Genomic DNA, 141,231 nt, shown 5'->3' on the forward strand with positions numbered 1-141,231 from the left:
TAAATTACCTGCGACAACCTGGGCCTCCCCTCCTCCATCGACAACCTGGGCCTCCACTCCTCCATCGACAACCTGGGCCTCCCCTCCTCCATCGACAACCTGGGCCTCCCCTCCTCCATCGACAACCTGGGCCTCTCCTCCTCCATCGACAACCTGGGCCTCTCCTCCTCCATCGACAACCTGGGCCTTCCCTCCTCCATCGACAACCTGGGCCTCTCCTCCTCCATCGACAACCTGGGCCTCTCCTCCTCCATCGACAACCTGGGCCTCCCCTCCTCCATCGACAACCTGGGCCTCTCCTCCTCCATCGACAACCTGGGCCTTCCCTCCTCCATCGACAACCTGGGCCTTCCCTCCTCCATCGACAACCTGGGCCTCTCCTCCTCCATCGACAACCTGGGCCTCTCCTCCTCCACCGACAACCTGGGCCTCCCCTCCTCCATCGACAACCTGGGCCTTCCCTCCTCCATTGACAACCTGGGCCTCTCCCCCTCCATCGACAACCTGGGCCTCTCCTCCTCCATCGACAACCTGGGCCTCTCCTCCTCCTGCGGGGACTGGGCCTCTCCTCCTCCATCGACAACCTGGGCCTCTCCTCCTCCTGCGGGAACTGAGCCTCTCCTCCTCCATCGACAACCTGGGCCTCTCCTCCTCCTGCGGGGACTGGGCCTCTCCTTCTCCTGCGGGGACCGGGCCTCTTCTTTCTCAATATCCGTTCTATCAAAACTTTCATAATTTTAAAGACCTCTATTAGGTCCAGTTTGTGAGATCAGTGGGAGGGCTCCTCATTCACATGTTGCTGGTGGGCTAAAGTGCCACATGGGCTACTTCTTTGGTGCTCACAGGCCCTGTGTGCCCAGAATCTGGAGAGGCTGCCCACACATGGGGGAGTTGGGATGTCAAGCTCACGCCCCCAACTCCAAGACCAGCCATGGCTCCAATTGACCCTTGAGTTGTCTTTGGTGCTATAGACTAGGCCTGGAGCCCACTGTCGGAGTCCAGGTGCACCCTTGTGTAGGCCGATACACTTCATGTCTCTCGGTGTCCTGGCTACCACTGGAATGCTGGATCCTGACTGAGGCTTGTTTGTTGCCCGGGGTGTGAGTGAGGATGAGCGAATGGCGAGCCCGCTGATGACCATTTTCTACCGAGCTTGCACAGGTTATATTCCCCACCATGGACTCGGACTCCGAACTCTGCCCTTTAACATCTACGGTTAGAAGCAAGAAAGTCTGCCATTCTTTTTAGAATAACAAACTTCCTGACATGAAAGTTAATTTGCCCTTTTCCACTTTGACCCAGAGACCCCATTTCCCTCACTTACCCAACCCGTACACTTTAGTTTTCCGGATTTATCTTTTCTAGACCATTTACTATTTTAAGGATCTCTAAACGCTTCCTTTCCCAGCTAGAAAGCCCACGTTTCTGCTGTGTTTGCTCATAATTCAGTCCCTTTCCCCAGGGATCAGTCTCGTGCAGTGCCTCAATGGTACTGAAATTTATTCAATGACCGATCCCCCACAGCTTTCTGGGGCAGAGAATTCCACAGATTTACAACCTCTGAGAGAAAAAATTCATCCTCATCTCAGTTTTAAATGGGCGGCTCCTTATTCTGAGACTATGTCCCCTAGTTTTAGTTTCCCCTATGAGTGGAAATATCCTCTCTGCGTCCACCTTGTCGAGCCCCCTTATTATCTTACATGTTTCGATAAGATCACTTCTCATTCTTCTGAAGTCCAATGTGTATAATCCCAAACTACTCAACCTATCTTCATAAGTCAATCCCCTCATCTCCAGGATCAACCTAGTGAACCTTCTCTGAAGCTATGTGTGAGATGACCCATTGACAATGACATTTAGCATCGATCCTGTCATGTGGGAATGTTTGAGAACGTAATGTCACCGGGGCTTGCAGGCCCCAATGAAATCACGCACTTTTTAACAATATTTCATTGTTATTATTACTGTTGGTATTGGTTAGATGAAACGCACCATCAAACTTCTCAGGCTTGTGCACTTAGCTGATTCATGGTTAACACACGAATAGACTTGCTGTATATCGGGGTTTCTGGTTTCTGAACATGATTAACATCATCATCATCACAGGCAGTCCCTCAAAATGAGGATGACTTGCTTCCACACCAAAAAGGGATGAGTTCCCAGGAGTTTCAATGAAGAACCTAATATTCCAGGTACCGAACTACATCTTGAAAGGTGGAAGATGCCTGTGCGTGGATTTTTTTAACGTGTGGTGGCCATTGTACACCAGCCACCACACGGGCTTGACAGAGCTAGGTCTTGGTCCACTGGCAAGAATTAACCAAGATGACTGGAGACCAGCTCTGCTGCATGGACCGAGTGTGCACACATATCGCAGTGTGGGCTAGCCCGTGCTGCCCCTGAGCCCTTGCCTCTTCTGGACCCCGAACTCTCACCTCTCCTGGGCCCCGATCATGTCCCTCTACGATCTCTTACCGCTCCTTCGCCCTGACCTCGCCGTTTCTTCACCCCGACCTCGCCCCGACCTCGCCGCTCCTTCGCCCCGACCTCGCGCTCCTTCGCCCCGACCTCACCCCGACCTCACCGCTCCTTCGCCCCGACCTCGCGCTCCTTCACCCCGACCTCGCCACTCCTTCGCCCCGACCTCGCCCTGACCTCGCCGCTCCTTCGCCCCGACCTCGCCCTGACCGCGCCGCTCCTTCGCCCCGACCTCGCCCTGACCTCGCCGCTCCTTCGCCCTGACCTCTCTACTCCTTCTCCCCGACCTTGCCGCTCCTTCGCCCTGACCTCGCTCCGACCTCGCCCTGACCTCGCCGCTCCTTCGCCCTGACCTCGCTCCGACCTCGCCCTGACCTCGCCGCTCCTTCGCCCCGACCTCGCCGCTCCTTCGCCCCGACCTCGCCGCTCCTTCGCCCCGACCTCGCCGCTCCTTCACCCCGACCTTGCCGCTCCTTCGCCCCGACCTCGCTCCTCTTCTGCTGTCATCTGAAAGATGCTTAGTTTTCCTCCAGCAGATGGGATATAATCAGTACATAAGCAGACACTCTTTGCATATTATATTGCTCGTAAATGGATTTGTATGTGGTTAGGGACTACCTCCAAGTGTGAACAGATTATGAGAATGACCATACCTGTCAGATCAGAAGTAGGGACAAATTATTGGAAACCTAATGAACGGCTCTTGTACCCATTCTAATGGTTGGCTGCCCAGTAGTTTTGGTAGCATCTGCCACAAATCCATTCAGACATTTTTCATTTTCCAGATTGAGTAACGGGAGAATGTTATAATTGTCTCCAAATATGACTTTCATCACTATTTGAAGAAAGTTTCATTTTATGATTGTACATTCATTAATGCTTTTCTTCTTTCTTTAAATGGTCCCTCTCTCAATTATATGGCCACCTTCTCCATTTACAGAAAGGGATTTATTTCAATGGTGCATTCATTCACATGCCTTTTACACAGAAAAAACTGGGTAGTGTTTCAACTTGTTTCCATGTGTGGCTTGCAAGTACATTGAAAGAATAATGTAACAATTGAAGATTCATTTATTGTTTGTTTGCCGTTATAGAATCAAAGAAATTGAAGCACAGATAGAAGCCTTTCATTCCACTGTATTTAGCTATTAAACCGGAGTAATCTACTCTAATCCCAATTCCATGTCCTGTCTATATATATAACTTTTTACGTTCTTTTTCTGTGTAAAAAATTCTATCCTGTATATAAGCATAATACCTATATTTAAGGGGATAGAACATGTCCAGGGAATTTTAGACCAGTCACTTAACATCGGTGGTCGGAAAAGTAATGGAACCCCTATTAAAGGAGAAAATAGAAGAACATCTAGAAACCAAAAATATAATAATGAATAGTCAGCATGGATTTCAAAAGGGAAAGTCATACTTGACCAACTTCATTGAATTTTTTGAAGAGGTAACAGAGAGAGTAGACAAGGGTAATGCAATAGATGTCATTTATCTGGATTTTCAAAAGGCCTTCGATAAGGTATCTCATAATAGACTGATGAACAAGGTCAGAGAATGTGGAGTCAGGGCACAAGCAGCAGAATGATTAATACAAGCTGTGGTTAATGTCTGGTTATTGCATTGATTTTTATATTCAACAATCCAACACTAGAGGGTGCCATTGCCTTGGGAACTATGGAAGTGCGGGTTCGATCCTCAGAGTGAGTATTTGCACTCGGTTTTTCTGTGTCCTTCTGAGCATGCGCATTGGACTCCGCCCGCTTTTTTGAGCATGGGCCCTCAACTCGGTTGCGCATGCGCAGTGCAATGTACGAGGAAGTCGGAAGTGGGGAGCAAGGCAGAGAGATAGCCGTTGGAGTTGGAGCTGGAACTGCTTCGAGCTTTTGGATTATTTGGAATATTTTCACAGCCTTCTGTGGGAGAGAAAACATCGGAGGTAGTGGGAGAGAGAGAGAGAGATACAGACTGGGGAGGGAGAGAGAGAGAGAGAGAGACTGGGGAGGGTGAGAGAGAGAGAGACTGGGGAGGGAGAGAGACTGGGGATGGAGGGAGAGAGAGAGAGAGCGAGACTGGGGAGGGAGGGAGAGAGAGAGACTGGGGAGGGAGGGAGAGAGAGAGACTGGGGAGGGAGGGAGAGAGACTGGGGAGGGAGGGAGAGAGAGAGCGAGAGAGAGACTGGGGAGGGAGAGCGAGAGAGAGACTGGGGAGGGAGAGAGAGAGGGAGAGAGATTGGGGAGGGAGAGAGAGCGAGAGACTGGGGAGGGAAAGAAGGAGAGAGAGACGAGGGAGAGAGAGAGAGAGAGACTGGGGAGGGAGAGAGAGCGAGAGAGACTGGGGAGGGAGGGAGAACGAGAGAGACTGGGGAGGGAGGGAGAGAGAGAGAGAGAGAGACACTGAAGGAGGGTGGAAGAGAGCGACTGGGGAGGGAGAGGGATACTGGGGAGGGAGAGGGAGACTGGGGGAGGGAGAAAGAGCTGCGGTAGAGAGAGGGAAAGTGGGAGACTGGATCGCAGAGGAGAGAGAATTCAGGGAAGATGGATCACATTCTTCCATCCCCCTTTACACCCACACCCAATTTCTCAGAAAGTTCGGTACGTGTGTGACAAGGGACATCACTGGAACGGATAAAATCCGGAAGTCACGACACTGTCACTATTCACTTCAGACCTAATAAACCTGTTAACAATCCGTGACCCACGTACAATGCCCCATCTATGGTGGGAATGGGGCAGGAACTTGGGCTGGGATGGAGCAGGAAGTTGGGCTGGGATGGAGCAGGAAATTGGGCTGGGATGAGGAAGCTTTATCCTGTCTGGGCTCTGAAGTCAGAATGGTTCGAATTACATTTTTCAAAGTCACTCAGAACTTGGGCTGGGCAGTTCCAATTACACTTTCCAGAGAAACGTCTGGGTGTGTCTTACCCTCCAAGGGGACCAATCAGCAATCAGATCATGTGATCAAGGAAAGCCAATCAGAGCATTTTGTAGTGCAAATATCTGCGTCGCGGCTTAATTATACACTCGAGGTAATAATTATACAGAGAGCTGTGAGATCCGATATATCAATGTGTTTTCACTGAGGTGGGGAGGGGGAGTGATATATCAATGTGTTTACTCTGAGGTGGGGAGGGGGGTGATATATCAATGTGTTTACTCTGAGGTAGGGAGGGGGAGTGATATATCAATGTGTTTACTATTCTATTTTAACAGTGAGCTGTTTGATATCAATTAGCGAGGCTGATTGACAGATTGCTGGCCCCAATTGTGTCCTTGGTATCCTGACCTGCCCTGGGGTTAATCACATCGATTGATCACCAGAAATATCAGGCAGAGGGAGAAGACCAGAAGGAGGCAGTAATAAGGGGTTGGATTTCTGTACAGTTGAATATTCTCTCTGATATTCCCGTTCACACACTGAGCTGTGTTTGAGGATCGAGATATGGGCGAGTGTTGCACTAAATCCCATGGACTGTGTGACCCGGGTTAACATAATGAGACATTAATTAGAGCGATGAACAGAGTCAAATGTGGCCCAGAATCAGAACTGAGCATCAAAGCGAGAGAGCGGAGCCCCTGGATTATGGGCTGTTTGGGATATCAGCTTTCATTCGCTGCCAAAGGCAGAAATCTTTGTGAAAGATCGCACTTAAAGACAATGTTCAGATGTTCAGTGTTGTTGCGTTTAACCAGAATCTTTAAACAGATTATTGGGGCTCAGCGGGTCTCAGATGAAACAATCTAATAACATTGAAGTGTGTGGGAGCTGTGATATATCAGCTGGTGAACACGGGGCGTTTCATTTCACTGGAGGGGCGGATACAGCGGAAGCAGTAGATCGCATCGTGACCAGAAATGGAGGTGAACGGATTTAACCACCGATCTCCCTGCAGCCGGCTCCTCACTGCTGCTCTTCTCTACCTTAGTGTCTGCAGCAACTCGCCAAGGCTTCTTCAACAGCACCTCCCAAACCCACTCCTTCCACCCACACCACCCCGTGGCTGCAGTGTGTACCATCCACAGGATGCACTGCAGTAACTCGCCAAGGTTTCTTCAACAGCACCTCCCAACCCACCAACTCCACCATCTAGAAAGACAAGGGCAGCGGGCCCATGGGAACATCACCACCTGCAAGTTCTCCTTTGAGTCACATACATCATCCTGACTTGGAAATATATCGGCCATTCCTTCATCATTGCTGGGTCAAAATCCTGCAACACCGTCCCGAACAGCTCCCTCAATACCACCCCTGTGACAGTGCAGCAATCCCTCAGTACTGCCCCTCTGACAGTGCAGCGCTCCCTCAGTCATGCCCCTCTGACAGTGCAGCAATCCCTCAGTACTGCCCCTCTGACAGTGCAGCACTCCCTCAGTACTGCCCCTCTGACAGTGCAGCGCTCCCTCAGTACTGCCCCTCCGATTGTGCAGCACTCCCTCATTACTGCTCCTCTGACAATGCAGCACTCCCTCAGTACTGCGCCTCCGACAGTGCAGCACTCCCTCAGGAATGCCCCTCTAATAGTGCAGCAGTCCCTGATGACTGTGACATATCCTCCTGTGAATTTTGCTAATCTCTGTCACGAGTTTTCAGTTCATTTTAAAATGCCATTCATCTCACCTCTTCCCAATGTCCTTGGGATTGGAATCCGAGAGCACATGGTTTCTGGTCGCCAGTAAATCCCAACCCTTTGAACGGAGACAAGGCTCCAGTGTTCCCACACTGCGCCTGCAATGGGAGCCTGCCCCTGTGTCCTGTTTTACGTCGGCCTTTACTCCCATATTACTCCAGTATTCCCACACTGTGCCTGCACTGGGAGCCTGCCCCTGTGTCCTGTTTTACATCGGCCTTTACTCCCATATTACTCCAGTATTCCCACACTGTGCCTGCACTGGGAGCCTGCCCCTGTGTCCTGTTTTACATCGGCCTTTACTCCCATATTACTCCAGTGTGCCCACACTGTGCCTGCACTGGGAGCCTGTCCCTGTGTCCTGTTTTACATCGGCCTTTACTCCCACATTACTCCAGTGTTCCCACACTGTGCCTGCACTGGGAGCCTGTCCCTATGTCCTGTTTTACATCGGCCTTTACTCCCATATTACTGCAGTATTCCCACACTGTGCTTGCACTGGGAGCCTGTCCCTGTGTCCTGTTTTACATCGGCCTTTACTCCCATATTACTCCAGTATTCCCACACTGTGCCTGCACTGGGAGCCTGTCCCTGTGTCCTGTTTTACATCGGCCTTTACTCCTATATTACTCCAGTATTCCCACACTGTGCCTGCACTGGGAGCCTGTCCCTGTGTCCTGTTTTACATCGGCCTTTACTCCCATATTACTCCAGTATTCCCACACTGTGCCTGCACTGGGAGCCTGTCCCTGTGTCCTGTTCTACATCGGCCTTTACTCCCATATTACTGCAGTATTCCCACACTGTGCCTGCACTGGGAGCCTTGTCCCTGTGTCCTGTTTTACATCGGCCTTTACTCCCATATTTGCCTCCAGGATCTCAGTCAGAATTTCATTGAACTGAAACTGCTCCTCCGAGGAATCTCTCCCTATTCTGTGCTTTATAACATCATCTTCAGACTGTCTCTCCCGAGACTCTTTAAAGACTGAGATTCAGTCCTCGATTGGCTCACATCAGCCCTCCTCCCCAAACTTTAAACTTCAATGCTCATTCCCAGAGAGAGAGTCACGGCTCAGAGTGTTGGTGCCAGATTCTACCAAACATTCCTGGGCTGATCCAGTCCCATTTCTAATTGATTCTACCACATCCTCCTTCCAGAAAATCTCTCCCCCAGAATCCCAAAGGAAGTGTCTGGGCCCAATGCTGCTCCCTGTGTAACCGTAACCCTGAACAGGACCAAGATTCTGAGAGGGGACAACCAGCCTGGGAGACATTCCAACCATTCCCATTATCAATGACCAGCTTTATTTGAAATAAGTTTGCTTTATCTCCTGATGATCCTTTTGTTTTTTGTGCTTTACACATTTATTCATTTCAGAAACAAGGTTGGGATTTATACGGATCATTATTGTGAACAATGTGATAATTTGCAGGAACAGACTCACAGCCCAGGGACCGTCTGTCTCGGGATCCCCACTGTGAACTGGGAAAGAGTTAAAGGTCTTGCTCAGAAACTGGGAGAGTGCCGGCAAATATTCTCATGGTTTGTGAAGGATAATTTCTGTTGAATATCCATTGGGATTCTTCCGATTGTTATTCTGTGTGAATGGTAAATATACCAGCACCAGGTCCCTTGTTTCAGTGTAAATTCTGTTCTCCAACAAGACCTTTACATATTGACATATTGGGAAGCCCAGTGTCATTGTCTTCAGTCCCCACCACAAACTCTGTTCCCTGACCCCCGACCCCATCGCTGACCACTGTCGAAGGCCGAACCAGACCGTCCACACCCTTGGAATCCTATTTAACCCTGAGCTGAGCTTCCCACCCCAAATCCTCCCCATCACCAAGACCGTCTATTTCCATCCCCGTAACATCACCCGACTCCGCACCTGACTCAGCTCATCTGCTGAAACCCTCATCCATGCCTTTGTTATCTCTGGACTTCACTCTTTCAAAGCTCCCCGGTCAGCCTTCCATCTTTCACCCTCCGTAAACTACAGCTCATCAAAAACTCTGCTGCCCGAGTCCTAACTCGCACCAAGTCCCGCTCACCCATCACCCCTGTGCTCGCTGACTTACATTGGCAACACCTCGATGTTAACTTCTCATCTTTGTTTTCACATCCCTCCATGGCATTGCCCCTCCCTATTTCTGTAACCTCCTCCCACCCTCCAACCCTCTGAGCTCTCTGTGCTCCACCAATTCTGGCCTCTTGCGAATCTCTAAATTATATCACCCTGCCATTGGTGGTCGTGCCTTCAGCTGCCTGGGCCCTAAGCTCTGGAATTCCCTCCCGAAACCAATCCATCTCTCTATCTCTCTCCTCCTTTAAGATGCTCCTTAAAACCTACCTCTTTGACCAAGCTTTTGGTCACCTGCCCTAATATATCCTTATGTGGCTCGGTGTCATATTTTGTCAGATTTACGCTCCTGTGAAGTGCCTTGAGATGTTTTACTACATTAAAGGTGCTATATAAATGCAAATTGATGATGTTATAGGATGGCCACTACACTAACCATACCCCTCTGATACATCCCATGATACTGTTACCATAGTGATGAATGAAGAATGATTGTGAGAGAGCGCAGTGTTAATTAACGATGGCCTGAATTGAGCCCAAACTCTCCAGGAATCAGTGAGTGCCTCCTGGCCCCATGGATTGAGGCAGTGTGTTGAGGGCGGGCTCTCTGTGACTCTTCCTGTGATTATATTGATACTCAGATCTCCTGGTATTACTGGGAGCGCTAATAGTAACAATAACCTGACCCATAACCCTGACAGATTGTGTTAACACAATATCAATACTGAGAACATCTGTACATTTAACAGGCAGTAAAATTACTGGAATAAGACAAGGTTAAGTCTCACTCAATGGTATAGTCCCATCTCTCGCAGTAATGGCCTTGTGCTGATCGAGAATTTCCAGCGGTAACATTCAGTTATAGTGTGTGTTGGCCTCGATTTATTACAATCATTAACCATCGGATCATCCTCACGGTTTCCCAGAATTCCATGACAAATCTTTCATTTATATTATTCCAAGTACCAGACAATTATTCCCAACCACAGCATATCCCACACTGTGCTGTATAATGAGCAATATAAACCATGCAAAGCTTCCTCAGTACTGCGCCTCCGACAGTGCAGCACTCCCTCAGTACTGCAACTCCGACAGTGCAGCACTCCCTCAGTACTGCATCTCCGACAGCACAGCACTCACTTGGTACTGCACTGGGAGTGTCAGCCTGGATTCTGTGCTTGAGTCTCTGGAGTGAGATTTGAACCCATGACCTTCTGACCCAGAGGCAAGAGTGCTGCCCACTGAGCCACGCCTGACTCTGAGTTGTTGGTTGAAATTGTTTTTTCGCTGATGCATCGAATGAGAAAACGAGTCAGTGTGGAGATTGAAGAATGAAATGTGGCCGGACTGGGACAATGTCAGTTTAATTCCTCTAAACCCTGGGATTATTCTATAAAGAGCTTCCTACACACAAAGGATCAGAGATTTCAGTGTTTGCAATTTGACGGGTTATTGAGATTCTCATCCTGCTTCTAGTCTCTGGATTTCAATTTTATTTCACTCCCGTTATTAAACTGTGATATAACAACTTTCTTTTCAACAAGTCCCCGTCCAATCAACTTGGCCGACCCTGGTGTCCATCAGATTGACACTTGACCCCTGAGCCAAGTGGTGTCCATCAGACTGACCCTTGACCCCTGGACTGAGTGGTGTCCATCAGACTGACCCTTGACCCCTGGACTGAGTGGTGTCCATCAGACTGACCCTTGAACCGAGCGGTGACCATCAGACTGACTCTTGGCCTGAGTGGTGTCCATCAGATTGACCCTTGAACTAATGAGTGTTGACCTTGCAGGGATTATATGATATTATTATTGGGGTTTGGGGTCTGGTTGGGGTTGAGATTGGGATTATTGCTGCTTATTATTCTGTGCCAGCAATGTCCTGATTTATACTTTGCTCACATTGACCCTGGATACTGAACCCATGATTAGAATCTGATTTCTTTTCACATTTCGAGAGGGGCGGAATCCTGAGCTCTGCTCCCTGCAGTTACAGAAATCAATGTGACCATTTTCTAATGACGGGAGATTGGTGGAAGGAGGTCACAAGCTGCAAAACCCAAGGAGTAAAGTGAGAAAGTGTGGGAGCCGCTGTGATGTGAGGTGGATATGGGGGAAAGGTTGCTGGGTTTGAATGCTGGAGCTGTCTGATCTCAGGTTCATCATTAGTTTAGTGAAGGGAAAAATCTTTCTTTGACAAATACCAGGAGAAATGAAACCGAAATCAAATTGCAGCATCTGAGCTCAGACAGGAGAAAGAAGGAGCAAAGATTGGGGCCTTTGAGACTGAACTTATTCCTGAGATTTCATATTTGTGGAAAGAGGATCAGGTTTTTATAATGGTGATATCAGAAAGCATTACATATTGGAGGGGGATTAGATCAATTTTCAAAAGGAATTTGAAATTAATTTGCAGAAAATGATGGATATTTATTAAGAGTGAACAAGATTTAATTATTTGAGGATTAATATTCTCAGCCTATGTCCCTTGTATTGTACAGACAGACAGATTGCCCTTTCATAAATCCATGTTGACTCTGCCCAATCTTATTATTTTCTATGTGCCCTTAATAATAGATTTGAGAATTCTCCCTGCAACTGACGCCAGGCTAACTGGACTGTAGTTCCCCGTTTTCTCTCTCCCTCCTTTCTTAAATAGTGGGGTTACATTTGCTATCTTACAATCCACGGGAACCATCCTATAATCTATAGAATTTTGGAAGATGATAACCAATGCATCCACTATTTCTATAGCCACCTCTTTCAAAACCCTAGGCTGTAGGTCATCAGGTCCAGGGGATTTATAGGCTTTCAATGCCATTTATTTCTCCAGTACCATTTTTTTACTAATATTAATTTCTTTTAGTTCCTCATTCTCGCCAGACACTTGGTTCTCCACTATTTCCACTAAGTTGTTTGTGTCTTCTTCAGTGAAGACAGACAGACACAAAATATCTGTTTAATTTCCCTGCTATTTCTGTATTCCCCATTATAATTTCTCCTAATTCAGCCTGTAAAGGACCCACATTTACTTTCACTAATCTTTTCCTGTTTATATACCTATACCTCTTTACATACCTACAGAAGCTTTTAGTCTGTTTGTACTCTCATATTCTATTTTCTCTTTCTTTTTCAATTTCTTGGTCCTCCTTTGCTGAATTCTAAAATTCTCCCAATCCTCTGGTTTGCTACTTTTTATGGCAACATTATAAGCCTCTTCCTTTGATCTAATACTATTTTTAACTTCTCGTTAGCCACGGTTGAACCACATTTCCTGTGGGATTTTGGTACTTAAAGGAATGTATTTTTGTTATAAATTTATGTATTAATTCTTTAAATGCTATAATTGCCTGTCCACCATCATACCTTTTAATGTAATTTCCAATCTACCTTAGCCAACTCACCCCACATACCTACGTAGTTTGCTTTGTTTAGATTTAAGACCCTAGTTTCGGATTTAACTAAATCACTTTCAAACTTATGTAAAATTCTATCATATTATCGTCACTCTTCCCTGAATGCCTATTTACTACAGCTTATTAATCAACCTTTCCTCATTGCACAATAATATATCTAAAATAGCCTGTTCCCCAGTAGGTTCCTCAACATGTTGATTTAGAAAACTATTTTATACACATTCCATGAATTCGTCCTCTACACTACTACTGAAAATTTCATTTGCCCAGTCGATATGTAGATTGAAGTTCCCCATGATTACTGTATTACCCTTATTACATGAGTTTCCAAATTCCCATGATTTATACTCTGCCCTACATTACAACTCCTGTTCGGGGGCCTATAAACAACTCCCACCAAAGTTTTCAGCCCCGTGCTATTTCTTAGCTCCACCCAAACTGATTCTATTTCTGGATTTTCAGAGCTAAGGTCCTTTCTCTACTGTCTTTATCCCATCCTTTATTATCAGGGCTACCTCTCCTCCTTTTCCATGTTGCCCATCTCTTCTAAAATATCCCTGTAATCCCAACCTTCGCCACTTTGCAACCACGTCGCTGTAATGGCTCTTCGATCAAACCTATTAATTTCTATCTGCGCTATTAATTCATCTATTTTATGGTGAATGCTTCGCGCATTCAGATGTAGTGCATTTAGCTTTGACTTATTTATATTCTTCCCTGATGTCACCTTAGTCACTGATGCCTTATTAACTTTGTTATTTTCTCCGTCTCTTCCTGATCCACTCTGCTTATTTTTACCCAAAACTTTACTCTGCTCCAGTGCCTTGACATTTCTCTTGCTGCTTTTAAATTTACTCTTTCCTGAAACCTCCTACCCACCCTTCATTAGTTTAAAGCCCAATTCAAAAAATAATGGAGGTTAGAGAAATATTTCTATATTCAAGGACTTTCTATCTCCTGAGCACCATTTATATCAAGGCAAGGTCTTTCTTTAAAGGATGTTGTTGTTTGAGTCTAAGGCCCTTCCCCAGATGTTGCAGCAGCTGTGTCAGAGGCCTGGGAGGGAGTTACAAGCCCACCCTCCCATCCAGTCAATGTTGGGCAGTGAGAGGGAGGAAACGGGAAGATGGAATGGTTGTAACAATGAAGGAGGAAGAAGGGAGAAGTTTACAAATAAACATCGACACTGATAAAAAGGTCACTGGAAAGTGAACACACAGAAACCCAAATACTTTCCACAGGCTCTCCCTGTCCCGTGTGTCTGGGCCTGAGATTTATATTTCAGCTGACTTCAGTCAGAAATAAGAAACACATCTTTGAATTATTGATCTTTCCGACCTGTTTATTTCAAGCTCTTTTAACTCTCATTCGACATCCTGTCAAAAGAGGCAGCAAATATTTCATTGAGGAAATCTGTTGGTATCATTCTTTGCTCAGATTTCAGTCTGACAGTCGATGAGAAACAGGTTCGGAGAAATTTCAGAGTTTTTTAACGGAAAGTTGAACTTTAGGTGTGAGCTGTGGTTCATTGGCAGCATTTCACCTCTGAGTCAGAAGGTCGTGGGTTCAAGTTGGCCCCTAAAGACTTGAGCCCATAATCCAGGCACATACTCCCAGTGCAGTACCGAGGGAGTGATGTCATCTCATCTGTGCACTGTCGGAAGGGGCAGTACTGAGGGAGTGATGTCATCTCATCTATGCACTGTCGGAGGGGCAGTACTGAGGGAGGGCTGCACTGTCAGAGGGGGCAGTACTGAGGGAGGGCTGCACTGTCAGAGGGGCAGTACTGAGGGAGTGCTGCACTGTCAGAGGGAGCAGTACTGAGGGAGGGCTGCCCTGTCAGAGGGGCAGTACTGAGGGAGGGCTGCACTGTCAGAGGGGCAGTACTGAGGGAGTGCTGCACTGTCAGAGGGAGCAGTACTGAGGGAGGGCTGCCCTGTCAGAGGGGCAGTACTGAGGGAGGGCTGCACTGTCAGAGGGGCTGTACTGAGCAAGTGCTGCACTATCAGAGGGGGCAGTACGTCACTTGTGACTTTGATGAGAGTTGTTTCGATACTGTGGCAGGGGAGGAAACCTGGTGCTTCACAGGAGCGTAAATTATTTGACACCAAGTCACGTAAGGAGATATTCGGATAGGTGAGGTTTAAGGAGCATCTTTGAGGAGGGAGAGACGGAGAGGTTTAGAGAGGAAATTCCAGAGTTTGGGGCCCAGGGAGCTGAATGCATGGCCGTCAATGTTGGAGTGATTAAAATCGGTGATGTACAAAAGTGCACAGATCTCGGAGGGTGGTAGGGCTGGAGGAGGTTACAGAGATAGGAAGGGGTACAGGGCTGGAGGAGGTTACAGAGATAGGGAGTGGTGTAGGGCTGGAGGAGGTTACAGAGATAGGAAGGGGTGCAGGGCTAGAGGAGGTTACAGAGATAGGGAGGGGTGTAGGGCTGGAGGAGGTTACAAAGATAGGGAGGGGTGTAGGGCTGGAGGAGGTTATAGAGATTAGGGAGGGGTGTAGGGCTGGAGGAGGTTACAAAGATAGGGAGGGGTGTAGGGCTGGAGGAGGTTATAGAGATTAGGGAGGGGTGCAGGGCTGGAGGGAGTTACTGAGATAGGGAGGGGTGCAGGGCTGGAGGAAGTTACAGGGATAGGGAGGGGGTGTATGGCTGTAGTGGGGTTACAGAGATAGGGAGGGGTGTAGGGCTGGAGGGGGGTTACAGAGATAGGGAGGGGGTGTATGACTGTAGTGGGGTTACAGAGATAGGGAGGGGTGTAGGGCTGGAGGAGGTTACAGAGATAGGGAGGGGTGCAGGGCTGGAGGGGGGTTACAGAGATAGGGAGGGGTGCAGGGCTGGAGGAGGTTACAGAGATAGGGAGGGGTGCAGGGCTGGAGGGGGGTTACAGAGATAGGGAGGGGTGCAGGGCTGGCGGAGGTTACAGAGATAGGGAGGGGTGCAGGGCTGGAGGAAGTTACAGGGATAGGGAGGGGGTGTATGGCTGTAGTGGGGTTACAGAGATAGGGAGGGGTGCAGGGCTGGAGGGGTTACAGAGATAGGGAGGGGGTGTATGGCTGGAGAGGGGTTACAGAGATAGGGAGGGGTGTTGGGCTGGAGGGGTTACAGAGATAGGGAGGGGGTGTATGGCTGGAGAGGGGTTACAGAGATAGGGAGGGGTGTAGGGCTGGAGGGGGGTTACAGAGATAGGGAGGTGTGTAGGGCTGGAGGAAGTTACAGAGATAGGGAGGGGTGTAGGGCTGGAGAGGGGTTACAGAGATAGGGAGGGGTGTAGGGCTGGAGTGGGGTTACAGAGATAGGGAGGGGGTGTATGGCTGGAGAGGGGTTACAGAGATAGGGAGGGGCGAGGCCATGGATGGAGTTGAACACAAGGGTGAGAATTTAAAATCGAGGTGTGGCCGGACTGGGAACAATGTCGGTCAGTGAACGGCGGGGTGGTGGGTGAACGGGACTTGGTGCGAGTTAGAACACAAAGGGGCCGAAATTGCTCTCCGACCAAAACGGGACACACTCACCGTTTCCTTTGCTGATTTACCGCCCCAATCGTTGTGTCTGGATCGATTTTGGACCTTTGTTAAATGTTTCTCTGGCGGGACGGTGAAGCCGGGCTGCGGCGGGGCGGAAGTCGGTGGGGAGCGGGGCGGAAGGTGGGCGGATTCAGGGGCGTCGCTCTGACGTGTCACAACGTCCCTCCCCTTCAGTTAAAGGGGAGGGCCGCTGCCAGCTCTGCATCAACTTTAGTGGTGCCCACTGGGCCACCAGGGAGGGTTTTGGCCGGGCCAGCGACCGACAATTAAAATAAAATGGCGGCCGCGGCAGTGCGCCCTCCTCTTTAAGGGCAGACGCCCCACGCAGCCACAAGCAGCTTCCCACCGGGGAAAGCTGTCAGTGACACCGACCGCCGGCCGATCTGCTCTCGCGGGACAATTTCCCATGGGGCAATTTCCCTTGCGGGGCGGAAAGGGGGTCAACGCTGCAAGGTAAGGGGTTGGCGTGCGCCCGACGGGATGGGAACACGGGCAGGGTGGTAGCTTACACCGCCATAAAAATGCACCAGGGCAATTTCTAAAATGGCGGCACCTCCGTCCCGACTGAGCGGTAGCTAATTGGTAACTGCTCTTAAAAAAAGGGGCAATTTCAGCCCCAAAACCATTTGATACAAAGGCACCCAACAGAGACAGCTCTTCAAAACCATAAACTAAAGGGAAATAATTTCCCCAAACACTGGGCTCCAGTTCCAGTCCGTGTGGAATGGCTCGAATCTAAAGAGCAAATCATCGTCTGTTATCAGCAACAAGCAAGTTGTAAATCTGCCGATAAATCTTCACACAACCTGTTGAGAGCAAGTGCAGAGCGTTAAACTGAGATGAAAGGGCCCAGTGGAGCCATTCTGACCCCGGCTGTCATGTATCTCACATTACTCTATATAACTGTATCTTACCATGCTATACATGACTGTAACTGGATATGGCCTGTAACAATAAGCATACCTTATCACCAGGGGTGCACTTGCAGGAGACACTCCATACCTGTCCCACTGAGGTATATAAAGGGAGGTCTCAGGCAAGTGCATGACTGGAGAGCTGGAATGAAAGGTGCAGGTCCTGAGTGACCTTGACTTCAGCATGTGTCTTGTGTAAGTCAGTACATTAGAGTCCGGACTTAACACCGGCGAGTGACTTTTCAACATTTAATATCTGAAATGTCAGATAAATGGGCTTTGATGATAATTCCTTGGAACCAGGAAATATTCTACAAGAGTTCCCGAGACAGGTCAGGAAAAGATTCTCCAGAACAAGAAATAAATGATGATTAATGTCCCTGTCGAATGAATGAAATATTTTCAGGACACAATCTCTCTTCTATTTTGTTGTAAAAGCTTTGAATCCTCTGTGTAAGATAAACTCAGAGCAAAGTGAATCATTTCTCAGCCGTGGTCAGTCAAGGTCTCAGGTCAGAGTTTATCTGCACTGTCTGAGGGGCACAACTGTGGGAGTGCTGCACTGTCGGAGGGGCAATACTGAGATAGTGCCGCACTGTCGGAGGGACAATACTGAGATAGTGCTGCATTGTCGGAGGGGCAGTACTGAAGGACAGGGGCACTGTAGGAGGGACAATACTGAGGGAGCGCTGCAATGTCAGAGGGACAATACTGAGCGAGCGCTGCACAGTCGGAGGGGCAGTACTGAGGGAGTGCTGCACGGTCGGAGGGGCAGTGCTGAGGGGACACTGTACTGTCGGAGGGGCAGTACTGAGGAAGCACTGCACTGTAGGAGGAGCAGTACAGAAGGAGTGCTGCACTGTCGGAGGATCAGTACTGAGGGAGTGCTGCACTATCAAATGGAGTGAGGGAAGGAATGAGGAAGGAAGGGAATGGATGGAATGAGAGTGATGGAGTGTAACAAGTGTGAGTGAGTGAGGGAGTGAGTGCTGCACTATCGGAGGTACGATCTTTTGGATGAGACATTAAACCGAGGTTCCGTCTGCCCTCTCAGGTGGGTGTAAAAGATCCCATTTCACTATTTGGAAGAAGAGTGGGGCAGTTATCCCCAGTGTCCTCACCAATATTTATCCCTTGACCAACATCACTAAAACAGGTTGTCTGGTCATTATCACATTGCTGTTTGTTGAGAAAGTCCTTCATTGTCTGTGAGGTGCTTTGGGCTATCCTGAGGGGCTGAAAGGCGATGTAGAAATGCAAGTCCTTTCTTTCTTTCTTTGTCCCAAAGCTGGACATGGGCCGAGCAGCTGGCGATTACAGAATGAATATTAGCAGCTGCCTGGGCCCCGCGGGGAGTCCGAGAGTCCAGTCCCCACTGACTGCCCATTCCTTCCGGCCTCTCACATCCAGTCGGGCTGGGTGGGCTCCGGCCTCGGTTCCACTTTGTCTTTCCCAGGGGTGGGAGCGGGGGAGGGGAGCGTGTTTTACCGGCGACGCAGTAAACGCTGGATTCTCCTGCACTCTTCGCACCTTCCCGTGAGCGGCCATGGCGCTGGAAGCCGGTCAGAGCGGCGGGCGGCCGTTAGCGGTGGTTAGCAGCGCAGTCAGCGACAGCAGCACCCGGTGTAAGGTGGGGTCCTGCGGGGATTGGGAGACACACCCTCCCACTTCCTCCCCACACTGGCCTTTCTCACACAGGAGCCCGGTGTAGGGAGCGGGGCACACACACCTCCCATTGTCCTCACACACTCCTCCGTTCTCACACCGCGTCAGAAAGTTATCGCACATGCCCGCTGCAAGAGGTCAGAGAAAAGAAAGGTCAGATCATAGAAACTCTCCCACGTTACAGATTGTTCCAATTGTCTCTCACCTTTACAACAACTTGCATTTATATAGCATCTTAATCGTAATAAAACGTCCCAAGGTGCTTCACAGGTTATCAGACAAAATTTAACACCGAGACACAAAAGGAGATATTAGGACAGGGGACCAAAAGCTTGGCCCAAGAAGTCGGGTTTAAGGATTGTCTTATAGGAGGAGCGAGAGGTGGAGAGGTTTAGTGAGTGAAATCCAGAGCTTCGGGCCCAGGCAGCTGAAGGCACGGCCCCCAATGGTTGAGCGATTAGAGTTGGGGATATGCAAGAGGACAGAACTGGAGAAGCACAGAGTTCGTGGAGGATTATGTGGCTGGAGGGGTTTACAGAGATAGGGAGGGTTATGAGGCTGGATGAGGTTACAGAGATAGGAAGGGGTGTAGGGCTGAAGGAGATTACAGAGATAGGGAGGAGTGTAGGGCTGGAGGGGGTTACAGAGTTAGGGAGGAGTGTAGGGCTGGAGGGGGTTACAGAGATAGGGAGGGGCGTAGGGCAGGAGGGGGTTACCGAGATAGGGAGGGGTGTTGGGCTGGAGGAGGTTACAGAAATAGGGAGGGCTAGAGGGGGTTATTGAGATAGGGAGGGGTGTAGGGCTGGAGGGGGTTACAGAGATAGGGAGCGGTGTAGGGCTGGAGGGGGTTACAGATATAGGGAGAGGTGTAGGGCTGGAGAAGGTTACAGAGATAGGGAGGGTTGTAGCATGGAGGAGGTTACAGAGATAGGGAGGGTTGTAGGATGGAGGAGGTTACAGAGATAGGGAGGTTGTAGGATGGAGGAGGTTACAGAGATATTGGGGTATGTGGCCATGGAGGGATTTGAACACAAACATAAGAATTTTAAATTCGAGGCATTGCCATACTGGAAGCCAATGAGGATCAGCGAGCACAGCGGGGATGGGTGAACAGGACTTGGTGCAAATTAGGATGGGATTAAATATTGAGGCTGAGACTGAGGATTAAATTCTGTGTCCAATTATTCTATCTAATTCTGGGCACATTAGGAAGGATGTCAAGGCCTTGGAGAGGGAGCAGAGAAGATTTACAGGAATGATACTGGGGATGTGGGACTTCAGTTATGTGGGGAGACTGGAAAAGCTGGGATTCTTCTCCTTCGAGCAGAGAAGGTTAAAGGGAGATTTAATAGTGGTGTTCACAATTATGAAAGGTTTTTGATCGAGTAAATAAGTAGAAGCTGTTTCCAGGGGCAGGAGAGTCAGGGACCAGAGGTCACAGGTTGAAGGTAATTGACAAAGGACCAGAGGGGAGATGGGAAGAGTTTATTTACGCAGCGAGTTGTTGTGATCTGGAATGCGCTGCCTGAAAGGGCGGTGAGAGCAGATTCAATCGTAACTTTCAAAAGAGAATTGGATAAATATTTGAAAAGGAGAGATGTGCAGGTCTATTGGGAAAGAGCAGGGAGTGGGAGTAATTGGATCGCTCTTTCAAAGAGCCAACACAGGCCCGATGGGCCGAATGGCCTCCTTCTGAGCTGTCTGATTCTATGACCCGCCCTCACTGAACTCCAGGCCTCTCTTTGCGAGGAGCTGTGCCACTAATTGTGTGGCAGGTGATGGGAGAGTCCAGGGGGATTCACTCACTAAAAGCCTCTGTGTTTCCCCCCACGGTACCTCTGCTATCGGATACTCTGCTGACCCTGACACCCAGAAGCCGGGGCGGAGTGAGGGGAGGGGCTGGTGCTGGAACGGTTACTTACCTCGACAGCCCCTGTGCCAGTTATATCCGGGCAGACACCTGTCACACTTGGGCCCTGTCGCCCCCTCCTTACAGTCACAATATCCCGTGTCATTACAGCGATGGTGGAGCGAGCCATCAGGGTGACACTCACAGTCTGCAGAAACAAGACAACACACACACTGCACACGGCTGTTCCCAATAAACACAGCGACACAACCTCAGCGACAGGAATGAGTGCGAGCCGGGACAAGGGAGGCTCAGACTGTGGGGGTGAAACAAGTCTCCAACACTTTACAAACAGCTTCAATCCTCCACACACTGACTGCACACGGCCCGTGTTCCACTCCCTGGGGCAACTGCACAGAATTAACGCAGGTTAACAAGGCCAGAAAAAACAAGCCAGGTTCATCAATAGAGGATAGAATGCACAAGCACAGAAGTGATGTTAAACTTGTATCGAACCTTGGTTAGACCGCACTTGGAGCACTGGGCACAGTTCTGGTCTCCGTATAATAAAAAGGACAGAGAGGCACTGGAGAAGGTACAAAGTAGATTTACAAGGATGATACCAGAACTGAGACGTTGTACCTATCAGGAAAGGCTGACCAGGCTGGGGCTCTTTGCTGGGAAAGAGAAGACTGAGGGGTGACCTGATCGAGGTCTTTAAAATTGTGAAGAAGTTTGATAGGGTAGACATAGAGAAGATGATTCCACTTGTGGGGAGTCAAAAACTCAGGTCATAAATATAAGATCATCACTAATAAATCCAATAAGGAATGGAGGAGAAACTTCTTTATCCAGAGAATGGAACTCACTACCACAGGGAATGATTGAGGCGAATAGTATTGATGCATTTAAGGGGAAGCGAGATAAACACATGAGGGCGAAAGGAATAGAAGGATATGCTGATAGGGTGAGATGAAGAGGGGTGGGAGGAGGCTCGTGTGGAGCATAAACACCGGCATGGAGCGGTTGGGCCGAATGGCCTGTTTCAGTGCTGTACATTCTGTGTAATTGTGTGTGTGGAGAATGGGAGGAGATGAGGAAATGGAGAGAGGGGATTGTTGGTGGACACTGTGGGGGAGGGGTAACATTGAGCAGAGGGAAGCAACGCTGCTACGATGCAGGATGGTCGTTTACCGAGAGTACAAACTGTCATGTATTCAACTGTCATTGTAACCCAGGTATAAGCTGACCTAAGTTGTACACCTTGAGAACACTGACCACAGGGGGCGAACTTGTGGGAGACACTCCTAACCTGGACTCTCCGGTATAAAAGGGGAAGCTCCACCCACCGTCTGTCTCTTGAGGTCTTGGTAATAAAGGTAACTGGTCACAGGGTAACCTTCTCTCAAGTATGGGCCTTGTGTACATTTATACTGTATAGTAAGGACATATTATTGGCAACGAGAAACTGGGATTTAAACCACGCGAGCATGGCCACTAGCAGCACAGAAAAGAGTTACTGTGTTGGTGATGATTGGGACGATTTTATTGAGAGACGATAGCTAAGTTTTGTCACTAAGGAATGGTTGGGACAGGATTCAGCCGACAAACGCAGGGCTCATCTCCTGACTGTTTGTGGATCCAGAATGTACTCCCTGATGAAGGACCTTCTAGTGCCAGAGAAGCCGGCGGATAAGACTTTGCAAGAGCTCAATAAGTTGATCGGGGAACACCTTAAACCAGCGAGCAGCATGCACATGGCGAGACACCGGTTTTACACGCACCGGCGGCGAGAAGGGCAAAGCGTTCCAGACTTCATGGCAGATCTCCGGCGACTGGCGAGCCTATGTAAGTTCCCAGGTGCATGCAGAGCGGAGATGCTGTGAAACTTTTTTAGTGAGGGCATCGGGCATGCTGGGGTTTTCAGTAAACTGATTGAGACCAAAGACTTGACCTTGGAAGTGGCGGCTCTGATAGCCCAGACAATTATCTCAGGGGAGGAAGAGACTAGAATGATTTATGGCAAAAATCTTGGCTCAAATGCGGCAAATGACCAAGGACTCAACATTGTTAATGCGGCACACAGTTCTCAAGGCAGACAAGGACAATCAGACATGCCCCAGCATGTAGTCGAACCCAAAGGGGGAATTCAACAGAGACAATGGCTAGCTGAATGGCGATTCAGGCCATCGCAATGGACAATGTGCGGCCAGTAATGGGTTCATCAATACCTGTTAATGGTGCGCTTAAGGACAGTTACAGAGACAGTCAGAGATGATCGACTGGTAATGGATCTTTTGTTTCCAACAATGGAGCCTCCAGCTCATGCTGGAGGTGTGGAAGCAAACACCCAGCCAGAGCTTGCAGGTATCAGCAATATACCTGCAGAAACTGCAACATCAGCGGTCACTTGGCGCATATGTGCAGCAAGCCTGCAGCCAGGTTGCTGTACGAGGAGGACGGGCCCGATGTAAGCCCTACGAAGCCAAATGAATACTGGGGGAAATCACTGGAAGCTGAAGTTCAGCGAGTTCAGGTGGAGGACAGATACAGTTCATACACCAGGACGCCACCGATAATGATGAAAGTGCTCCTCAATGGCATCCCAATATTAATGGAGCTAGACACGGGGGCCAGCCAGTTCCTGATGAGTATCAAACAGTTCGAAAGGTTGTGGGTGTCCAAGCCCAGGAGGCCAAAATTATTGCCGATTGACGCATTGCTACGGACATATACAAAGGAGATCATTCCGGTGCTAGGCAGCACCACGGTAGCCATGACCCACAAAGATTCGGAGAACAGGTTGCCACTCTTGATTTTCCCAGGGGACGGTCCCGCACTACTGGGGAGGAGTTGGCTTGCTCTCATGAACTGGAAATGGGCGATGTCAATGCAATTTCTTCTGTGGAGCGAGTATCATTCTCACAGGTCCTGCACAAATTTGACTTATTATTTCAACCCAGCATCGGCACTTTCATGGGGACCAAGGTAGTGATTCACATAAACCCGGACGCCAGGCCAGTATACCACAAGGCCAGAGCGGTGCCGTACGTGATGCGGAAAAAGATAGAATGCGAATCGGACCGCCTGCTGAGGGAAGGCATCATCTCGCCAGTCGAATTCAGTGACTGGGTGAGCCCAATCGTGGCAGTGCTCAAGGCGGATGGGTCGGTCAGGATATGTGGCGATTACAAGGCCACCATCAATCGGGTATCACTCCAAGATCAGTACCCGCTACCGAGAGTGGAGGACCTCTTTGCGACGCTATCCAGTGGCAAACTTTCTTCAAAATTGGACCTGACCTCAGCTTACATGACCCAGGAGCTGGCGAGTGAGTCAAAGAAGCTGACCACAATCACGACACACAATGGGTTGTTTGAGTATAACAGATGTCCGTTCGGGATTCATTCGGCCGCCGCGATCTTTCAGCGAAATATGGAAAGCCTCCTCAAGTAAATTCCAAGGACAGTGGTCTTTCAAGATGACATCCTCATCACGGGTCGTGATATTGAAGAACACCTCCACAACCTGGAGGAGGTGCTACGCAGACTGGACCAGGTCGGGCTGCGACTGAAAAAAGCGAAGTGCGTCTTCTTAGCTACAGAGGTAGAATTCCTCGGGAGGAGGGTGGCAGCAGACGGGATCAGACCTACTGCGTCCAAAACGGAAACGATCCAGGGAGCCATAACACGACGGAACTGCATTTGTTTCTGGGGCTCCTGAACTATTTTGGGAACTTTCTTCCCAAATTGAGCACGCTGTTAGAGCCGCTACACGTGCTCCTACACAAAGGTCGTGATTGGGTCTGGGGGGACAGCCAGGAAAAGGCTTTTGATGGAGCACGCAATTTGTTGTGCTCTAAAAAACTGTTAACGTTATATGACCCGTGTAAGAAACTAATTTTAACAGATGATGCGTCATCCTATGGGGTCGTGTGTGTGTGGCAGCATGTGAATGCCAATGGTCAGTTACAGCCGGTAGCTTATGCCTCCATAAGTCTGTCCCAGGCAGAAAGGGGTTACGGGATGGTAGAAAAGGAAGCACAAGCATGTGTATATGCAGTAAAAAAAATGCATCAGCATCTGTTTGGCAGGAAATTTGAGCTGGAGACAGATCATAAACCACTAACATCCCTTTTGGCCGACAACAAGGCCATAAATGCGAATGCATCAGCCTGCATAAAGAGGTGGGCACTCACGTTAGCCGCCTATGACTACACAATTTGACACAGACCAGGCACTGAAAACTGCGCCGATGCACTCAGCAGGATCCCACTAGCCACCACTGAGGGGGCAGCTGAGCATGATGCTGAGATGCTCATGGCTGATGAAGCTTTCGAAAGCGAAGGCTCACCTGTGACAGCCCATCAGATTAAGTTCTGGACAAATAAAGACCCGCTACTGTCTTTAGTTAAGAAATGTGTCCTGAATGGGGACTGGGCAGCCACGTACGGGGCATGCCCTGAGGAGTTTAAACCGTTTCATAGGTGCAAGGATGAACTCTTGATTCAGGCCGATTGCCTACTGTGGGGAAACCGAGTAGTCATGCCCCCGAAGGGCAGAGAGGTGTTTATCAGAGAACTACACAATGAGCACCCGGGCATTGTCATGACGCAGCCAAGGAAGCCCCCCTTAGCCCTGGTCCTGGCTCGCCAAGCCATGGTCACACATCCACGTGGACTACGTAGGTCCTTTCATGGGAAAAATGCTTTTGGTTGTAGTAGACGCTTACTCCAAATGGATTGAGTGTGGATTTTAAATTGAAGCACATCCTCTGCCACGGTAGAAAGTCTATGGGCAATATTTGCTGCCCATGGTCTACCGAACGTCTTGGTCAGCGACAATGGCCCGTACAAGTACTGAATTCCAGGACTTCATGGCGGGCAATGGAATCAACCATGTCAGAATGGCATCGTTCAAGCCGACCTCAAATGGCCAGGCGGAACGAGCAGTGCAGATAATCAAACAGGGGATGCTCAGAATCCAAGGGGGTTCCCTACAAAGCTGCTTATCACGTCTCCTGTTGGCCAATAGATCCCGACCACACTCGCTCACAGGGGTTCCACCTGCAGAGCTGCTAATGAAAAGGACGCTCAAAACCAGGTTATCCTTGTGCACCCTACTATGAAAGAAATTGTTGAGAGCAGGCGTCAGTCACAATGTGACTACCATGACAGGAATGCGAGGGCACGATGTATTGATGTCAATGACTCTGTTTTTGTCCTTAATTACGCTGCAAGGCCCAAATGGCTTGCAGGCACTGTGATTGCCAAAGAGGGGAATAGGGTTTTGGCAGTTAAACTTACCAATGGACAAATCTGCCGCAAACACGTGGATCAAACTAAAAGGAGGTTCAGCAACACCATAGAAGAAGCAGAGGAAGAACACGACGTAGAGTTTACTCCACCACAGGTGACCGAACACCGGAATCAAGTGGAGGAGAGCCCAGTCACTGTGGGCAGTCCAGACAGGCTTGAGGCACCGCAAACAGCAGACACTCAGGCCAGTGCCCAACAACCAGAGCCCCAACTCAGGCGCTCTACAAGGGAGCGCAAACCACCAGAGAGACTTAACCTGTGATCCCAATAAGACTTTGAGGGGAGGTGATGTCATGTATTCAATTGTCATTGTGACCCATGCATAAGCTGACCTAAGTTGTACACCTTGAGAACACTGACCACAGGGGACGGACTTGTGGGAGACACTCCTAACCTGGACTTTCCGGTAAAATGGGGAAGCTCCACCCACCGTCTGTCTCTTGAGGTCTTGGCAATAAAGGTAACTGGTCACAGAGTGACCTTTTCTCAAGTATGGGCCTCGTGTGCATTTATACTGTATAGTAAGGACATATTACAAACAACATACAAATTCCTGAAAAACAATGGAGACAGGGAGGCAACGATTATATCGTCAAAACACAGAGCTTTCAATATAACTCAACACAGCCTGGGCCAGGCCTCATCGCTAGGGAAAGCCTGGGCCAGGCCTCATCGCTTGGGAAAGCCTCGCCAGATCTCATCGCTGGGAAAGATTGGGTTGGGGCCAAGTCACTGGGGAAAGATTGGGTCAGAGTCTAGTCACTGGGGAAAGGTTGGGTCAGGGCCTCGTCACATGGGAAAGGTTGGGTCGGGGTCTAGTCACTGGGGAAAGGTTGAGTCGGGGTCCAGTCACTGGGGAAAGGTTGGGTCGGGGTCTAGTCACTGGGGAAAGGTTGAGTCGGGATCTAGTCACTGGGGAAAGCTTGAGTCGGGGTCTAGTCACTGGGGAAAGGTTGGGTCGGGGTCTAGTCACTGGGGAAAGGTTGGGTCGGGGTCTAGTCACTGGGGAAAGGTTGGGTCGGGGCCTAGTCACTGGGGAAAGGTTGGGTCGGGGTCGAGTCACTGGGGAAAGGTTGAGTCAGGACCGAGTCACTGGGGAAAGGTTGGTTCGGGGTCTAGTCACTGGGGAAAAGTTGGGTCGGGGCCTAGTCACTGGGGAAAGGTTGGGTCGGGGCCTAGTCACTGGGGAAAGGTTGGGTCGGGGCCTAGTCACTGGGGAAAGGTTGGGTCGGGGTCTAGTCACTGGGGAAAGGTTGGGTCAGGGTCTAGTCACTGGGGAAAGGTTGAGTCAGGACCTAGTCACTGGGGAAAGGTTGGGTCGGGGCCTAGTCACTGGGGAAAGGTTGGGTCGGGGCCTAGTCACTGGGGAAAGGTTGGGTTGGGGTCTAGTCACTGGGGAAAGATTGGGTCGGGGCCTAGTCACTGGGGAAAGGTTGGGTCAGGGTCTAGTCACTGGGAAAAGGTTGGGTCGGGGTCCAGTCAATGGGGAAAGGTTGGGTCGGGGCCTAGTCACTGGGGAAAGGTTGAGTCGGGGCCTAGTCACTGGGGAAAGGTTGGGTCGGGGTCTAGTCACTGGGGAAAGGTAAGGTCGGGGTCTAGTCACTGGGGAAAGGTTGGGTCGGGGTCTAGTCATTGGGGAAAGGTTGGGTCGGGGCCCAGTCACTGGGGAAATGTTGGGTCGGGGTCTAGTCACTGGGGAAAGGTTGGGTCGGAGTCTAGTCTCTGGGGAAAGGTTGGGTCGGGGCCCAGTAACTGGGGAAAGGTTGGGTCGGGGTCTAGTCTCTGGGGAAAGGTTGGGTCGGGGTCTAGTCACTGGGGAAAGGTTGGGTCGGGGTCTAGTCACTGGGGAAAGGTTGGCTCGGGGTTCTAGTCACAGGGGAAAGGTAAGGTCGGGGTCTAGTCACTGGGGAAAGGTTGGGTCGGGGTCTAGTCACTGGGGAAAGGTTGGGTCGGGGTCTAGTCACTGGGGAAAGGTTGGGTCGGGGCCCAGTCACTGGGGAAATGTTGGGTCGGGGTCTAGTCACTGGGGAAAGGTTGGGTCGGAGTCTAGTCTCTGGGGAAAGGTTGGGTCGGGGCCCAGTAACTGGGGAAAGGTTGGGTCGGGGTCTAGTCACTGGGGAAAGGTTGGGTCGGGGTCTAGTCACTGGGGAAAGGTTGGGTCGGGGTCTAGTCACTGGGGAAAGGTTGGGTCGGGGCCGAGTCATTGGGGAAAGGTTGGGTCAGGTCCAAGTCACAGGGGAAAGGTTGGGTCGGGGACTAGTCACTGGGGAAAGGTTGGGTCGGGGTCTAGTCACTGGGTAAAGGTTGGGTCGGGGTCTAGTCACTGGGTAAAGGTTGGATCGGGGCCTAGTCTCTGGGGAAAGGTTGGGTCGGGGCCCAGTCACTGGGGAAATGTTGGGTCGGGGTCTAGTCACTGGGGAAAGGTTGGGTCGGGGTCTAGTCACTGGGGAAAGATTGAGTCGGGGTCTAGTCACTGGGGAAAGGTTGGGTCGGGGTCTAGTCACTGGGGAAAGGTTGGGTCGGGGTCTAGTCACTGGGGAAAGGTTGGGTCGGGGTCTAGTCACTGGGGAAAGATTGAGTCGGGGTCTAGTCACTGGGGAAAGGTTGGGTCGGAGTCTAGTCTCTGGGGAAAGGTTGGGTCGGGGCTCAGTCACTGGGGAAAGGTTGGGTCGGGGTCTAGTCACTGGGGAAAGATTGAGTCGGGGTCTAGTCACTGGGGAAAGGTTGGGTCGGGGTCTAGTCACTGGGGAAAGATTGAGTCGGGGTCTAGTCACTGGGGAAAGGTTGGGTCGGGGTCTAGTCACTGGGGAAAGGTTGGGTCGGGGCTCAGTCACTGGGGAAAGGTTGGGTCGGGGTCTAGTCACTGGGGAAAGGCTGGGTCAGGGTCTAGTCACTGGGGAAAGGCTGGATCGGGGTCTAGTCACTGGGGAAATGTTGGGTCGGGGCCGAGTCACTGGGGAAAGGTTGGGTCGGGTCCAAGTCACAGGGGAAATGTTGAGTCGGGGTCTCGTCACTGGCGAAAGGTTGAGTCGGGGTCGAGTCACTGGGGAAAGTTTGGTTCGGGGTCTAGTCACAAAGGAAAGGTTGGGTCAGGGCCCAGTCACTGGGGAATGGTTGGGTCAGGGCCTAGTCACTGGGGAAAGGTTGAGTCGAGGTCTAGTCACTGGGGAAAGGTTGAGTCGAGGTCTAGTCACTGGGGAAAGGTTGGGTCGGGGTCTAGTCACTGGGGAAAGGTTGGGTCAGGGTCTAGTCACTGGGGAAAGGTTGAGTCGGGACCTAGTCACTGGGGAAAGGTTGGGTCGGGGTCTAGTCACTGGGGAAAGGTTGAGTCGGGACCTAGTCACTGGGGAAAGGTTGGTTCGGAGTCCAGTCACTGGGGAAAGGTTGGGTTGGGGTCAAGTCACTGGGGGAAGGTTGGGTCGGGGTCCAGTCAATGGGGAAAGGTTGGGTCGGGGCATAGTCACTGGGGAAAGGTTGGGTCGGGGTCCAGTCAATGGGGAAAGGTTGGGTCGGGGCCCAGTCACTGGGGAAAGGTTGGTTCGGAGTCCAGTCACTGGGGAAAGGTTGGGTTGGGGTCAAGTCACTGGGGAAAGGTTGGGTCGGGGTCCAGTCAATGGGGAAAGGTTGGGTCGGGGCCTAGTCACTGGGGAAAGGTTGGGCCGGGGGTCTAGTCATTGGGGAAAAGTTGAGTCGGGGTCTAGTTACTGGGGAAAGGTTGGGTCGGGGTCTAGTCACTGGGGAAAGGTTGGGTCGGGGCCTAGTCTCTGGGGAAAGGTTGGGTCGGGGCCTAGTCTCTGGGGAAAAGTTGAGTCGGGGTCTAGTTACTGGGGAAAGGTTGGGTCGGGGCCTAGTCACTGGGGAAAGGTTGGGTCGGGGCCTAGTCTCTGGGGAAAAGTTGAGTCGGGGTCTAGTTACTGGGGAAAGGTTGGGTCGGGGTCTAGTCACTGGGGAAAGGTTGGGTCGGGGCCTAGTCTCTGGGGAAAGGTTGAGTCGGGGCCTAGTCTCTGGGGAAAGGTTGGGTCGGGGTCTAGTCACTGGGGAAAGGTTGGGTCGGGGTCTAGTCACTGGGGAAAGGTTGTGTCGGGGTCTAGTCACTGGGGAAAGGTTGGCTCGGGGCCTAGTCTCTGGGGAAAGGTTGGGTCGGTGCCCAGTCACTGGGGAAATGTTGGATCGGGGTCTCGTCACTGGGGAAAGGTTGGGTCGGGGCCTAGTCTCTGGGGAAAGGTTGGGTCGGGGCCCAGTCACTGGGGAAAGGTTGGGTCGGGGTCTCGTCACTGGGGAAAGATTGAGTCGGGGCCTAGTCACTGGGAAAGGTTGGGTCGGGGTCAAGTCACTGGGGTAATGTTGGGTCGGGGTGTAGTCACTGGGGAAAGGTTGGGTCAGGGTCTAGTCACTGGGGAAAGGTTGGGTCGGGGGTCTAGTCACAGGGGAAAGTTTGGGTCGGGGTCTCGTCACTGGGGAAAGGTTGGGTCGGGGGTCTAGTCACTGGGGAAAGGTTGGGTCGGGGTCTAGTCACTGGGGAACGGTTGGGTCGGGGTCTAGTCACTGGGGAAAGGTTGAGTCGCGGTCTAGTCACTGGGGAAAGGTTGGGTCGGGGTCTACTCATTGAGGAAAGGTTGGGTCGGGGCCTAGTCACTGGGGAAAGGTTGGGTTGGGGTCTAGTCACTGGGGAAAGGTTGAGTCAGGACCTAGTCACTGGGGAAAGGTTGGGTCGGGGTCTAGTCACTGGGGAAAGATTGGGTCGGGGCCTAGTCACTGGGGAAAGGTTGGGTCAGGGTCTAGTCACTGGGGAAAGGTTGAGTCAGGACCTATTCACTGGGGAAAGGTTGGGTCGGGGTCTAGTCACTGGGGAAAGGTTGGGTCGGGGTCGAGTCCCTGGGGAAAGGTTGGGTCGGGGCCTAGTCACTGGGGAAAGGTTGGGTCGGGGTCGAGTCCCTGGGGAAAGGTTGGGTCGGGGCCTAGTCACTGGGGAAAGGTTGAGTCAGGACCGAGTCACTGGGGAAAGGTTGGTTCGGGGTCTAGTCACTGGGGAAAAGTTGGGTCGGGGCCTAGTCACTGGGGAAAGGTTGGTTCGGGGCCTAGTCACTGGGGAAAGGTTGGTTCGGGGTCTAGTCACTGGGGAAAGGTTGGGTCGGGGCCTAGTCACTGGGGAAAGGTTGGGTCGGGGTCTAGTCACTGGGGAAAGGTTGAGTCAGGGCCTAGTCACTGGGGAAAGGTTGGGTCGGGGTCTAGTCACTGGGGAAAGGTAAGGTCGGGGTCTAGTCACTGGGGAAAGGTTGGGTCGGGGTCTAGTCACTGGGGAAAGGTTGGGTCGGGGCCCAGTCACTGGGGAAATGTTGGGTCGGGGTCTAGTCACTGGGGAAAGGTTGGGTCGGAGTCTAGTCTCTGGGGAAAGGTTGGGTCGGGGCCCAGTAACTGGGGAAAGGTTGGGTCGGGGTCTAGTCACTGGGGAAAGGTTGGGTCGGGGTCTAGTCACTGGGGAAAGGTTGGGTCGGGGCCGAGTCACAAGGGAAAGGTTGGGTCAGGTCCAAGTCACAGGGGAAAGGTTGGGTCGGGGTTCTAGTCACAGGGGAAAGGTTGGGTCGGGGTCGAGTCACTGGGGAAAGGTTGGGTCGGGGTCTAGTCACTGGGGAAAGGTTGGGTCGGGGTTCTAGTCACAGGGGAAAGTTTGGGTCGGGGTCTAGTCACTGGGGAAAGGTTGGGTCGGGGCCGAGTCACAAGGGAAAGGTTGGGTCAGGTCCAAGTCACAGGGGAAAGGTTGGGTCAGGGTTCTAGTCACAGGGGAAAGTTTGGGTCGGGGTCTAGTCACTGGGGAAATGTTGGGTCGGGGTCTAGTCACTGGGGAAAGGTTGGGTCGGGGTCTGGTCACTGGGGAAAGGTTGGGTCGGGGTCTAGTCACTGGGGAAATGTTGGGTCGGGGTCTAGTCACTGGGGAAAGGTTGGGTCGGGGTCTAGTCACTGGGGAAATGTTGGGTCGGGGTCTAGTCACTGGGGAAAGGTTGGGTCGGGGTCTAGTCACTGGGGAAATGTTGGGTCGGGGTCTAGTCACTGGGGAAAGGTTGGGTCGGGGTTCTAGTCACAGGGGAAAGTTTGGGTCGGGGTCTAGTCACTGGGGAAAGGCTGGGTCGGGGTCTAGTCACTGGGGAAAGGCTGGATCGGGGTCTAGTCACTGGGGAAAGGTTGGGTCGGGGTTCTAGTCACAGGGGAAAGTTTGGGTCGGGGTCTAGTCACTGGGGAATGGTTGGGTCAGGGCCTAGTCACTGGGGAAAGGTTGGGTCGGGGTCTAGTCACTGGGGAAAGGTTGGGTCGGGTCCAAGTCACAGGGGAAAGGTTGGGTCGGGGTCTAGTCACTGGGGAAAGGTTGGGTCGGGGTCTAGTCACTGGGGAAAGGTTGGGTCGGGGTCTAGTCACTGGGGAAAGGTTGGGTCGGGGTCTAGTCACTGGGGAAAGGTTGGGTCGGGGTCTAGTCACTGGGGAAATGTTGAGTCGGGGTCTCGTCACTGGCGAAAGGTTGAGTCGGGGTCGAGTCACTGGGGAAAGTTTGGTTCGGGGTCTAGTCACAAAGGAAAGGTTGGGTCAGGGCCCAGTCACTGGGGAATGGTTGGGTCAGGGCCTAGTCACTGGGGAAAGGTTGAGTCGAGGTCTAGTCACTGGGGAAAGGTTGAGTCGAGGTCTAGTCACTGGGGAAAGGTTGGGTCGGGGTCTAGTCACTGGGGAAAGGTTGGGTCGGGGTCTAGTCACTGGGGAAAGGTTGGGTCAGGGTCTAGTCACTGGGGAAAGGTTGAGTCGGGACCTAGTCACTGGGGAAAGGTTGGGTCGGGGTCTAGTCACTGGGGAAAGGTTGGTTCGGAGTCCAGTCACTGGGGAAAGGTTGGGTTGGGGTCAAGTCACTGGGGAAAGGTTGGGTCGGGGTCCAGTCAATGGGGAAAGGTTGGGTCGGGGCCTAGTCACTGGGGAAAGGTTGGGCCGGGGGTCTAGTCATTGGGGAAAGGTTGGGTCGGGGTCTAGTCACTGGGGAAAAGTTGAGTCGGGGTCTAGTTACTGGGGAAAGGTTGGGTCGGGGTCTAGTCACTGGGGAAAGGTTGAGTCGGGGCCTAGTCTCTGGGGAAAGGTTGGGTCGGGGTCTAGTCACTGGGGAAAGGTTGGGTCGGGGTCTAGTCACTGGGGAAAGGTTGGGTCGGGGCCTAGTCTCTGGGGAAAGGTTGAGTCGGGGTCTAGTCACTGGGGAAAGGTTGAGTCGGGGCCTAGTCTCTGGGGAAAGGTTGGGTCGGGGTCTAGTCACTGGGGAAAGGTTGGGTCGGGGCCTAGTCTCTGGGGAAAGGTTGAGTCGGGGTCTAGTCACTGGGGAAAGGTTGGGTCAGGGCCGAGTCACTGGGGAAAGGTTGGGTCGGGGCCTAGTCTCTGGGGAAAGGTTGAGTCGGGGCCTAGTCTCTGGGGAAAGGTTGGGTCGGGGTCTAGTCACTGGGGAAAGGTTGGGTCGGGGTCTAGTCACTGGGGAAAGGTTGGGTCGGGGTCTCGTCACTGGGGAAAGGTTGGGTCGGGGCCTAGTCTCTGGGGAAAGGTTGGGTCGGGGCCCAGTCACTGGGGAAAGGTTGGGTCGGGGTCTCGTCACTGGGGAAAGTTGGAGTCGGGGCCTAGTCACTGGGGAAAGGTTGGGTCGGGGTCAAGTCACTGGGGAAATGTTGGGTCGGGGTGTAGTCACTGGGGAAAGGTTGGGTCAGGGTCTAGTCACTGGGGAAAGGTTGGGTCGGGGGTCTAGTCACAGGGGAAAGTTTGGGTCGGGGTCTCGTCACTGGGGAAAGGTTGGGTCGGGGGTCTAGTCACTGGGGAAAGGTTGGGTCGGGGTCTAGTCACTGGGGAACGGTTGGGTCGGGGTCTAGTCACTGGGGAAAGGTTGAGTCGCGGTCTAGTCACTGGGGAAAGGTTGGGTCGGGGTCTACTCATTGAGGAAAGGTTGGGTCGGGGCCTAGTCACTGGGGAAAGGTTGGGTTGGGGTCTAGTCACTGGGGAAAGGTTGAGTCAGGACCTAGTCACTGGGGAAAGGTTGGGTCGGGGTCTAGTCACTGGGGAAAGATTGGGTCGGGGCCTAGTCACTGGGGAAAGGTTGGGTCAGGGTCTAGTCACTGGGGAAAGGTTGGGTCGGGGTCCAGTCAATGGGGAAAGGTTGGGTCGGGGTCTAGTCACTGGGGAAAGGTTGGGTCGGGGTCTAGTCACTGGGGAAAGGTTGGGTCGGGGCCTAGTCACTGGGGAAAGGTTGAGTCGGGGCCTACTCACTGGGGAAAGGTTGGGTCGGGGTCTAGTCACTGGGGAAAGGTTGGGTCGGGGTCTAGTCACTGGGGAAAGGTTGGGTCGGGGTCTAGTCACTGGGGAAAGGTTGGGTCGGGGTCTAGTCTCTGGGGAAAGGTTGGGTCGGGGTCTAGTCACTGGGGAAAGGTTGGGTCGGGGTCTAGTCACTGGATAAAGGTTGGATCGGGGCCTAGTCTCTGGGGAAAGGTTGGGTCGGGGCCCAGTCACTGGGGAAATGTTGGGTCGGGGTCTAGTCACTGGGGAAAGGTTGGGTCGGAGTCTAGTCTCTGGGGAAAGGTTGGGTCGGGGCCCAGTAACTGGGGAAAGGTTGGGTCGGGGTCTAGTCACTGGGGAAAGATTGAGTCGGGGCCTAGTCACTGGGGAAAGCTTGGGTCGGGGTCTAGTCACTGGGGAAAGGTTGGGTCGGGGTCTAGTCACTGGGGAAAGGTTGGGTCGGGGTCTAGTCACTGGGGAAAGGTTGGGTCGGGGTTCTAGTCACAGGGGAAAGTTTGGGTCGGGGTCTAGTCACTGGGGAAAGGTTGGGTCGGGGCCGAGTCACTGGGGAAAGGTTGGGTCGGGGCCGAGTCACTGGGGAAAGGTTGGGTCGGGTCCAAGTCACAGGGGAAAGGTTGGGTCGGGGCCTAGTCACTGGGGAAAGGTTGGGTCGGGGTCTAGTCACTGGGGAAAGGTTGGGTCGGGGTCTAGTCACTGGGGAAAGGTTGGGTCGGGGTCTAGTCACTGGGTAAAGGTTGGATCGGGGCCTAGTCTCTGGGGAAAGGTTGGGTCGGGGTCTAGTCACTGGGTAAAGGTTGGATCGGGGCCTAGTCTCTGGGGAAAGGTTGGGTCGGGGCCCAGTCACTGGGGAAAGTTTGGGTCGGGGTCTAGTCACTGGGGAAATGTTGGGTCGGGGCCGAGTCACTGGGGAAAGGTTGGGTCGGGTCCAAGTCACAGGGGAAAGGTTGGGTCGGGGTCTAGTCACTGGGGAAAGGTTGGGTCGGGGTCTAGTCACTGGGGAAAGGTTGGGTCGGGGTCTAGTCACTGGGGAAAGGTTGGGTCGGGGTCTAGTCACTGGGGAAAGGTTGGGTCGGGGTCTAGTCACTGGGGAAAGGTAGGGTCGGGGTCTAGTCACTGGGGAAATGTTGAGTCGGGGTCTCGTCACTGGCGAAAGGTTGAGTCGGGGTCGAGTCACTGGGGAAAGTTTGGTTCGGGGTCTAGTCACAAAGGAAAGGTTGGGTCAGGGCCCAGTCACTGGGGAATGGTTGGGTCAGGGCCTAGTCACTGGGGAAAGGTTGAGTCGAGGTCTAGTCACTGGGGAAAGGTTGAGTCGAGGTCTAGTCACTGGGGAAAGGTTGGGTCGGGGTCTAGTCACTGGGGAAAGGTTGGGTCGGGGTCTAGTCACTGGGGAAAGGTTGGGTCAGGGTCTAGTCACTGGGGAAAGGTTGAGTCGGGACCTAGTCACTGGGGAAAGGTTGGGTCGGGGTCTAGTCACTGGGGAAAGGTTGGTTCGGAGTCCAGTCACTGGGGAAAGGTTGGGTTGGGGTCAAGTCACTGGGGAAAGGTTGGGTCGGGGTCCAGTCAATGGGGAAAGGTTGGGTCGGGGCCTAGTCACTGGGGAAAGGTTGGGCCGGGGGTCTAGTCATTGGGGAAAGGTTGGGTCGGGGTCTAGTCACTGGGGAAAAGTTGAGTCGGGGTCTAGTTACTGGGGAAAGGTTGGGTCGGGGTCTAGTCACTGGGGAAAGGTTGTGTCGGGGTCTAGTCTCTGGGGAAAGGTTGGGTCGGGGTCTAGTCACTGGGGAAAGGTTGGGTCGGGGTCTAGTCACTGGGGAAAGGTTGGCTCGGGGCCTAGTCTCTGGGGAAAGGTTGGGTCGGGGTCTAGTCACTGGGGAAAGGTTGGGTCGGGGCCTAGTCTCTGGGGAAAGGTTGAGTCGGGGCCTAGTCTCTGGGGAAAGGTTGGGTCGGGGTCTAGTCACTGGGGAAAGGTTGGGTCGGGGTCTAGTCACTGGGGAAAGGTTGGCTCGGGGCCTAGTCTCTGGGGAAAGGTTGGGTCGGTGCCCAGTCACTGGGGAAATGTTGGATCGGGGTCTCGTCACTGGGGAAAGGTTGGGTCGGGGCCTAGTCTCTGGGGAAAGGTTGGGTCGGGGCCCAGTCACTGGGGAAAGGTTGGGTCGGGGTCTCGTCACTGGGGAAAGATTGAGTCGGGGCCTAGTCACTGGGAAAGGTTGGGTCGGGGTCAAGTCACTGGGGAAATGTTGGGTCGTGGTGTAGTCACTGGGGAAAGGTTGGGTCGGGGGTCTAGTCACAGGGGAAAGTTTGGGTCGGGGTCTCGTCACTGGGGAAAGGTTGGGTCGGGGGTCTAGTCACTGGGGAAAGGTTGGGTCGGGGTCTAGTCACTGGGGAACGGTTGGGTCGGGGTCTAGTCACTGGGGAAAGGTTGAGTCGCGGTCTAGTCACTGGGGAAAGGTTGGGTCGGGGTCTACTCATTGAGGAAAGGTTGGGTCGGGGCCTAGTCACTGGGGAAAGGTTGGGTTGGGGTCTAGTCACTGGGGAAAGGTTGAGTCAGGACCTAGTCACTGGGGAAAGGTTGGGTCGGGGTCTAGTCACTGGGGAAAGATTGGGTCGGGGCCTAGTCACTGGGGAAAGGTTGGGTCAGGGTCTAGTCACTGGGGAAAGGTTGAGTCAGGACCTATTCACTGGGGAAAGGTTGGGTCGGGGTCTAGTCACTGGGGAAAGATTGGGTCGGGGCCTAGTCACTGGGGAAAGGTTGGGTCAGGGTCTAGTCACTGGGAAAAGGTTGGGTCGGGGTCCAGTCAATGGGGAAAGGTTGGGTCGGGGCCTAGTCACTGGGGAAAGGTTGAGTCGGGGCCTAGTCACTGGGGAAAGGTTGGGTCAGGGTCTAGTCACTGGGGAAATGTTGGGTCGGGGTCTAGTCACTGGGGAAAGGTTGGGTCGGGGTCTAGTCACTGGGGAAAGGTTGGGTCGGGGCCCAGTCACTGGGGAAATGTTGGGTCGGGGTCTAGTCACTGGGGAAAGGTTGGTTCGGAGTCTAGTCTCTGGGGAAAGGTTGGGTCGGGGCCCAGTAACTGGGGAAAGGTTGGGTCGGGGTCTAGTCACTGGGGAAAGGTTGGGTCGGGGTCGAGTCACTGGGGAAAGGTTGGGTCGGGGTCTAGTCACTGGGGAAAGGTTGGGTCGGGGTCTAGTCACTGGGGAAAGGTTGGGTCGGGGTCTAGTCACTGGGGAAAGGTTGGGTCGGGGTCTAGTCACTGGGGAAAGGTTGGCTCGGGGTTCTAGTCACAGGGGAAAGTTTGGGTCGGGGTCTAGTCACTGGGGAAAGGTTGGGTTGGGGCCGAGTCACAAGGGAAAGGTTGGGTCGGGGCCGAGTCACTGGGGAAAGGTTGGGTCAGGTCCAAGTCACAGGGGAAAGGTTGGGTCGGGGACTAGTCACTGGGGAAAGGTTGGGTCGGGGTCTAGTCACTGGGTAAAGGTTGGGTCGGGGTCTAGTCACTGGGTAAAGGTTGGATCGGGGCCTAGTCTCTGGGGAAAGGTTGGGTCGGGGCCCAGTCACTGGGGAAAGGTTGGGTCGGGGTCTAGTCACTGGGGAAATGTTGGGTCGGAGTCTAGTCTCTGGGGAAAGGTTGGGTCGGGGCTCAGTCACTGGGGAAAGGTTGGGTCGGGGTCTAGTCACTGGGGAAAGGTTGGGTCGGAGCCTAGTCTCTGGGGAAAGGTTGGGTCGGGGCCCAGTCACTGGGGAAAGGTTGGGTCGGGGTCTAGTCACTGGGGAAAGGTTGGGTCGGAGTCTAGTCACTGGGGAAAGGCTGGATCGGGGTCTAGTCACTGGGGAAAGGTTGGGTCGGGGTTCTAGTCACAGGGGAAAGTTTGGGTCGGGGTCTAGTCACTGGGGAAATGTTGGGTCGGGGCCGAGTCACTGGGGAACGGTTGGGTCGGGGTCTAGTCACTGGGGAAAGGTTGAGTCGCGGTCTAGTCACTGGGGAAAGGTTGGGTCGGGGTCTACTCATTGAGGAAAGGTTGGGTCGGGGCCTAGTCACTGGGGAAAGGTTGGGTTGGGGTCTAGTCACTGGGGAAAGGTTGAGTCAGGACCTAGTCACTGGGGAAAGGTTGGGTCGGGGTCTAGTCACTGGGGAAAGATTGGGTCGGGGCCTAGTCACTGGGGAAAGGTTGGGTCAGGGTCTAGTCACTGGGGAAAGGTTGGGTCGGGGTCCAGTCAATGGGGAAAGGTTGGGTCGGGGCCTAGTCACTGGGGAAAGGTTGAGTCGGGGCCTAGTCACTGGGGAAAGGTTGGGTCGGGGTCTAGTCACTGGGGAAAGGTTGGGTCGGGGTCTAGTCACTGGGGAAAGGTTGGGTCGGGGTCTAGTCACTGGGGAAAGGTTGGGTCGGGGTCTAGTCACTGGATAAAGGTTGGATCGGGGCCTAGTCTCTGGGGACAGGTTGGGTCGGGGCCCAGTCACTGGGGAAATGTTGGGTCGGGGTCTAGTCACTGGGGAAAGGTTGGGTCGGAGTCTAGTCTCTGGGGAAAGGTTGGGTCGGGGCCCAGTAACTGGGGAAAGGTTGGGTCGGGGTCTAGTCACTGGGGAAAGATTGAGTCGGGGCCTAGTCACTGGGGAAAGCTTGGGTCGGGGTCTAGTCACTGGGGAAAGGTTGGGTCGGGGTCTAGTCACTGGGGAAAGGTTGGGTCGGGGTCTAGTCACTGGGGAAAGGTTGGGTCGGGGTTCTAGTCACAGGGGAAAGTTTGGGTCGGGGTCTAGTCACTGGGGAAAGGTTGGGTCGGGGCCGAGTCACTGGGGAAAGGTTGGGTCGGGGCCGAGTCACTGGGGAAAGGTTGGGTCGGGTCCAAGTCACAGGGGAAAGGTTGGGTCGGGGCCTAGTCACTGGGGAAAGGTTGGGTCGGGGTCTAGTCACTGGGGAAAGGTTGGGTCGGGGTCTAGTCACTGGGGAAAGGTTGGGTCGGGGTCTAGTCACTGGGGAAAGGTTGGGTCGGGGTCTAGTCACTGGGTAAAGGTTGGATCGGGGCCTAGTCTCTGGGGAAAGGTTGGGTCGGGGCCCAGTCACTGGGGAAATGTTGGGTCGGGGTCTAGTCACTGGGGAACGTTTGGGTCGGGGCCTAGTCACTAGGAAAGGTTGGCTCGGGGTCTAGTCACTGGGGAAAGGTTGGGTCGGGGTCTAGTCACTGGGGAAAGGTTCGGTCAGGGTCTAGTCACTGGGGAAAGGTTGGGTCGGGGGTCTAGTCACAGGGGAAAGGTTGGGTCGGGGTCTAGTCACTGGGGAAAGGTTCGGTCAGGGTCTAGTCACTGGGGAAAGGTTGGGTCGGGGTCTCGTCACTGGGGAAAGGTTCGGTCAGGGTCTAGTCACTGGGGAAAGTTTGGGTCGGGGTCTAGTCACTGGGGAAAGGTTGGGTCGGGGTCTAGTCACTGGGGAACGGTTGGGTCGGGGTCTAGTCACTGGGGAAAGGTTGAGTCGCGGTCTAGTCACTGGGGAAAGGTTGGGTCGGGGTCTACTCATTGAGGAAAGGTTGGGTCGGGGCCTAGTCACTGGGGAAAGGTTGGGTTGGGGTCTAGTCACTGGGGAAAGGTTGGGTCGGGGCCTAGTCACTGGGGAAAGGTTGGGTCGGGGCCTAGTCACTGGGGAAAGGTTGGGTCGGGGCCGAGTCATTGGGGAAAGGTTGAGTCGGGGCCAAATCACATGGGAAGGATTGGGTCAGGGCCCAGTCACTGGGGAAAGGTTGGGTCGGGTCCAAGTCACAGGGGAAAGGTTGGGTCGGGGCCTAGTCACTGGGGAAAGGTTGGGTCGGGGTCTAGTCACTGGGGAAAGGTTGGGTCGGGGTCTAGTCACTGGGGAAAGGTTGGGTCGGGGTCTAGTCACTGGGGAAAGGTTGGGTCGGGGTCTAGTCGCTGGGGAAAGGTTGGGTCGGGGTCTAGTCACTGGGTAAAGGTTGGATCGGGGCCTAGTCTCTGGGGAAAGGTTGGGTCGGGGCCCAGTCACTGGGGAAAGTTTGGGTCGGGGTCTAGTCACTGGGGAAATGTTGGGTCGGGGCCGAGTCACTGGGGAAAGGTTGGGTCGGGTCCAAGTCACAGGGGAAAGGTTGGGTCGGGGTCTAGTCACTGGGGAAAGGTTGGGTCGGGGTCTAGTCACTGGGGAAAGGTTGGGTCGGGGTCTAGTCACTGGGGAAAGGTAGGGTCGGGGTCTAGTCACTGGGGAAATGTTGAGTCGGGGTCTCGTCACTGGCGAAAGGTTGAGTCGGGGTCGAGTCACTGGGGAAAGTTTGGTTCGGGGTCTAGTCACAAAGGAAAGGTTGGGTCAGGGCCCAGTCACTGGGGAATGGTTGGGTCAGGGCCTAGTCACTGGGGAAAGGTTGAGTCGAGGTCTAGTCACTGGGGAAAGGTTGAGTCGAGGTCTAGTCACTGGGGAAAGGTTGGGTCGGGGTCTAGTCACTGGGGAAAGGTTGGGTCGGGGTCTAGTCACTGGGGAAAGGTTGGGTCAGGGTCTAGTCACTGGGGAAAGGTTGAGTCGGGACCTAGTCACTGGGGAAAGGTTGGGTCGGGGTCTAGTCACTGGGGAAAGGTTGGTTCGGAGTCCAGTCACTGGGGAAAGGTTGGGTTGGGGTCAAGTCACTGGGGAAAGTTTGGGTCGGGGTCCAGTCAATGGGGAAAGGTTGGGTCGGGGCCTAGTCACTGGGGAAAGGTTGGGCCGGGGGTCTAGTCATTGGGGAAAGGTTGGGTCGGGGTCTAGTCACTGGGGAAAAGTTGAGTCGGGGTCTAGTCACTGGGGAAAGGTTGGGTCGGGGCCTAGTCTCTGGGGAAAGGTTGAGTCGGGGCCTAGTCTCTGGGGAAAGGTTGGGTCGGGGTCTAGTCACTGGGGAAAGGTTGGGTCGGGGTCTAGTCACTGGGGAAAGGTTGGGTCGGGGTCTAGTCACTGGGGAAAGGTTGGCTCGGGGCCTAGTCTCTGGGGAAAGGTTGGGTCGGTGCCCAGTCACTGGGGAAATGTTGGATCGGGGTCTCGTCACTGGGGAAAGGTTGGGTCGGGGCCTAGTCTCTGGGGAAAGGTTGGGTCGGGGCCCAGTCACTGGGGAAAGGTTGGGTCGGGGTCTCGTCACTGGGGAAAGGTTCGGTCAGGGTCTAGTCACTGGGGAAAGTTTGGGTCGGGGTCTAGTCACTGGGGAAAGGTTGGGTCGGGGTCTAGTCACTGGGGAACGGTTGGGTCGGGGTCTAGTCACTGGGGAAAGGTTGAGTCGCGGTCTAGTCACTGGGGAAAGGTTGGGTCGGGGTCTACTCATTGAGGAAAGGTTGGGTCGGGGCCTAGTCACTGGGGAAAGGTTGGGTTGGGGTCTAGTCACTGGGGAAAGGTTGGGTCGGGGCCTAGTCACTGGGGAAAGGTTGGGTCGGGGCCTAGTCACTGGGGAAAGGTTGGGTCGGGGCCGAGTCATTGGGGAAAGGTTGAGTCGGGGCCAAATCACATGGGAAGGATTGGGTCAGGGCCCAGTCACTGGGGAAAGGTTGGGTCGGGTCCAAGTCACAGGGGAAAGGTTGGGTCGGGGCCTAGTCACTGGGGAAAGGTTGGGTCGGGGTCTAGTCACTGGGGAAAGGTTGGGTCGGGGTCTAGTCACTGGGGAAAGGTTGGGTCGGGGTCTAGTCACTGGGGAAAGGTTGGGTCGGGGTCTAGTCGCTGGGGAAAGGTTGGGTCGGGGTCTAGTCACTGGGTAAAGGTTGGATCGGGGCCTAGTCTCTGGGGAAAGGTTGGGTCGGGGCCCAGTCACTGGGGAAAGTTTGGGTCGGGGTCTAGTCACTGGGGAAATGTTGGGTCGGGGCCGAGTCACTGGGGAAAGGTTGGGTCGGGTCCAAGTCACAGGGGAAAGGTTGGGTCGGGGTCTAGTCACTGGGGAAAGGTTGGGTCGGGGTCTAGTCACTGGGGAAAGGTTGGGTCGGGGTCTAGTCACTGGGGAAAGGTAGGGTCGGGGTCTAGTCACTGGGGAAATGTTGAGTCGGGGTCTCGTCACTGGCGAAAGGTTGAGTCGGGGTCGAGTCACTGGGGAAAGTTTGGTTCGGGGTCTAGTCACAAAGGAAAGGTTGGGTCAGGGCCCAGTCACTGGGGAATGGTTGGGTCAGGGCCTAGTCACTGGGGAAAGGTTGAGTCGAGGTCTAGTCACTGGGGAAAGGTTGAGTCGAGGTCTAGTCACTGCGGAAAGGTTGGGTCGGGGTCTAGTCACTGGGGAAAGGTTGGGTCGGGGTCTAGTCACTGGGGAAAGGTTGGGTCAGGGTCTAGTCACTGGGGAAAGGTTGAGTCGGGACCTAGTCACTGGGGAAAGGTTGGGTCGGGGTCTAGTCACTGGGGAAAGGTTGGTTCGGAGTCCAGTCACTGGGGAAAGGTTGGGTTGGGGTCAAGTCACTGGGGAAAGTTTGGGTCGGGGTCCAGTCAATGGGGAAAGGTTGGGTCGGGGCCTAGTCACTGGGGAAAGGTTGGGCCGGGGGTCTAGTCATTGGGGAAAGGTTGGGTCGGGGTCTAGTCACTGGGGAAAAGTTGAGTCGGGGTCTAGTCACTGGGGAAAGGTTGGGTCGGGGCCTAGTCTCTGGGGAAAGGTTGAGTCGGGGCCTAGTCTCTGGGGAAAGGTTGGGTCGGGGTCTAGTCACTGGGGAAAGGTTGGGTCGGGGTCTAGTCACTGGGGAAAGGTTGGGTCGGGGTCTAGTCACTGGGGAAAGGTTGGCTCGGGGCCTAGTCTCTGGGGAAAGGTTGGGTCGGTGCCCAGTCACTGGGGAAATGTTGGATCGGGGTCTCGTCACTGGGGAAAGGTTGGGTCGGGGCCTAGTCTCTGGGGAAAGGTTGGGTCGGGGCCCAGTCACTGGGGAAAGGTTGGGTCGGGGTCTCGTCACTGGGGAAAGATTGAGTCGGGGCCTAGTCACTGGGAAAGGTTGGGTCGGGGTCAAGTCACTGGGGAAATGTTGGGTCGGGGTGTAGTCACTGGGGAAAGGTTGGGTCGGGGGTCTTGTCACAGGGGAAAATTTGGGTCGGGGTCTCGTCACTGGGGAAAGGTTGGGTCGGGGTCTAGTCACTGGGGAAAGGTTCGGTCAGGGTCTAGTCACTGGGGAAAGGTTGGGTCGGGGGTCTAGTCACAGGGGAAAGGTTGGGTCGGGGTCTAGTCACTGGGGAAAGGTTCGGTCAGGGTCTAGTCACTGGGGAAAGGTTGGGTCGGGGTCTCGTCACTGGGGAAAGGTTCGGTCAGGGTCTAGTCACTGGGGAAAGTTTGGGTCGGGGTCTAGTCACTGGGGAAAGGTTGGGTCGGGGTCTAGTCACTGGGGAACGGTTGGGTCGGGGTCTAGTCACTGGGGAAAGGTTGAGTCGCGGTCTAGTCACTGGGGAAAGGTTGGGTCGGGGTCTACTCATTGAGGAAAGGTTGGGTCGGGGCCTAGTCACTGGGGAAAGGTTGGGTTGGGGTCTAGTCACTGGGGAAAGGTTGGGTCGGGGTCTACTCATTGGGGAAAGGTTGGGTCGGGGCCTAGTCACTGGGGAAAGGTTGGGTCGGGGCCGAGTCATTGGGGAAAGGTTGAGTCGGGGCCAAATCACATGGGAAGGATTGGGTCAGGGCCCAGTCACTGGGGAAAGGTTGGGTCGGGTCCAAGTCACAGGGGAAAGGTTGGGTCGGGGCCTAGTCACTGGGGAAAGGTTGGGTCGGGGTCTAGTCACTGGGGAAAGGTTGGGTCGGGGTCTAGTCACTGGGGAAAGGTTGGGTCGGGGTCTAGTCACTGGGGAAAGGTTGGGTCGGGGTCTAGTCACTGGGGAAAGGTTGGGTCGGGGTCTAGTCACTGGGTAAAGGTTGGATCGGGGCCTAGTCTCTGGGGAAAGGTTGGGTCGGGGCCCAGTCACTGGGGAAAGTTTGGGTCGGGGTCTAGTCACTGGGGAAATGTTGGGTCGGGGCCGAGTCACTGGGGAAAGGTTGGGTCGGGTCCAAGTCACAGGGGAAAGGTTGGGTCGGGGTCTAGTCACTGGGGAAAGGTTGGGTCGGGGTCTAGTCACTGGGGAAAGGTTGGGTCGGGGTCTAGTCACTGGGGAAAGGTAGGGTCGGGGTCTAGTCACTGGGGAAATGTTGAGTCGGGGTCTCGTCACTGGCGAAAGGTTGAGTCGGGGTCGAGTCACTGGGGAAAGTTTGGTTCGGGGTCTAGTCACAAAGGAAAGGTTGGGTCAGGGCCCAGTCACTGGGGAATGGTTGGGTCAGGGCCTAGTCACTGGGGAAAGGTTGAGTCGAGGTCTAGTCACTGGGGAAAGGTTGAGTCGAGGTCTAGTCACTGGGGAAAGGTTGGGTCGGGGTCTAGTCACTGGGGAAAGGTTGGGTCGGGGTCTAGTCACTGGGGAAAGGTTGGGTCAGGGTCTAGTCACTGGGGAAAGGTTGAGTCGGGACCTAGTCACTGGGGAAAGGTTGGGTCGGGGTCTAGTCACTGGGGAAAGGTTGGTTCGGAGTCCAGTCACTGGGGAAAGGTTGGGTTGGGGTCAAGTCACTGGGGAAAGTTTGGGTCGGGGTCCAGTCAATGGGGAAAGGTTGGGTCGGGGCCTAGTCACTGGGGAAAGGTTGGGCCGGGGGTCTAGTCATTGGGGAAAGGTTGGGTCGGGGTCTAGTCACTGGGGAAAAGTTGAGTCGGGGTCTAGTCACTGGGGAAAGGTTGGGTCGGGGCCTAGTCTCTGGGGAAAGGTTGAGTCGGGGCCTAGTCTCTGGGGAAAGGTTGGGTCGGGGTCTAGTCACTGGGGAAAGGTTGGGTCGGGGTCTAGTCACTGGGGAAAGGTTGGGTCGGGGTCTAGTCACTGGGGAAAGGTTGGCTCGGGGCCTAGTCTCTGGGGAAAGGTTGGGTCGGTGCCCAGTCACTGGGGAAATGTTGGATCGGGGTCTCGTCACTGGGGAAAGGTTGGGTCGGGGCCTAGTCTCTGGGGAAAGGTTGGGTCGGGGCCCAGTCACTGGGGAAAGGTTGGGTCGGGGTCTCGTCACTGGGGAAAGATTGAGTCGGGGCCTAGTCACTGGGAAAGGTTGGGTCGGGGTCAAGTCACTGGGGAAATGTTGGGTCGGGGTGTAGTCACTGGGGAAAGGTTGGGTCGGGGGTCTAGTCACAGGGGAAAATTTGGGTCGGGGTCTCGTCACTGGGGAAAGGTTGGGTCGGGGGTCTAGTCACTGGGGAAAGGTTGGGTCGGGGTCTAGTCACTGGGGAACGGTTGGGTCGGGGTCTAGTCACTGGGGAAAGGTTGAGTCGCGGTCTAGTCACTGGGGAAAGGTTGGGTCAGGGTCTACTCATTGAGGAAAGGTTGGGTCGGGGCCTAGTCACTGGGGAAAGGTTGGGTTGGGGTCTAGTCACTGGGGAAAGGTTGAGTCAGGACCAAGTCACTGGGGAAAGGTTGGGTCGGGGTCTAGTCACTGGGGAAAGATTGGGTCGGGGCCTAGTCACTGGGGAAAGGTTGGGTCAGGGTCTAGTCACTGGGGAAAGGTTGAGTCAGGACCTATTCACTGGGGAAAGGTTGGGTCGGGGTCTAGTCACTGGGGAAAGATTGGGTCGGGGCCTAGTCACTGGGGAAAGGTTGGGTCAGGGTCTAGTCACTGGGAAAAGGTTGGGTCGGGGTCCAGTCAATGGGGAAAGGTTGGGTCGGGGCCAAGTCACTGGGGAAAGGTTGAGTCGGGGCCTAGTCACTGGGGAAAGGTTGGGTCGGGGTCTAGTCACTGGGGAAAGGTAAGGTCGGTGTCTAGTCACTGGGGAAAGGTTGGGTCGGGGTCTAGTCACTGGGGAAAGGTTGGGTCGGGGCCCAGTCACTGGGGAAATGTTGGGTCGGGGTCTAGTCACTTGGGAAAGGTTGGGTCGGAGTCTAGTCTCTGGGGAAAGGTTGGGTCGGGGCCCAGTAACTGGGGAAAGGTTGGGTCGGGGTCTAGTCACTGGGGAAAGGTTGGGTCGGGGTCGAGTCACTGGGGAAAGGTTGGGTCGGGGTCTAGTCACTGGGGAAAGGTTGGGTCGGAGTCTAGTCACTGGGGAAAGGTTGGCTCGGGGTTCTAGTCACAGGGGAAAGTTTGGGTCGGGGTCTAGTCACTGGGGAAAGGTTGGGTTGGGGCCGAGTCACTGGGGAAAGGTTGGGTCGGGGTCTAGTCACTGGGGAAAGGTTGGGTCGGGGTCTAGTCACTGGGGAAAGGTTGGGTCGGAGTCTAGTCTCTGGGGAAAGGTTGGGTCGGGGCTCAGTCACTGGGGAAAGGTTGAGTCGGGGCCTAGTCACTGGGGAAAGGCTGGGTCGGGGTCTAGTCACTGGGGAAAGGCTGGATCGGGGTCTAGTCACTGGGGAAAGGTTGGGTCGGGGTTCTAGTCACAGGGGAAAGTTTGGGTCGGGGTCTAGTCACTGGGGAAAGGTTGGGTCGGGTCCAAGTCACAGGGGAAAGGTTGGGTCGGGGTCTAGTCACTGGGGAAAGGTTGGGTCGGGGTCTAGTCACTGGGGAAAGGTTGGGTCGGGGTCTAGTCACTGGGGAAAGGTTGGGTCGGGGTCTAGTCACTGGGGAAAGGTAGGGTCGGGGTCTAGTCACTGGGGAAATGTTGAGTCGGGGTCTCGTCACTGGCGAAAGGTTGAGTCGGGGTCGAGTCACTGGGGAAAGTTTGGTTCGGGGTCTAGTCACAAAGGAAAGGTTGGGTCAGGGCCCAGTCACTGGGGAATGGTTGGGTCAGGGCCTAGTCACTGGGGAAAGGTTGAGTCGAGGTCTAGTCACTGGGGAAAGGTTGAGTCGAGGTCTAGTCACTGGGGAAAGGTTGGGTCGGGGTCTAGTCACTGGGGAAAGGTTGGGTCGGGGTCTAGTCACTGGGGAAAGGTTGGGTCAGGGTCTAGTCACTGGGGAAAGGTTGAGTCGGGACCTAGTCACTGGGGAAAGGTTGGGTCGGGGTCTAGTCACTGGGGAAAGGTTGGTTCGGAGTCCAGTCACTGGGGAAAGGTTGGGTTGGGGTCAAGTCACTGGGGAAAGGTTGGGTCGGGGTCCAGTCAATGGGGAAAGGTTGGGTCGGGGCCTAGTCACTGGGGAAAGGTTGGGCCGGGGGTCTAGTCATTGGGGAAAGGTTGGGTCGGGGTCTAGTCACTGGGGAAAAGTTGAGTCGGGGTCTAGTTACTGGGGAAAGGTTGGGTCGGGGTCTAGTCACTGGGGAAAGGTTGTGTCGGGGTCTAGTCACAGGGGAAAGGTTGGGTCGGGGCCTAGTCTCTGGGGAAAGGTTGAGTCGGGGCCTAGTCTCTGGGGAAAGGTTGGGTCGGGGTCTAGTCACTGGGGAAAGGTTGGGTCGGGGTCTAGTCACTGGGGAAAGGTTGGGTCGGGGTCTAGTCACTGGGGAAAGGTTGGCTCGGGGCCTAGTCTCTGGGGAAAGGTTGGGTCGGTGCCCAGTCACTGGGGAAATGTTGGATCGGGGTCTCGTCACTGGGGAAAGGTTGGGTCGGGGCCTAGTCTCTGGGGAAAGGTTGGGTCGGGGCCCAGTCACTGGGGAAAGGTTGGGTCGGGGTCTCGTCACTGGGGAAAGATTGAGTCGGGGCCTAGTCACTGGGAAAGGTTGGGTCGGGGTCAAGTCACTGGGGAAATGTTGGGTCGGGGTGTAGTCACTGGGGAAAGGTTGGGTCGGGGTCTCGTCACTGGGGAAAGGTTGGGTCGGGGGTCTAGTCACTGGGGAAAGGTTGGGTCGGGGTCTAGTCACTGGGGAACGGTTGGGTCGGGGTCTAGTCACTGGGGAAAGGTTGAGTCGCGGTCTAGTCACTGGGGAAAGGTTGGGTCGGGGTCTACTCATTGAGGAAAGGTTGGGTCGGGGCCTAGTCACTGGGGAAAGGTTGGGTTGGGGTCTAGTCACTGGGGAAAGGTTGAGTCAGGACCTAGTCACAGGGGAAAGTTTGGGTCGGGGTCTAGTCACTGGGGAAAGGTTGGGTCGGGGGTCTAGTCACTGGGGAAAGGTTGGGTCGGGGTCTAGTCACTGGGGAACGGTTGGGTCGGGGTCTAGTCACTGGGGAAAGGTTGAGTCGCGGTCTAGTCACTGGGGAAAGGTTGGGTCGGGGTCTACTCATTGAGAAAAGGTTGGGTCGGGGCCTAGTCACTGGGGAAAGGTTGGGTTGGGGTCTAGTCACTGGGGAAAGGTTGAGTCAGGACCTAGTCACTGGGGAAAGGTTGGGTCGGGGTCTAGTCACTGGGGAAAGATTGGGTCGGGGCCTAGTCACTGGGGAAAGGTTGGGTCAGGGTCTAGTCACTGGGGAAAGGTTGGGTCGGGGTCCAGTCAATGGGGAAAGGTTGGGTCGGGGCCTAGTCACTGGGGAAAGGTTGAGTCGGGGCCTAGTCACTGGGGAAAGGTTGGGTCGGGGTCTAGTCACTGGGGAAAGGTTGGGTCGGGGTCTAGTCACTGGGGAAAGGTTGGGTCGGAGTCTAGTCTCTGGGGAAAGGTTGGGTCGGGGCCCAGTAACTGGGGAAAGGTTGGGTCGGGGTCTAGTCACTGGGGAAAGATTGAGTCGGGGCCTAGTCACTGGGGAAAGCTTGGGTCGGGGTCTAGTCACTGGGGAAAGGTTGGGTCGGGGTCTAGTCACTGGGGAAAGGTTGGGTCGGGGTCTAGTCACTGGGGAAAGGTTGGGTCGGGGTTCTAGTCACAGGGGAAAGTTTGGGTCGGGGTCTAGTCACTGGGGAAAGGTTGGGTCGGGGCCGAGTCACTGGGGAAAGGTTGGGTCGGGGCCGAGTCACTGGGGAAAGGTTGGGTCGGGGTCTAGTCACTGGGGAAAGGTTGGGTCGGGGTCTAGTCACTGGGGAAAGGTTGGGTCGGGGTCTAGTCACTGGGGAAAGGTTGGGTCGGGGTCTAGTCACTGGGTAAAGGTTGGATCGGGGCCTAGTCTCTGGGGAAAGGTTGGGTCGGGGCCCAGTCACTGGGGAAATGTTGGGTCGGGGTCTAGTCACTGGGGAACGTTTGGGTCGGGGCCTAGTCACTAGGAAAGGTTGGCTCGGGGTCTAGTCACTGGGGAAAGGTTCGGTCAGGGTCTAGTCACTGGGGAAAGGTTGGGTCGGGGGTCTAGTCACAGGGGAAAGTTTGGGTCGGGGTCTAGTCACTGGGGAAATGTTGGGTCGGGGGTCTAGTCACTGGGGAAAGGTTGGGTCGGGGACTAGTCACTGGGGAACGGTTGGGTCGGGGTCTAGTCACTGGGGAAAGGTTGAGTCGCGGTCTAGTCACTGGGGAAAGGTTGGGTCGGGGTCTACTCATTGAGGAAAGGTTGGGTCGGGGCCTAGTCACTGGGGAAAGGTTGGGTTGGGGTCTAGTCACTGGGGAAAGGTTGGGTCGGGGTCTACTCATTGGGGAAAGGTTGGGTCGGGGCCTAGTCACTGGGGAAAGGTTGGGTCGGGGCCGAGTCATTGGGGAAAGGTTGAGTCGGGGCCAAATCACATGGGAAAGATTGGGTCAGGGCCCAGTCACTGGGGAAAGGTTGGGTCGGGGTCTAGTCACTGGGGAAAGGTTGAGTCGGGACCTAATCACTGGGGAAAGGTTGGGTCGGGGTCTAGTCACTGGGGAAAGGTTGGTTCGGAGTCCAGTCACTGGGGAAAAGTTGAGTCGGGGTCTAGTTACTGGGGAAAGGTTGGGTCGCGGTCTAGTCACTGGGGAAAGGTTGTGTCGGGGTCTAGTCACAGGGGAAAGGTTGGGTCGGGGCCTAGTCTCTGGGGAAAGGTTGAGTCGGGGCCTAGTCTCTGGGGAAAGGTTGGGTCGGGGTCTAGTCACTGGGGAAAGGTTGGGTCGGGGTCTAGTCACTGGGGAAAGGTTGGGTCGGGGTCTAGTCACTGGGGAAAGGTTGGCTCGGGGCCTAGTCTCTGGGGAAAGGTTGGGTCGGTGCCCAGTCACTGGGGAAATGTTGGATCGGGGTCTCGTCACTGGGGAAAGGTTGGGTCGGGGCCTAGTCTCTGGGGAAAGGTTGGGTCAGGGCCCAGTCACTGGGGAAAGGTTGGGTCGGGGTCTCGTCACTGGGGAAAGATTGAGTCGGGGCCTAGTCACTGGGGAAAGGTTGGGTCGGGGTCAAGTCACTGGGGAAATGTTGGGTCGGGGTGTAGTCACTGGGGAAAGGTTGGGTCAGGGTCTAGTCACTGGGGAAAGGTAGGGTCGGGGGTCTAGTCACAGGGGAAAGTTTGGGTCGGGGTCTAGTCACTGGGGAAAGGCTGGGTCGGGGTCTAGTCACTGGGGAACGGTTGGGTCGGGGTCTAGTCACTGGGGAAAGGTTGGGTCGGGGTCTACTCATTGAGGAAAGGTTGGGTCGGGGCCTAGTCACTTGGGAAAGGTTGGGTTGGGGTCTAGTCACTGGGGAAAGGTTGAGTCAGGACCTAGTCACTGGGGAAAGGTTGGGTCGGGGTCTAGTCACTGGGGAAAGATTGGGTCGGGGCCTAGTCACTGGGGAAAGGTTGGGTCAGGGTCTAGTCACTGGGGAAAGGTTGGGTCGGGGTCCAGTCAATGGGGAAAGGTTGGGTCGGGGCCTAGTCACTGGGGAAAGGTTGAGTCGGGGCCTAGTCACTGGGGAAAGGTTGGGTCGGGGTCTAGTCACTGGGGAAAGGTTGGGTCGGGGTCTAGTCACTGGGGAAAGGTTGGGTCAGGGTCTAGTCACTGGGGAAAGGTTGGGTCGGGGTCTAGTCACTGGGTAAAGGTTGGATCGGGGCCTAGTCTCTGGGGAAAGGTTGGGTCGGGGCCCAGTCACTGGGGAAATGTTGGGTCGGGGTCTAGTCACTGGGGAAAGGTTGGGTCGGAGTCTAGTCTCTGGGGAAAGGTTGGGTCGGGGCCCAGTAACTGGGGAAAGGTTGGGTCGGGGTCTAGTCACTGGGGAAAGATTGAGTCGGGGCCTAGTCACTGGGGAAAGCTTGGGTCGGGGTCTAGTCACTGGGGAAAGGTTGGGTCGGGGTCCAGTCAATGGGGAAAGGTTGGGTCGGGGCCTAGTCACTGGGGAAAGGTTGGGCCGGGGGTCTAGTCATTGGGGAAAGGTTGGGTCGGGGTCTAGTCACTGGGGAAAGGTTGTGTCGGGGTCTAGTTACTGGGGAAAGGTTGGGTCGGGGTCTAGTCACTGGGGAAAGGTTGTGTCGGGGTCTAGTCACAGGGGAAAGGTTGGGTCGGGGCCTAGTCTCTGGGGAAAGGTTGAGTCGGGGCCTAGTCTCTGGGGAAAGGTTGGGTCGGGGTCTAGTCACTGGGGAAAGGTTTGGTCGGGGTCTAGTCACTGGGGAAAGGTTGGTTCGGAGTCCAGTCACTGGGGAAAGGTTGGGTTGGGGTCAAGTCACTGGGGAAAGGTTGGGTCGGGGTCCAGTCAATGGGGAAAGGTTGGGTCGGGGCCTAGTCACTGGGGAAAGGTTGGGCCGGGGGTCTAGTCATTGGGGAAATGTTGGGTCGGGGTCTAGTCACTGGGGAAAAGTTGAGTCGGGGTCTAGTTACTGGGGAAAGGTTGGGTCGGGGTCTAGTCACTGGGGAAAGGTTGGGTCGGGGCCTAGTCTCTGGGGAAAGGTTGAGTCGGGGCCTAGTCTCTGGGGAAAGGTTGGGTCGGGGTCTAGTCACTGGGGAAAGGTTGGGTCGGGGTCTAGTCACTGGGGAAAGGTTGGGTCGGGGTCTAGTCACTGGGGAAAGGTTGGCTCGGGGCCTAGTCTCTGGGGAAAGGTTGGGTCGGTGCCCAGTCACTGGGGAAATGTTGGATCGGGGTCTCGTCACTGGGGAAAGGTTGGGTCGGGGCCTAGTCTCTGGGGAAAGGTTGGGTCGGGGCCCAGTCACTGGGGAAAGGTTGGGTCGGGGTCTCGTCACTGGGGAAAGATTGAGTCGGGGCCTAGTCACTGGGAAAGGTTGGGTCGGGGTCAAGTCACTGGGGAAATGTTGGGTCGGGGTGTAGTCACTGGGGAAAGGTTGGGTCAGGGTCTAGTCACTGGGGAAAGGTTGGGTCGGGGGTCTAGTCACAGGGGAAAGTTTGGGTCGGGGTCTCGTCACTGGGGAAAGGTTGGGTCGGGGGTCTAGTCACTGGGGAAAGGTTGGGTCGGGGTCTAGTCACTGGGGAACGGTTGGGTCGGGGTCTAGTCACTGGGGAAAGGTTGAGTCGCGGTCTAGTCACTGGGGAAAGGTTGGGTCGGGGTCTACTCATTGAGGAAAGGTTGGGTCGGGGCCTAGTCACTGGGGAAAGGTTGGGTTGGGGTCTAGTCACTGGGGAAAGGTTGAGTCAGGACCTAGTCACTGGGGAAAGGTTGGGTCGGGGTCTAGTCACTGGGGAAAGATTGGGTCGGGGCCTAGTCACTGGGGAAAGGTTGGGTCAGGGTCTAGTCACTGGGGAAAGGTTGAGTCAGGACCTATTCACTGGGGAAAGGTTGGGTCGGGGTCTAGTCACTGGGGAAAGGTTGGGTCGGGGCCTAGTCACTGGGGAAAGGTTGGGTCGGGGTCGAGTCACTGGGGAAAGGTTGAGTCAGGACCGAGTCACTGGGGAAAGGTTGGTTCGGGGTCTAGTCACTGGGGAAAAGTTGGGTCGGGGCCTAGTCACTGGGGAAAGGTTGGGTCGGGGCCTAGTCACTGGGGAAAGGTTGGGTCAGGGTCTAGTCACTGGGGAAAGGTTGGGTCGGGGTCTAGTCACTGGGGAAAGGTTGGGTCAGGGTCTAGTCACTGGGGAAAGGTTGGGTCGGGGTCTAGTCACTGGGGAAAGATTGGGTCGGGGTCTAGTCACTGGGGAAAGGTTGGGTCAGGGTCTAGTCACTGGGAAAAGGTTGGGTCGGGGTCCAGTCAATGGGGAAAGGTTGGGTCGGGGTCTAGTCACTGGGGAAAGGTTGAGTCAGGGCCTAGTCACTGGGCAAAGGTTGGGTCGGGGTCTAGTCACTGGGGAAAGGTAAGGTCGGGGTCTAGTCACTGGGGAAAGGTTGGGTCGGGGCCCAGTCACTGGGGAAATGTTGGGTCGGGGTCTAGTCACTGGGGAAAGGTTGGGTCGGAGTCTAGTCTCTGGGGAAAGGTTGGGTCGGGGCCCAGTAACTGGGGAAAGGTTGGGTCGGGGTCTAGTCACTGGGGAAAGGTTGGGTCGGGGTCTAGTCACTGGGGAAAGGTTGGGTCGGGGTCTAGTCACAGGGGAAAGTTTGGGTCGGGGTCTAGTCACTGGGGAAAGGTTGGGTCGGGGCCGAGTCACAAGGGAAAGGTTGGGTCGGGGACTAGTCACTGGGGAAAGGTTGGGTCGGGGTCTAGTCACTGGGTAAAGGTTGGGTCGGGGTCTAGTCACTGGGTAAAGGTTGGATCGGGGCCTAGTCTCTGGGGAAAGGTTGGGTCGGGGCCCAGTCACTGGGGAAATGTTGGGTCGGGGTCTAGTCACTGGGGAAAGGTTGGGTCGGAGTCTAGTCTCTGGGGAAAGGTTGGGTCGGGGCTCAGTCACTGGGGAAAGGTTGGGTCGGGGTCTAGTCACTGGGGAAAGATTGAGTCGGGGCCTAGTCACTGGGGAAAGGTTGGGTCGGGGTCTAGTCACTGGGGAAAGGTTGGGTCGGGGTTCTAGTCACAGGGGAAAGTTTGGGTCGGGGTCTAGTCACTGGGGAAATGTTGGGTCGGGGTCTAGTCACTGGGGAAAGGTTGGGTCGGGGTTCTAGTCACAGGGGAAAGTTTGGGTCGGGGTTCTAGTCACAGGGGAAAGTTTGGGTCGGGGTCTAGTCACTGGGGAAAGGCTGGGTCGGGGTCTAGTCACTGGGGAAAGGCTGGGTCGGGGTCTAGTCACTGGGGAAAGGCTGGATCGGGGTCTAGTCACTGGGGAAAGGTTGGGTCGGGGTCTAGTCACTGGGGAAATGTTGAGTCGGGGTCTCGTCACTGGCGAAAGGTTGAGTCGGGGTCGAGTCACTGGGGAAAGTTTGGTTCGGGGTCTAGTCACAAAGGAAAGGTTGGGTCAGGGCCCAGTCACTGGGGAATGGTTGGGTCAGGGCCTAGTCACTGGGGAAAGGTTGAGTCGAGGTCTAGTCACTGGGGAAAGGTTGAGTCGAGGTCTAGTCACTGGGGAAAGGTTGGGTCGGGGTCTAGTCACTGGGGAAAGGTTGGGTCGGGGTCTAGTCACTGGGGAAAGGTTGGGTCAGGGTCTAGTCACTGGGGAAAGGTTGAGTCGGGACCTAGTCACTGGGGAAAGGTTGGGTCGGGGTCTAGTCACTGGGGAAAGGTTGGTTCGGAGTCCAGTCACTGGGGAAAGGTTGGGTTGGGGTCAAGTCACTGGGGAAAGGTTGGGTCGGGGTCCAGTCAATGGGGAAAGGTTGGGTCGGGGTCTAGTCACTGGGGAAAGGTTGGGTCGGGGTCTAGTCACTGGGGAAAGGTTGGGTCGGGGTCTAGTCACTGGGGAAAGGTTGAGTCGGGGCCTAGTCTCTGGGGAAAGGTTGGGTCGGGGTCTAGTCACTGGGGAAAGGTTGGGTCGGGGTCTAGTCACTGGGGAAAGGTTGGGTCGGGGCCTAGTCTCTGGGGAAAGGTTGAGTCGGGGTCTAGTCACTGGGGAAAGGTTGAGTCGGGGCCTAGTCTCTGGGGAAAGGTTGGGTCGGGGTCTAGTCACTGGGGAAAGGTTGTGTCGGGGTCTAGTCACTGGGGAAAGGTTGGGTCGGGGTCTAGTCACTGGGGAAAGGTTGGGTCGGGGTCTAGTCACTGGGGAAAGGTTGGCTCGGGGCCTAGTCTCTGGGGAAAGGTTGGGTCGGTGCCCAGTCACTGGGGAAATGTTGGATCGGGGTCTCGTCACTGGGGAAAGGTTGGGTCGGGGCCTAGTCTCTGGGGAAAGGTTGGGTCGGGGCCCAGTCACTGGGGAAAGGTTGGGTCGGGGTCTCGTCACTGGGGAAAGTTGGAGTCGGGGCCTAGTCACTGGGAAAGGTTGGGTCGGGGTCAAGTCACTGGGGAAATGTTGGGTCGGGGTGTAGTCACTGGGGAAAGGTTGGGTCAGGGTCTAGTCACTGGGGAAAGGTTGGGTCGGGGGTCTAGTCACAGGGGAAAGTTTGGGTCGGGGTCTAGTCACTGGGGAAAGGTTGGGTCGGGGGTCTAGTCACTGGGGAAAGGTTGGGTCGGGGTCTAGTCACTGGGGAACGGTTGGGTCGGGGTCTAGTTACTGGGGAAAGGTTGAGTCGCGGTCTAGTCACTGGGGAAAGGTTGGGTCGGGGTCTACTCATTGAGGAAAGGTTGGGTCGGGGCCTAGTCACTGGGGAAAGGTTGGGTTGGGGTCTAGTCACTGGGGAAAGATTGGGTCGGGGCCTAGTCACTGGGGAAAGGTTGGGTCGGGGTCTAGTCACTGGGGAAAGATTGGGTCGGGGCCTAGTCACTGGGGAAAGGTTGAGTCAGGACCTAGTCACTGGGGAAAGGTTGGGTCGGGGTCTAGTCACTGGGGAAAGATTGGGTCGGGGCCTAGTCACTGGGGAAAGGTTGGGTCAGGGTCTAGTCACTGGGGAAAGGTTGGGTCGGGGTCCAGTCAATGGGGAAAGGTTGGGTTGGGGCCTAGTCACTGGGAAAGGTTGGGTCGGGGTCTAGTCACTGGGGAAAGGTTGGGTCGGGGCCTAGTCACTGGGGAAAGGTTGAGTCGGGGCCTAGTCACTGGGGAAAGGTTGGGTCGGGGTCTAGTCACTGGGGAAAGGTTGGGTCGGGGTCTAGTCACTGGGGAAAGGTTGGGTCGGGGTCTAGTCACTGGGGAAAGGTTGGGTCGGGGTCTAGTCACTGGATAAAGGTTGGATCGGGGCCTAGTCTCTGGGGAAAGGTTGGGTCGGGGCCCAGTCACTGGGGAAATGTTGGGTCGGGGTCTAGTCACTGGGGAAAGGTTGGGTCGGAGTCTAGTCTCTGGGGAAAGGTTGGGTCGGGGCCCAGTAACTGGGGAAAGGTTGGGTCGGGGTCTAGTCACTGGGGAAAGATTGAGTCGGGGCCTAGTCACTGGGGAAAGCTTGGGTCGGGGTCTAGTCACTGGGGAAAGGTTGGGTCGGGGTCTAGTCACTGGGGAAAGGTTGGGTCGGGGTCTAGTCACTGGGGAAAGGTTGGGTCGGGGTTCTAGTCACAGGGGAAAGTTTGGGTCGGGGTCTAGTCACTGGGGAAAGGTTGGGTCGGGGTCTAGTCACTGGGGAAAGGTTGGGTCGGGGCCGAGTCACTGGGGAAAGGTTGGGTCGGGGCCGAGTCACTGGGGAAAGGTTGGGTCGGGTCCAAGTCACAGGGGAAAGGTTGGGTCGGGGCCTAGTCACTGGGGAAAGGTTGGGTCGGGGCCCAGTCACTGGGGAAAGGTTGGGTCGGGGTCTAGTCACTGGGGAAAGGTTGGGTCGGGGTCTAGTCACTGGGGAAAGGTTGGGTCGGGGTCTAGTCACTGGGGAAAGGTTGGGTCGGGGTCTAGTCACTGGGGAAAGGTTGGGTCGGGGTCTAGTCACTGGGTAAAGGTTGGATCGGGGCCTAGTCTCTGGGGAAAGGTTGGGTCGGGGCCCAGTCACTGGGGAAAGTTTGAGTCGGGGTCTAGTCACTGGGGAAATGTTGGGTCGGGGTCTAGTCACTGGGGAAAGGTTGGGTCGGGGTCTAGTCACTGGGGAAAGGTTGGGTCGGGGTCTAGTCACTGGGGAAAGGTTGGGTCGGGGTCTAGTCACTGGGGAAAGGTAGGGTCGGGGTCTAGTCACTGGGGAAATGTTGAGTCGGGGTCTCGTCACTGGCGAAAGGTTGAGTCGGGGTCGAGTCACTGGGGAAAGTTTGGTTCGGGGTCTAGTCACAAAGGAAAGGTTGGGTCAGGGCCCAGTCACTGGGGAATGGTTGGGTCAGGGCCTAGTCACTGGGGAAAGGTTGAGTCGAGGTCTAGTCACTGGGGAAAGGTTGAGTCGAGGTCTAGTCACTGGGGAAAGGTTGGGTCGGGGTCTAGTCACTGGGGAAAGGTTGGGTCGGGGTCTAGTCACTGGGGAAAGGTTGGGTCAGAGTCTAGTCACTGGGGAAAGGTTGAGTCGGGACCTAGTCACTGGGGAAAGGTTGGGTCGGGGTCTAGTCACTGGGGAAAGGTTGGTTCGGAGTCCAGTCACTGGGGAAAGGTTGGGTTGGGGTCAAGTCACTGGGGAAAGGTTGGGTCGGGGTCCAGTCAATGGGGAAAGGTTGGGTCGGGGCCTAGTCACTGGGGAAAGGTTGGGTCGGGGTCTAGTCACTGGGGAAAAGTTGAGTCGGGGTCTAGTTACTGGGGAAAGGTTGGGTCGGGGTCTAGTCACTGGGGAAAGGTTGTGTCGGGGTCTAGTCACAGGGGAAAGGTTGGGTCGGGGCCTAGTCTCTGGGGAAAGGTTGAGTCGGGGCCTAGTCTCTGGGGAAAGGTTGGGTCGGGGTCTAGTCACTGGGGAAAGGTTGGGTCGGGGTCTAGTCACTGGGGAAAGGTTGGCTCGGGGCCTAGTCTCTGGGGAAAGGTTGGGTCGGTGCCCAGTCACTGGGGAAATGTTGGATCGGGGTCTCGTCACTGGGGAAAGGTTGGGTCGGGGCCTAGTCTCTGGGGAAAGGTTGGGTCGGGGCCCAGTCACTGGGGAAAGGTTGGGTCGGGGTCTCGTCACTGGGGAAAGATTGAGTCGGGGCCTAGTCACTGGGAAAGGTTGGGTCGGGGTCAAGTCACTGGGGAAATGTTGGGTCGGGGTGTAGTCACTGGGGAAAGGTTGGGTCGGGGGTATAGTCACAGGGGAAAGTTTGGGTCGGGGTCTCGTCACTGGGGAAAGGTTGGGTCGGGGGTCTAGTCACTGGGGAAAGGTTGGGTCGGGGTCTAGTCACTGGGGAACGGTTGGGTCGGGGTCTAGTCACTGGGGAAAGGTTGAGTCGCGGTCTAGTCACTGGGGAAAGGTTGGGTCGGGGTCTACTCATTGAGGAAAGGTTGGGTCGGGGCCTAGTCACTGGGGAAAGGTTGGGTTGGGGTCTAGTCACTGGGGAAAGGTTGAGTCAGGACCTAGTCACTGGGGAAAGGTTGGGTCGGGGTCTAGTCACTGGGGAAAGATTGGGTCGGGGCCTAGTCACTGGGGAAAGGTTGGGTCAGGGTCTAGTCACTGGGGAAAGGTTGAGTCAGGACCTATTCACTGGGGAAAGGTTGGGTCGGGGTCTAGTCACTGGGGAAAGATTGGGTCGGGGCCTAGTCACTGGGGAAAGGTTGGGTCAGGGTCTAGTCACTGGGAAAAGGTTGGGTCGGGGTCCAGTCAATGGGGAAAGGTTGGGTCGGGGCCTAGTCACTGGGGAAAGGTTGGGTCGGGGCCTAGTCACTGGGGAAAGGTTGAGTCGGGGCCTAGTCACTGGGGAAAGGTTGGGTCGGGGTCTAGTCACTGGGGAAAGGTTGGGTCGGGGTCTAGTCACTGGGGAAAGGTTGGGTCGGGGCCCAGTCACTGGGGAAAGGTTGGGTCGGGGTCTAGTCACTGGGGAAAGGTTGGGTCGGAGTCTAGTCACTGGGGAAAGGCTGGATCGGGGTCTAGTCACTGGGGAAAGGTTGGGTCGGAGTCTAGTCTCTGGGGAAAGGTTGGGTCGGGGCCCAGTAACTGGGGAAAGGTTGGGTCGGGGTCTAGTCACTGGGGAAAGGTTGGGTCGGGGTCTAGTCACTGGGGAAAGGTTGGGTCGGGGTCGAGTCACTGGGGAAAGGTTGGGTCGGGGTCGAGTCACTGGGGAAAGGTTGGGTCGGGGTCTAGTCACTGGGGAAAGGTTGGGTCGGGGTTCTAGTCACAGGGGAAAGTTTGGGTCGGGGTCTAGTCACTGGGGAAAGGTTGGGTCGGGGCCGAGTCACAAGGGAAAGGTTGGGTCGGGGACTAGTCACTGGGGAAAGGTTGGGTCGGGGTCTAGTCACTGGGTAAAGGTTGGGTCGGGGTCTAGTCACTGGGTAAAGGTTGGGTCGGAGTCTAGTCTCTGGGGAAAGGTTGGGTCGGGGCTCAGTCACTGGGGAAAGGTTGGGTCGGGGTCTAGTCACTGGGGAAAGATTGAGTCGGGGCCAAGTCACTGGGGAAAGGTTGGGTCGGGGTCTAGTCACTGGGGAAAGGTTGGGTCGGGGTTCTAGTCACAGGGGAAAGTTTGGGTCGGGGTCTAGTCACTGGGGAAATGTTGGGTCGGGGTCTAGTCACTGGGGAAAGGTTGGGTCGGGGTTCTAGTCACAGGGGAAAGTTTGGGTCGGGGTCTAGTCACTGGGGAAAGGCTGGGTCGGGGTCTAGTCACTGGGGAAAGGTTGGGTCGGGGTCTAGTCACTGGGGAAAGGCTGGGTCGGGGTCTAGTCACTGGGGAAAGGCTGGATCGGGGTCTAGTCACTGGGGAAAGGTTGGGTCGGGGTTCTAGTCACAGGGGAAAGTTTGGGTCGGGGTCTAGTCACTGGGGAAATGTTGGGTCGGGGCCGAGTCACTGGGGAAAGGTTGGGTCGGGTCCAAGTCACAGGGGAAAGGTTGGGTCGGGGTCTAGTCACTGGGGAAAGGTTGGGTCGGGGTCTAGTCACTGGGGAAAGGTTGGGTCGGGGTCTAGTCACTGGGGAAAGGTTGGGTCGGGGTCTAGTCACTGGGGAAAGGTAGGGTCGGGGTCTAGTCACTGGGGAAATGTTGAGTCGGGGTCTCGTCACTGGCGAAAGGTTGAGTCGGGGTCGAGTCACTGGGGAAAGTTTGGTTCGGGGTCTAGTCACAAAGGAAAGGTTGGGTCAGGGCCCAGTCACTGGGGAATGGTTGGGTCAGGGCCTAGTCACTGGGGAAAGGTTGAGTCGAGGTCTAGTCACTGGGGAAAGGTTGAGTCGAGGTCTAGTCACTGGGGAAAGGTTGGGTCGGGGTCTAGTCACTGGGGAAAGGTTGGGTCGGGGTCTAGTCACTGGGGAAAGGTTGGGTCAGGGTCTAGTCACTGGGGAAAGGTTGAGTCGGGACCTAGTCACTGGGGAAAGGTTGGGTCGGGGTCTAGTCACTGGGGAAAGGTTGGTTCGGAGTCCAGTCACTGGGGAAAGGTTGGGTTGGGGTCAAGTCACTGGGGAAAGGTTGGGTCGGGGTCCAGTCAATGGGGAAAGGTTGGGTCGGGGTCTAGTCACTGGGGAAAGGTTGGGTCGGGGTCTAGTCACTGGGGAAAGGTTGGGTCGGGGTCTAGTCACTGGGGAAAGGTTGAGTCGGGGCCTAGTCTCTGGGGAAAGGTTGGGTCGGGGTCTAGTCACTGGGGAAAGGTTGGGTCGGGGTCTAGTCACTGGGGAAAGGTTGGGTCGGGGCCTAGTCTCTGGGGAAAGGTTGAGTCGGGGTCTAGTCACTGGGGAAAGGTTGAGTCGGGGCCTAGTCTCTGGGGAAAGGTTGGGTCGGGGTCTAGTCACTGGGGAAAGGTTGTGTCGGGGTCTAGTCACAGGGGAAAGGTTGGGTCGGGGCCTAGTCTCTGGGGAAAGGTTGAGTCGGGGCCTAGTCTCTGGGGAAAGGTTGGGTCGGGGTCTAGTCACTGGGGAAAGGTTGGGTCGGGGTCTAGTCACTGGGGAAAGGTTGGGTCGGGGTCTAGTCACTGGGGAAAGGTTGGCTCGGGGCCTAGTCTCTGGGGAAAGGTTGGGTCGGTGCACAGTCACTGGGGAAATGTTGGATCGGGGTCTCGTCACTGGGGAAAGGTTGGGTCGGGGCCTAGTCTCTGGGGAAAGGTTGGGTCGGGGCCCAGTCACTGGGGAAAGGTTGGGTCGGGGTCTCGTCACTGGGGAAAGTTGGAGTCGGGGCCTAGTCACTGGGAAAGGTTGGGTCGGGGTCAAGTCACTGGGGAAATGTTGGGTCGGGGTGTAGTCACTGGGGAAAGGTTGGGTCAGGGTCTAGTCACTGGGGAAAGGTTGGGTCGGGGGTCTAGTCACAGGGGAAAGTTTGGGTCGGGGTCTAGTCACTGGGGAAAGGTTGGGTCGGGGGTCTAGTCACTGGGGAAAGGTTGGGTCGGGGTCTAGTCACTGGGGAACGGTTGGGTCGGGGTCTAGTCACTGGGGAAAAGTTGAGTCGCGGTCTAGTCACTGGGGAAAGGTTGGGTCGGGGTCTACTCATTGAGGAAAGGTTGGGTCGGGGCCTAGTCACTGGGGAAAGGTTGGGTTGGGGTCTAGTCACTGGGGAAAGGTTGAGTCAGGACCTAGTCACTGGGGAAAGGTTGGGTCGGGGTCTAGTCACTGGGGAAAGATTGGGTCGGGGCCTAGTCACTGGGGAAAGGTTGGGTCAGGGTCTAGTCACTGGGGAAAGGTTGGGTCGGGGTCCAGTCAATGGGGAAAGGTTGGGTCGGGGCCTAGTCACTGGGGAAAGGTTGGGTCGGGGTCTAGTCACTGGGGAAAGGTTGGGTCGGGGCCTAGTCACTGGGGAAAGGTTGAGTCGGGGCCTAGTCACTGGGGAAAGGTTGGGTCGGGGTCTAGTCACTGGGGAAAGGTTGGGTCGGGGTCTAGTCACTGGGGAAAGGTTGGGTCGGGGTCTAGTCACTGGGGAAAGGTTGGGTCGGGGTCTAGTCACTGGATAAAGGTTGGATCGGGGCCTAGTCTCTGGGGAAAGGTTGGGTCGGGGCCCAGTCACTGGGGAAATGTTGGGTCGGGGTCTAGTCACTGGGGAAAGGTTGGGTCGGAGTCTAGTCTCTGGGGAAAGGTTGGGTCGGGGCCCAGTAACTGGGGAAAGGTTGGGTCGGGGTCTAGTCACTGGGGAAAGATTGAGTCGGGGCCTAGTCACTGGGGAAAGCTTGGGTCGGGGTCTAGTCACTGGGGAAAGGTTGGGTCGGGGTCTAGTCACTGGGGAAAGGTTGCGTCGGGGTCTAGTCACTGGGGAAAGGTTGGGTCGGGGTTCTAGTCACAGGGGAAAGTTTGGGTCGGGGTCTAGTCACTGGGGAAAGGTTGGGTCGGGGTCTAGTCACTGGGGAAAGGTTGGGTCGGGGCCGAGTCACTGGGGAAAGGTTGGGTCGGGGCCGAGTCACTGGGGAAAGGTTGGGTCGGGTCCAAGTCACAGGGGAAAGGTTGGGTCGGGGCCTAGTCACTGGGGAAAGGTTGGGTCGGGGTCTAGTCACTGGGGAAAGGTTGGGTCGGGGCCCAGTCACTGGGGAAAGGTTGGGTCGGGGTCTAGTCACTGGGGAAAGGTTGGGTCGGGGTCTAGTCACTGGGGAAAGGTTGGGTCGGGGTCTAGTCACTGGGGAAAGGTTGGGTCGGGGTCTAGTCACTGGGGAAAGGTTGGGTCGGGGTCTAGTCACTGGGTAAAGGTTGGATCGGGGCCTAGTCTCTGGGGAAAGGTTGGGTCGGGGCCCAGTCACTGGGGAAAGTTTGGGTCGGGGTCTAGTCACTGGGGAAATGTTGGGTCGGGGTCTAGTCACTGGGGAAAGGTTGGGTCGGGGTCTAGTCACTGGGGAAAGGTTGGGTCGGGGTCTAGTCACTGGGGAAAGGTTGGGTCGGGGTCTAGTCACTGGGGAAAGGTAGGGTCGGGGTCTAGTCACTGGGGAAATGTTGAGTCGGGGTCTCGTCACTGGCGAAAGGTTGAGTCGGGGTCGAGTCACTGGGGAAAGTTTGGTTCGGGGTCTAGTCACAAAGGAAAGGTTGGGTCAGGGCCCAGTCACTGGGGAATGGTTGGGTCAGGGCCTAGTCACTGGGGAAAGGTTGAGTCGAGGTCTAGTCACTGGGGAAAGGTTGAGTCGAGGTCTAGTCACTGGGGAAAGGTTGGGTCGGTGTCTAGTCACTGGGGAAAGGTTGAGTCGGGACCTAGTCACTGGGGAAAGGTTGGGTCGGGGTCTAGTCACTGGGGAAAGGTTGGTTCGGAGTCCAGTCACTGGGGAAAGGTTGGGTTGGGGTCAAGTCACTGGGGAAAGGTTGGGTCGGGGTCCAGTCAATGGGGAAAGGTTGGGTCGGGGCCTAGTCACTGGGGAAAGGTTGGGCCGGGGGTCTAGTCATTGGGGAAAGGTTGGGTCGGGGTCTAGTCACTGGGGAAAAGTTGAGTCGGGGTCTAGTTACTGGGGAAAGGTTGGGTCGGGGTCTAGTCACTGGGGAAAGGTTGTGTCGGGGTCTAGTCACAGGGGAAAGGTTGGGTCGGGGCCTAGTCTCTGGGGAAAGGTTGAGTCGGGGCCTAGTCTCTGGGGAAAGGTTGGGTCGGGGTCTAGTCACTGGGGAAAGGTTGGGTCGGGGTCTAGTCACTGGGGAAAGGTTGGCTCGGGGCCTAGTCTCTGGGGAAAGGTTGGGTCGGTGCCCAGTCACTGGGGAAATGTTGGATCGGGGTCTCGTCACTGGGGAAAGGTTGGGTCGGGGCCTAGTCTCTGGGGAAAGGTTGGGTCGGGGCCCAGTCACTGGGGAAAGGTTGGGTCGGGGTCTCGTCACTGGGGAAAGATTGAGTCGGGGCCTAGTCACTGGGAAAGGTTGGGTCGGGGTCAAGTCACTGGGGAAAGGTTGGGTCGGGGGTCTAGTCACAGGGGAAAGTTTGGGTCGGGGTCTCGTCACTGGGGAAAGGTTGGGTCGGGGGTCTAGTCACTGGGGAAAGGTTGGGTCGGGGTCTAGTCACTGGGGAACGGTTGGGTCGGGGTCTAGTCACTGGGGAAAGGTTGAGTCGCGGTCTAGTCACTGGGGAAAGGTTGGGTCGGGGTCTACTCATTGAGGAAAGGTTGGGTCGGGGCCTAGTCACTGGGGAAAGGTTGGGTTGGGGTCTAGTCACTGGGGAAAGGTTGAGTCAGGACCTAGTCACTGGGGAAAGGTTGGGTCGGGGTCTAGTCACTGGGGAAAGATTGGGTCGGGGCCTAGTCACTGGGGAAAGGTTGGGTCAGGGTCTAGTCACTGGGGAAAGGTTGAGTCAGGACCTATTCACTGGGGAAAGGTTGGGTCGGGGTCTAGTCACTGGGGAAAGATTGGGTCGGGGCCTAGTCACTGGGGAAAGGTTGGGTCAGGGTCTAGTCACTGGGAAAAGGTTGGGTCGGGGTCCAGTCAATGGGGAAAGGTTGGGTCGGGGCCTAGTCACTGGGGAAAGGTTGAGTCGGGGCCTAGTCACTGGGGAAAGGTTGGGTCGGGGTCTAGTCACTGGGGAAAGGTTGGGTCGGGGTCTAGTCACTGGGGAAAGGTTGGGTCGGGGCCCAGTCACTGGGGAAAGGTTGGGTCGGGGTCTAGTCACTGGGGAAAGGTTGGGTCGGAGTCTAGTCACTGGGGAAAGGCTGGATCGGGGTCTAGTCACTGGGGAAAGGTTGGGTCGGGGTTCTAGTCACAGGGGAAAGTTTGGGTCGGGGTCTAGTCACTGGGGAAATGTTGGGTCGGGGCCGAGTCACTGGGGAAAGGTTGGGTCGGGTCCAAGTCACAGGGGAAAGGTTGGGTCGGGGTCTAGTCACTGGGGAAAGGTTGGGTCGGGGTCTAGTCACTGGGGAAAGGTTGGGTCGGGGTCTAGTCACTGGGGAAAGGTTGGGTCGGGGTCTAGTCACTGGGGAAAGGTTGAGTCGGGGTCTCGTCACTGGCGAAAGGTTGAGTCGGGGTCGAGTCACTGGGGAAAGTTTGGTTCGGGGTCTAGTCACAAAGGAAAGGTTGGGTCAGGGCCCAGTCACTGGGGAATGGTTGGGTCAGGGCCTAGTCACTGGGGAAAGGTTGAGTCGAGGTCTAGTCACTGGGGAAAGGTTGAGTCGAGGTCTAGTCACTGGGGAAAGGTTGGGTCGGGGTCTAGTCACTGGGGAAAGGTTGGGTCGGGGTCTAGTCACTGGGGAAAGGTTGGGTCAGGGTCTAGTCACTAGGGAAAGGTTGAGTCGGGACCTAGTCACTGGGGAAATGTTGGGTCGGGGTCTAGTCACTGGGGAAAGGTTGGGTCGGAGTCCAGTCACTGGGGAAAGGTTGGGTTGGGGTCAAGTCACTGGGGAAAGGTTGGGTCGGGGTCCAGTCAATGGGGAAAGGTTGGGTCGGGGCCTAGTCACTGGGGAAAGGTTGGGCCGGGGGTCTAGTCACTGGGGAAAAGTTGAGTCGGGGTCTAGTTACTGGGGAAAGGTTGGGTCGGGGTCTAGTCACTGGGGAAAGGTTGTGTCGGGGTCTAGTCACAGGGGAAAGGTTGGGTCGGGGCCTAGTCTCTGGGGAAAGGTTGAGTCGGGGCCTAGTCTCTGGGGAAAGGTTGGGTCGGGGTCTAGTCACTGGGGAAAGGTTGGGTCGGGGTCTAGTCACTGGGGAAAGGTTGGGTCGGGGTCTAGTCACTGGGGAAAGGTTGGCTCGGGGCCTAGTCTCTGGGGAAAGGTTGGGTCGGTGCCCAGTCACTGGGGAAATGTTGGATCGGGGTCTCGTCACTGGGGAAAGGTTGGGTCGGGGCCTAGTCTCTGGGGAAAGGTTGGGTCGGGGCCCAGTCACTGGGGAAAGGTTGGGTCGGGGTCTCGTCACTGGGGAAAGATTGAGTCGGGGCCTAGTCACTGGGAAAGGTTGGGTCGGGGTCAAGTCACTGGGGAAATGTTGGGTCGGGGTGTAGTCACTGGGGAAAGGTTGGGTCGGGGGTCTAGTCACAGGGGAAAGTTTGGGTCGGGGTCTAGTCACTGGGGAAAGGTTGGGTCGGGGGTCTAGTCACTGGGGAAAGGTTGGGTCGGGGTCTAGTCACTGGGGAACGGTTGGGTCGGGGTCTAGTCACTGGGGAAAGGTTGAGTCGCGGTCTAGTCACTGGGGAAAGGTTGGGTCGGGGTCTACTCATTGAGGAAAGGTTGGGTCGGGGCCTAGTCACTGGGGAAAGGTTGGGTTGGGGTCTAGTCACTGGGGAAAGGTTGAGTCAGGACCTAGTCACTGGGGAAAGGTTGGGTCGGGGTCTAGTCACTGGGGAAAGATTGGGTCGGGGCCTAGTCACTGGGGAAAGGTTGGGTCAGGGTCTAGTCACTGGGGAAAGGTTGGGTCGGGGTCCAGTCAATGGGGAAAGGTTGGGTCGGGGCCTAGTCACTGGGGAAAGGTTGAGTCGGGGCCTAGTCACTGGGGAAAGGTTGGGTCGGGGTCTAGTCACTGGGGAAAGGTTGGGTCGGGGTCTAGTCACTGGGGAAAGGTTGGGTCGGGGTCTAGTCACTGGGGAAAGGTTGGGTCGGGGTCTAGTCACTGGATAAAGGTTGGATCGGGGCCTAGTCTCTGGGGAAAGGTTGGGTCGGGGCCCAGTCACTGGGGAAATGTTGGGTCGGGGTCTAGTCACTGGGGAAAGGTTGGGTCGGAGTCTAGTCTCTGGGGAAAGGTTGGGTCGGGGCCCAGTAACTGGGGAAAGGTTGGGTCGGGGTCTAGTCACTGGGGAAAGATTGAGTCGGGGCCTAGTCACTGGGGAAAGCTTGGGTCTGGGTCTAGTCACTGGGGAAAGGTTGGGTCGGGGTCTAGTCACTGGGGAAAGGTTGGGTCGGGGTCTAGTCACTGGGGAAAGGTTGGGTCGGGGTCTAGTCACTGGGGAAAGGTTGGGTCGGGGCCGAGTCACTGGGGAAAGGTTGGGTCGGGGCCGAGTCACTGGGGAAAGGTTGGGTCGGGTCCAAGTCACAGGGGAAAGGTTGGGTCGGGGCCTAGTCACTGGGGAAAGGTTGGGTCGGGGTCTAGTCACTGGGGAAAGGTTGGGTCGGGGTCTAGTCACTGGGGAAAGGTTGGGTCGGGGTCTAGTCACTGGGGAAAGGTTGGGTCGGGGTCTAGTCACTGGGTAAAGGTTGGATCGGGGCCTAGTCTCTGGGGTAAGGTTGGGTCGGGGCCCAGTCACTGGGGAAATGTTGGGTCGGGGTCTAGTCACTGGGGAACGTTTGGGTCGGGGCCTAGTCACTAGGAAAGGTTGGCTCGGGGTCTAGTCACTGGGGAAAGGTTCGGTCAGGGTCTAGTCACTGGGGAAAGGTTGGGTCGGGGGTCTAGTCACAGGGGAAAGTTTGGGTCGGGGTCTAGTCACTGGGGAAAGGTTGGGTCGGGGTCTAGTCACTGGGGAACGGTTGGGTCGGGGTCTAGTCACTGGGGAAAGGTTGAGTCGCGGTCTAGTCACTGGGGAAAGGTTGGGTCGGGGTCTACTCATTGAGGAAAGGTTGGGTCGGGGCCTAGTCACTGGGGAAAGGTTGTGTTGGGGTCTAGTCACTGGGGAAAGGTTGGGTCGGGGTCTACTCATTGGGGAAAGGTTGGGTCGGGGCCTAGTCACTGGGGAAAGGTTGGGTCGGGGTCTACTCATTGGGGAAAGGTTGGGTCGGGGCCGAGTCACTGGGGAAAGGTTGGGTCGGGTCCAAGTCACAGGGGAAAGGTTGGGTCGGGGCCTAGTCACTGGGGAAAGGTTGGGTCGGGGTCTAGTCACTGGGGAAAGGTTGGGTCGGGGTCTAGTCACTGGGGAAAGGTTGGGTCGGGGTCTAGTCACTGGGGAAAGGTTGGGTCGGGGTCGAGTCACTGGGTAAAGGTTGGATCGGGGCCTAGTCTCTGGGGAAAGGTTGGGTCGGGGCCCAGTCACTGGGGAAATGTTGGGTCGGGGTCTAGTCACTGGGGAACGTTTGGGTCGGGGCCTAGTCACTAGGAAAGGTTGGCTCGGGGTCTAGTCACTGGGGAAAGGTTCGGTCAGGGTCTAGTCACTGGGGAAAGGTTGGGTCGGGGGTCTAATCACAGGGGAAAGTTTGGGTCGGGGTCTAGTCACTGGGGAAAGGTTGGGTCGGGGTCTAGTCACTGGGGAACGGTTGGGTCGGGGTCTAGTCACTGGGGAAAGGTTGAGTCGCGGTCTAGTCACTGGGGAAAGGTTGGGTCGGGGTCTACTCATTGAGGAAAGGTTGGGTCGGGGCCTAGTCACTGGGGAAAGGTTGTGTTGGGGTCTAGTCACTGGGGAAAGGTTGGGTCGGGGTCTACTCATTGGGGAAAGGTTGGGTCGGGGCCTAGTCACTGGGGAAAGGTTGGTTCGGGGCCGAGTCATTGGGGAAAGGTTGAGTCGGGGCCAAATCACATGGGAAAGATTGGGTCAGGGCCCAGTCACTGGGGAAAGGTTGGGTCGGGGTCAAGTCACTGGGGAAATGTTGGGTCGGGGTGTAGTCACTGGGGAAAGGTTGGGTCGGGGGTCTAGTCACAGGGGAAAGTTTGGGTCGGGGTCTCGTCACTGGGGAAAGGTTGGGTCGGGGGTCTAGTCACTGGGGAAAGGTTGGGTCGGGGTCTAGTCACTGGGGAACGGTTGGGTCGGGGTCTAGTCACTGGGGAAAGGTTGAGTCGCGGTCTAGTCACTGGGGAAAGGTTGGGTCAGGGTCTACTCATTGAGGAAAGGTTGGGTCGGGGCCTAGTCACTGGGGAAAGGTTGGGTTGGGGTCTAGTCACTGGGGAAAGGTTGAGTCAGGACCTAGTCACTGGGGAAAGGTTGGGTCGGGGTCTAGTCACTGGGGAAAGATTGGGTCGGGGCCTAGTCACTGGGGAAAGGTTGGGTCAGGGTCTAGTCACTGGGGAAAGGTTGAGTCAGGACCTATTCACTGGGGAAAGGTTGGGTCGGGGTCTAGTCACTGGGGAAAGATTGGGTCGGGGCCTAGTCACTGGGGAAAGGTTGGGTCAGGGTCTAGTCACTGGGAAAAGGTTGGGTCGGGGTCCAGTCAATGGGGAAAGGTTGGGTCGGGGCCTAGTCACTGGGGAAAGGTTGAGTCGGGGCCTAGTCACTGGGGAAAGGTTGGGTCGGGGTCTAGTCACTGGGGAAAGGTAAGGTCGGGGTCTAGTCACTGGGGAAAGGTTGGGTCGGGGTCTAGTCACTGGGGAAAGGTTGGGTCGGGGCCCAGTCACTGGGGAAATGTTGGGTCGGGGTCTAGTCACTGGGGAAAGGTTGGGTCGGAGTCTAGTCTCTGGGGAAAGGTTGGGTCGGGGCCCAGTAACTGGGGAAAGGTTGGGTCGGGGTCTAGTCACTGGGGAAAGGTTGGGTCGGGGTCGAGTCACTGGGGAAAGGTTGGGTCGGGGTCTAGTCACTGGGGAAAGGTTGGGTCGGAGTCTAGTCACTGGGGAAAGGTTGGCTCGGGTTTCTAGTCACAGGGGAAAGTTTGGGTCGGGGTCTAGTCACTGGGGAAAGGTTGGGTTGGGGCCGAGTCACTGGGGAAAGGTTGGGTCGGGGTCTAGTCACTGGGGAAAGGTTGGGTCGGAGTCTAGTCTCTGGGGAAAGGTTGGGTCGGGGTCTAGTCACTGGGGAAAGGTTGGGTCGGGGCCCAGTCACTGGGGAAAGGTTGGGTCGGGGTCTAGTCACTGGGGAAAGGTTGGGTCGGATTCTAGTCTCTGGGGAAAGGTTGGGTCGGGGCTCAGTCACTGGGGAAAGGCTGGGTCGGGGTCTAGTCACTGGGGAAAGGCTGGGTCGGGGTCTAGTCACTGGGGAAAGGTTGAGTCGGGGCCTAGTCACTGGGGAAAGGTTGGGTCGGGGTCTAGTCACTGGGGAAAGGCTGGGTCGGGGTCTAGTCACTGGGGAAAGGCTGGGTCGGGGTCTAGTCACTGGGGAAAGGCTGGATCGGGGTCTAGTCACTGGGGAAAGGTTGGGTCGGGGTTCTAGTCACAGGGGAAAGTTTGGGTCGGGGCCGAGTCACTGGGGAAAGGTTGGGTCGGGTCCAAGTCACAGGGGAAAGGTTGGGTCGGGGTCTAGTCACTGGGGAAAGGTTGGGTCGGGGTCTAGTCACTGGGGAAAGGTTGGGTCGGGGTCTAGTCACTGGGGAAAGGTTGGGTCGGGGTCTAGTCGCTGGGGAAAGGTAGGGTCGGGGTCTAGTCACTGGGGAAATGTTGAGTCGGGGTCTCGTCACTGGCGAAAGGTTGAGTCGGGGTCGAGTCACTGGGGAAAGTTTGGTTCGGGGTCTAGTCACAAAGGAAAGGTTGGGTCAGGGCCCAGTCACTGGGGAATGGTTGGGTCAGGGCCTAGTCACTGGGGAAAGGTTGAGTCGAGGTCTAGTCACTGGGGAAAGGTTGAGTCGAGGTCTAGTCACTGGGGAAAGGTTGGGTCGGGGTCTAGTCACTGGGGAAAGGTTGGGTCGGGGTCTAGTCACTGGGGAAAGGTTGGGTCAGGGTCTAGTCACTGGGGAAAGGTTGAGTCGGGACCTAGTCACTGGGGAAAGGTTGGGTCGGGGTCTAGTCACTGGGGAAAGGTTGGTTCGGAGTCCAGTCACTGGGGAAAGGTTGGGTTGGGGTCAAGTCACTGGGGAAAGGTTGGGTCGGGGTCCAGTCAATGGGGAAAGGTTGGGTCGGGGCCTAGTCACTGGGGAAAGGTTGGGCCGGGGGTCTAGTCATTGGGGAAAGGTTGGGTCGGGGTCTAGTCACTGGGGAAAGGTTGTGTCGGGGTCTAGTCACAGGGGAAAGGTTGGGTCGGGGCCTAGTCTCTGGGGAAAGGTTGAGTCGGGGCCTAGTCTCTGGGGAAAGGTTGGGTCGGGGTCTAGTCACTGGGGAAAGGTTGGGTCGGGGTCTAGTCACTGGGGAAAGGTTGGGTCGGGGTCTAGTCACTGGGGAAAGGTTGGCTCGGGGCCTAGTCTCTGGGGAAAGGTTGGGTCGGTGCCCAGTCACTGGGGAAATGTTGGATCGGGGTCTCGTCACTGGGGAAAGGTTGGGTCGGGGCCTAGTCTCTGGGGAAAGGTTGGGTCGGGGCCCAGTCACTGGGGAAAGGTTGGGTCGGGGTCTCGTCACTGGGGAAAGATTGAGTCGGGGCCTAGTCACTGGGAAAGGTTGGGTCGGGGTCAAGTCACTGGGGAAATGTTGGGTCGGGGTGTAGTCACTGGGGAAAGGTTGGGTCGGGGTCTCGTCACTGGGGAAAGGTTGGGTCGGGGGTCTACTCACTGGGGAAAGGTTGGGTCGGGGTCTAGTCACTGGGGAACGGTTGGGTCGGGGTCTAGTCACTGGGGAAAGGTTGAGTCGCGGTCTAGTCACTGGGGAAAGGTTGGGTCGGGGTCTACTCATTGAGGAAAGGTTGGGTCGGGGCCTAGTCACTGGGGAAAGGTTGGGTTGGGGTCTAGTCACTGGGGAAAGGTTGAGTCAGGACCTAGTCACTGGGGAAAGGTTGGGTCGGGGTCTAGTCACTGGGGAAAGATTGGGTCGGGGCCTAGTCACTGGGGAAAGGTTGGGTCAGGGTCTAGTCACTGGGGAAAGGTTGGGTCGGGGTCCAGTCAATGGGGAAAGGTTGGGTCGGGGCCTAGTCACTGGGGAAAGGTTGAGTCGGGGCCTAGTCACTGGGGAAAGGTTGGGTCGGGGTCTAGTCACTGGGGAAAGGTTGGGTCGGGGTCTAGTCACTGGGGAAAGGTTGGGTCGGAGTCTAGTCTCTGGGGAAAGGTTGGGTCGGGGCCCAGTAACTGGGGAAAGGTTGGGTCGGGGTCTAGTCACTGGGGAAAGATTGAGTCGGGGCCTAGTCACTGGGGAAAGCTTGGGTCGGGGTCTAGTCACTGGGGAAAGGTTGGGTCGGGGTCTAGTCACTGGGGAAAGGTTGGGTCGGGGTCTAGTCACTGGGGAAAGGTTGGGTCGGGGTTCTAGTCACAGGGGAAAGTTTGGGTCGGGGTCTAGTCACTGGGGAAAGGTTGGGTCGGGGCCGAGTCACTGGGGAAATGTTGGGTCGGGGCCGAGTCACTGGGGAAAGGTTGGGTCGGGTCCAAGTCACAGGGGAAAGGTTGGGTCGGGGCCTAGTCACTGGGGAAAGGTTGGGTCGGGGTCTAGTCACTGGGGAAAGGTTGGGTCGGGGTCTAGTCACTGGGGAAAGGTTGGGTCGGGGTCTTGTCACTGGGGAAAGGTTGGGTCGGGGTCTAGTCACTGGGTAAAGGTTGGATCGGGGCCTAGTCTCTGGGGAAAGGTTGGGTCGGGGCCCAGTCACTGGGGAAATGTTGGGTCGGGGTCTAGTCACTGGGGAACGTTTGGGTCGGGGCCTAGTCACTAGGAAAGGTTGGCTCGGGGTCTAGTCACTGGGGAAAGGTTGGGTCGGGGTCTAGTCACTGGGGAAAGGTTCGGTCAGGGTCTAGTCACTGGGGAAAGGTTGGGTCGGGGGTCTAGTCACAGGGGAAAGTTTGGGTCGGGGTCTAGTCACTGGGGAAATGTTGGGTCGGGGGTCTAGTCACTGGGGAAAGGTTGGGTCGGGGTCTAGTCACTGGGGAACGGTTGGGTCGGGGTCTAGTCACAGGGGAAAGGTTGGGTCGGGGTCTACTCATTGAGGAAATGTTGGGTCGGGGCCTAGTCTCTGGGGAAAGGTTGAGTCGGGGCCTAGTCTCTGGGGAAAGGTTGGGTCGGGGCCTAGTCACTGGGGAAAGGTTGGGTTGGGGTCTAGTCACTGGGGAAAGGTTGAGTCGCGGTCTAGTCACTGGGGAAAGGTTGGGTCGGGGTCTACTCATTGAGGAAATGTTGGGTCGGGGCCTAGTCACTGGGGAAAGGTTGGGTTGGGGTCTAGTCACTGGGGAAAGGTTGGGTCGGGGTCTACTCATTGGGGAAAGGTTGGGTCGGGGCCTAATCACTGGGGAAAGGTTGGGTCGGGGCCGAGTCATTGGGGAAAGGTTGAGTCGGGGCAAAATCACATGGGAAAGATTGGGTCAGGGCCCAGTCACTGGGGAAAGGTTGGGTCGGGGTCTAGTCACTGGGGAAAGGTTGGGTCGGGGTCTAGTCACTGGGGAAAGGTTGGTTCGGAGTCCAGTCACTGGGGAACGGTTGGGTTGGGGTCCAGTCACTGGGGAAAGGTTGAGTCGGGACCTAATCACTGGGGAAAGGTTGGGTCGGGGTCTAGTCACTGGGGAAAGGTTGGTTCGGAGTCCAGTCACTGGGGAACGGTTGGGTTGGGGTCAAGTCATTGGGGAAAGTTTGGGTCGGGGTCCAGTCACTGGGGAAAGGTTGAGTCGGGACCTAATCACTGGGGAAAGGTTGGGTCGGGGTCTAGTCACTGGGGAAAGGTTGGTTCGGAGTCCAGTCACTGGGGAACGGTTGGGTTGGGGTCAAGTCATTGGGGAAAGGTTGGGTCGGGGTCTAGTCACTGGGGAAAAGTTGAGTCGGGGTCTAGTTACTGGGGAAAGGTTGGGTCGGGGTCTAGTCACTGGGGAAAGGTTGTGTCGGGGTCTAGTCACAGGGGAAAGGTTGGGTCGGGGCCTAGTCTCTGGGGAAAGGTTGAGTCGGGGCCTAGTCTCTGGGGAAAGGTTGGGTCGGGGTCTAGTCACTGGGGAAAGGTTGGGTCGGGGTCTAGTCACTGGGGAAAGGTTGGGTCGGGGTCTAGTCACTGGGGAAAGGTTGGCTCGGGGCCTAGTCTCTGGGGAAAGGTTGGGTCGGTGCCCAGTCACTGGGGAAATGTTGGATCGGGGTCTCGTCACTGGGGAAAGGTTGGGTCGGGGCCTAGTCTCTGGGGAAAGGTTGGGTCAGGGCCCAGTCACTGGGGAAAGGTTGGGTCGGGGTCTCGTCACTGGGGAAAGATTGAGTCGGGGCCTAGTCACTGGGGAAAGGTTGGGTCGGGGTCAAGTCACTGGGGAAATGTTGGGTCGGGGTGTAGTCACTGGGGAAAGGTTGGGTCAGGGTCTAGTCACTGGGGAAAGGTAGGGTCGGGGGTCTAGTCACAGGGGAAAGTTTGGGTCGGGGTCTAGTCACTGGGGAAAGGCTGGGTCGGGGGTCTAGTCACTGGGGAAAGGTTGGGTCGGAGTCTAGTCACTGGGGAACGGTTGGGTCGGGGTCTAGTCACTGGGGAAAGGTTGGGTCGGGGTCTTCTCATTGAGGAAAGGTTGGGTCGGGGCCTAGTCACTTGGGAAAGGTTGGGTTGGGGTCTAGTCACTGGGGAAAGGTTGAGTCAGGACCTAGTCACTGGGGAAAGGTTGGGTCGGGGTCTAGTCACTGGGGAAAGATTGGGTCGGGGCCTAGTCACTGGGGAAAGGTTGGGTCAGGGTCTAGTCACTGGGGAAAGGTTGGGTCGGGGTCCAGTCAATGGGGAAAGGTTGGGTCGGGGCCTAGTCACTGGGGAAATGTTGAGTCGGGGCCTAGTCACTGGGGAAAGGTTGGGTCGGGGTCTAGTCACTGGGGAAAGGTTGGGTCAGGGTCTAGTCACTGGGGAAAGGTTGGGTCGGGGTCTAGTCACTGGGTAAAGGTTGGATCGGGGCCTAGTCTCTGGGGAAAGGTTGGGTCGGGGCCCAGTCACTGGGGAAATGTTGGGTCGGGGTCTAGTCACTGGGGAAAGGTTGGGTCGGAGTCTAGTCTCTGGGGAAAGGTTGGGTCGGGGCCCAGTAACTGGGGAAAGGTTGGGTCGGGGGTCTAGTCACTGGGGAAAGATTGAGTCGGGGCCTAGTCACTGGGGAAAGCTTGGGTCGGGGTCTAGTCACTGGGGAAAGGTTGGGTCGGGGTCCAGTCAATGGGGAAAGGTTGGGTCGGGGCCTAGTCACTGGGGAAAGGTTGGGCCGGGTGTCTAGTCATTGGGGAAAGGTTGGGTCGGGGTCTAGTCACTGGGGAAAGGTTGTGTCGGGGTCTAGTTACTGGGGAAAGGTTGGGTCGGGGTCTAGTCACTGGGGAAAGGTTGTGTCGGGGTCTAGTCACAGGGGAAAGGTTGGGTCGGGGCCTAGTCTCTGGGGAAAGGTTGAGTCGGGGCCTAGTCTCTGGGGAAAGGTTGGGTCGGGGTCTAGTCACTGGGGAAAGGTTGGGTCGGGGTCTAGTCACTGGGGAAAGGTTGGGTCGGGGTCTAGTCACTGGGGAAAGGTTGGCTCGGGGCCTAGTCTCTGGGGAAAGGTTGGGTCGGTGCCCAGTCACTGGGGAAATGTTGGATCGGGGTCTCGTCACTGGGGAAAGGTTGGGTCGGGGCCTAGTCTCTGGGGAAAGGTTGGGTCGGGGCCCAGTGACTGGGGAAAGGTTGGGTCGGGGTCTCGTCACTGGGGAAAGATTGAGTCGGGGCCTAGTCACTGGGAAAGGTTGGGTCGGGGTCAAGTCACTGGGGAAAGGTTGGGTCAGGGTCTAGTCACTGGGGAAAGGTAGGGTCGGGGGTCTAGTCACTGGGGAAAGGCTGGTTCGGGGGTCTAGTCACTGGGGAAAGGTTGGGTCGGGGTCTAGTCACTGGGGAACGGTTGGGTCGGGGTCTAGTCACTGGGGAAAGGTTGAGTCGCGGTCTAGTCACTGGGGAAAGGTTGGGTCGGGGTCTACTCATTGAGGAAAGGTTGGGTCGGGGCCTAGTCACTTGGGAAAGGTTGGGTTGGGGTCTAGTCACTGGGGAAAGGTTGAGTCAGGACCTAGTCACTGGGAAAAGGTTGGGTCGGGGTCTAGTCACTGGGGAAAGATTGGGTCGGGGCCTAGTCACTGGGGAAAGGTTGGGTCAGGGTCTAGTCACTGGGGAAAGGTTGGGTCGGGGTCCAGTCAATGGGGAAAGGTTGGGTCGGGGCCTAGTCACTGGGGAAAGGTTGAGTCGGGGCCTAGTCACTGGGGAAAGGTTGGGTCGGGGTCTAGTCACTGGGGAAAGGTTGGGTCGGGGCCCAGTCACTGGGGAAAGGTTGGCTCGGGGTCTAGTCACTGGGGAAAGGTTGGGTCGGGGTCTAGTCACTGGGGAAAGGTTGGGTCGGGGTCTAGTCACTGGGTAAAGGTTGGATCGGGGCCTAGTCTCTGGGGAAAGGTTGGGTCGGGGCCCAGTCACTGGGGAAATGTTGGGTCGGGGTCTAGTCACTGGGGAAAGGTTGGGTTGGAGTCTAGTCTCTGGGGAAAGGTTGGGTCGGGGCCCAGTAACTGGGGAAAGGTTGGGTCGGGGTCTAGTCACTGGGGAAAGATTGAGTCGGGGCCTAGTCACTGGGGAAAGCTTGGGTCGGGGTCTAGTCACTGGGGAAAGGTTGGGTCGGGGTCTAGTCACTGGGGAAAGGTTGGGTCGGGGTCTAGTCACTGGGGAAAGGTTTGGTCGGGGTTCTAGTCACAGGGGAAAGTTTGGGTCGGGGTCTAGTCACTGGGGAAAGGTTGGGTCGGGGTCCATTCACTGGGGAAAGGTTGAGTCGGGGCCTAGTCACTGGGGAAAGGTTGGGTCGGGGTCTAGTCACTGGGGAAAGGTTGGGTCGGGGTCTAGTCACTGGGGAAAGGTTGGGTCGGGGCCCAGTCACTGGGGAAAGGTTGGCTCGGGGTCTAGTCACTGGGGAAAGGTTGGGTCGGGGTCTAGTCACTGGGGAAAGGTTGGGTCGGGGTCTAGTCACTGGGTAAAGGTTGGATCGGGGCCTAGTCTCTGGGGAAAGGTTGGGTCGGGGCCCAGTCACTGGGGAAATGTTGGGTCGGGGTCTAGTCACTGGGGAAAGATTGAGTCGGGGCCTAGTCACTGGGGAAAGCTTGGGTCGGGGTCTAGTCACTGGGGAAAGGTTGGGTTGGAGTCTAGTCTCTGGGGAAAGGTTGGGTCGGGGCCCAGTAACTGGGGAAAGGTTGGGTCGGGGTCTAGTCACTGGGGAAAGATTGAGTCGGGGCCTAGTCACTGGGGAAAGCTTGGGTCGGGGTCTAGTCACTGGGGAAAGGTTGGGTCGGGGTCTAGTCACTGGGGAAAGGTTGGGTCGGGGTCTAGTCACTGGGGAAAGGTTTGGTCGGGGTTCTAGTCACAGGGGAAAGTTTGGGTCGGGGTCTAGTCACTGGGGAAAGGTTGGGTCGGGGCCGAGTCACTGGGGAAAGGTTGGGTCGGGGTCTAGTCACTGGGGAAAGGTTGGGTCGGGGTCCATTCACTGGGGAAAGGTTGGGTCGGGGTCTAGTCACTGGGTAAAGGTTGGATCGGGGCCTAGTCTCTGGGGAAAGGTTGGGTCGGGGCCCAGTCACTGGGGAAATGTTGGGTCGGGGTCTAGTCACTGGGGAAAGGTTGGGTCGGGGTCTAGTCACTGGGGAAAGGTTGGGTCGGGGTCTAGTCACTGGGGAAAGGTTGGGTTGGGGTCTAGTCACTGGGGAAAGGTTGGGTCGGGGTCTAGTCACTGGGGAAAGGTTGGGTCGGGGTCTAGTCACTGGGGAAAGGTTGGGTCGGGGTCTAGTCACTGGGGAAAGGTTGGGTTGGGGTCTAGTCACTGGGGAAAGGTTGGGTCGGGGTCTAGTCACTGGGGAAAGGTTGGGTCGGGGCCCAGTCACTGGGGAAAGGTTGGCTCGGGGTCTAGTCACTGGGGAAAGGTTGGGTCGGGGTCTAGTCACTGGGGAAAGGTTGGGTCGGGGTCTAGTCACTGGGTAAAGGTTGGATCGGGGCCTAGTCTCTGGGGAAAGGTTGGGTCGGGGCCCAGTCACTGGGGAAATGTTGGGTCGGGGTCTAGTCACTGGGGAAAGATTGAGTCGGGGCCTAGTCACTGGGGAAAGCTTGGGTCGGGGTCTAGTCACTGGGGAAAGGTTGGGTTGGAGTCTAGTCTCTGGGGAAAGGTTGGGTCGGGGCCCAGTAACTGGGGAAAGGTTGGGTCGGGGTCTAGTCACTGGGGAAAGATTGAGTCGGGGCCTAGTCACTGGGGAAAGCTTGGGTCGGGGTCTAGTCACTGGGGAAAGGTTGGGTCGGGGTCTAGTCACTGGGGAAAGGTTGGGTCGGGGTCTAGTCACTGGGGAAAGGTTTGGTCGGGGTTCTAGTCACAGGGGAAAGTTTGGGTCGGGGTCTAGTCACTGGGGAAAGGTTGGGTCGGGGCCGAGTCACTGGGGAAAGGTTGGGTCGGGGTCTAGTCACTGGGGAAAGGTTGGGTCGGGGTCCATTCACTGGGGAAAGGTTGGGTCGGGGTCTAGTCACTGGGTAAAGGTTGGATCGGGGCCTAGTCTCTGGGGAAAGGTTGGGTCGGGGCCCAGTCACTGGGGAAATGTTGGGTCGGGGTCTAGTCACTGGGGAAAGGTTGGGTCGGGGTCTAGTCACTGGGGAAAGGTTGGGTCGGGGTCTAGTCACTGGGGAAAGGTTGGGTTGGGGTCTAGTCACTGGGGAAAGGTTGGGTCGGGGTCTAGTCACTGGGGAAAGGTTGGGTCGGGGTCTAGTCACTGGGGAAAGGTTGGGTCGGGGTCTAGTCACTGGGGAAAGGTTGGGTTGGGGTCTAGTCACTGGGGAAAGGCTGGGTCGGGGCCTAGTCTCTGGGGAAAGTTTGAGTCAGGGCCTAGTCTCTGGGGAAAGGTTGGGTCGGGGTCTAGTCACTGGGGAAAGGTTGGGTCGGGGTCTAGTCACTGGGGAAAGGTTGGGTCGGGGTCTAGTCACTGGGGAAAGGTTGGCTCGGGGCCCAGTCACTGGGGAAAGGTTGGGTCGGTGCCCAGTCACTGGGGAAATGTTGGATCGGGGTCTCGTCACTGGGGAAAGTTTGGGTCGGGGCCTAGTCTCTGGGGAAAGGTTGGGTCGGGGCCCAGTCACTGGGGAAAGGTTGGGTCGGGGTCTCATCACTGGGGAAAGATTGAGTCGGGGCCTAGTCACTGGGAAAGGTTGGGTCGGGGTCTAGTCACTGGGGAAAGGTTGGGTCGGGGTCTAGTCACTGGGGAACGGTTGGGTCAGGGTCTAGTCACTGGGGAAAGGTTGGGTCGGGGGTCTAGTCACAGGGGAAAGTTTGGGTCGGGGTCTAGTCACTGGGGAAAGGTTGGGTCGGGGGTCTAGTCACTGGGGAAAGGTTGGGTCGGGGTCTAGTCACTGGGGAACGGTTGGGTCGGGGTCTAGTCAATGGGGAAAGGTTGAGTCGCGGTCTAGTCACTGGGGAAAGGTTGGGTCGGGGTCTACTCATTGAGGAAAGGTTGGGTCGGGGCCTAGTCACTGGGGAAAGGTTGGGTTGGGGTCTAGTCACAGGGGAAAGGTTGGGTCGGGGTCTACTCATTGGGGAAAGGTTAGGTCGGGGCCTAGTCACTGGGGAAAGGTTGGGTCGGGGCCGAGTCATTTGGGAAAGGTTGAGTCGGGGCCAAATCACATGGGAAAGATTGGGTCAGGGCCCAGTCACTGGGGAAAGGTTGGGTCAGGGCCTAGTCACTGGGGAAAGGTTGAGTCGAGGTCTAGTCACTGGGGAAAGGTTGAGTCGAGGTCTATTCAGTGGGGAAAGGTTGGGTCGGGGTCTAGTCACAGGGGAAAGGTTGGATCGGGGTCTGGTCACAGGGGAAAGGTTGGGTCAGGGCCCAGTCACTGAGGAAAGGTTGGGTCGGGGCCTAGTCACTGGGAAAAGGTTGAGTCGAGGTCCAGTCACTGGGGAAAGGTTGAGTCGGGGTCTAGTTACTGGGGAAAGGTTGAGTCGGGGTCTAGTCACTGGGGAAAGGTTGGATTGAGGCTGGTCACTGGGGAAAGAGGGGCTGATTTCCGACGCGCGTTGCTCAGCCCTGTTGAAGGTATTTTCTTTGTTTCTTTATCTTGTTTTGGGCTGAAAGCAGAAGGGTGAAAGAAGGAGAGAGCAGAGATTGTAACAGGAAATGACCTCGGCAAACGTTGTGGTGGTCCAGCTGTGCTGAAGGGTTTCGGTGGTAGCCCAGCCGACATAACTGGCAGTGTCGGCCTCTAGTGTTGTGCTTACAGCTCACGCAAATGGCGGTGGTGAGCAGCTCGAGGTAACTGCACCGGTTCGAATGGCCGAAGCATTCGCAGGCTTGCAGGGAAAAGACAGAGAGTGTAGACGGGACACAGGCAGTTTGCAGACTGTGAGAGGGTCACATGCTGCAGGAATGAGAGGTGGGGAGGAAATGGCTGGAATGGGAGGGAGGGAGGGAACACTGAGGCTTTTAGCCGTGAGGGGAAAACATCAGATTCCTGGCTAGTTACGGTTTGCATTGAATCAGGCAGATGGCAATGGATGGTCCCAATCCCAGGTTTATAGATTCTGTGCCGGGTTTTACACAGCACTGCCAAGTTAGGGGCCTTTCAACTGTGGCTCAGTGGGCAGCACGTTCGCCTCGGAGTCAGAAGATCATCGGTTCAAGTCCCATTCCAGAGATTTGAGCCCATAATCCAGACTGACGCTCCCAGTGCAGTACTGAGGGAGTGGTGCACTGTCGGAAGGGAAGTTCTGAGGGAACGCTGCAGTGTCGGAGGGGCAGTTCTGAGGGTGCACTGTGCTGTCGGAGGGGCAGTACTGAGTGAGTGCTGCACTGTCGGAGGGGTAGTACTGAGAGAGCGCTGCACTGTCGAATGGGCAGTCCTGAGGAATTGCTGCACTGATGGAGGGGCAGTACTGAGGGAGTGCTGCACTGTGTGAGGGGGAGTACTGAGGGAGTGCTGCACTGTGTGAGGGGGAGTACTGAGGGATTGCTTCACTGTGCGAGGGGCATTACTGAGGGATTGCTGCACTGCCGGAGTGGTCGTACTGAAAGACTGCTGCACTGCCAGAGGGACAGTACTGAGGGAGTGCTGCACTGTCGGAGGGACAGTACTGAGGGAACACTGCACTGTTTGAGGGGCAGTACTGAGGGATTGCTGCCCTGCCGGAGGGGCAGTCCTGAAGGAACAATATATAAATGCAAATCCTTGCTTTCTCATGTGCTCTGAGCCAGTCGCGGTGTTTGAGAGCTCCTACCTTGCTCTGGGGTCGTGACCTCTAGTGATGAGATTCTTGGCCGTGTGCGACCGAGCTTTGGGTCAGCTGCATGTGTCAGGAGAAATCAGCAATTATTAATCCCAGCTGGAGAACACGCGTTCTGAACAGAACATCTGTACTGTACGCACACACATCGAGTGGACACTGTCCAGGATGGCAGGAGTATCCGAGAGACAAGCAAACAGACATTTCCATCTCCGCTACACCGCCAATCAGACAGAAACTCACACCGAGACTCGGGAGGAGATATTAGGACAGGTGACCAAAAGCTCGGTCAAAGTGGTAGGTTTTAAGGAGATTCTTAAAGGAGCAGAGAGAGGTGGTGCGGAGACGTTTAGGGAGGGAATTCCAGAGCTTCGGGCCCAGGCAGCTGGAGGCTTGGGAAGGCGTTAGGGATGGAGAAGGTTGCAGAGATAGGGAGGGTTGTAGGGTGGGAGGGGGTAATAGAGATAGGGAGGGTTGTAGGGTGGGAGGGGGTTATAGAGATAGGGAGGGGTGTAGGGTGGGAGGAGGTTACAGCGATAGGGAGGGGTGTAGGGTGTGAGGGGGTTATAGAGATAGGGAGGGCTGTAGAGTGTGAGGCTTTACTGATAGGGAGGGGTGGGGCCACAGAGGGATTTGAACGCGAGGTTGAGAATTATAAATTGGAGGCGTTGCTGGACCGGGAGCCAATGTCGGATCAATCAATCACTTCCCCGGGTCTACTCACTGCCCGGCTGTCAATCAAACCGGATCGATGGATAATTAGTGGGAATCTGGTCCGCGGAGAGATGATTAAATGGGGTGAGGCCGTGACAGGCTGTTATTGTGGGATTACGGTATATTGAGGGTTTGTACCTGGGTAGCAAAGGAGCAGGTTTGGGGTCAAAATGTAACGTTTCATAGACCCCCAGTCTCGGTCAGTGTGGTGGGTTATGGTCACTCCTGGTCAGTGTGGGGCGTTTTGGTCACTCCCGGTCAGTGTGGAGAGTTATGGTCACTCCTGGTCAGTGTGGGGAGTTATGGTCACTCCCGGTCAGTGTGGGGAGTTATGGTCACTCCTGGTCAGTGTGGGGAGTTATGGTCACTCCTGATCAGAGAGCTATGGTCACTCCCGGTCAGTGTGGAGAGTTATGGTCACTCCCAGTCAGTGTGGAGAGTTATGATCACTCCCGGTCAGTGTGGGGAGTTATGGTCACTCCCGGTCACTGTGGGGAGTTATGGTCACTCCCGGTCAGTGTGGGGAGTTATGGTCACTCCCGGTCAGTGTGGGGAGTTATGGTCACTCCCGGTCAGTGTGGGGAGTTATGGTCACTCCCGGTCAGTGTGGGGAGTTATGGTCACTCCTGGTCAGTGTGGGGAGTTATGGTCACTCTGCTCCCGGTCAGTCTGGGTGTTGGTTCAGGGTTGCGATATGGCGGATGGTTTGGAATGACATGGACAGCATGTGAAGGGTTAAATAAACGGGAACAAGTTGATGTAAGATCCAGGAACAAAGGGGAACAGATTGAGGCCGAGACACTCACCTAGTTCCCATTCCTGCATATGGGATAACGGGATTACAACACGTCCCCATTGATCTTGGCCTCAACCACCAAATGGATTTCTACAAATCTTCCCTCCACTTCCCACTGAACGTTCTCACTGAGACACAGTGAGAAGCATTTTCGTCTCAGCTAAGATGTCCGTCGTACAGATTACATCTTCCCTGCTTTATATCTGCTGCACTGCTCGAGGAGATTATACTTTACTGCATAGATACACAGGCAAGCAGACTCCTGATCCCAGCCCTGTTCATACCTAATCTGCCTCACACTTTCATCTGTTCACACTCAGCCCCTGCTCACACTCAATCCCTGCTCACACCTACACCTGTTCCTCGCTCACTGAGCGACAAGGGAGGTTTGAGGGAATCGGATCATTCCCGATACAGAAATGAGCTCTGGGTCAGCAAGTCACAGGTCAGAGAGCATAGGTTCTACTTACGGCCACTCGCCACGGAGGGGTCAGGGAGGCCTGGAGAGGGAAATGGAAACAGAGTTAGAGAGACATCTGATTAACAATCTTTATCGATAAACACATTAACACAACCCATCACACGGAGTGTTCATCAGATCGACGTCACTCAAACTCACGAACAAGGAACTGATGGGGGATTGGCGTGCTGCATCCTCTGAGCGCTCACACCAGCCCTGTGTGAGACCAGGTAGAGTTGCTAAAGAGCTCCCGTAAGGTGAGTGTGAGAGTAGTACGTGGGGACGCTCCCACTACGTGCGATTAGTGTGTAAGTACGCAGAGTTAATACGTAAGGGCATCAGTGGTCACACACACCCCTCCCCCACTGCCCAGTCAGCTCACTATCTGGATATTGATCTCGGGACATTCCACACACAGCAGGCCACAAATATCCCTCACAACCTTCACTTCCTGATCTGCTTCAGATACTGATTACACAGAGGCTGATTCTCCTCTAACCTTCCCCAGCTGTTCCCCAGATGTTCATCCAGCTGTGAACATTCCATTCTCACATCAGTCTGCACCTCACTGCTGGCTCTGTATGTGTGGGTGTCCGGAGTGAGGTTTCAGCAAATTCAACCCCTGCGGCTATTACAACCTCACCCTCTACATAATGCCAGCGATCCCCCTCGCTCACTGACCCCGACATTACATTGATAGAGGGCTTCAAAATGAGGAAGGGTTTTGATGGAGTGAATAAGGAGAAACTGTTTGCAGGGGCAGGAGGGTGGGTAACCCAAGGACACAGATTGAAGGTGATTGGCCAAAGACCCAGAGGGAGATGAGGATTATTTTTAGCAGCGAGTTGTTGTGCTCTGGAATGCGCTGCCTGAAAGGGCGGTGGGAGCAGATTTAATCATAACTTTCAAAAGGGAGTTGGATAAATACTTGAAAAGGCAACATTTGCAGGTCCATGGGGAAAGAGCGGGGAGTGGGACTAATTGGATAATCTTTCTTTCTTTCATTATTTTTTTTCTTCGCTATATCTCTAATTCTTTCTCTCACATTCCTTTTCTCTCTCTTTCCCTCTCTCTTACTTTCCGTCTCTCATTCTAACTTACTTTCTCTGCTTCTCTCTCTCCCTCTTTATCACTTTCTCTATGTCTCTGTTTCCCACTTTCTCTTTCTTTTTGTTTGTTCTCTCTTTCATTCTTTGCTTCTCTCTTTCTCTGTCTCTGTCTCTCTTTCTCCCCCCTTTTTCGCTCCCTCCCTCTGCCCTGCTCTCTCCCCTCTCCCTCTCTCTCCCTCCCCCCGGCTCAGTGTGGAGCTGTGGGCACGGACCCTATCTCTGTCCCTGGCTCTGTCCAATCTCCCGCTGTGAGTCTCTGTTCCCACATGAACACAATGACAAAGATGGGTGGGTTGTATTTTGGAGTCGGTGCGTTGCCGGGAGTTGGGCTGAGAATGAAATGTGAAGGGAATCTGGTGCCGGCACTGAGCCGGGCTGGAGCAGCTCTGGTTACTCACAGACATTGGCCGTCCCTTTGGGGATTGGGAGGTACGAGCCTGCTGTCCACGCTCGGCCTTGAAAGCCTTTCTTGCATCTCCCGCAGTCCGGCCCCGTGGTGTTGTGCTCACACTCGCAACTCAGCTTCCCCTTCTCCCAGATACAGTTGTTGGCGTGAAGATTGCACTTACACCTGGCAAAAAACAATAGCAAGCTGGTTTCAAATAAGCTGAGCAGCCGGGTTAGACTGGGGACTGGCCGCTCCGCGAGTCTGCTCTCCCTTTCCCAGCTTCGCTCTGCAAACAGCAACATTTTTCTCCCACTTACTGCCTTTCAACCCAGGCGGCGGGTCAGTTTCTGGGTGTGTTTCCGCTGATTGACGATCAGATTCTGGGCAGCAACAAGAACACGTTAGGAGAGAGTTTCTGATCAGCTCCGGCCTTCCAGGCCCCTCAAAGGAAGAGCTTGCATTTATAGAGCGCCTCTCACAAGTTATTTCTTTACAACAACAACAATAAAACCTGGAACAACAACTTGAATTTATATCGCGCATTTAACTTGTAAAACGTCCCAAGGTGCTTCACAGGAGCGTAAATCAGATAAACTGACACCGAGCCACTTAAGGAGATATTTGGACAGGTGACCAAAAACTTAGTCTGAGAGGTCAGTTTTCAGGAGCGTCTTAAGGGAGAATAGAGAGGTTGAGAAGTGGATATGTTTAGGGAGGGGATTCCAGAGCTTAGGGCCCAGGCAGCTGAAGGCACGGCCACCAATGGAGGGGCGAAGGGAGTGGGGGATGGACAAGAGGCCTGTGGTGGAGGAGAGCAGCGACCTCGGAGTGCTGTTCCTGGTGTTGGAGGACAGCAGAGATCTTGGAGGGCTGTAGCGTGGGAGGAGGTTACAGAGATAGGGAGGGGGAGAGGCCATGGAGGGATTTTTAGACAAGGATGAGATTTTGTTGTTGTTGTTGTTCAGGAAATGCGATTTGGAAAGGCACAAAGTGCTGTGACGGTCTCTGTACCGTGAAGCGTGAGAACGCTGGTCTCGGTGACTCTGTGCTAACAGCATCGAGCCGCTGTTTAACTCACTGAGAGGGTGAAGCTTCACAATCCGCAGATTGTATGTTGCACATTCAGCAAATTGTCAGTTCTGGGCACTGTATGCTGAACTAAGCAGATACCCAGACAGTTCCTTGGAGTCACATTAACGGCAGCGTAAACATTTTACTGCTCCTGTTCTCCAATTAGTGTCTGAAGATTGTCCTCGGCTAAAAGCTGGAACGAGCCTCCCAGAAGCTGAGTGTGGAATAATGAGGGAATGGCTCCGAGCCCTGGAGATTGTGTGATGGGAGAATGGGAACTCACTGACCCAGACTGAATATAGATCCAACACGAAGGAAGCCTTCAGTCACAATCAGTCATCGAATCAGGAAGGACTTGGATCGAGTAAATAATGAGCAACTGTTTCCAGTGGCAGTAGGGTCGGGGACCAGAGGTCAAAGGTTGAAGGTAATTGGTAGAAGACCCAGAGGGGAGATAAGGAGAGTTTGATCTGGAATGCGCTGCCTGAAAGGGCGGTGGGAGCAGATTCAATCGGAACTTTCAGAAGGGAATTGGATAAATACTTCAAGGGAAATATTTGCAGGGCTATGGGAAAAGAGTTGGGAGTGGGACTAATTGGATATCTCTTTCAAAGTGCCGGCACAGGCCCGATGGTCTGAATGGCCTCCCCCTGTGTTGTGTGATCTTCTCACTCTCTGGATCACGTCAAACCTCCCCAGTTACCCAGCGCTCACATAGGAAAAGAAGGAGGCCATTCGGCCCCTCGAGCCTGCTCCGCCATTCAATGGGAACATGGCTGATCTGTGACCGAACTCCATTCACCCGCCTTTGCCCCACATCCCTCAATACCATTGGTTAATAAAATCTATTAATCTCAGATTTAAAATTAACAATTGATCTAACATCAACTGCCATTTGTGGAAAAGAATTCCAAACTTCGACCAACCTTTGTGTGTAGAAGTGTTTCCTAATTTGACCCCTGAAAGGTCTGGCTCTAATTTATAGATTATGCCCCTACTCCAAGAATCCCCAACCAGGGAAATAGTTTCTCTCTATCTAACCTTTCAGTTCCCCTTAATATTTTGAAAACTTATCAAAACACCTTCTAAATTCTCGGGAACACAAACCTAGTTTATGTAATCTCTCCTCGTAATTAGATGTTGGCCCTGATAGACTGACCTTCAGATGTTCATTGAGATTGTGTGCCAGATGTTAACTCCGATATAGTGCCCTCCAGATAATAACTGATTGAGTGTCATGCCAGATGTTATACCTGATAGAGTATCCCAAATGTTAACTCTGATAGGGAACACCAGATATTTACCCTGATGGAGTATCACCAAGATGATAGACTGAGAATATCCCCCAGATGTTGCCCCTGATAGAGTTCCCCAGTTGTTGCCTTGATAGAGTGCCCCAGCTGTTGGCCTTGATAGAGTGTTCCCCAGATGTTGTCCTGTTGACGGCCCCCAGATGTTGGCCCTATGAGTGCCCCCCGATGTTGACCCTGTGAGTGCCCATCCAGATGTTGGCCCCATGCGTTACCCCCAGATGTTGGCCCTGTGAGTGCCCCCCGATGTTGACCCTGAGTGCCCATCCAGATGTTGGCCCCGTGCGTTACCCCCAAATGTTGGGTTTGTGAGTGCCCCAGATGTTGGCCTGACACGGCGCCCCCTGGGTGTGAAGTGTGGGGTCTGCGACTCTGGCCAGAAGGGGCGGGGAGCTCTCACCGGCCGCGAATGTCCAGGTTGGAGATGGCGTAGAAGTATTTGGAGTGGTTGTGCTGGTCAACACTGGTGGCCCCAGTGGCCGGCCGGAGCAGCCTGACCCGCAGGTCGGTCAGGGTGAAGAAGTCCCTCAGGTCCTTGGTGGTGTCCAGCTGGCCGTACAGCGAGGCCATGTCCTGGAGACCGGGCCCCCCGAACAGGGCAAAACGCTCCTGGATCTCGAAGCGGACCATCTTGTCCACCTTCCACACGTAGCCCCTGGAATACTCCTCCATGCAGATGATATCCAGCACTGAGGCCGGGCTCAGATCCCGGGCGCTTCTCGGCTCCATCCCGAAGGAGGTGAGGCAGTCGGCCGTGTAGAACTGGTAGGGTTGCCACGTACGGCCGTGGTCCAGAGACTTCTCCAGGACCATCTGCTCCGGCCGGCCCGACTCGAAGGTGATGACTATGTCCTCGGTCAGCTCGATGGTCTTGCCCCAGGACAGAGTGATATTGATCAGGAGGGGCTCGGGGAAACTCCTCCAGGAGACGCTTTGCCAAAAGGTGTTGGGAATCCGCCCCTCATCATCCAGCATCAGCTCGGGCGGGTGTGCGAGCTCGGGCGTGTGAGCATCACACTCGTTGTTGCACATGTACGGGTTCTCCTGGAAACAGAGACGGAACAACACAGGTTATGTGTTTGAGTGAGTGAGTGTGATAGAAACATAGAAAAATAGAAACATGGAAAATAGGTGCAGGAGTAGACCATTCGGCCCTTTGAGCCTGCACCGCCATTCAATGAGTTCATGGCTGAACATGCAACTTCAGTACCCCATTCCTGCTTTCTCACCATACCGCTTGATCCCCCTAGTAGTAAGGACTTCATCTAACTCCTTTTTGAATATATTTAGTGAATTGGCCTCAACAACTTTCTGTGGCAGAGAATTCCACAGGTTCACCACTCTCTGGGTGAAGAAGTTTCTCCTCATCTCGGTCCTAAATGGCTTACCCCTTATCCTTAGACTGTGTCCCCTGGTTCTGGACTTCCCCAACATTGGGAACATTCTTCCTGCATCTAACCTGTCTAACCCCATCAGAATTTTAAACATTTCTATGAGGTCCCCTCTCATTCTTCTGAACTCCAGTGAATACAAGCCCAGTTGATCCAGTCTTTCTTGATAGGTCAGTCCCGCCATCCCGGGAATCAGTCTGGTGAACCTTCGTTGCACTCCCTCAATAGCAAGAATGTCCTTCCTCAGGTTTGGAGACCAAAACTGTACACAATACTCCAGGTGTGACCTCAGCAAGGCCCTGTACAACTGCAACAACACCTCCCTGCCCCTGTACTCAAATCCCCTCGCTATGAAGGCCAACATGCCATTTGCTTTCTTAACCACCTGCTGTACTGCATGTCAACCTTCAATGACTGATGTACCATGACACCCAGGTCTTGTTGCACCTCCCCTTTTCCTAATCTGTCACCATTCAGATAATAGTCTGTCTCTCTGTTTTTACCACCAAAGTGGATAACCTCACATTTATCCACATTATACTTCATCTGCCATGCATTTGCCCACTCACCTAACCTATCCAAGTCGCTCTGCAGCATAATAGCATCCTCCTCGCAGCTCACACTGCCACCCAACTTCGTGTCATCCGCAAATTTGGAGATGCTTCATTTAATCCCCTCGTCTAAATCATTAATGTACAGTGTAAACAGCTGGGGCCCCAGCACAGATCCTTGCGGTACCCCACTAGTCACTGCCTGCCATTCTGAAAAGTCCCCATTTACTCCTACTCTTTGCTTCCTGTCTGACAACCAGTTCTCAATCCATGTCAGCACACTACCCCCAATCCCATGTGCTTTAACTTTGCACATTAATCTCTTGTGTGGGACCTTGTCGAAAGCCTTCTGAAAGTCCAAATATACCACATCAAATGGTTCTCCCTTTTGGAAACATCCTCTAAAAATTCCAGAAGATTTGTCAAGCATGAATTCCCTTTCACAAATCCATGCTGACTTGGACCTATCATGTCACCTTTTTCCAAATGCACTGCTATGACATCCTTAATAATTGATTCCATAATTTTACCCACAACCGATGTCAGGCTGACCGGTCTATAATTCCCTGTTTTCTCTCTCCCTCCTTTTTTAAAAAGTGGGGTTACATTGGCTACCCTCCACTCTATAGGAACTGATCCAGAGTCAATGGAATGTGACTGTCAATGCACCCGCTATTTCCAAGGCAACCTCCTTAGTCATAGACATAGACATAGAAAATAGGTGCAGGAGTAGGCCATTCAGCCCTTCTAGCCTGCACCGCCATTCAATGAGTTCATGGCTGAACATGCAACTTCAGTACCCCATTCCTGCTTTCTCGCCATACCCCTTGATCCCCATCAGGCCCTGGGGATTTATCGGCCTTCAATCCCATCAATTTCCCCAACACAATTTCCCGACTGATAAGGATTTCCCTCGATTCCTCCTCCTTACTCGACCCTCTGACCCCTTTTATATCCGGAACATTGTTTGTGTCCTCCTTAGTGAATACCGAACCAAAGTACTTGTTCAATTGGTCCGCTATTTCTTTGTTCCCCGTTATGACTTCCCCTGATTCTGACTGCAGGGGACCTACGTTTGTCTTTACTAACCTTTTTCTCTTTACTTATCGATAGAAATTTTTGCAATCCGTCTTGATGTTCCCTGCAAGCTTCATCTCGTACTCCATTTTCCATGCCCTAATCAAACCCTTTGTCCTCCTCTGCTGAGTTCTAAATTTCTCCCAGTCCCCGGGTTCGCTGCTCTACACTGTCCCATCAAACACTCCCAGGGCACGTACAGCATGGGTTAGATGCAGAATAAAACTCCCTCTACACTGTACCATCAAACACGCCCAGGGCAGGTACAGCACGGGTTAAAGAAAACCCCAGGTGTGGACGGAACACGTTGTGCTTTTTAAATGAATCTGGGGAAGAAATAGCAGAGGCACATATTTAATAATTAGTTAGAAAAAGGTGTCATACCCGAGGACTGGAAGATAGCTAACGTAATACTTATATTTAAGAAGGGAGATAGAACATGTCCAGAGAACTGTAAACCCGTCAACTTAATATCGGTGGTAGGAGAAATAATGGAATCCTTACTAAAGGAGAATATAGAAGAACATTTAGAGAGCAAAAGTATAATAATGAATAGTCAGCATGGAGTTCAAAAGGGAAAGTCTTGCTTGACCAACCTCATTGCATTCTCTGAAGAGGTAACAGAGAGAGCAGACAAGGGTAATGCAGTCGATGTAATTTATCCAGATTTCCAAAAGAGCTTCGATAAGGGACCACATAATAGACTAATGAATAAGGTCAGAGAATGCAGAGTCAGGGAGCCAGTAGCAGAATGGATAGCTCGCTGGCTTCAGGACATAAAGCAGAGAGTAGGGGTAAAGGGCAGCTATTCAGAGTGTCAGAAGGTAGAAAGTGGGGTCTCCTCATCTCCCCTTAACCTTCTCTGCTCTGAGGAGAAAATCCCAGTTTCTCCAGAGTCTCCACATAACTGAAGTCCCTCATCTCTGGGACCATTCCAGTAAATCTCGTCTGCTCCCTCTCCAAGGCCTTGACATCCTTCCTACAGTGTGGTGCCCAGAATTGGACACAATTCTCCCGCTGGGCTCTGCCTCCACCACCCTTTCAGGCAGTGCATTCCAGATCCTAACCACTCGCTGCGCAAAAACAATTTTCCTCATGTCGCCTTTGGTTCTTTTGTCAATCACCTTCAATATGTGTCCTCTGGTTCTTGAGCCTTCCGTCAATGGGAACAGTTTCTCTCTATCTACTCTGTCTAAACCCCTCATGACCATGAACACCTGTATGAAATCTCCCCTTAACCTTCTCTGCTGTAAGGAGAACAATCCCAGCTTCTCCAGTCTTTCCCTGCAACTGAAGTCCCACATCCCTGGGACCAGGAACGAGCCCCAGCCTGTTCAGCCTTTCCCCATAGTTAGATCCTCTCAGTCCCCCAATCATCCTTGGGAATCGTTTTGAGCAAAATAAAATGGACTGCAAGGAGACCAGGGAGCTGACATGACAACATTTTGGACGTTTTCTTTGTTTAGATTTTCCAAAGTTCATGTTCAGTGAAAGAATCTCCGACCTCTGACCTCTAGAGATGGGAAAATGAGTCTCACTGCAGCTGTCTGTTTGGGTTAGAGAGAGAGAAACGACAAAAGTTTTGTGAGCGGAATGATTGACGGGAACTTGTCTTTTTATCGTCTATTGTTAAAACAATCCCTTATTTGTGCTCAGGCCTTACCCCTGGGCTCTGTGTGTCGGACCCTCGCCCAGCCTGTGGGCCGAATGATGCTTTACCTCAGGCTGGTTTGTGAGGGAGCAGTCGGAGGTGGCAGGGCTCCCTTGGGGTCACTTCAGCTCATTGAACTTCCGCGGTGAAGCAGCGATGGACACAGCGGCAGCTCCACATGTTGTGATCTGGAATGCGCTGCCTGAAAGGGCGATGGCAGCAGATTCAATCGGGAATTGGAGAAATACTTGAAGGGGAAAGATTTACAGAGCTGTGGTGAAAGAGCGGGGAGTGGGGTTAATTGGGTAACACTTTCAAAGAGCCAGCACAGGCACAATGGGCCGAATGGACTCCTTCTGTGCTATATCATTCTATGATGCTGTGATTCTAAGCCGGGACACTGTGTGACTCGAGGGGAACTTGGAGGTGATGGTATTCCCAGGCACCTGCTGCCCTCGTCCTTCTAGGTGCTGGAGGTGGCAGATTTGGGAGGTGCTGCTGAAGAAGCCTTGGCGAGTTGCTGCAGTGCATCCTGTGGATCAGACACACTGGGACTCTGCCTGACATTGGCAAAACAGAATCAGCCCGACATCTTTTTCCAAATAATCAGAAAGTGGCTGTTGCAGCAATCAATAAAACTAATGCGTGTGATAAAGATGGAGAGCGCGGCAATATACAGAGATCATAGAGATTAATGAATCTATAATTGTCACAGCATCGACTAAAGGCAGTGACTCAAGCCGCATATTGGATTGGTTATTTTTAATACTCGATGTAGAAGGAATGGAGTAACATTAGTACCACAATCCTAAAGCTGTGTAAAGTATAAATGAATAATGGAACGGTGCAGATGTGACGTGCTCCTGAATTGCCGTGTCCTCGGGACATAATTAACAGCACCATGCCCCAGCGCTACAACTGACCTCCGACTGCTCCGTCACTGTGTGTCCCAGGCCGTGGTCTTTGTTGGTGAAGGCACCATAAAGGTTCAAGCTCAGGTCACCAGCCATGCCCGGCCCATCCAAACCTCGCTCACCTTCTTGTTCCCTACTCAGCCTCACCCCTCCTCACACTACCCTTTCACAAGACTTCAGCCTCATCCCTAATCTGAGGTCCTTCTCACCTCATCCCACCGTTCACACATGCACTGTGAGCAGCCACGCAGATTCAAATGGACGTTTACACACATCCACACAGCAGCAACTATTCAACTATGGAAGGCACATGTGGCACACGATGAGCTGCACACTCACTCACACCTTCTTGTGCTTCTTACTACAGGTGAAACTAGCTCACAACAGGAGAGAGCAGCAGTGCACCGGTGGAGGGGAGCCTGACATACAAGCCCTCAGTGAGGTGGAGGAGCGAGTGTCCATCCCCATGGGCACACCAGTTGGTGCGGTAGTGGACGGAGAAGCAGCACCCCCTGTGGACCGTGACGGTATGTGAATGCCCTTTGGCATTTCTGTGAGATCCTTGACCCTTGACAGTAAACGCCGTCCACTTCAACTGACGGGGAAGATGATGAGGAAGGTGAGGAAAGTGTGGTGCCTGTGTGGGACCCTCCATCAGTTGCATCGAGTGGGGACACCACCGTGGTGGAAGGACCAACATTCCTGGGCTTTGAAGAGCCTGAGGCTCCTGAATCCAGTGGCCTGCAGCAGCGCCCAGAGCGAGGGGAAGCTCGGGGACCATCTCCCCGGACAGTGAGTCGACCCATCAGTCCTGCTCAGAGAAAGTCAGACGTGGACCTGGACTTGGAGGCTATGTCCAGAGAGTGCATTGGAGAAGGTCCCGCAGAGCATGGATACACTTGCCCTGAGGTTGGGGGAGGCCGCCTCTAGCATTGTCCCTGCCTCTCATCAGTTCAATGAACCCATCCTTGCCCACTTACAGAGGGAGATGGACTCAACCAGCGACAGTGGAGTTGCAGAGGGGAGAGCGCGTGCCATGGTTGACGTGGCAGCAGCTATCACATCACAGGCCCAAGCCACGCAAAGCCTTTGTGATGTGATACTGTCAATGATTGTGGCAACAACTCTCAGAACGCTGCGTTTGAGACTCAGGCTGCTCTGAGTCAGTCACAGAGTGATGCCATGCAAACACTGACTGCTGCCATCCTCTCTGTTCCCCAAAATCAAACGGGGAGGTAACGGTGCCGAAGGAGGCCAGTAATCCGCGCTCCCGCATATTGCTCCGGATGCTGAGGTTCCGCCCTGGGGGAGTGGCAGTGGGCTGTGGGAAATGAAACTTGTTGTCTTTGCTCAAGATGACAGCATTCTGGCTCCCACCATTGCCACTCTGCCTTTCCACTTGCCGCGGTCTACACACCAGCCAACCTAGACTGCTGCCGCCGATGCTGAGGTGGTGCAGTCCGCAGCCGGGCCTTCCAGGCCCAGAGCTGGTCCAATGTATCCTACTCGGCCATCTGTAGTGTCTGTGTTACACACAGCAGCCCTCAAGCAGCCTTGCTGCAGGCACTGAGGCAACATTGAGGAGGAGCAGGAGGTGGGGGAGGGGGTTAAGGTAAGGGGTAGCAAATGCCAGAGCTAGTCTCAATAAAAACTTTGGCCACAATGGACAGAAGGCCTCACCCTGTAAATATGTTTGTCACGATCTGGTTGCAGTTTTTGAGGCCTGCTATTGTTGTAAGTGTATGTGCCTAATATGGCACATGGATACTGTTGAGGAATGACAAATGGCAGGGGCCTGTGTACAGATATTGTTGATGTTAATTGTGTGTTATGGTGTTTCAAGGGGCTGTTGTTAAATGTTTATTGGTTGCTGGTCAGGGGTTGTGTTGTGTTGTTGGAGAACCGATGTATGATGAGCCGCTGACATGTGGCCCTTGTATCGGGAGCAGTGCCACGGTGTCTCCTCCGTGGCTGCTGCACCTCCTCCTCTGGCTGGCCAGTCGGGGCCTCGCCAGGCTCCTGTTCCTCTTTCTCCTCCTCCTGAGTTGGGGCTGCACTCCCCGCTGGTAAGGCCTTGGCCCTCATGATGGCCAAGTTGTGCAACTTGCAGCACACCACAATGAATAGCGACACCTGTTGAGGGAAGTATTGAAGGCTGCCTCCAGAGTGGTCCAGGCTTCGGAAACGCTGCTAGAACACCCCTATTGTCTGCTCGATGTTGTTGTGAGTGGCCGCATTTTGAACATTTGGATCAAGACCGCTCAAAATGGAGGAGAAGCATCCGAGAAGGCGACGAACACATCGAGTCTCTTTGCCGGGAGGATGCGGAAGCCAAGTACAAACAGCAGAAGGAACGTACGACAACCCAAGCACCCCACCCACCCGTCCCTCTAACCACCATCTACCCCACCTGTGACAGAGACTGTGGATCCCACATTGGTCTCATCAGTCACCTGACAACTCATTTTAATGTGGAAGCAAGTCATCCTCAACTCCGGGGGACAGCCGAAGAAGAAGAGAAGAATTAAACCTCACCATACAGCCCAGGGAGAGAGAGACACAACGGGCTCCTGCTGTGTGTGGCTGCATCAACGGGGGAAGGGAAGATATTTCAATAGAAGGATCATGTATTACAGAAACTGCTCCTGCAACACTGGAGCATAAACGGAGCATCTTATAAATCATTGTTCCTTCCACAAATCCACTCACCCCTTGACATTTATTTCGGGGGTTTAAGTGTTGCTGTCTCGGATTTACACTGTGTGGTGTGACGAAGAGCCTGTCGTTATCACCAACTAAACCACTCGCGATCAGCACGGTTCAGTCCCCTGGTTAATGATGTAAATTAGTGTATTATTGAGGACAGAAGTTAGTGGCTCCATAAAGTACAATCTCGCAGATTGCTGTCACTCCCCATCACCCAGTAATCAGGCCCTTTGTTGGAGTTAATGTTCGAGCAGAGTTGCTCAGTTAGCAGTATTTAGTGGGCCAGTACTGAGCTGAAAGATTACATAGGATTACTTATAGGATTACATATAGGATTACATAGAATATACGGCACAGAAACAGGCCATTCGGCCCAACTAGTCCATGTCGGTGTTTATGCTCCACTCGAGCCTCCTCCCGTCTTTCCTCATCTAAATCTATCCACAACCCTCTATTCCCGTCTCCCTCATACGCTTTTCTAGCCACCCCCACCGCCCCCCCCCCCCCCCCGCCTTAACTGCATCTACACTATTTGCTTTAACCGCTCCCTGTGGTAGCAAGTTCCACATTCTCACCACTCTTTGGGGACAGACGTTTCTTCTGAATTCCCGATTGGATTTCTTGGTTCTCTCTGTATCCACTCTATCAAAACCTTTCATAATTTCAAAGACCTTTATTAGATCACCCCTCAGCATTCTCTTTTCAAGAGAAAAGTGACCCAGCCTGTTCATCCTTTCCTGATATGTATACCCTCTCATTTCTGGTATCATTCATCTCCCCACGGCCCACAGTGGGTCAGGGAGAGGGTCCTCTCCCCACGGCACACAGTGGGTCAGGAAGAGGCTTCATCTCCCCACGGCCCACAATGGGTCAGGGAGAGGGTCCTCTCCCCACGGCCCACAGTGGGTCAGGGAGAGGGTCCATCTCCCCACGGCCCACAGTGGGTCAGGGAGAGGGTCCTCTGCCCACGGCCCACAGCTCAGGGAGAGAGTCCTCTCCCCACGGCCCACAGTGGGTCAGGGAGAGGGTCCATCTCCCCACGGCCCACAGCTCAGGGAGATTGCCGTGAAGCCCAACTTGTTCAGTAATGTCCTTTAGGGAAGGAAACCTGCCTCTGTAACCTGCCCGGGCCTATATGTGACTCCAGGCCCACACCAACGTGGTTGACTAGTAATGACCCTCTGAAGTGGCCGAGCGAGACACTCAGTTTGTATCAAACCCGATCCCAGTGGATCAAGAAGGCGGCCCACCCCCACCTTCTCAGGGCACCTGGGGATGGGCAATAAATGCCGGCCGTGTCAGCGATGCCCACATCCCCAGAATTAATTTAATAAAGGAACGGCGGTTTTAAGTCCATATCTTGCCTGGGAGCTCGATGGGATTCTACACTTTGGAATTTAATTATAAAGAACGTGAGCCGGCAGAAATGAATGTTTGTTCAAGTTAATGAAACCCAGAACTCTGCACCTGGTGTTTGTGTCTAAACATTTCAGCAATGAGAAGACCAGAGGGAGGTTTCAGAGAAAGAAACCAGACTGGGGAAGGATTGAGAATCTGCAGCAAATCTTCAACCAGCTGTGGTGTAATCCCACATTATTGACCGGCCTGTGTCGATCGGTCCTTATAGACCACAGCCATCGTTCATTAAACACCCAGCTTCCAATTTTAAACCGTCCGTCCCCAATGGGTGACCTCCTTCTAATGAAAGGTCCCCAATAAAAGGCCTTCTCCCCAAACTAATGTCCCCAGTGCCCCAGCCTCACGGAGACTCAGGGCTGTGAGCAGGTGTTCAGGGAACCCACCGACTGTCTGTCAAACCAGATTTAAACAAACACTTTAATCCCAGGCTCATTTCAGCTCCATCAGTCAGCAGGTTCCTGGGGGTGGGAAATAAAACAGGAGCTCGCAGACATATACCGCCGTCCGCCCCGCTCCCCACGCACTTCCACCCCGCCGCAAACTGACTGCACCGCCCGCAACAAAAACAATCTACAAAGAGCTGAATTTCGCTCAACTCTCCGCTCCATGGATTGGGGCGGGGAAAATCGGCTCGCTCAGTGAGTGTGCCCCCTTTCGGTCGGAGGGCAAATTCGGCAACAGGGTGTTTCTGGTGAATGAGCCCATGTAATGTGGGAGGGGAGGAGGGAGCAAGAGGGAGAAAGAGAGAGGAGAGAAAGAGAGAGCAAAGACTGAATTCTAAAGCGCCATTGACTATCTCAGGATGAGAGTAGTGCAGCGCTCCCTCAGTACTGCCCCTCCGACAGTGCAGCGCTCCCTCAGTATTGCCCCTCCAACAGTGCAGCGCTCCCTTAGTACTGCCCCTCCGACAATTTAGTGCTCCCTCAGTACTGACCCTCTGACAGTGCAGCACTCCCTCAGTAGTGACCCTCCGACAAGTTAGTGCTCCCTCAGTACTGACCCTCTGACAGTGCAGCACTCCCTCAGTAGTGACCCTCCGACAATGTAGTGCTCCCTCAGTACTGACCCTCTGACAGTGCAGCGCTCCCTCAGTACTGCCCCTCCAACAATTTAGTGCTCCCTCAGTACTGACCCTCTGACAGTGTAGCACTCCCTCACTACTGCCCCTCCGACAGTGCAGCGCTCCCTCAGTACTGACCCTCCGACAGGGAAGCGCTCCCTCAGTACTGACCCTCCGACAGTGGAGCATTCCCTCAGTACTGCCCCTCTGACAGGAAAGCGCTCCCTCAGTACTGACCCTCTGACAGTGTAGCACTCCCTCACTACTGCCCCTCCGACAGTGCAGCGCTCCCTCAGTACTGACCCTCCGACAGGGAAGCGCTCCCTCAGTACTGCCCCTCCGACAGTGCAGCGCTCCCTCAGTACTGCCCCTCTGACAGGGAAGCGCTCCCTCAGTACTGACCCTCCGACAGTGGAGCATTCCCTCAGTACTGCCCCTCTGACAGGGAAGCGCTCCCTCAGTACTGACCCTCCGACAGTGGAGCACTCCCTCAGTACTGCCCCTCTGACAGGGAAGCGCTCCCTCAGTACTGCCCCTCCAACAGTGCAGCACTCCCCCAGTACTGCACTGGGAGTCTTGGCCTGGGTTTTGTGCTCAAGTGTCTGGAGTGGGACTTGAACCCTCAACCTTGCCTGTCTGCCTCTATCTGTGTTTATAATGAAATTTGCGCGTGGTCAATACAGAGAATGGGTAACAGAGAATAACAGGAGATGGAACCGAGACTCCTCATCATTCAAACTGCTCGATGGAAAAATCCATCCACTGGTGACAGGTTCAGGGGTCAGTTAGTCAGTGCCACAACAACAGTAAATCATTCTTCAAGCATTCTCCTGTCTGAGCTGCTAAAGTGAGTGGAACATTGTCAGAGAGCAGCGCAGTGAGGGAGCTCTGATCCAGGAATCAAGAGACTGGGAAAGTTTAATGTGCAGCCGGTTTACTGGGGACAGTGGGCAGTGAGTGAGATATTGGGCAGGGGGCGGATTCATGGGGATAAAGTCTATGGCCTCAGGTTTAATCCACTTCCTGTCGGCCTCTCCCAAACCCTCGATTTCCCGTCTGAGTAATAAAGGTTTAGTCCCAGACCCAATAGAATGGACTGCGATATTACAAAGAGAATGTTTGGCTCGTTCAGACTGAAATCCCGTCTGCTGCTCGCATCTGCTGAAAATAAACTCCCTTAAAACAAGGGAAATATCACAGAATCTCACAGCACAGAAGGCAATTCGGCCCATCGTGCCTGTACCCATTCTTTGAGGAGCTGTTTGAACCTGCTTCAACTAAACTCCCTTAAAACAGGGAAAAATATACTTAATAAATTTGGGAAAAAGGATAAATTTGCAAGGCTATGGGGAAAGAGCAGGGAGTGGGACTAATTGGATCACTCTCTCAAAGAGCCGGCACAGGCACGATGGGCCGAATGGCCTCCTGCTGTGCTGTGAGAGTGTGTGAACAGCTGGCAGGGGAACGGATACAGATGTTAACAATCCCGAGAGGATCAGACACAATCCCCAGGCACCAGTTTACAATCAGTTCAAACTCAGCTTACAGAAATTACCCAGAAACTCCACGTTAACATTCACCAGCTGTCACCACTCGCTGGGATTTCCAGAATTGGTGATCGGATTCAGAAATAATTAGCTGTCAGAATTTTACCCGAGCAAGGCACAGACTGTGTTTCTACAGAAGTGGAGACGATTCTCCCTTTAATTTGACTGTTCGAGCTAACCTCATAACACAGTCCCTCACCCCCTCACCCCTGGTCACACTGTGTCACTGTGCCCCATGTCATAGAAACATAGAAACATAGAAAATAGGTGCAGGAGTAGGCCATTCGGCCCTTCTAGCCTGCACCGCCATTCAATGAGTTCATGGCTGAACATGCAACTTCAGTACCCCATTCCTGCTTTCTCGCCATACCCCTTGATCCCCCTAGTAGTAAGGACTTCATCTAACTCCTTTTTGAATATATTTAGTGAATTGGCCTCAACAACTTTCTGTAGTCGAGAATTCCACAGGTTCACCACTCTCTGGGTGAAGAAGTGCCCCATCTCTCTCTCCCCTCACCCCCTCACCCCCTCAACCCCGGTCACACTGTGTCACTGTGTCCCATCTCTCCCCTACAATGAGGAGCCCACTCTGCCCGCAGTATTCCAGATGTGCCTCTCCCTCAGTTTGTGCTCAGACACTGTGAGTTTTGCTTTGCAGCACGAGAAACACTCAAATCAATGAACAAATCGGCACTGAAGTGGAATTGGAGGCGAATACTTTGAGCTGGTGCCAGAGATGAATCAAATTGGGGATTACAGACCAGCGGGAGATTCTATTTCTAACACGGAGATCGATGAGCATTAACTGGTGCCTTTTGGTCGAGAAGAACTAAAACAAACAATCATATCCACTCGATCACCAAGGCCACCTATTTCCACCTCAGTAACATCGCCCGTCTCCGCCCCTGCCTCAGCACATCTACTGCTGAAACCCTCATCCATACTTTGTTCCCTCCAGACTCGACCATTCCAATGTTCTCCTGGCCGGACTCCCATCTTCCACTCTCCGTAAATTTCAGCTCATCCAAACCTGTGCTGCCCGTGTCCTAACACACACAAGTCCTGTTCCCCCATCGCCCCTGTGCTCACTCACCGACGTTGTTTCCCAGTCCGGCAACACCGAAGTGGCAAGTAACATTTGTGGTCCACAAGTGGAAGGCAATGATTATCTCCAACAAGCGAGAGTCCAACTACCTCTCCATGACATTCAACGGCGTTACCATTGTCGGATCCCCCACTATCAGCATCCTGGGGATCGCCATTGACCAGAAACTTAACTGGACCAGCCACATAAATACTGTGGTACAAGAGCAGGTCAGAGGCAAGTATTCTCAGCGAGTGTCTCACCTCCTGACTCCCCAAAGCCTTTCCACCACCTACAAGGCACAAGTCAGGCGGGTGATGGAATACTCTCCAATTGCCTGGATGAGTGCAGCTCCAACAATACGCAAGAAGCTTCACACCATCCCGGACAAAGCAGCCCATCCACCACCTTAAACATTCACTCCCTCCACCACCGGCGTACCGTGGCTGCAGTGTTTACCATCTACAAGGTGCACTGCAGCAACTCACCAAGGCTTCTTCGATAGCACCTCACAAACCCATGGTCTCCATGGGAACACCACCACCTCCATGTTCCCCTCCAAGTTACACCGCATCCTGATTGGGAAATATATTCAATGTTCCTTCATTGTCACTGGGTCAAAATCCTGAACTCCCTTCCTAACAGCACTGTGGGAGAATCTTCAACACACAGACTACAGCGGTTCAAGAAGACAGCTCATCACCACCTTCACAAGGGCAATTAGGGATGGGCAATAAATGCTGGCCTTGCCAACGATGCCCACATCTCAGGAACAAATAAAAAACTGAAGGATGTGCCTGGGACTGAGTCTCCCAGCAGGACCGGCAGTATCTCCCTCTGCCCAGTCTCAAAGCCCATGGAGGGATTGGAAGTGCAGTTCTGTGGATTACTGGTCCAGTCACAGAAGCCCTGCACCACCATGCCCAATTCGATCACAACAGTTTATGACCAGGAATTCGTGTCTTTGCACCAAAGTTACAGCCACAGTCTGAATACATTCTCACCCTGGAGTCTTTCTGTCTCACTCACCCACTCACAGTCAACACACAATCAGGGAACACAAGTTCAGAAGTCGGGACACATCTGGAAAGAAGGAGCGAGTACACCTGTCAAAAATTGTTACATATTAAAAAAAGGCCAATAAATTCAGCCGCGTTTTTATCGGTGAAAGAAAAAATGATTGCGATTTCAAAAAGTCCTCAATTGTCTGTGAAGCGCTTTGGGACGTCCTGAGGTGTAAAACTGAGACAGTAACATCTAGTGTGGTCTCACTGGGTCCGGGCCCTGTTTCACACACAGCTCCCACAGTGCGATATGGGACAGCTGGAAGTTTACCTCAAAGACTCGTATTATTTTTATAACAGATTACTAATTGAGCTGGAGAATAATTCCCTCTTATGAACTGCATGTTCTGCAATAAATTATACATTTTCAATTATTGCTGAAACATACGGCTGATTATTAAACCAGGTGTTTCCCCTCGAACAATGATGTAGGAACCAATTATCCTGAGGAGATGATTCACTCAACAAGAGCATCATTAATATTTAGAAAGAGGCTTGAATTTACATCTCAAGGACATATTCCACACTGGGGATATTGGGCAGGGCTCAGACACAATGGGACATATTCCCCACTGGGGATATTGGGCAGGGCTCAGACACAATGGGACATATTCCTCACTGGAGATATTGGGCAGGGCTCAGACACAATGGGACATATTCCCCACTGGGGATATTGGGCAGGGGTCAGACACAGTGGGACATATTCCCCACTGGAGATATTGGGCAAGGCTCAGACACAATGGGACATATTCCCCACTGGAGATATTGGGCAGGGCTCAGACACAGGGGTCAGGAGCTCCAGGGGTTGTTTATAAACATTCGACCTCCCTCCTCACATCTATTTCCGTGTCTAATTTTACAAACACTGCCACCCCTTACGGTGCGACACTGGGAAGCAGCGAGTTTTGTGGTTTACGTGTCCTGACCTTTCCTGTTCAGCCCAGCAGTTTGACTTCTCCTCACAGTTCCAGTAAATGCAACTTATCAGACTGTTATTCCATCCCCATATCTCCTCCTTCACCAAGCCCGCCTACTTTCACCTCCGTGATATCGTCTGTCTCTGCCACTGGCTCAGAGCTGTCCAGTTAGTCCCACTCTCCTGCTCCTTCCCCATAGCCCTGTATGTTTCTCCTTTCCCAGTATTTATCCAATTCCCTTTTGAATGTTATTATTGAATCTGCTTCCACCTTCCTTTCAGGCAGCACATTCCAGATCATAAAAACTCGCTGCATTAAAACATTCTCCTCATCTCCCCCCTTGGCTTTTTTGCCAATTATCTGAAATCTGTGTCCTCTGGTTACCGGCTCTCCTGCCACTGGAAACATTGTCTCCTTATTTACTCTTTCAAAACCCTTCATGATTTTAAACACCTCATCAAATCTCCCCTTAACCTTCTCTACTCTGAGGAGAACAATCCCAGCTTCTCCAGTCTCTTCACATAACTGAAGTCCTTCATCCCTGGAAACATTCCATTAAAATTCCTCTGCACCCTCTCCAAGGCCTTGTCATCCTTCCTAAAGTGTGGTGCCCAGAATTGGATACAATACTCCAGCTGGGGCCTAACCAATGATGCATAAAGGTTCACCATGACTCCCTTGCTTTTGCACTCGATGAAGCAAATGTAGGAATTTGGATGGAATTCACTTTGATAAAGGCCGTTCAGTGAGCGTCCATTCACAGCGCGACACATAACAGAGGCTGTCTCAGAAAGGCTTCTACTCACCAGCGTGCAGTACATCTCGGGGGTCTCTCCACACGTACTGTCGGAGGGATCCAAGCTGACCTTCAGTGACCTGGTGAGCAGGGCGGCCTCGGGCTGGCAGGCCATGTAATCCCAACTCATGGCCTGGTCCCAGTGAAGCTGGGCCTTACACAGGTCGTAGTGACCCCAGGACGGGAAGTGCTGCGCAGTGAGAGACAGGGCCGCCCAAAGGGCCTGAAGGGGCAACAAACCGGACAGACGCATCGCTCCGACTGGACCGCGCTCAGAGAGGGGCCATCTCGGTACGTCTGGTGGTGATTCAGTGAGTCCCTGCTCCGACTGGACCCGCTCAGAGAGGGGTAATCTCAGTCCATCTGAGGGTGATTCAAGGGGTCCCTGCTCCGACTGAATCCGCTCAGAGAGGCGCTATCTCGGTCCGTCTGGGGGAGATTCAGGGGGTCCCTGCTCTGACTGGACCCGCTCAGAGAGGGGCGATCTCAGTCCATATGGGGGTGATTCGGGGGGCCCTGCTCCGACTGGACCCGCTCAAAGAGGGGTGATCACTATGCTTGCAGATGTTCCAGGTGTTGGAATTCCAGCTATTTTCCCAGCATTGGTACAGATGTTCTGGATGTTGGAATTCTAGCTGTTTTCCCAGTTGGTGCAGGTGTTCTCGGTGTTAACATTCCAGCTGTTTTCACACTGTTGGTGCAGATGTTCCAGGTGTTGGGATTCCAGCTGTTTTCTCACTGTTGGTGCAGATGCTCTGGGTGTTGGAATTCCAGCTGTGTTCCCAGTGGTGGTACAGATGTTACGGGTGTTGGGATTCCAGCTGTTTTCTCAATGGGTACAGATGGTCTGTGTGTTGGGATTCCAGCTGTTTTCTCGGTGTTGGTACAGATGTTCTGGGTGTTGGGATTCCAGCTGTTTTCCCAGTGTTGGTACAGATGTTCCAGGTGTTGGGATTCCAGCTGTTTCCCCCCCAGCTGGCCGCTGTGTCAGACAGATGCTTTGATTGGCTGATCAGTCAGAACTGGGGCCCAATGTGATGACTGTTTCCTGACCAGAGTCTGTTTCCCATCGATCATCTCTTCCTTCTGCCATCAGTTCCCTATGCGGAGAGAAATAAAATCAATGCATTTCGGAACAGGTGCTGCTCCTGATCTTCGAGCCCACCCTCCAATATCGCCTCCCATTAGCTGCAGCGTTACACAGAAATAATCACCAGTTGGGAATCACCGCAGCCAATAGGAGGTGGCTAAATCACTCTCGTTAATATACCAAATGAGACAAATGAACAATTATGTTATTTTAGTGATGTTGGTTGAGGGATACATATTGCTCAGGATACTGGGGAGAAATCCCCTGCTCTTCTTTGAAATAAAGCCGAGGGATCTTTGATGTGAAGCTGAGAAGGCAGACGGGGCCTCGGTTTACCGTCTTGTCCAAAAGATGGAGCATTCAACAGTGCAGCACTCCCTCAGTACTGCCCCTCCGACAGTGCAGCATTCCCTCAGAACTGCCCCTCCGACACTGCAGCACTCTCTCAGTACTGCTCCTCTGATATTGCTGCAGTCGCTCAGTACTGCCCCTCCAACAGTGCAGCACTCCCTCAGTACTGCCCCTCCGACAGTGCTGCACTCCTTCAGTACTGCCCCTCCAACATTGCAGCACCCCCTCAGTACTACCCCTCCGACAGTACTGCACTCCCGCAGTACTGCCCCTCTGACAGTGCAGCACTCCCTCAGTACTGCCCTTCCGACAGTGCTGCACTCCTTCAGTACTGCCCCTCCAACATTGCAGCACCCCCTCAGTATTACCCCTCCGACAGTACTGCACTCCCGCAGTACTGCCCCTCTGACAGTGCTGCACACCCTCAATACTGCCCCTCCGACAGTGCTGCACTCCCTCAGTACTGCCCCTCCGATAGTGCATCGCTCTCTCAGTATTGCACTGGGAGTGTCAGCCTGGATGCTGGGCTCGAGTCTCAGGAGTGGGATTGAGTCAGCTCCTTCAGCAAAATCTATTCTCCTTACTCCATCATCTCACCTCAATCTCAGAGCTCACACTGGAAAAGCAAAATTATTCTACTGCCTACTTTAAAAAGTCGCCCCTTTAAACACTGATAGACTCTGTGTTTGGTGACCCTCCCACAGCCTGTTTTATGACACAAGGTGTTACTCTGGGCTGTGAGTGATATACAGATTAGTAACAGGGATATTTATAATCTATTTTCTATCATGAATTCAATGAGCTTTTACAAACTGCTGCACTGCGAGCAGGAATAGTCTCTGAATGTCTCACTTCCTCCCCCGTAATGCTGTTCCCCTTCAGCTCGAGCATCACAATCCACAGTCACCTTCTGGGCCTGACGTCACTCCTCCTGCTCAAACCCCAACACACACTCACCGTCTCCAGTCACACCCCCAACACAAACTCACCGTCTCCAGTCACACCCCCAACACAAACTCACCGTCTCCAGTCACACCCCCAACACAAACTCACCATCTCCAGTCACACCCCAACACACACTCACCATCTCCAGTCACACCTGATTTACACTCCTGTGAAGCGCCTTGGAATATTTTACTGGGTTGAGTCGCAAATTGTTGTCCAATGTGTTCCTTCATCGTACAGATTGCTGCAGCGCTCCGATACAATGCACAGCTCTCCTATGCAATGCATGCAATCCTCAGATACAATGCACTCTTATCCAATGGAAGATTGCTACTCTAGAATGCACACAGAATCGTCCTCTCCAATTCTCCAGCCCTCCGATACAATCCACACAGGAACCAGTCTGATCCCCGCGCCAAGCCGCCAATCTCTGCTGGAAACAGCAAGGCGATCCCGGGAGATCCCGGGACAGAGTCTGACTCACTCTGGGGGAGATCAGCGAGCTCCGGGCGCGGCGAGGTCCCGGACACAGCTCCGCATTGCTCAGCAACAAGTCCAGGAGCCTCCTCAATGGACCGGAGGAGTTTAGCACAGAATCTGCCCTCAAGGGGAAGGAGGGAGGGAGAGGGAGAGGGGGAGGGAGGAGAGGGGAAGAGGGAGGGTGAGGGAGAGAGGGAGACAGCGAGAGTGAGAGTGAGGGAGAGAGGGAGAGAGAGAGTGAGGGAGAGGGAGAGAGGGAGGGGGAGGGAGGGAGAGAGAGATTGATGGAGAGGGAAAGAGGAAGAGAGAGGGAGGGAGGGAGAGTGAGAGAGAGGGGGAGAGAGGGAGGGAAAGAGAGAGGGAGAGGAAAGGAAAGCGAAAGAGAGTGAGAAAGGGAGAGAGAGGAGAGAGATTGAGGGAGAGAGAGAGAGGAAGAGAGGGAGGGGAGAGAGAGGGAAGGGAACAAAAGAGAAAGAGACAGAAGTGAGTAAAGGGAGTGAGAAACAGAAAGAGAAAATTTGATTGAGAGAGAGAGAAATAGAGAAAGAGAAAAGGGGAAAGAAAACGAGAGAGAGAGAGAAATCGCGATCCCGAGACTCACAGAGAGAGAAAACTGAAATCTCAATCCAGGGGCTCAGACTGGGAACGTCGCCCCAGCTCAGCATTCCGCGCGGTCCTAAAGCCCTCCAGATTTAAATATCCAATTCCTTCAACACTCTTCCACCCCAATCAAAACGAATCGGATATTCAGCACGGTTGTGAGCTGTGAAAAATGTTCTGCTGTTACTTATGTATAAAATTCCATATAAAATGCGGTAATGACAGATTTAATAATATGGGGGAGGGGAGCTGACAGTCAGGGTGGAGGTCAGATGTCTGCACTGCTTCAGGGATCTGTCCTGTTGCTTTTTACAATCTTCCTGGGAGAGCTGACTAATATCCCATCTATACAGGGCTCTGGGGAAAGAGCAGGGAGTGGGACTGATTGGATCACTCTTTCAAAGAGCCGGTACAGGCACGATGGGCCGAATGGCCCCCTCCTGTGCTGTCTGATTGTATGGAAGGATTAAACACATAAACCTTGGGGTGGGGGTTCATGGACCCATCGGCCTGCAGCATTTAACTCGAGAAATGAAGGCAAGTCCAGCCCATTCCCCATCCCATAATATCCCACTGTCCCTGTCCAGCCCACTCCCCATCCTACAATATCCCCCTGCCCCTGTCCGGCCCATTCCCCATCCCATAATGTCCCTGTGCCGGGCCCTTGGACCTTCTGAACCATTACCCACCCCTCCTGATCTGGGACATCCGCAGATTTCCCGCTCCGAAGCCTCAGTGACCAACACGCCCAGTGACCGGATCGCAGAGACTCGCCGAATAAACTTCTGTCCTTCAGACATCTCAATTGTTGCAGCAGCAACTCCTCAGCCCGTCAATCCGGATCAGAGCGTCGCCACACACCCAGATCGAGCTGCTTCTGATCGCTGGCTGGACCATCGACTCGATCAGACCCTCGGCCGTGCGGTTAGATACGGTGAAAGGAATTCTCTCCCAAACTCTGCTCCACACTGTTCCCCCAAGGAACAATGTACAACAATCAACGTGTCCGTTTGATAAACCCCAGAACAACACAAGCAATAACTCGCGATTTATTGGTATTTAGAGAGACTTCTGTAAACTGATCCTGAGGTTAGATTTAAAAGATATCTGAGGACAAAGAAATCGATCCAAATATAAACAGAGCTTCAAAATTCCACACTCTGCTGTCACTGAAATAAAACTGGGATCTCTGCAACGCCTAGATTTTCAAATTCTCATCTTTGTGTTCAAATCCTTCCAGGGCCACGCCCCTCCCTCTCTCTTGAAACCCCTCAAGCCCTGCACCCCTCCCTATCTCTGTAACCTCTTCCAGCCTTACACGCCTCCCTATCTCTGTAACCTCCTCCAGCCCTACACCCCTCCGTATCTCTATAACCCCCTCCAGCCCGACACCCCTCCCTACTTTTGACAAGGTCCCGCACAAGAGATTAGTGTGCAAAATCAAAGCGCATGGTATTGGGGGTAATGTACTGACATGGATAGAGAACTTGTTTGCAGACAGGAAGCAGAGAGTCGAGATAAACGGGTCCTTTTCAGAATGGCAGGCAGTGACTAGTGGAGTGCCGCAGGGCTCAGTGATGGGACCCCAGCTCTTTACAATACACATTAACGATTTAGATGAAGGAATTGAGTGTAATATCTCCAAGTTTGCAGATGACACTAAACTGGGTGACGGTGTGAGCTGTGAGGAGGACGCTAATAGGCTGCAGGGTGATTTGGACGGTTTGGTGAGTGGGCAAATGCATGGCAGATGCAGTATAATGTGGATAAATGTGAGGTTATATATTTTGGGGGCAAAAACACGAAGGCAGAATATTATCTGAATGCGGCAGATAGGAAAAGGAGAGGTGCAACGAGACCTGGGTGTCATGGTTCAACAGTCACTGAAAGTGGGCATGCAGGTACAGCAGGCGATGAAGAAGGCAAACGGTGTGTTGGCCTTCATAGATACTGGATTTGAGTATAGGCGCAGGGAAATCTAACTACAGGGCCTTAGTGAGGCCTCAGCTGGAATATTGTGTTCAGTTTTGGTCTCCTAATCTGAGGAAGGACCTTCTTGCTATTGAGGGAGTGCAGCGAAGGTTCACCAGACTGATTCCAGGGATGGCTGGACTGTAATATGAGGAGAGACTGGATCAACTGGGCCTTTATTCACTGGAGTTTGGAAGGATGAGAGGGGAAACGTATAAGATTCTGACGGGACTGGACAGGTTAGATGTGGAAAGAATGTTCCCAATAATGGGGAAGTCCAGAACCAGGGGACATAGTCTTAGGATAAGGGGTAGACCATTTAGGACTGAGATGAGGAGAATCTTCTTCACTCAGGGAGTTTTTAACCTGTGGAATTCCCTGCCGCAGAGAGTTGTTGATGCCAGTTCATTGGATATATTCAAGAGGGAGTTAGATGTGGCCTTACACTAAGGGGATCAAGGGGTATGGAGAGAAAGCAGGAAAGGGATACTGAGGGAATGATCAGCCATGATATTATTGAAAGGTGGTGCAGGCTCGAAGGGCTGAATGGCCTACTCCTGCATCTATTTTCGATATTTGTATGTTTCTACCTCTGTAACCCCTTCTAGCCCTGCACCTCTCCCTATGTCTGTAACCTCCTCCAGCCCAACATCACTTCCTATCTCTCTAACTTCCTCCAGCCCTGCACCCCTCCATATCTCGTAACCTCCTCCAACCCTACACCCTTCCCAACCTCTATAACCTCCAGCCCTATACCACTCGCTATCTTTGTAACTGCCTCCCCGCCAGCCCAATACCCCTCCCTATCTGTGTAACCTCCTCCAGCCCCAGACCCCTCCCTATCTGTAACCTGTTCCAGCCCTACACCCCTCCCTATCTGTAACCCCCTCCAGCCCAGCACCCCTCCCTATCTCTGTAACCCCCTCCAGCCCTACACCCCTCCCTATCTGTAACCCCCTCCAGCCCAGCACCGCTCCCTATCTCTGTAACCTCCTCCAGCCCTACAACCCTCCCTATGCCTGTAACCTCCTCCAGCCATTCAACCCTCCCTATCTCTGTAACCTCCTCCAGCCCTATACCCTCCCTATCTCTGTAATCCCCTCCCGCCCTACACCCCTCCCTATCTCTGTGACTTCCTCCAGCCTTACAACCCTCCCTATCTCTGTAACCCCCTCCTGCCCTACACCTCTCCCTATCTCTGTAACCTCCTCCAGCCCTACACCCCTCCCTATCTCTGTAACCTCCTCCAGCCCTACATCCTCCCTATCTCTGTAACCTCCTCCAGCCCTCCACCCTCACTATCTCTGTAACCACCTCCTGCCCTACACCCCTCCCTATCTCTGTAACTTCCTCCAGCCCTACACCCCTTCCTATCTCTGTAATCCCCTCCAACCTACACCGTCCCTATCTCTGTAACCTCCTTCCACCCTAAAACTATTGTTGCCCATAAAAAAAATTCCGGGCCGTGCACCTTCTAGGGGAATAGGGGACTGTGCTGGGATACTGGGCTGTGTCCCACAGGGAAATGGAGGACTTTGCTGGGATATTGGGCTGTGTCCCACAGCGGAATGGGGGACTGTGCTGGGATACTGTGTCCCACAGGCGAATAGAAACATAGAAAATAGGTGCAGGAGTATGCCATTTGGCCCTTTGAGCCTGCACCACCATTCATTAAGATCATCACTGATCATTCACCTCAGTACCCCTTTCCTGCTTTCTCTCCATACCCCTTGATCCCTTTAGCCGTAAGAGCCATATCTAACTCCCACTTGAATATACCTAAGGTACTCGCATCAACAACACTCTGCGGTAGAGAATTGCACAGGTTAACAACTCTCTGAATGAAGAAGTTTCTCCTCATCTCGGTCCTAAATGGCTTACCCCTTATCCTCAGACTGTGTCCCCTGGTTCTGGACTTCCCCAACATCAGGAACACTCTTCCTGCATCTAACCTGTCCAATCCCGTCAGAATTTTATATGTTTCTATGAGATCCCCTCTCATTCTTCTAAATTCCAGTGAATATAAGCCTAATTGATCCAATCTTTCTTCACATGTCAGTCCAGCCATACCTGGAATCAGTCTGGTGAACCTTCGCTGTACTCCCTCAATAGCAAGAATGCCCTTCCTCAGATTCGGAGATCAAAACTGTACATAATATTCAATGTGTGGCCTCACCAAGGTCCTCTACAACTGCAGTAAGACCTCCATGCTCCTATACTCAAATCCCCTCGCTATGAAGGCCAACATGCCATTTGCCTTCTTCATCGCCTGCTGTACCTGCATGCCAACTTTCAATGACTGATGTACCATGACACCCAAGTCTCATTGCATCTCCCCTTTTCCTAATCTGCTGCCATTCAGATAATATTCTGCCTTCATGTTTTTGCCACCCAAGTGGATAATCTCACATTTATCCACATTAGACTGCATCTGCCATGCATTTGCCCACTCACCTAACCTGTCCAAATCACCCTGCAGCTTCTTAGCATCCTCCTCACAGCTCACACCGCCACTAAGCTTAGTGTCATCTGCAAACTTGGAGATATTACTCTCAATTCCTTCATCTAAATCATTGATGTATATTGTAAATCGCTGGGGTCCCAGCACTGAGCCCTGCGGCACCCCACTAGTCACTGCCTGCCATTCTGAAAAGGACCCGTTTATCCCGACTCTCTGCTTCCTGTCTGCCAACCAGTTCTCTATCCACATCAATACATTACCCTTAATACCATGTGCTTTAATTTTGCATCCCAATCCCTTGTGTGGGATCATGTCAAAAGCCTTTTGAAAGTCCAAATACACACATTCACTGGTTCTCCCTTGTCCACTCTGCTAGTTACATCCTCAAAAAATTCTAGAAGATTTGTCAAGCATGATTTCCCTTTCATAAATCCATGCTGACTTGGACCGATCCTGTCACTGCTTTCAAAATGCACTGCTATTTCATCTTTAATAATTGATTCCAACATTTTCCCCACTACTGATGTCAGGCTAACCGGTCTATAATTCCCCATTTTCTCTCTCCCTCCTTTTTGAAAAAGTAGTGTTACGTTAGCTACCTTCCAGTCCATAGGAACTAATCCAGAGTCGATAGACTGTTGGAAAATGGTCACCAATGCATCCACAATTTCTAGGGCCACTTCCTTAAGTACTCTGGGATGCAGACTATCAGGCCCCAGGGATTTATCGGCCTTCAATCCCATGAAGTGCAGTGAGAGGGGATTAAACACTCACAGTGACAATTCCATTCTCATGCAAAGTGTGGGATTAATTCAATCTGCAGTCAGTGATCGAGAGTAACCAGGTTACCATCAATCTGCAGTCAGCGATCGAGAGTAACCAGGTTACCATCAATCTACAGTCAGCGATCGAGAGTAACCAGGTTACCATCAATCTACAGTCAGCGATCGAGAGTAACCAGGTTACCATCAATCTGCAGTCAGTGATCGAGAGTAATCAGGTTACCATCAATCTGCAGTCAGTGATCGAGAGTAACCAGGTTACCATCAATCTGCAGTCAGTGATCGAGAGTAACCAGGTTACCATCAATCTGCAGTCAGTGATCGAGAGTAACCACCATCAATCTGCAGTCAGTGATCGAGAGTAACCAGGTTATCAGCAATCTGCAGTCAATGATCGAGAGTAACCAGGTTACCATCAATCTGCAGTCAGTGATCGAGAGTAACCAGGTTACCATCAATCTGCAGTCAGCGATCGAGAGTAACCAGGTTACCATCAATCTACAGTCAGTGATCGAGAGTAACCAGGTTACCATCAATCTACAGTCAGCGATCGAGAGTAACCAGGTTACCATCAATCTGCAGTCAGTGATCGAGAGTAATCAGGTTACCATCAATCTGCAGTCAGTGATCGAGAGTAACCAGGTTACCATCAATCTGCAGTCAGTGATCGAGAGTAACCAGGTTACCATCAATCTGCAGTCAGTGATCGAGAGTAACCACCATCAATCTGCAGTCAGTGATCGAGAGTAACCAGGTTATCAGCAATCTGCAGTCAATGATCGAGAGTAACCAGGTTACCATCAATCTGCAGTCAGTGATCGAGAGTAACCAGGTTACCATCAATCTGCAGTCAGTGATCGAGAGTAACCAGGTTACCATCAATATGCAGAGCTCCAGTCACAAGCCGAGCTCTCAAGCAATGAATATTTGCTGTTAAGGAATGAATTATTTATGGTCTGGGACTCTGAATAAAGTCACATTGTATTTTTATCACATGAGAATCTGGAGCTTTATTCATTCCTCTTGTGCTCCTGAAGGTGAAGGATGTTGGTGCTGGGACAGAAACACATTCCCATTTCATCACCCAGTGACGGCATCAAACATTCCCAGGGCAGGCACAGCAGTAAAGATCCCGCTATACTGTCCCATTAAACACTCGCAGGGCAGGTACAGCATGCGTTAGAGACAGAGTAAAGGACTGCTACATTGTCCCATTAAACACTCCCAGGGCAGGTACAGCATGGGTTAGATACAGAGTAAAGCTCTCTCCAAACTGTCCTATCAAACACTCCCAGAGCAGGTACAGCACGGGTTAGGGACAGAGTAAAGATCCTGCTACATTGTCCCATTAAACACTCCCAGGGCAGGTACAGCACAGGTTAGATACAGAGTAAAGCTCCCTCCAAACTGTCCCATCAAACACTCCCAGAGCAGGTACAGCACGGGTTAGGGACAGAGTAAAGATCCTGCTACATTGTCCCATTAAACACTCCCAGGGCAGGTACAGCATGGGTTAGATAGAGTAAAGCTCCCTCTACACTGTCCCATCAGACACTCCCAGGGCAGGAACAGAATGGTTTACATATAGAGTAAAACACCCTCTACACTGCCTCATCAAACACTACCAGGACAGGTACATAATGGGGCTAGATATAGAGTAAATCTCCCTCTCCACTCTCCCATCAAACACACCCAGGGAGGGTACAGCACGGGTTAGGTACAGAGTAAAACTCCCTCTACACTGTCCCATCAAACACTCCCAGGGCAGGTATAGCAAGGGTTACATGGAGAGTAAAGTGAAACAGGCTCGAGGGGCACAATAGCCTCCTCCTGTTGCTATGTAGCCAGGGATGGGCAATAAATGCCAGCCTTGCTAGCGACGCCCACATCCTGAGAATGAATTAACGATGATTGCCTGTTAATTTCCCGCTGCACACACCGTGATTTCCCTAAATCACTCCGTGTGATATTAGTCCCAATCCCCCAACTCCCAGCTTTGCTCATTTCACAGGATTTACAGCGACAATAAGAACATAAGAAATAGGAGCAGGAGTAGGCCATTTGGCCCCTCGAGCCTGCTCCTCCATTTAATAAGATCAGGGCTGATCTGATCATGGACTCAGCTCACTTACCTGCCCGCTTCCCATGACCCTTTATTCCTTTATCGCTGAAAATTCTGTCTATCTCCACCTTAAATATATTCAATGATTCAGCCTCCACTACTCTCTGGGGCAGAGAATTCCACAGATTTACAACCCTCTGAGAGAAGAAATTTCTCCTCATCTCAGTTTTAAATGGGCGGCCCCTTATTCTGAGAATATGCCCCCTAGTTTTAGTTTCCCCTATGAGTGGAAACATCCTCTCTGCATCCACCTTGTCGAGCCCCCTCATTATCTTATATGTTTCGCTAAGATCACCTCTCATTCTTCTGAACTCCAATGAGCATAGTCCTGACCTACTCAACCTATCTTCATAAATGAACCCCCTCATCTCTGGAATCAACCTAGTGAACCTTAAGGGAACATTAAGGTGGATTGCAAAAGTTTCTATCGGTATGTAAAGAGAAAAAGGTTAGTAAAGACAAACGTAGGTCCCCTGCAGTCAGAATCAGGGGAAGTCATAACGGGGAACAAAGAAATGGCAGACCAATTGAACAAGTACTTTGGTTCGGTATTCACTAAGGAGGATACAAACAACCTTCCGGATATAAAAGGGGTCAGAGGGTCTAGTAAGGAGGGGGAACTGAGGGAAATCTTTATTAGTCAGGAAATTGTGTTGGGGAAATTGATGGGATTGAAGGCCGATAAATCCCCAGGGCCTGATGGACTGCATCCCAGAGTACTTAAGGAGGTGGCCTTGGAAATAGCGGATGCATTGACAGTCATTTTCTAACATTCCATTGATTCTGGATCAGTTCCTATGGAGTGGAGGGTAGCCAATGTAACCCCACTTTTTAAAAAAGGAGGGAGAGAGAAAACAGGGAATTATAGACCGGTCAGCCTGACCTCAGTAGTGGGTAAAATGATGGAATCAATTATTAAGGATGTCATAGCAGTGCATCTGGAAAATGGTGACATGATAGGTCCAAGTCAGCATGGATTTGTGAAAGGGAAATCATGCTTGACAAATCTTCTGGAATTTTTTGAGGATGTTTCCAGTAAAGTGGACAAAGGAGAACCAGTTGATGTGATATATTTGGACTTTCAGAAGGCTTTCGACAAGGTCCCACACAAGAGATTAATGTGCAAAGTTAAAGCACATGGGATTGGGGGTAGAGTGCTGATGTGGATTGAGAACTGGTTGTCAGACAGGAAGCAAAGAGTAGGAGTAAACGGGTACTTTTCAGAATGGCAGGCAGTGACTAGTGGGGTGCCGCAAGGTTCTGTGCTGGGGCCCCAGCTGTTTACATTGTACATTAATGATTTAGACGAGGGGATTAAATGCAGTATCTCCAAATTTGCGGATGACACTAAGTTGGGTGGCAGTGTTAGCTGCGAGGAGGATGCTATTAGGCTGCAGAGTGACTTGGATAGGTTAGGTGAGTGGGCAAATGCATGGCAGATAAAGTATAATGTGGATAAATGTGAGGTTATCCACTTTGGTGGTAAAAACAGAGAGACAGACTATTATCTGAATGGTGACAGATTAGGAAAAGGGAAGGTGCAACGAGACCTGGGTGTCATGGTACATCAGTCATTGAAGGTTAGCATGCAGGTACAGCAGGCGGTTAAGAAAGCAAATGGCATGTTGGCCTTCATAGCAAGGGGATTTGAATACAGGGACAGGAGGTGTTGCTACAGTTGTACAGGGCATTGGTGAGGCCACACCTGGAGTATTGTGTACAGTTTTGGTCTCCTAACTTGAGGAAGGACATTCTTGCTATTGAGGGAGTGCAGCGAAGATTCACCAGACTGATTCCCGGGATGGCGGGACTGACCTATCAAGAAAGACTGGATCAACTGGGCTTGTATTCACTGGAGTTCAGAAGAATGAGAGGGGACCTCATAGAAACGTTTAAAATTCTGACGGGTTTAGACAGGTTAGATGCAGGAAGAATGTTCCCAATGTTGGGGAAGTCCAGAACCAGGGGTCACAGTCTGAGGATAAGGGGTAAGCCATTTAGGATCGAGATGAGGAGAAACTTCTTCAACCAGAGAGTGGTGAACCTGTGGAATTCTCTACCACAGAAAGTAGTTGAGGCCAATTCACTAAATATATTCAAAAGGGAGTTAGATGAAGTCCTTACTACTCGGGGGATCAAGGGTTATGGCGAGAAAGTAGGAAGGGGGTACTGAAGTTTCATGTTCAGCCATGAACTCATTGAATGGCGGTGCAGGCTAGAAGGGCTGAAAGACCTGCTCCTGCACCTATTTTCTATGTTTCTATGTTTCTATGTTTCTCTGAACTGCCTCCAATGCAAGTATATCCTTCCTTAAATACGGAGACCAAAACTGTACGCAGTACTCCAGGTGTGACCTCACCAATACCCTGTATAGTTGTAGCAGGATATCTCTGCTTTTATTCTCCATCTCCCTTGCAATAAAGGCCAATCTGTAAACAGGGCGAGATAAATGAGTAAAGCTCGATGGAATTCGATCCTCAATGGACAGCCCGATCTAGCAAAATAAAACTGGGAGAATTGAGAAACGCGACGGGAAACATCAGCTGAGGCCGAGACCCGGGGGCAGAGCGTAATCTGAAATCTGCCGTCATTTATTGTCTGTCCCCAGGGAACAAAGGCAGTCGTTTCTCTCTGAGCGAGAACCAGGTCTGAAACCCCCCAGCTCTGGGCCGCAGACAGTAAAGAAAGAAAGGACTTGCATTTCTATAGCGCCTTTCACCACCTCAGGACGTCACAAAGTGCCTCACAGACAATGAAGTATTTTTGAAGTGTAGTCACTGTTTAATGTGGGAAACATGGCAGCCAATCTGCGCACAGTAAGATCTTCATCAAGAATGCAGTGGGATCTTATACATTGAACTGAAAAGACAGATGGGACCTCGGTTTAACATCTCATCTCAATAATGGCACCTCTCAGCACTCCCTCAGTACTGCCCCTCCAACAGTGCAGCACTCCCTCAGTACTAAGCCTATGACAGTGCAGCACTCCTTCAGTTCTGAGCCTCCGACAGTGCAGCTCTCCCTCAGTACTGCCTCTCTGACAGTGCAGCACTCTCTCAGTACTGCCCCTCCTACAGTGCAGCGCACTCTGAATACTGCCCCTCTGAAACCAACATTCCCTCAGTACTGCCCCTCTGACAGTGCAGCACTCTCTCAGTATTGCCCCTCCTACAGTGCAGCTGGGAGTATTGCACTGGGAATGTCAGCATTAATTATGGGATCAAGTGTCTGGAGTGGCACTTGAACCCACGACCTTCTGACTCAGAGGCAGGAGTGCTGCCCACTGAGCCATAGCTGACATCTAATTAGTGCCAAACTCACTCTTTCCACCACCGGCGCACCGTGGCTGCAGAGTGTACCATCTACAAACGCATTGCAGCAACTCGCCAAGACTTCTTCCCTTCAAACGCTCACTCCCTCACAGCCCTGTGGGAGAACCTTCACCACACGGACCACAGCGGTTCAAGAAGGCGGCTCACCTCCACCTTCTCAAGAGCGGCTAGAGATGGGTAATAAATGCCGGCCTTGCCAGCAATGCCAACATGCGGAGAATGAATGAAGTGATTCTCCCTCCTGCCTGCCCTGTGTCTGTCCTGCTGTGTGTGTCAGGAACAAACCATCGATTTTCTCCACATTCACAGAGAATGTCAATGAATGAAATGACTGCCCTGATCTCGGCACCCCAGCAACATCAGCCACTGCTCCTACAGCGCAGTTTACATGGAATTAAAAGGCTGGTGTTTAATTATAAATATGTCAGTAACACATGAGTAGAGAAATAGCAGGATAGCGCAGATGAATACATGGCTTGGTGCAGGAGGGAGGGCTTCAGACCCCTGGGACATTGGGATCGGTTATGGGGGAGGGGGGACCTGTACAGGCCAGACAGGTTACACCTCAACAGAACTGGGACTAATTTCCTCATGGGTGGCCTGGGGGGGGCGGGGGATGGTGGATGGGGGGGCGAAGTGGGGGGGTTTGCTTGCGCTGTTGGGGAGGGTTTAAACTAATTTAGCTGTGATGGCCACCAGGATGTATAATTCGTCATGGAGGCCGGGTCATTGAATATATTGAAAGTGGAGAGACACAGATTTTGAACGATAAGGGAGTGAAGGGTTATGGGGAGTGGGCAGGGAAGTGGAGCTAAGCCCAAGATCAGATCAGCCATGATCTTATTAAATGGCGGAGCAGGCAAGAGGGGCCAGTGGCCTACGCCTGCTCCTTTTTCTTATATTAGAAAGGAGAAACAAGGTGCGCAAAGGATTGGGGAGACAGATAGCACTGGAGTAAGAAATATTACGGTATTAGGTAGGGTCAGACTAAGAGAGAACACAAGAAGGTGTAAGAGCGGTTTACAGTGCATGTGTGTGAATGCATGAAGTGTGGTAAATGAGGTTGGTGAGCTGCAGGCACAAATAGACAGATGGGAATATGATGTTGTGGTGATAACGGAGACCTGGATCAATAAAGGGCTGGATTGGGTATTAAATATTCCTGGATATAAGGTGTTCAGGAAAGATAGGGAAGGAAAGAAAGGAGGTGGGGTGGCAGTATTGATTAAGGAGATTATTACAGTGCTGGAGAGAGAGGATGTCCTGAAGGGGTCAAGGACAGAATCTATTTGGTTCGAGTTGAGAAACACTAGAGGTGCCATTACACTACTTGGTGTATTCTATAAGTCACCAACTAGTGGGAAGGATATAGAGGAGCAAATTTGCAGGGAAATTTCAGAGAGGGGCAAGAATTATAGAGTAGTGATAATGGGGGACTTCAACTATCCTAATGTAGACTGGGATAGTAATAGTGTAAAGGGCAGAGAGGGCAAAGATTTTCTGAAGTGCGTCATGAGAACTTTCTTGAACAGTATGTTTCTGGCCCAATGAGGAAGGAGGCATTGCTGGATCTGGTTCTGGGAATGAGGTGGGTCAAGTAGAGCAAGTGGCAGTAGGGGAGCCTTTAGGGAACAGTGAGCATAGTATTATAAGGTTTAGACAGGGAGCAATCTGGAGTAAAAATACTTAATTGGAAGAAAGCCAATTTCAGTGGGTTGAGACTGGATCTTGTTATGTCCAGAATAGAGTAATGTGATTGAGTACTGTAGACATGAGTAAGTGTGAACTTAGTCTCTTTATTCTAACTCCAGAGTGTTGGAACAGCATGGGAGGCCTGCTTATATACAGTCCTCCCAAGGGATGCTGGGATTCATTGGGACTCCAACAGACATGCCCTCTGGTGGCGGTAGAATGCTGGTTACATAGGGTTGCATATATAACATCACTCCCTCCCAAAGTCAATCGTACACTTATTTACAGGGTGAGACGATCTGGGGCTTTTCGTTCCCTCGTTAATCACCTCAGTACAAATGCAGGTGCAGGTGAGTTGGTTGGTTCTTCACTGGGTTGCTGCGCAGCTGGTCTTGCTGGGCTGCAGAGGGTGATGAGTTCAGCTTCATGGTCAACCGTTATGTCGGTTGCCACTTGTGTGTGCGTCGGAGGGTCGAAATTGGTGGTGTCCTCTTCAGGTTGCTTATGGCTTTCTGTGAATCGCAGTTTGTTTTAGTCCAAGTGCTTTCTGCAAGTTTGTCCATTTGCAAGTTTGACCTAAAACACCCTACTCCCTTCTTTGGCTACGAGAGTGCCAGAAAGCCATTTTGGACCATGTCCATAGTTGAGCACAAATACAAGGTCATTGACCTCAATATGGCGTGACAAACTTGCGCGATCATGGTACATGCTTTGTTGAAGCCGCCTGCCCTCAACGTGATCATGGAGATCAGGGTGGACTAGAGAGAGCCTTGTGTTCAGTGCCCTTTTCATGAGCTGTTCGGCAGGGGGAACCCCGGTGAGAGAGTGGCGTCTGGTAGCTGAGCAGGACTCGGGACAGGCAGGTCTGCAGGAAGCCTTCCGACACGTGTTTCAAGCTTTGCTTGATGATTTGGACTGCCTGTTCTGGCTGGTGATTGGATGTGGGCTTGAACGGGGCAGATGTGACATGCTTGATCCCATTGCAGGTCATGAATTCCTTGAATTCAGCGCTGGTGAAGCACGGCCCATTGTCGCTGACAAGGACATCAGGCAGACTGTGTGTGGCAAACATGGCTCGTAGGTTTTCGATGGTGGCAGTGAATGTGCTTACAGACATTATTACACACTCAATCCACTTTGAATAAGCATCCACAACAACCAAGAACATTTTGCCTAGAAACGGGCCAGCAAAGTCAACGTGGATTCTAGACCACGGTTTGGAGGGCCGTGACCACAAACTTAGCGGTGCCTCCCCGGGCGCATTGTTCAGTTGAGAGCAAGTGTTGCATTGGCGCATGCAACACTCCAAATCTGAGTTGATGCCGGGCCACCACACATGGGATCTGGCTATTGTTTTCATCATTACTATGCCTGGGCGAGTACTGTGTAGGTTGCATATGAATGTTTCCCTGCCTTTCTTGGGCAAAACCACGTGATTACCCCACAAAAGACAGTCCGCCTGTATGGACATTTCGTCTTTACTCCGCTGGAACGGCTTGATCTCTTCATGCATCTCCACTGGGACGCCGGACCAGCTCCCATGGACAAGGGACAGTAAAGGATCCTGGCTGGTCCAGGTCCTGATCTGGTGGGCCGTAACGGGTGACTATTCATTTTCAAATGCATCGATCACCAAGAACGAGTCTGCAGGCTGTGCCATTTCCACACCGGTGATGGGCAATGGTAGCTGACTGAGGGCGTCAGCGCAGTTCTCTGTGCCTGGCCTGTGACGAATTATATAGCTACATGCAGACAGCTTGAGTGCCCATCTTTGGATGCTAGCAGAGGCATTGGTATTGATACCTTTGCTCTCTGAGCATAGCGATATGAGCGGCTTATGGTCAGTTTTTAACTCGAACTTAAGCCCAAACAGATAGTGATGCATTTTTTTCACCCCGTAAACACATGCCAGAGCTTCTTTTTCAATCATGCTGTCAGCCCTTTCGGCCTTCGCATAAGCGACCGATTGCAATGTTCCCAATTCGTTTGCTTGTAACACACACCCGACCCTGTACGAAGACGCATCTCAAGCTCGCATTAACGTTTACAAGGATCATACAGGACAAGCAGTTTGTTTGAACATAACAGATTTCGGGCTTACTCAAAGGCAGTCTCTTGTGATTTCCCCCATAAACAGCCATGTCCCTTGCGTAACAACATGTGTCGAGGTTCGAGCAAGATGCTTAACCTGGTTAGGAAATTAACAAAATAATTGAGGAGTCCCAGGAACGACTGCAACTCCGTCACATTCTGTGGTCTCGGCGTGTTCTTGATGGCCTCCATCTTGGCGTCAGTGGGTATGATGCCACATGCCACGATTCTTCTCCCTAAGAACTCAACCTCTGTCGCCAGGAAAACATACTTCGAGCGTTTAAACGATCTAGCCAAATTAGAACCTCTTCCAGTTTCTGCAAGTGCTCGATGGTGTCCCAACCTGTGACCAGTATGTCATCCTGGAAAACCACAGTGCGCGGAACCGACTTTAGCAGGTTCTCCATGTTCCTTTAAAAATTGCCGCGGCCAATCGAATTCCAAACGGGCGTCTATTGTAGATGAACAGACCGTCGTGCGTGTTGATGCAGATGAGGCCTTTCGAAGATTCCGCCAGTTCCTGCATCATGTAGGCCGAGGTCAGGTCCAACTTGGTGAACACCTTTCCTCCTGCCAGCGCCGCAAATAGGTCATCTGCCTTGGGTAGCGGGTACTGGTCCTGCGGCAAAAAACAGTTAATCGTTTCTTTATAGTCCCCGCAAATTCTGACCGTGCCATCGCCCTTGAGAACCGGAACAATCGGACTGACCCACTCGCTGAACTCCACCGGCGCGATGATGCTCTCTCGTTCCAGCCTGTCTAGCTCGATCTCCACTTTCTCTCACATCACATACGGCACTGTCCGTGCCTTGTGGTGGATGGGTCGTGTACCGGGAATCAAGTGGATCTGCACCTTCGCCCCGAGAAACTTCCGATTCCTGGCTCAAACAACGACGAAAACTTGCTCAGAACCTGGGCACATGAGGCGTTGTCGATGGACGGAAGCATTCGGATGTCATTCCAGTTCCAGCGGATTTTTCCCAGCCAGCTTCTGCCAAATAGTGTGGGGCCAGCTCCTGGTACTATCCAGAGTGGTAGTTCATGCACTGCTCCATCATAGGAGACTTTTACTGCTGCACTGCCAATTACAGGGATCAGCTCTTTAGTGTAAGTTCTCAGCTTGGTGTGAATGGGACTCAGCTTGGGCCTGTGTGCCTTGTTGCACCACACCTGTCGAAGGCCTTTTTGCTCATGGTGGACTGACGAGCACCCATGTCCATTTCCATGGAAACTGGAATTCCATTTCGTTCAACTTTTAACATGATCGGTGGACATTTCGTGGTGAAGGTATGTACACCATACACTTCTGCCTCCTCGCTTTGAGTTTCTAGTTCAGTTTGATCCGCCATGGATCGGTCTTCCTCTGCAACGTGATGGCTTGCAGAGTTTGCAGCTCGTCTGCACATTCGCTGGAGGTGTCCCATTGTTCCACAGCCTTTGCACGCATAGTGTTTGAAGCAGCATTGATGGGTTCGATGATCACCTCCGCAGCGCCAACAAGGTGTTAACTGCCTCGCATTAACGCTTGATGGTGGTCTATGAGTCATCTGAGGTCGTGCAGCTGCAGGCATGTACGTTCTGCCATATGCATTCCTGCCCGAAAACGACATTACTTTGTGTGCCGTACTTGCCGAAACATCTTTATGCTGCGAAATTTGTTTGATGTTATCGCTGGTGGACATAAATGCCTGGGCTATTGTTATGGCTTTGCTCAGGTTCGGTGTTTCAACAGTCAATAGTTTGCGAAGGATAACCTCATGGCCAATGCCAAGCACAAAAAAGTCTCTTAGCATTTGCTCCAGGAATCCATCAAATTCACAATGTCCCGCAAGGCACCTTCGTTCGGCAACGTAGCTCACCACTTCCTGGCCTTCAGACCGTTGACATGCGTAAAATCGATACCTTGCCATCAGAATGCTCACCTTCGGATTTACTTGCTCCCGGACCAGTGTACACAGTTCTTCATACAATTTGGTTGTTGGTTTCACCGGAGCAAGATGATTCTTCATGAGGCCATAGATTGTTGCCCCGCAGACAGTGAGGAGTATCGCCCTTCGTTTGGCAGCATTCTCATTCTCTTCCAGCTCATTGGCCATGAAGTATTGGTCGAGTCGCTCCAGGAAGGCCTCCCAATTGTCATTTTCTGAGAATTTCTCCAGGATACCAAAAGTTCTCCGCATTTTCGCATGACGGTTCGTTATCTCGTCTCCAGTTGTTATGTTCAGAATAGAGTAATGTGATTGAATACTGTAGACATGAGTAAGTGTGACCTTAGTCTCTTTATTCTAATCCCAGAATGTTGCTACAGCATGGGAGGCCTGCTTATATACAGTGCTCCCAAGGGATGATGGAATCCCTTAGGACTCCAACAGATACGCCCTTTGGTGGCGGTAGAATGCTGGTTACATAGGGTTGCATACATAACAGATACAGTCCGTGTAAATTGCAATGTGCGGACACATGGCAGATGACATTTAATGCATAAAAGTGCGGAGTGATACATTTTGGCAGGAAGAACGAGGAGAGGCAATATAAACTATAGAGTACAATTCTAAATGGGAGAGACCTGGGGGTATATGTCGACAAACCATTGAAGGTGGCAGGGCAGGTTGAGAAAGCCGTTGAAAAAGCATAAGAGATCCTGGGCTTCATCAATAGATGCATAGAATACAAAACCAAGGAAGTGATGATGGATATTCCAGGATACTTAAATTGGGAACTAAATATTCCAGGATACTTAATTTTTAGAAGGGATAGGAAAAATGGAAAAGAAGGAGGGCTAGACTTATAATACATAGAAACATACATTGAAACATACAGAGAAAATAGGCACAGGAGTAGGCCATTCAGCCCTTCGAGCCTGCACCACCACTCAATAAGAACTCAGCTGATCATTCCCTCAGTACCCCTTTCCTGTTTCTCTCCATACCCCTTGATCCCTTCAGCCGTAAGTGCCATATCTAACTCCCTCTTGAATATATCCAATGAACTGGCATCAACAACTCTCTGCGGCAGGGAATTCCACAGGTTACAACTCTCTGAGTGAAGAGGTTTCTCCTCATCTCAGTCCTAAATGGCCTACCCCTTATCCTTAGACTATGTCCCCTGGTTCTGGACTTCCCCAACATCAGGAACATTCTTCCTGCACCTAAGCTGTCCAGTCCCATTAGAACGTTATATGTTTCTATGAGATCCCCTCTCACCCTTCTAACCCCCAGTGAATAAAGGTCCAGTCGATCCAGTCTCTCCTCATATGTCAGCCCTGCCATCCCGGGAATCAGTCTTGTGAACCTTCGCTGCACTTCCTCAATAGCAAGAAGGTCTTTCCTCAGATTAGGAGACCAAAACTGAACACAATATTCGAGGTGAGGCCTCACTAAGGTCCTGTACAACTGCAGTAAGACATCCCTGCTCCTATACTCAAATCCCCTAGCTATGAAGGCCAACATACCATTTGCCTTCTTCACCGCCTGCTGTACCTGCATGCCAACTTTCAATGACTGATTTACTATGACACCCAGGTCTCATTGCACTCCCCTTTTCCTAATCGGCCGCCATTCAGAAAATATTCTGTCTTCATGTTTTTGCCACCAAAGTGGATAACCTCACATTTTGCACATTATACTGCATTTGCCATGTGTTTGCCCACTCACCTAACCTGTCCAAGTCACCCTGCTGCCTCTTAGCTTCCTCCTCAGAGCTCATACCACCACCCAGCTTAGTGTCATCTGCAAACTTGGAGATATAACACTCAATTACGTCATCTAAATCATTAATGTATATTGTAAATAGCTGGGGTTCCAGCAGTGAGCCCTGCGGCACCCCATTCGTCACTGCCTGACATTCTGAAAAGAACCCGTTTATCCTGACTCTCTGCTTCCTGTCTGCCAACCAGTTCTGTATCCACGTCAGAACATTACCCCCAATACCATGTGCTTTAATTTTGCACGCCAATCTTTTGTGTGGGATCTTGTCAAAAGCCTTTTGAAAGTCCAAATACACCACATCCACTGGTTCTCCCTTGTCCACTCTATCAGTTGCATCCTTAAAAAATTCTCGAAGATAATAAAGGATGGGATAAAGACAGTCGAGTGAAAGAATCTTAGCTTGGAAAATCAAGAAGTAGAATCAGTTTGGGTGGAGCTAAGAAACAGCAAGGGGCAGAAAATATTGGTGGGAGTTGTTTATAGGCCCGCACACTAGTTGTAATGTAGGGCAGAGTATAAATCAAGAAATTAGAGGGGCATGTAACAAGGGTAATACAGTAATCAAGGGGACTTCAATCTACATATAAACTGAGCAAACCACATTTGTGGTCATAATGTGGAGGACGAATACGTGGAATGTGTACAAGATAGTTTTCTAGATCAGTATCTTGAGGAACCAATTAGGGAACAGGCTATTGTGCACTGAGAAATTGTTCATTAATAACCTTGTATTAATGGGGCTCTTCGGGAAGAGTGACCATAATATGATAGAATTTTATATAAGTTTGAAAGTGATGTTGTTAAATCCAAAACTAGGCTCTTCAATCGAAACAAAGCAAACACAAAAACCCCACAGGAAAAGTTCCAACCGTGCCTAACGAGAGAAATTAAATATAGTATTAGCTCAAAGGAGGAGGCTTATAATGTTGCCAAAAAGAGTAGTCAGCCTGATGATTGGGAGAATTTTAGGATTCAGCAAAGGATGACAAAGGAATTGATAAAGAAAGGGAAAATAGAATATGAGAGTAAACTGGCAAGAGACATAAAAACAGACTGTAAAAGCTTCTATAGGTATGTAAAAAGTAAAAGATTCGCAAAGGTTAATGTGGGTTCCTTGCAGGCTGAGACAGGAGAAATTATAATGGGGAATAAGGAAATGGCAGAGAAATTAAACAAATACTTTGTTTCTGTCTTCACGGAAGAAGACGCAAGAAAGCTCCCGGAAACGGTGAAGAGTTGGTAACCATTAGACACAGATTGAAGGTGAATGGCCTCCTCCTGAGCTGTATCATTCTATGATTCTATTACATTACAATTATATTACATTACAATTATATTAAATTACAATTATATTATATTACAATTATATTACATTAAAATTCTATTACATCACAATTTTATTACGAGACTTCTCACCAACTAGCGAATCTAACGGCCACAAAGGAGATAAGAGTCGATGTTGACTATACGGAGAATCTTAAATGACAGATTCTCCTTTCCGCAAGTGACTGAATCCAACCATTAGAAGGAAATCCGAGATCTTACTCGCTCTCAGAAAATGCGACTGGCCGAGTAATTTCATATTTCTCAATGTTGTTGACATTTCAGTGAATGAAATCTCAGTGTGGCTGCCTTTATCTGTGGGCCTGGTCTCCAGCTCGCTCCAACCAGCTCCTATTGAGGGTCAGTTGTTGTTTTGCACAGGCCCAAAGCCTGTGATTGAGGCCCATCGATTTAACACAAAGGGCACGAAATTGCCCCTTTCCTTAAAGCCTGTTACCACCGCAAATCAGCGGCCAGGCTGCGGAGTGGAATGTCCGCTGACTTTTGGTGGAATGGCCGCTGATAGCCCAATTGCCCTCCCGAGTTTTCCCGGCGGTGCCACGATCCCCCCCCACCCCCCTTACCACTCCGCTGCTGCCGAACAGTCTTAAGCGGTCATCACGGTGTGCATCGCCGATCTAACCCCCTGATAGTGACATTCCCCTCGGAAAACGTTCGGCCCGACCGGCGGTGCCAAAACAAGCTTTTTCCCGATGGTCCAATGAGGCTGTGGCCTTCTGCAGCGGCGGTGCGGCTTCCGTTAAAGGGGAGGGCCCACTGCTGCTGCCAACATGTTTGTTTTCGGCCGACTAACATGTCGGCCTGACAATGATGCCCCCGGGTTCGGCCAGGACACCAACAGGCAGCCTGGCTCCGTCTCTTGGCTGTCAGGCTGTGGCCCGGCTGAAACCCTCCCTGCTGGCCCGGTGGGTCGAAGTTTTGAAATCGTGGTGGTGCAGCGCCATAATAATGTCATCGCGGTGGTGACTCCGCACCGCCCCCAACTTCCGCCCCTCAGTTGCTTCACCGCCACGTTTCTGCCCCTCAGGTGTAGTCACCACCGCCATTTACACCGACTTCTGGATCAAAACAAAAATAAACTGCCGAATGTCGCTCAACAGACGAACTGAATCGCAGCTGCGGTAAAAACCACAGAATCGGGGTTCTGGGCGGGGGGCAATTTCTACCCCTAAGATTCTGGACAGAAAACGGAGCAGGAAATGATGGGCCTCCCCCAGCCTTTGGGCCTGGGCTACGGTGAACTGAGATCAGGGACACGAGCCTCCTATTGGCCCAGTCAATGTGGCTCTGAGTCCCCTTACTGAGCGAGTCAGGGAGTGCAGTTTCAAAAGCTGTTTTTATCCATTAAAATAAACCGTGTAATAAAGTAATAACACTGACAGGATAATGTTACCGCGCTGAGCACTGATTATGGGCTGTTGAGTGTGTCTGGAGTTTGTAATGAACACACTTCGTGCAATCTCTCTTTCACCAGCTGACGATTATTCCACATTCCCCAGTGAATATATTTCCATGTTCAGTCGCTGTTTGTGTGAACTGATCACATTCTCCAGTCAGCTTTGTGAATAAATCCACTTCCAATCGTCCTCCGCCGCTGGTCGGAGGCACCTTAGGGAATGAGTCATGTGATGGAATCATTCAAATATACGTAGAATGTACAGCACTGAAACAGGCCATTCGGCCCAACCGGTCCATGTCGGTGTTTATGCTCCACTCGAGCCTCCTCCCACCCCTCTTCATCTCACCCGATCAGCATATCCTTCTATTCCTTTCTCCCTCATGTGTTTATCTGGCTTCTGTGTGTTGTGTGATTGCACTGTGATAGTAAGGGTTAATATCCAGGGATAATATCCAGGGGTTAATATCCAGGGTTAATATCCAGTGGTTAATATCCAGGGTTAATATCCACAGATTAATATCCAGGTTAATATCCAGGATTAATATCCAGGGTTAATATCCACTGCCTTTTTGTTACACGCCATTAATCAGTGGTTGGGCCCGAGCTGGAGTATTGTGTCCAATTCTGGGAACCACACTTTCGGGAGGATGTCAAGGCCTTGGAGAGGGTGCAGAGGAGATTTACTGGAATGGTACCAGAGATGAGAGACTTCAGTTATGTTCTCCTGAGAGCAGAAAAGGGTGATTTAATTGAGGTTTTCAAAATCATGGGTTTTCATAAGGAGAATTATTTTTACGCAGCGAGTTGTTGTGATTAGAATGCGCTGTCTGAAAGGGCGGTGGGAGCAGATTCTATAGTCATTTTCAAAAGGGAATTTGATAAATAGTCGAAAAGGAAACATTTCCAGGCTATGGGGAAAGAGCAGGAGAGTGGGACTAATTGGATAGATCTTTCAAAGAGCCGGCACAGGCCCGATGGGCCGAAAGGCCTCCTTCTGTTCTGTGAGATTTTGTGATTCTCTGAACACTACGACACCGGAATAGAGGCATTCCACACTTCCTGCTCCTCCCGTGTTCCCAATCATCTTCCTGAGGTATTGGGGTTTACGGACCAGCTGAGGGACACGGGAACATCTAAAGGGGGCGATCTTTACCCCGGGACATCTCAAACTCACCACAACCCAACATCAGTAAAATCAAAGCAGCAGCAATATTGAGACAAACAGATTGATGGGAGTGACATTTCAATCTGCACATCACAGAAGGAAAGTTGTTCACAGAGGATATTGGAAGTGAGAATCAATCCCGCCTGATGTGGACTTTCTGGAACCCAACCTGATCCTCATGAATATTTCCTGGGATGGATGAGCTGCTTCGGGGAGTTTACAGAAAGTTCAGAGAGCGACAAATCATCTTTATTCATGAAATACTAAGCCTGATTCTCTGGTAGTTTATTGTGTCTGCGAGCGTATCTGTGTCGATTTGTGGATAGCTGTGTGTGTGTGTGTGTGTTTGTGTCTTTGTGCGTTTGTATAAGTGTGTCATTCGTTGTGAGTGGACGTGAGTGTGTGTGTATGTGTGTATGAGTGTGTGTGTCTGAGTGTGAGTGTGTGTGAATTTGTGTGTCAGAATGTGAGTGTGTGAGTGTGGGTGTGTGTGAATGTATGAGTGTGTCAGACGGGGCAGCGTCTTTGTGTGTTTGTAGAAGTGTGAGTCTTGTGCATGTGAGTCTGAGTGTGAGTGTGCAGTCCCTCAGTACTGCCCCTCCGACAGTACAGCACTCCCTCAGTACTGCCCCTCTGAAAGTGCAGCACTCCCTCAGTACTGCCTCAACGACAGTGCAGCACTCCCTCAGTCATCATCATCGTAGGCAGTCCCTCGAACGAGGATGACTTGCTTCCACGAATTCACAGGTGTTTCGATGAAGGATCCGATATTCCAGTCTTGAACTCCAATTGAGGGTGTGGAAGATGCCTGCGTGTGAATTTTTTTTAACGTGTTGTGACCTTTGCACTCCAGCCACCACACGGGCTTGACAGAGCTATATCTTGGTCCAGTGGCAAGGGTTAACCAAGACGACTGGAGACCTGCTCTCCTGCACGGACCTAGTGCGCACATATCACAGTGTGGGCTGGCCCGTGCTGCCCCTGAGCCCTCGGCTCTTCTGGGCCCCGTACCATCATCTGTCGCACCTCCGCCACAATCTCTCGCTGGTCCTCCGCCATAAACATAAGCACTCGCCGCACATGTGCCCCGGCCTTCCCACCCCTCTGTACCTGCCGAGGTTCCTGCCCACGCTCCAAAACGGAGACCAGGGTTTTGATGACGTCACCAAGTCGCCCATCTCAAAATCCTTGGAGCAACTCGCGCTGGAGGTTGAATTGGTATGTCGCTCCAGCTCTTTTGTATCCCGACCTGTGGAGCTTTTCTCTCGCAGGTCTTCCCTTAGTACTGCTCCACCAACAATGCAACACTCCCTCAGTTCTGCCGCTCTGACAGTGCAGCATTCCCTCAGTACTGCCGCTCTGACAGTGCAGCATTCCCTCAGTACTGCCCCTCTGACAGTGCAGCACTCTCTCAGTTACATACTCAGAATGTCAGCCTGTGGGAAAGGATTTGTTGAGCAACTATTAGAGTATAGAGTGTCTCTGTAGTGAGCAGAGAGATCTGTCCAGGGACGTGAATACCTGGGATCCTAGAATGATGTAATGCCCTGGGATGGGAGATGATTGTCGAAACAACCTTGTCTTCTCACAAGGTTCATTTTTATGTCAGAAAGATTTTAACTAGAATAAGCTGTGAGTGATCAGCAGCACTTTCCCAAAGCCCGGAGCCTCTGGGAATGGGCCTTCTCAGCCGTTTGGTTCCCGTGAGGAGAATTATAGCAGAGAATGCGAGGTTCGGAAGGAGCATTAAACAATCAGAGGCATTCAGCACAATCCTGCACCAAGAAAGCTATTTCTAGTCAACAAATATCTCCTTTGAGCAGAGAAGGTCCAGGGGAGATTTAATAGAGGTGTTCACAATTATCAGTGGTTTTGATCGAGTAAATAAGGAGGAACTGTTTCCGTTGGCAGGAGGCTCGGTAACCAGAGGACACAGATCTAAGGTCTTTAGCTAAAGACCCAGAGGGGAGATGAGGAGAAATGTTTTTACGCTGCGGGTTGTTATGATCTGGAATGCGCTGCCTGAAAGGGCGGTGGGAGCAGATTCAATCGTAACTTTCAAAGGGAATTGGATAAATACTTGAAGGGGAGAGATTTGCAGGGCTCTGGGGAAAGAGCGGGGAGTGGGACTAATATGAAGCTCTTTCAAAGAGCCGGCACAGGCCCGATGGGCCGAATGGCACCCCCTGTGCTGTCTGGTTCTGTGATTCTATGAAACTGTGACAGGCTCTGACAGCAGCTCTGCGCAGATTGTTAGGCGACTCACAGATGATTCATTTCCTCCTGCGATCTGCCTTTTACATTTCTCACTGAGTGAGCTCACGATCTTTTATTTTATTGCTTCGATTGTCCGTTTAATCATTGGGGGAAATTATTGCTGCTTTTTCCTGATTTCCCAGTTTGTGATGAACCTTTACATTATTTAACAACCAGTGTCAGGCGAAGGTTTATTTAGGAGAGGCTGTGCTCACAGACTGGTATTATGGTCTGTGTGACCATTACCTGCTCAGAGACTGTGTCAGCACAGGTTTAATAGCTTCACACAATCCAGTCAGTCCCTTAGGTTTCTCAACACAAGAGTCGCTGCACACAAATACTGCAATAAATGTGGCAATGAGCAAGATGGCATTTTCACCACAGATACATTTCAATTCACAGAAGTGTTATAAAGTGAAGGGTTTGATGTGAGAATGGCAGACTGGGGAATTTGCTGAGGTTTGTGGATTTAAGGCAATCTTCTCTAATTAAACACTTACCTTTCACAACCTCAGGACATCCCAGTCAATGCAGAATATTTTGAAGTGTAGTCACTGTTGTAATGTAGGAAACACGGCAATCAATTTGGGCACAGCAAGCCCCCACAAACATAGGAACAGGAGGAGGGAATTCAGCTTTTAATCATCTAAAGCACCTCAATTAGTTCACCCATTAATCTTCTACATTTCAGGGAATACAAACCTAGACTATGCAACTGGTCTTCATAATTGAAACTTTTAGCCCCGGTATAATTCTGGTGAATCTGCGCTGCTCCCCGTCCAAGGCCAATATATCCTTCCTGAGGGGCCGTGCCCAGAACTGATCGCAGGATCCAGGTACTGTCTATCCAGAGCTCTGTACAGCTGTAACTTCCATCCCTTTGTATTCCAGCCCTCGAGATAAAGACCAACATTCCATCAGCCTTGTTAAATATTTCTGTACCTGTCCACTTGCTTTGAGCGATATCTGGACCTGGATCCCAAATCTCTCTGCTCCTTCACAGTTCCGAGCTTCTCACCATTTAGGAAATATTCTGATCGATCTTTCTTCGGCCCAAAGTGGATGAGCTCACACTTCTCCACATTGAACTCCCCCTGCCACAGTTTCCCCCTCACTCAATCCATCAATGTCCCTGTCAACCTGCTGCTCACTTGAGGCCAGGTGGACAACCATTGGATCCTCATGAACTGGCCGAACCAATCAAAACCCTTGGATTGTAGGAACAGAATGCGACCAACACCAGGCTACGTTCTAATTGGAGCATTTAGATGACCAATCACTGAGCTTTACTCTCAAGATCCATGATGCCATCTGAAGCCTGTGATCCAGTTGCAAACCTTGAAGCGATCAACTGATCAGCGATTGTAAGAAGCTAAATATCAAATAATCAAATCTCGCTGTGTCGGTGAGGCAATGTTCACCTGTTCGAGAGAACAGCATCTTATCATCGCCCTCGGCAACATAACCACCACCAGAACAACAACTGGCATTGATAACAACAACAACTGGTACTGATAACAACAACAAATGGTACTGATAACAACAACAACTGGCACTGATAACAACAACTGGCACTGATAACAACAACAACTGGCATTGATAACAACAACAACTGGTACTGATAACAACAACAAATGGTACTGATAACAACAACTGGCATTGATAACAACAACTGGCATTGATAACAACAACAACTGGTACTGATAACAACAACAAATGGTACTGATAACAACAACTGGCATTGATAACAACAACTGGCACTGATAACAACAACAAATGGTACTGATAACAACAACAACTGGCACTGATAACAACAACTGGCACTGATAACAACAATAACTGGTACTGATAACAAATGGTACTGATAACAACAACAACTGGCACTGATAACAACAATTGGTACTGATAACAACAGCAACTGGTACTGATAACAACAACAACTGGTACTGATAACAACAACAACTGGCATTGATCACAACAACAACCTGCATTTATACAGCGCCTTTAACGCAGTAAAATGTTCCGAGATGCTTCACAGGAGCGTAAATCAGACAACGACGTGACACCAATACACATCAGGAGATCTTAGGGCAGGTGAAGGAGGTAGGTTTTAAGGAGCATCTTAAAGGAGGAGAGAGAGATGGAGATGTGGAGAGGTTTAAGGAGGAAATTCCAGAGCTTACGGCCCGGGCAGCTGAAGACACGACCGCCAATGGTGGAGCAAAGGGAGTGGGGGTGGACAAGAGGCCAGAATTGGAGGCACACAGAGATCTTGGGGGGGGGGGGGCGGTGTTAAAGCTGGAGGAGATTACAGAGATAGGGAGGGGTGAAGAGCTGGAGGAGGTTACAGGGATAGGGAGGGATTTAAGGTGGGAGGAGCTTAGAGGGATAGGGAGGGGTGTAAGGCTGGGGGAGGTTACAGGGATAGGGAGGGGTGTAGGGTGGGAGGAGTTTACAGGGATAGGGAGGGGTGCAGGGTGGGAGGAGTTTACAGGGATAGGGAGGGGTGCAGGGTGGGAGGTGGTTACAGGGATAGGGAGGGGTATAGGGTGGGTGGAGGTTACAGGGATAGAGATTACACTACTGTACCTGCGTTAATAACAGACAGTGTCCCTCAGTTTCATACCTCGGGCAGTGACTGGGGAACGAGAGTGCTGAGGGTCATGGGGACGTCTCTCTACTTAATCCCATCACCTTGTCTGTTATTCCATTAATCACTGGCAGCAATTAACCGGACATTCAATTGCTGACTAGTTGCCCCAACTTGTCATGTAGCAGTCCCGCTGAATCTATGAGATTCAGCATAACGGGTGTTAAACGGTTGATTCCTTCATCTTCCAGCCCTCACCAGCTACATTATTCCCTCTTAAGGTGACTGATTTAATTTGCGATTATAATAGCCTTGGGTTGAGATGTTTTGACTGCAATGATTTTCTGTCCTTGTCGCTCAGTGTCTGAAGCCCAGGACTGGGGATGAGCTTGTTGGTCTGCTTGGTGTTAGAGTGTGGAGTGAGGTGAAGGGTTAAGGCTGAGTTTGAGCTGACAGTAATGGGACGGAGAGCAGGACTTTGCTCAGCTCAGTGCAGGAGTCAGTGGGCTGGAGGTCAGGTCAATAAATGGCTTCTCTTAAACAGTTCATCAAAAGGAAGAAAGGTTCCTTATACAAACTCCGAACTCTCGCAGGCACTCACCTTCATGGGGCAAGAACACACCAGCCAATGGGAATCCACCTGTTGCCCTATTGGAAGAGGAGCAGAGCGATCTCCCAGTGTCCTGGTCAACATTCCTCCCTCAACCAACGAAGAGTTTACATCGACGGAGGGCAATAATATGGAGGGTGAATAAACATAGAAACATAGAAACATAGAAAATAGGTGCAGGAGTAGGCCATTTGGCCCTTCTAGCCTGCACCGCCATTCAATGAGTTCATGGCTGAACATGCAACTTCAGTACCCCATTCCTGCTTTCTCACCATACCCCTTGATCCCCCTAGTAGTAAGGACTAGGACTAGTAAAGGCAGCCTCAGAGTGTTACTGGCCCCTTTCGGGAACGTGAGAGGTATCAGATCTCCCTGTGGGCCGGCAACCCTCCGAGATCAGTGATCCTCCAACTCTGGGAACGTGAGGGGTATCAGATCTCCCTGTGGGCCCGACAACCCTCCGAGATCAGTGATCCTCCAACACTGGGAACATGAGGGGTAACAGATCTCCCTTTGGACCTGACAACCCTCTGAGATCACTGCATCCCTTCAACACTGGGAACGTGATGGGTATCAGAGCTCGCTGTGGCGCCGACAACCCTCCGAGATCACCGTGCTCCTCCAACACTGGGAATGTGAGGGGTAACAGATGCAGTATAATGTTGGAAAGTGTGAGATCATGCACTTTGTCAGAAAAAAAATCAAAGAGCAAGTTATTATTTAAATGGAGAAAGATTGCAAAATGCCGCAGTACAGCGGGACCTGGGGTACTTGTGCGTGAAACACAAAAGGATATTATGCAGCTGCAGCAAGTGATCAGGAAAGCCAATGGATTATTGGCCTTTATTGCAAAGGAGATGGAGTATAAAGCAGGGAAGTCTTGCTACAGCTATGTAAGGTATTGGTAAGGCCACACCTGGAATACTGCGTGCAGTTTTGGTTTCCATATATACGAAAGGATGTACTTGCTTTGGAGGCAGTTCAGAGAAGGTTCTCTAGGTTGATTCGGGGGATGAGGGGGTTGACTTATGAGGAAAGGTTGAGTAGGTTGGGCCTCTACTCATTGGAATTCAGAAGAACAAAAGGTGATTTTATCAAAACGGATAAGATTATGAGGGGGCTTGACAAGGTGGATGCAGAGAGGATGTTTCCACTGATGGGGGAGACTAGAACCAGGGGGCATAATCTTAGAATAAGGGACCACCCATTTAAAACTGAGATGAGGAGAAATTTCTTGTCTCAGAGGGTTGTAAATCTGTGGAATTCGCTGCCTCAGAGAACTGTGGAAACTGGGACAATAAATAAATTTAAGACAGAAATAGACAGTTTATTAAATGATAAGGGGATAAGGGGTTATGGGGAGCGGGCGGGGAAGTGGAGCAGAGTCTATGATCAGATCAGCCATGATCTTATTGAATGGCGGAGCAGGCTCGAGGGGCCGTATGGCCGACTCCTGTTACTATTTCTTATGTTCTTATGTTCTTATGTTCCCTGTGGGCCCGACAACCCTCCGAGATCACTGTGCTCCTCCAACACTGGGAACATGAGAGATTACAGTTCTCCCTGTGGGGCCAACAACCCTCCGAGATCAGTGATCCTCCAAATCTGGGAATGTGAGGTGTAACAGAACTCCCTGTGGGCCCGACAACCCTCCGAGATCACTGCACCCCTCCAACACCAGGAACATGAGAGGTAACAGATCTCCCTGTGGGGCCTACAACCCTCTGAAATCTCTGTACCCCTCCAACACCAGGAACAACCCTCCGAGATCACTGCTCCCCGACAACTCTGGCCTCTTGTCCATCCCTCACTCCCTTTGCCCCACCATTGGTGGCCGTGCCTTCAGCTGCCTGGGCCCTAAGCTCTAGAATTCCCTCCCTGAACCTTACCGCCTCTCTACCTCTCTCTCCTCCTTTAAGACGCTCCTTAAAACATACCTCTTTGAACAAGCTTTTGGTCACCTGACCTAATGTCTCCTTATGCGGCTTGGTGCCAATTTTTGCCTGATTTATGTGAAGTGCCTTGGGCAGTTTTCCTGTGTTAAAGGTGCTATATAAATGCAGGTTGTTGTCTGATCCTGCCCTATAATCAAATTGCACACAGGAACCATCCAATCCACGGGAGATGGGAATAAACAGACCAATCAGTATCTGAGCCCGAGATTCCTGAGTCGGGGTTTCATACCATTCATCCTCTTTATCCCCTTCAATCTTTCACACAGATATTCATTCCATTCTCTCTTTATTTTAATCTCCCTGAGGCTCAGATTATGTTAGTGTAACGCTGCCTTCCATTTCACTCCCTTCAACCACGTCACCCCGCCCTCATTGGTGAAATATTGAATATTAATAAACCCGGCTCACAATCAATCTCGCTCTTTGCTGTCAGTACATCAGATAATAGGAACAGGAGGAGGCCATTCAGCCCCTTGAGCCTCTTCTACCATTCAATGTGATCATGGCTGGTCTGTATCCTAAGTTCATTTACCCACCCTGGCTACATATCGCTTAATACCCTTGACTAGCAAAAATCTACCGGTCTCAGATTTAACACTGTAATTGAGCCAGCATCTGCTGCTTTTTGTTGGGGAGAGTTCCACACTTACAGCATCCTTTGTGTGAAGACCTAAGAACATAAGAACATAGAAATAGAAGCCGGAGTTGGACATACGGCCCCTCGAACCAGCTCCACCATTCAATATGATCATGGCTGATCTTGAACTCAACTCCACTTTCCCGCCCAAACCTCATGGGCTAGATTTTCCACCTTTATGCATGCATAACATCCACTTAACGTCCATGTTAACGCGAAAATAACGTAAAACGTCCAGATATTGCCCATTTAGCCACAAAATGGAAACTGACGCCCATTTTAAGCACACTTATCGCGAGCGGTACTTTCTCCACAAGCGTAATGGCAGTAAAAAATATTACCACCTGCCCACATTTTTTGCACGGAATCATCAGAATGGGCGAGATCAACGGCCATAATATTGCCCAGCGTTACTTTCCGCACGTAATTAACGCCAAGATTCAATAATACCAACTGCCCATTTTTTTTTGTTGAAAAGATCACATTTGCCGAAACTAACGCCCAGGAGATCGCCCAGCGTCACTTTCACCACCTCGCACACATATCGCCCAAAATATTGCTCGCCCAAAACACCGCTCGGAAAAAGTAGAACGGTTCTGAACAAATCACAGCGGTGTGGGCGCCATTTTTAAAATCGCAGGTCGCTTCATTCAAAAGGCTGCTTCAAATTCAGGGGAGTTTGGATTGACTCTGGAGTTCTTCTCAGGTGAAGTGATCATCTCAATAGACATATTTTTAGACTCTGGATGATTGGGGGTTTACTGCAGGTGTATTTTAGTGAGGAAATTATTGCTTCTGATCAATTGCTATTATACTTTCATTGCAATGGAGCCAGACATTTCTCAGCCTGCATCGATTAAGACGCAGATGCTGCCGAGTGCAAATGGCTCAATGTCTGATGCACACCATTATGTGCCCAATTTAAGACATGCCAGAATGGGGAGGAGGTCCAGACCATACACACCCCGCACTTACAGGGCGAAGAGGTCTTACCTCGACGTGCCCGAGCACACCTGCCTTCGGAGACTGAGCTTCCACAAGGTGGTGATCAATGAAATGTGTGAGCTCATCAGGCCACGTATGCAGCCTGCCATCAGGACATCAGTGTCAGTCAAGGTCAAGGTCACCGCGGCACTGTCTTTCTACATGTCTGGTTCCTTTTGGACCTCCGCGGTCGAGATTTCCCCTCTGTCTCACCATGTCACCCATCGCTGCATTAGACAGGTCGCAGAGGCCCTGTACACGCAAAGGATGGTCTTTATCAGCTTCCCCGTGACCACGGAGGCTTAGACTGACAGGGCTGGAGCATTCTACCGCATTGCTAAGTTCCCCAGGGTGCAGGGAGCAATACAGTGCACTCACATCGCCATGCGGGTACCTTCTCAGGACCCAGAGCTTTCTCGTAACAGAAAAGGATTTCACTCCCTGAAGGTCCAACTAGTTGTCGACCACAACCAGATCGTCATGGCAGTGAATGCCAAATGTCCGGGCAGCTTCGATGAGGCTCACATCCGACATGAGAGCGCTATCTCTGACATGTTTAAGAGTCGGCCACAAGGACAATGCTGGATGCTTGGTGACAACCGATATGGCCTAGCCACCTGGCTGATGACCCCCCCCTGCATGACACCCACACCGAGGCCGAGAAGCAATACAACCAGAGCCACAGAGACACAGGCAATGTAGTTCAGAAAACAATAACTGTGCTTAAGCAGCACTTTAGATGCCTGGACCACTCAGGAGGGGAGCTACAATACAACCCTGAGCAAGTAGCTAAATTCGTGGTCGTGTGCTCCATGCTGCACAAACTGGCTCTCAGGAGACGCCAAGAATTGCCAGAAGGGACTGATGCTCCACCTCAGGAGAGAGAAGAAGAGGATGATGAGGGGCTGGACGCTGACCTAGGGCCAGACAATCAGGCTGACTATGCAACCATGCCCACACCCCACGACAGACTGGAGGAAAGGGCCCGTGGTGGCTACATAGCTGCAAGACTCTTACGTCAGGTGGATGAATTAACTGTGCAAATAGATGTTAACAAATATGATGTGATTGGGATTACAGAAACGTGGCTCCAGGATGATCAGGGCTGGGAACTCAACATCCAGGGGTATTCAACATTCAGGAAGGATAGAATAAAAGGAAAAGCAGGTGGGGTAGCATTGCTGGTTAAAGAGGAGATTAATGCAATAGTTAGGAAAGACATTAGCTTGGATGATGTGGAATCTATATGGGTAGAGCTGCAGAACACCAAAGGGCAAAAAACGTTAGTGGGAGTTGTGTACAGACCTCCAAACAGTAGTAGTGATGTTGGGGAGGGCATCAAACAGGAAATTAGGAGTGCATGCAATAAAGGTGCAGCAGTTATAATGGGTGACTTTAATATGCATATAGATTGGGCTAACCAAACTGGAAGCAATATGGTGGAGGAGGATTTCCTGGAGTGCATAAGGGATGGTTTTCTAGACCAATATGGCGAGGAACCAACTAGGGGGGAGGCCATCTTAGACTGGGTGTTGTGTAATGAGAGAGGATTAATTAGAAATCTCGTTGTCCGAGGCCCCTTGGGGCAGAGTGACCATAATATGGTGGAATTCTGCATTAGGATGGAGAATGAAACAGTTAATTCAGAGACCATGGTCTAGAACTTAAAGAAGGCTAACTTTGAAGGTATGAGGCGTGAATTGGCTAGGATAGATTGGCTAATGATACTTAAGGGGTTGACTGTGGATGGGCAATGGCAGACATTTAGAGACCGCATGGATGAATTACAACAATTGTACATTCCTGTCTGGCGTAAAAATAAAAAAGGGAAGGTGGCTCAACCGTGGCTATCAAGGGAAATCAGGGATAGTATTAAATCCAAGGAAGTGGCATACAAATTGGCCAGAAATAGCAGCGAACCTGGGGACTGGGAGAAATTTAGAACTCAGCAGAGGAGGACAAAGGGTTTGATTAGGGCAGGGAAAATGGAGTACGAGAAGAAGCTTGCAGGGAACATTAAGACGGATTGCAAAAGTTTCTATAGATATGTAAAGAGAAAAAGGTTAGTAAAGACAAACGGAGGTCCCCTGCAGTCAGAATCAGGGGAAGTCATAATGGGGAACAAAGAAATGGCGGACCAATTGAACAAGTACTTCGGTTCGGTATTCACTAAGGAGGACACAAACAAACTTCCGGATATAAAAGGGGTCAGAGGTTCCAGTAAGGAGGAGGAACTGAGGGAAATCCTTATTAATTGGGAAATTGTGTTGGGGAAATTGATGGGATTGAAGGCCGATAAATCCCCAGGGCCTGATGGACTGCATCCCAGAGTACTTAAAGAGGTGGCCTTGGAAATAGCGGATGCATTGACGGTCATTTTCCAACATTCTATTGACTCTGGATCAGTTCCTATTGAGTGGAGGGTAGCCAATGTAACCCCACTTTTTAAAAAAGGAGGGAGAGAAACCAGGGAATTATAGACCGGTCAGCCTGACATCGGTAGTGGTTAAAATGATGGAATCAATTATTAAGGATGTCATAGTTGCACATTTGGAAAGAGGTGACATGATAGGTCCAAGTCAGCATGGATTTGTGAAAGGAAAATCATGTTTGACAAATCTTCTGGAATTTTTTGAGGATTTTTCCAGTACAGTGGACAAGGGAGAACCAGTTGATGTGCTATATTTAGAATTTCAGAAGGCTTTCGACAAGGTCCCACACAAGAGATCAATGTGCAAAGTTAAAGCACATAGGATTGGGGGTAGTGTGCTGACATGGATTGAGAACTGGTTGTCAGACAGGAAGCAAAGAGTAGGCGTAAATGGATACTTTTCAGAATGGCAGGCAGTGACTAGTGGAGTACCGCAAGGTTCTGTGCTGGGGCCCCAGCTGTTTACACTGTACATAAATGATTTAGACGAGGGGATTAAATGTTCCCAATGTTGGGGAAGTCCAGAACCAGAGGTCACAGTCTAAGGATAAGGGGTAAGCCATTTAGGACCGAGATGCGGAGGAACTTCTTCACCCAGAGAGTGGTGAAACTGTGGAATTCTCTACCACAGAAAGTTGTTGAGGCCAATTCACTAAATATATTCAAAAAGGAGTTAGATGAGATCCTTACTACTAGGGGGATCAAGGGGTATGGCGAGAAAGCAGGAATGGGGTACTAAAGTTGAATGTTCAGCCATGAATTCATTGAATGGCGGTGCAGGCTAGAAGGGCCGAATGGCCTACTCCTGCACCTATTTTCTATGTTTCTATGTTTCTCTGTTTCTTGCATGAGGAAAAGAAAGACTTGGATTCATATCGAGCCTTTCACAAACACCAGATGTCTCACAGCAGTTTACAGCCAGTGAAGTACTTTGTAAGTGTAGTCACTGTTGTAATGTGGGAAATGCAGCAGCCAATTTGCGCACAGCAAGCTCCCACAAACAGCAATGTGATAATGACCAAATCATCTGATTTTTGTTATGTTGATTGAGGGATAAATATTGGCCAGGACACCGGGGAGAATTCCCCTGCTCTTCTTCGAAATAGTGCCATGGGATCTTTTACATCCACCTGAGAGAGCAGACAGGGCCCTGGTTTAACATCTCATCTGAAAGATGGCACCTCCGACAGTGCAGCACTCACTCAGTACTGCACTGGACTGTCAGCTTAGATTTTTTGTGCTCACCCAACTCTCTCTGAACAACAACATTTAAAAGTTTTTCATCATTTAAAAAATATTGTGTTTCTATTCTTCCTACCAAAGTGCATAATCTCATATTTCCCTACATTATACTCCATCTGCCACCTTACTGCTTACTCACTTAATCTATCTATATCGCTTTGTGTTCTCCTCACAGCTTGCTGTCCCACCGAGCTTTGTATTGTCACCAAACTTGGATACATTACACTCGGCCCCATCATCTCGGTCATTAATATAGATTGTACAAACAGTGGAAGGAGTGTACGACAAATCAAGCACCCCACCCACCCGTCCCTCCAACCACCATCTGCCCCTCCTGTGACAGAGACTGTAGATCCTGCATTGGTCTCATCAGTCACCTTAGAACTCATTTTAGTGTGGGAGCCAGTCATCCTCGACTCTGGAGGACTGCCTAAGAAGAAGATATAGCTGAGGCCCCAGCACTGATCCTTGCAGCACCCCAGTACTTACATCCTGCCAACCTGAAAAAGACACGTTTATCCTTACTCTCTGCTTTCAGTTTGTTAACCAATCCTCTATCTATACTAATACATTACATCCAATCCCATTATCCCTTATCTTGTGTAATAACCTATTGTGTGGCACCTTATCAAATGCATTTTGGAAATCTAAATATACTCCATCAACAG

The 141,231-nt window shown here is 52.7% G+C and overlaps 1 protein-coding gene across 1 annotated transcript; it reads right to left on the reverse strand.

Annotated features, from left to right (window-relative positions):
- Window positions 1-18,623: 18,623 nt before the first annotated feature.
- LOC139252348 (netrin-G1-like) lies at window positions 18,624-105,778 on the reverse strand. Its single transcript, XM_070873349.1, has 9 exons — window positions 105,197-105,778; window positions 102,337-103,426; window positions 86,550-87,193; window positions 83,779-83,951; window positions 82,282-82,311; window positions 80,296-80,361; window positions 79,204-79,371; window positions 20,648-20,782; window positions 18,624-18,853 (listed from the first exon to the last, which is right to left on the reverse strand). The coding sequence occupies exons 2-9, from the start codon at window positions 102,577-102,579 to the stop codon at window positions 18,624-18,626; spliced, it is 1,689 nt and encodes a 562-aa protein (XP_070729450.1). The 5' UTR covers window positions 102,580-103,426; window positions 105,197-105,778.
- Between the last annotated feature and the right edge of the window lie 35,453 nt (window positions 105,779-141,231).

This window comes from Pristiophorus japonicus, unplaced genomic scaffold, assembly GCF_044704955.1.
Source record: "Pristiophorus japonicus isolate sPriJap1 unplaced genomic scaffold, sPriJap1.hap1 HAP1_SCAFFOLD_458, whole genome shotgun sequence".
Classification (NCBI taxonomy): domain Eukaryota; kingdom Metazoa; phylum Chordata; class Chondrichthyes; family Pristiophoridae; genus Pristiophorus; species Pristiophorus japonicus.

Excerpts from the sequence above, each read along its gene's own strand:
- LOC139252348 (XM_070873349.1), bottom strand. The coding sequence starts at position 102,579 with ATGCGTCTGTCCGGTTTGTTGCCCCTTCAGGCCCTTTGGGCGGCCCTG. Across the intron at positions 80,362-82,281 it reads CCCCTCCGTGGCGAGTGGCC|CTGACCCAAAGCTCGGTCGC; the intron begins GTAAGTAGAACC and ends TGACACATGCAG. Across the intron at positions 79,372-80,295 it reads GGTCACGACCCCAGAGCAAG|CCTGCGAATGCTTCGGCCAT; the intron begins GTAGGAGCTCTC and ends TTTCCCTGCAAG.